At 40.4% G+C, this 143123-nt stretch overlaps 10 protein-coding genes across 13 annotated transcripts; 3 read left to right on the forward strand and 7 right to left on the reverse strand.

The window, feature by feature from the left end:
- The first annotated feature begins 2315 nt into the window (after positions 1-2315).
- On the forward strand, positions 2316-14148 carry araf (A-Raf proto-oncogene, serine/threonine kinase). Its single transcript, XM_027027161.2, has 16 exons — positions 2316-2347; positions 4113-4338; positions 4770-4873; positions 5154-5256; positions 5511-5665; positions 5919-6023; positions 6150-6294; positions 6834-6861; positions 7128-7255; positions 7336-7538; positions 7768-7944; positions 8215-8261; positions 8885-9003; positions 9356-9487; positions 9623-9757; positions 9982-14148. Exons 2-16 carry the CDS (start codon positions 4231-4233, stop codon positions 10120-10122), a joined length of 1830 nt encoding a protein of 609 aa, XP_026882962.2. The 5' UTR covers positions 2316-2347; positions 4113-4230; the 3' UTR covers positions 10123-14148.
- Positions 14149-15208: 1060 nt separating this feature from the next.
- Positions 15209-23480, reverse strand: zgc:64051 (leukocyte surface antigen CD53). 3 transcript variants are annotated; one of them, XM_027027186.2, is made up of 9 exons: positions 23436-23480; positions 20362-20528; positions 18629-18704; positions 18197-18385; positions 17913-17987; positions 17444-17536; positions 16799-16903; positions 16577-16660; positions 15209-16314 (listed from the first exon to the last, which is right to left on the reverse strand). In XM_027027186.2, the coding sequence occupies exons 3-9, from the start codon at positions 18683-18685 to the stop codon at positions 16246-16248; spliced, it is 672 nt and encodes a 223-aa protein (XP_026882987.1). In that variant the 5' UTR covers positions 18686-18704; positions 20362-20528; positions 23436-23480; the 3' UTR covers positions 15209-16245. The 3 variants fall into 3 exon arrangements, with proteins under 3 accessions (XP_026882987.1, XP_026882986.1, XP_026882983.1); XM_027027185.2 differs by lacking the exon at positions 23436-23480 and having other exon boundaries at positions 20362-20670; XM_027027182.2 differs by lacking the exons at positions 20362-20528; positions 23436-23480 and adding an exon at positions 19418-19552.
- Positions 23481-29251: 5771 nt separating this feature from the next.
- lman2lb (lectin, mannose-binding 2-like b) lies at positions 29252-32969 on the reverse strand. Its single transcript, XM_027027181.2, has 8 exons — positions 32758-32969; positions 32058-32176; positions 31609-31726; positions 31390-31472; positions 30721-30882; positions 30276-30390; positions 30023-30139; positions 29252-29468 (listed from the first exon to the last, which is right to left on the reverse strand). The coding sequence occupies exons 1-8, from the start codon at positions 32960-32962 to the stop codon at positions 29326-29328; spliced, it is 1062 nt and encodes a 353-aa protein (XP_026882982.2). The 5' UTR covers positions 32963-32969; the 3' UTR covers positions 29252-29325.
- Positions 32970-48981: 16012 nt separating this feature from the next.
- On the forward strand, positions 48982-53552 carry tbx3b (T-box transcription factor 3b). Its single transcript, XM_027027175.2, has 7 exons — positions 48982-49621; positions 49881-50148; positions 50573-50719; positions 51337-51413; positions 51531-51661; positions 51863-52419; positions 52611-53552. Exons 1-7 carry the CDS (start codon positions 49302-49304, stop codon positions 52884-52886), a joined length of 1776 nt encoding a protein of 591 aa, XP_026882976.2. The 5' UTR covers positions 48982-49301; the 3' UTR covers positions 52887-53552.
- Positions 53553-54289: 737 nt separating this feature from the next.
- Positions 54290-57829, forward strand: tm2d2 (TM2 domain containing 2). 2 transcript variants are annotated; one of them, XM_027027176.2, is made up of 5 exons: positions 54290-54941; positions 55059-55146; positions 55950-56071; positions 57043-57277; positions 57634-57829. In XM_027027176.2, the coding sequence occupies exons 1-4, from the start codon at positions 54628-54630 to the stop codon at positions 57254-57256; spliced, it is 738 nt and encodes a 245-aa protein (XP_026882977.2). In that variant the 5' UTR covers positions 54290-54627; the 3' UTR covers positions 57257-57277; positions 57634-57829. The 2 variants fall into 2 exon arrangements, with proteins under 2 accessions (XP_026882977.2, XP_035382229.1); XM_035526336.1 differs by having other exon boundaries at positions 54291-54941; positions 57043-57829.
- Positions 57830-57915: 86 nt separating this feature from the next.
- htra4 (HtrA serine peptidase 4) lies at positions 57916-65968 on the reverse strand. Its single transcript, XM_027027178.2, is given in 10 exon segments — positions 57916-58680; positions 59127-59222; positions 59732-59789; positions 59922-60036; positions 60786-60806; positions 60808-60819; positions 60958-61152; positions 63089-63293; positions 63662-63761; positions 65548-65968. Coding segments are annotated over 10 exon segments (1389 nt in total). The 3' UTR covers positions 57916-58514.
- Positions 65969-70518: 4550 nt separating this feature from the next.
- Positions 70519-76422, reverse strand: LOC118241298 (deoxynucleoside triphosphate triphosphohydrolase SAMHD1-like). The gene is made up of 12 exons (XM_035525946.1): positions 76247-76422; positions 76018-76145; positions 75638-75699; positions 75184-75321; positions 73361-73437; positions 73162-73273; positions 72991-73082; positions 72496-72581; positions 72242-72399; positions 71886-71966; positions 70950-71054; positions 70519-70656 (listed from the first exon to the last, which is right to left on the reverse strand). Exons 1-12 carry the CDS (start codon positions 76420-76422, stop codon positions 70519-70521), a joined length of 1353 nt encoding a protein of 450 aa, XP_035381839.1.
- A 10423-nt stretch (positions 76423-86845) lies between these two features.
- On the reverse strand, positions 86846-93992 carry LOC118241299 (deoxynucleoside triphosphate triphosphohydrolase SAMHD1-like). Its single transcript, XM_035525947.1, has 15 exons — positions 93960-93992; positions 93638-93807; positions 93402-93535; positions 93018-93079; positions 92573-92710; positions 91165-91281; positions 90854-90988; positions 90548-90624; positions 90335-90446; positions 90163-90254; positions 89672-89778; positions 89223-89383; positions 88871-88951; positions 87277-87381; positions 86846-86983 (listed from the first exon to the last, which is right to left on the reverse strand). Exons 1-15 carry the CDS (start codon positions 93990-93992, stop codon positions 86846-86848), a joined length of 1662 nt encoding a protein of 553 aa, XP_035381840.1.
- Positions 93993-96949: 2957 nt separating this feature from the next.
- LOC118241300 (deoxynucleoside triphosphate triphosphohydrolase SAMHD1-like) lies at positions 96950-115456 on the reverse strand. Its single transcript, XM_035525948.1, has 16 exons — positions 115424-115456; positions 115077-115255; positions 114842-114975; positions 114454-114515; positions 114008-114145; positions 112554-112670; positions 112243-112377; positions 111937-112013; positions 111724-111835; positions 111552-111643; positions 111063-111169; positions 110614-110774; positions 110258-110338; positions 108665-108769; positions 108238-108371; positions 96950-97193 (listed from the first exon to the last, which is right to left on the reverse strand). Exons 1-16 carry the CDS (start codon positions 115454-115456, stop codon positions 96950-96952), a joined length of 1911 nt encoding a protein of 636 aa, XP_035381841.1.
- Positions 115457-123561: 8105 nt separating this feature from the next.
- LOC118241301 (deoxynucleoside triphosphate triphosphohydrolase SAMHD1-like) lies at positions 123562-130534 on the reverse strand. The gene is made up of 14 exons (XM_035525949.1): positions 130359-130534; positions 130123-130256; positions 129739-129800; positions 129294-129431; positions 127885-128001; positions 127574-127708; positions 127268-127344; positions 127055-127166; positions 126882-126973; positions 126390-126496; positions 125939-126099; positions 125587-125667; positions 123993-124097; positions 123562-123699 (listed from the first exon to the last, which is right to left on the reverse strand). Exons 1-14 carry the CDS (start codon positions 130532-130534, stop codon positions 123562-123564), a joined length of 1635 nt encoding a protein of 544 aa, XP_035381842.1.
- Positions 130535-143123: the final 12589 nt, after the last annotated feature.

The following is a 143123-nucleotide window of genomic DNA, read 5'->3' on the forward strand; positions in this document are numbered from 1 at the left end:
CTGACACCACAGTAGGTCTTTCGGTTTTTAATGGCAGCAAAAAAATAAATAAATAAAAAGCAGTGATACCATTACTACAGCTAAGAAAGCTGTTGTGTTTGGGGGTGAGTACACCAGGAATCTGCATTCCGACTACAGTCAATCTAATATCTCTTTAAATAGGTCGCATTTTTATTCAAAGCCATTTTAGGCTATTTGTAGCCTTAATGTAAGATAGAAACAATGGTGTTACCAGATGCCGTTTGCAAAACGAATCCTGCGTTTTTTATCCTCGTGTTCATGTTTATCAACTGAGCCTGTGCTGCTCAGAGGAGGCGCCACACAGCATTGTACTGTTTCCATGGCGATATAGGTATGGAGTTGATTTTGTATAAAAAATATTAAGCAATCTTACAAGATCTGAAATCAAAATTTTAAATAGAACATAAAAAATATGTCACTGACACAATTACAAATCTAACGATATTGTGTTTGGGTGGGCGGGTGGGTGGGGGTCTAATTTTGTTGCATTGTGTCAATGTATCTTTTGGTTCTAAAATCCTCCCGTGTTTCTGAGTTTTGACGTCTTTTAACTTTAAGGTAGCATAATAATGAAAAGAAATACACAAATTTGCATATCACCACACTGGTTAAATGTTTACCTTTAATGAGCCCAACGGAGCCCAAGCCTAGTCTGTTATACATGTGAATGTTCTCTCTCTACATTTTGCTCTTTTTTAAAAGATCATGCGCATTTTTAAAAGGCTGAAATGTAGGAATATGTAGGTGTACCATGTTTGTACATTTGTAATTGTTTGGAGACCATTAGCAGGTGGTTGTAATTGATATATGCATTGAATGTGAACTGTAGTAAGAGATGTAGAGATTTTCAAATTGTTGTAAAGGACATAGAGTTTCTGGAGAAACAGAATGTTTCAGACAGAGGTCCTTCATCAACTTCAGAAGCACTTTTCTTACACCGCGAATATAGGATCTCTGTATGAAATGTTCTGGTTTTCTGTAAACTGTACTTTGCTACAATTTTTAATCTCTCTCTCTCTCTCTCTCTTTATGTATATGTAGAAAAATGTAAAATACCTGTTGCAGAATAATAAGTTTAATAAAGTGTGATAAATAAACACACATTTTAAAATTCTGGTTCAGAATCAGGCTTTATTGGCCAAGTGTGCTCATGCATACAAGGAATTCCTTATTGGTTACAGTAACTCGCTTCGCACAGTTGCTTGTACACAGTACAACAAGAGACATTTCTAACACACTCACAACACACGCATACAGTCACACACATTCACACACAGTCATAGTCATACTTGTGAACCTTACATGTGCATCAATTGTTAAGAGTGCTGAGTGGAGCAGTTGGGAGATGCCATTGTAGAATGATAAAGTAAAAATAAATAAAATAGATAAGTAGATTGGCAGGTCAAAGGTAAGGCAGAAAAGTACTACGACATGATTGAGATGTAATGTTTAGGTGCGCGATTGTGAGTGTTGTGGGGAGTTTATGTGCATTGAGGTATTCAGCTGTCCATGAGGAAAAAAGCTTCTCTATAACGGGTTGTCATGATCCACATTTGGCTAAAGCATCAGCCTGAGGGAAGACGCTGGATTGGGTGGTGACTGGGGTGAGATTGGTCTGCTGTGATTTCCTTCACCTGCCTCCTGATTCTGGACGTGAGCAGATCTAGCAGCGTAACACCAGTGGTCTTCTTAGTAGCCCTGATAAGGCGCTGCAGTCTGTGGATGTCACGCTTGGTGGCTGAGCTGCCCCACACTGGAACGGATGTGGTGATGACAGATTCTATGATGGCAAAGTAGAACTGGGCCATCAGCTCCTGGGGCAGGTTGAACTTCCTCAGATGATGCAGGAAGTGCATCCTCTGCTGGGTTCTCTTGCAGAGCTGATGCTACTATCTTGTGCTCTTGTGCTACCCAGGAACTTGAAGGACTCCATTGCTGACACAGTTCTGTCAAGGATTTTGTGTGTAGGCAGGGTGGGGGGACTCTTCTCCTGAAGTCTGCCGTCATCTCCACTGTTTTTGCTCTGTAAATGTAAGATAACTGTTCACTGTATTGAGTCCATGCTTATTTATATTGTATTATTTAAAGACATGATAAAAACGACGTATGTCGTTGAAATGAATAAGGGTGGCTTCTTTAATCCTTGAATAACAGTAGCGCACCCTTGAGTCACAAGTGCTTGTACCAATGTAATAACATTAGTAGCCAATCAGAGGAGAGCTTGGTGAAAATAAACCAATCAGAGCACGGATGTAGGTGTTCCGCTTTCCCTGAAATCTTTACTGATCAGACTTCAGATTGAGAGAATTCAAGATGGCTGCTTCAGGTGAGTATTTACTTCAGAAACAAAATAGCAAAGTACAACTTTCACTTTTATATTAATACAATTTGTAGACACGTTATTCATGAAAGAACGTTTCGGCTAGTAAAATTATCGAGGCTTCGTATGGATTGAGACGGATGCTTGTGCTTTTGTACAAGTAGACTGCATTGCTAACATGACCAATGCTACTGAGTTAGCCAAGCAATCTTACGCTAGGTTAACTAGCTAGCCAGTCGGCTAACCAGCTAGCTAACTCTAGCTAGCTCTCATCCCAGTTCCGCCTCAGGAAAATAATATTCTTCAAAAGTGAATAATCACCCGGCGGGTCCAAGTGGTCTGTGCGTTGCTATGTGTGCGGTACATTAAGACACTTCGTCATTTAAGAGGGAAGATGGGCCATGTTGCTGTTAGCGCAGCGTTAGTCGGCTACCTAACTGTTCAGTCACAACCACTTTAGCGGGCTTGCTAGCAGCATTTAGCTAGCTGGCCAACTTCATCGTGTTCAGGGGGAAATGTTGACTAAAGAAATGTTACAGCTGAAATCACGTCGAAGCCGTTTAAACTTGCAGAGGTGTACTGCGCGTCTCGCGTCCGCGTGTCTGTTGTGGTGCGCAAGCAGCTCGTGGGAAGGTGATCGCGGTTGCTGGAGTCACCTGCCTTTACCTGCAGCTGCGCGCTGAAGCTAGTCACACCGGCTTTTATCTGGCTGTTCGTGTATGGTTGTCGCGAGCAAGAAGCAATAAACCTGTGCTTGTGCACTTAAGTAACCTACTTGAATATGCCCGGCCAGTCTGGATCGATTGGTAAACTGGTGCTAGCGTTATTGGCATTGCTGTATTGCATATTGGCATAACGGATTTGGTGGTATAGCCGAAAGGAATCTTGCCACTTCTGCGGGAGAAAGTGTGTGTGTGTGTGTGTGTGTGTGTGTGTGTGCGCGTGCGTGCGCGCATGCACATGCACGCACGTCTTGTGCAGTTAGAGAATGCTGATTCATCATTTGCGTACCACTGGGAAAGACTGCATTAGCTTCGGTGTACTGTTTTATTTATATTGTGTGCGGTTGCCAAGAATGTCTTACTTCAGCAGAAGGCCATGCAATGTTCAACTTGAAATACTTGTTTCAAGTAGCACCAGCACAGGTAGCCCTAACAGGAGTGCTGACAGTGGAAATAGGCAGATGTTTTGGATGGTTTATGTAATACAAATCTTTTGTAGGGATGCTCCTTCTTTTCCCGTTGAGGGTGGAAATGCATCCGCTTCCCCATGTAGGTCTGGTGGTGTCCAGTGTCTGTGCTTGGATGAAGGATTCTTCTGTCTCCTGTGGCTTTGAAAAGTTCTTGCATGACTCACAGAATTTGAGATTGGCAACATTTGTGCAGTTTATTGTCAAAAGAGCAGCCTTCCTGGACTTAGTGTAGAAGCTGGCGACTGAGATGGGTAGACTGCTGTCTCCCTTGTTGCTTGTGTGGTCTATGAGATGGGGGGACTGCTGTTTCGCTTGTTGCTTGTCTGGTCTGTGAGTTGAGCAGAAAGCAGGGCTTCTGTGATGTGGTGGTTGATTCTAAGAGGGATGTGAGTTTAGGACTGATCATTGATTATTAGTACAACAGATTTGTGTGTGCACAGTTTACAACTCACTGGTACTTTAGCATGGCATGAGACGATTATATCCCGATACCTCTATGTCCAGTCTCATTTAAACAGGTTGTACAGAACTGTGCCTCTAGCCAGCGTCATCTGATCACACCGGTCACACTTTCCACAGGCTCCAGGTGAGGGTGCCACTTTGTCGCACCCAGGTTGATACGCTCTCTTGCGGCTGACTGACGTTTGGAGCTCTGACTCCCATTCCCCCCGACCTTCCCCGTTGCCGTGGAGACGCAATGTCGTCCACGTCCTCCTGCTCGTCGTCGGGGGAGAACAGCCCAGAGGATGTGCCCCGAGGTGGGGGCACCATCCGCGTCTACCTCCCTAACAAGCAGCGCACGGTGGTGAGTGGGTGCACATTTCGCCGGGTACCAATCGGGACGTGCTACGGCTGCGGTCACAGAGCACCACACGGGGTGGGGGTTTGTTAACATCAAGAATCAATGTATTTAGTCGGGGAGGGCACAGAAGCCAGTTGAAGGTGCTGCGGGTTGTACGTTAAGTTGGAAATGTTCAGAGAGGTCATAATCTGTTAGTACCGCTACATAGATGAGGCCTCTGACAGACCCCCTGCTATTTAAAACTAAGTAGGTTGTATCTTATAGCCGGTTCAGAAACAGGATATGCAAACAGATTGTGTTTGTATTAGCATTTGCGCTGCTGTGTTACTTCAGGAGGTTTACAGGTTTCTGGTCAGGTACGACTTGTGACCTTGAGTGACGGTGAAGGTTGTGTAAGCGGCGGTGTGTGCTTTGCTTTGTGTGCGTGCGTCCAGGTGAATGTACGGCCAGGGCAGACAGTCCACGACAGCCTGGACAAGGCTCTGAAGGTGCGCGGCCTGAGCCAGGAGTGCTGCGCAGTCTTCCGCCTGCTCGAAGGGTGAGTGCACCTCTCCGCACCACCAGCTGCCTCTGTCCCGCCAACCTTAATCAGCCTCCGATCGGAACGCCCTCTGTGCAGGCCTTTTGCTCACTGAGCTGTGATGACACGGCGTGGTGATGAACAATGACCCAACTACTAAAACTGTACAACAGGCACCTCTTGGTCTAAATAAACTCCACACTAGTTTTGAAACGGCAGTGGCACTAATCTTGATGTAACTAATGATGTGCTGGAATGGCTTTTTGGTTTAAAACGCATGTGGCCCTGTCCTCCTCAGCCGTAAGAGGCTAACGGAGTGGAACACTGACATCACGCCCCTCGTGGGGGAGGAGCTGCTGGTGGAGGTGTTGGATGACGTCCCTCTCACCATGCACAACTTCGTAAGTTACACTCACCTGTCGTTGCCTTGCTGCCTACACCCTGAAGCCCCAGGCCTTTAAGATTCCCACTTGGAATCTTGGAATGTTATTACATGTTATTACATTACATTTGCTGTAATTACACTGCACTTGCAACGAACCAGTGATATTGTGTCTTTTGAACTTGTTGTGGTGGCAGCGGTTCCACAGTGTAAACCAGTTAGAATTACAAAGCCGTTTTTGGCTTTCTCTCTGCTATTTTTAAATCCTTCTAGGTTCGTAAAACCTTCTTCAAGTTAGCGTACTGTGACTTCTGTCACAAATTCTTGTTCAACGGCTTCCGGTGTCAGACGTGTGGTTACAAATTCCACCAGCACTGCAGCAGCAAAGTGCCCACGGTGTGCGTGGACATGGACACCATGACCAAACGGTGCGTGGTCTGTCGCCTGGGCAACGACCTCGTCCGGTGTGAGAGGCGGGGCGTTGCCGACATGTTAATGGGCCTGAGTGGGTGTTTTAATGTGCCAGTTCGTATGTGAGGAACCCGGTGTTGGTAATAGAAGATGGTGCATTTCAAGCAAGTTTCTTTTTCCTTATTCAGAATTAACTCATTAATTGAAGTGTGTGTGCGCGTGTGCGTGTGTGTGCGCGCGTGTGTGTGTATGCGCGCATTTGTTTCTCAGGTGTGTTCCCACTACAGAAGACTACCCCCAAATACCCATTCTAATGATGCCTGACGCTAACTCCATATCACAGAGCGACATAGCCTTAACCCCTGAGCCTCCTGGGTACGCATGTGTGTTTAGATTAACTGTTTCAGCACCTCCCTAAACTTACAGAAGTTTAAGTCTCACAGTCTGCATCTGCAGCAACGTTCATTGTATGTAAATGCGCGCACGCGTGTGTGTGTCTAGGCCTGGGATGTTGTCCCCACCATCAGCGTTCCATTTCCCCATGCCGGGGGCGGATGGGCAGTCCCTGCAGAGACACCGATCCACTTCCACGCCCAACGTGCACATGATCAGCACGCTGGGGCCAGGCGCAGCTGGCGTCATCGAGGTCAGATGCTTAATGGACACGCAGCAGACACACGCACATACACGATACAGAACGTCAGACGTGTAGCAGCACGTAGCAGATGCACACACGTGATGCAGGACGTCAGACGTGTAGCAGCACTCAGCAGAAGCACACACCCGACACAGAACGTCAGACGTGTACCCGACACGTTGCAGAAGAACACATGAGATACGGAACAGCAGATGCGTACCAAACGCACACAAACAAACCAGAACCGCTGCAACCGTCCAAACTCATCTGGAGCTTAAAGCTACAATCTTCTGTCTTTGATGAGATGAAGCGATAGAGATTAGAATAGGTTGTAGAAGCAGAATATTCAGAATAGAATTGAATAGGTTTTATAAGGCAAATTTGCTGATGGTACCTTTTAAAATGATAGGGAACTGAGAGTAGCTTTGTGTCTCCAGAGGTTTCATGCCTGTCTGAGGGTTCGGACGGCTGAGCAACTGTACTAGAGTTTCTCCGTCTGCCACCTTTTTGGTTTTCTTTTTATTCATTGTTTCTTTTTTCTCATTTAGGAGGCATTAAAACTCAACAACACGATGGGTGAGTGCTTCATGTATTTTGGTCATGAAGGTGACCGTGGTCACATGACCAGTCATTACACCATGAGAGCATGCATTGGTTTTTGTGCGCACCACGATTCAAGTCACGTTTCTGTTCAAACATGCCAAATGAATGGTTCACCTTATGATTTTATGCAGATTCCTGAGCTGTTTTGGTCATAGTTAGAGTAGATATTACCCCCAACCCTTGTGCTGGCATATGAGAGAGCGCTAGCATCTTGTGATCAGCGGCCGTGTTTCCCCCAGGGCCAGAACCCTCCCCCAAGCCCTCGACCAGCCCTCCTCATCTGGGATCGCCGGGCCGAAAACCCCCCAAGTCGCCCTCGGACCATAAAGAGCGCAAGCCGTCCAGCTCCGATGACAAAAAGAGAGTGGTGGGTGGCTTGCTTTTCGTTTAGGTCCAAAGCGACACATCTTGCGTGCTCCTTTTCATATTTGCGCCGCCCCCTCCCAGCACCGCGTGGGTTACCGGGACTCCAGCTACTACTGGGAGGTGCACTCGCGCGAGGTCACCATGCAGAAGCGCATCGGCTCCGGCTCCTTCGGCACCGTCTACAAGGGCAAGTGGCACGGCGACGTGGCCATCAAGATCCTCAAGGTGACGGAGCCCACGCCCGAGCAGCTGCAGGCCTTCCGCAACGAGATGCAGGTGCTGCGGTGAGTGCGCCCCCTAGCGGCCGGGCCCGGGCGCGTAGAGTACGTTGTAGCAAGATGGCGAAAAGAAAAATCACCGATTTGGTCACTATCTGTTACTGTGTGTTTGTTTTTTGCTTATCTCTGTCCCCCCCCCCCCCCCCCCCCCCCCCTTCCTGTCTCGTCTGTTTCTTCCATGCTGTCCACATCATGCTTTCTATCTTTTTATCCCTCCCTCTCGTCTGCTGTGCAGGAAGACGCGTCACGTCAACATCCTGCTCTTCATGGGCTTCATGACGAAGCCGCACTTCGCCATCATCACGCAGTGGTGCGAGGGTAGCAGCCTGTACCGCCACCTGCATGTCACCGAGACCAAGTTCGACACCATGCGCCGCATCGACGTGGCCCGCCAGACTGCTCAGGGCATGGAGTACGCACCGTCCCACACCCACAACACTGCCCGATGCCACGCAACCCTGCGCGCACCCCCGACACCACGTCATTATTTGTTCACATGTATTCATTTCAAGCCAGTCTTGGCTTTGAAATGTTTTGTAGGCCTATTGATGCCAATGCCCACTTGCCTGTGACCCCACACAGCTCAGCACCACCCGTGCCCCCCAACACCACCTGCATCCCCCCAACATCAGTACAAGTTTAAGAATGTGTGTTTTTGTTTTTGTTTGTTTGATCTTGATAGCTACCTTCATGCCAAGAACATCATTCATCGGGACCTGAAGTCTAATAGTATCCTTACACTGCAGACCTCAAACTATAGCTGCACCATACGGACCAAAATACCAGATTTCAGTTACGTCACTGCAGATCGCAATTGGTAAATGGCCTGCAGTTCAAATGCAATGGTGAACTTTAAGTGTGATGGTTAAAGACAGGCATGCATTATTTTTGAATAGAATTCTTTACATTTGTTGAATGCTGCGATCCTTCAAAACGGCTCCAAAACACTCATCTGGAAAGGCTGTGATTGGCCAGCACACAGTTAAAAAGGCGGTGATGTTTTGGAAGGCCCATACTGTACATAATGAACATGTATACACAGTGCTGCTATTTGCAGGGTCAGTATTTCAAAGGCGACAAATTATTTACTATATTGTGCAGCCTTACCACCACCGAGTGAAGTAGCCAAAATATTTTGCAGAAAAAATATCCATGCATGTGGAATATGTGCCCTCCATGGGATATTTGTGTGCTGCAGTACTGGTTTCTCCACCTGAACAGCCTGCAAGTGAGTCTGAGTTTACATTAAGCCCCGCCCTTAGTATACCTTCTGATGCTCAGCCCAATCTGACTACCCCGCCCCTCTGGCCTGCCCTTCCGCCCATGCCGTAGCGTCCCTTAGCGCCGGTCAGACATCTTCCTGCACGAGGGCTGGACGGTGAAGATTGGCGACTTCGGCCTGGCCACGGTGAAGTCGCGCTGGAGTGGTTCGCAGCAGGTAGAGCAGCCTAGTGGCTCCATCCTGTGGATGGTGAGTGTGCTCGCGTGCACACACACACACACACCCTCTCCCTCCACCCAAAACACCCAGCACCAGGCTGGGCTGCCTCCTGCGCCTCTCTCAGCGGATCAAGTGCTCTTGTTGTCTCTGGGGGGCAATAGTGAGCCCGTGAGGTGGTCAGAGCTACTGACCAATAACTGTAGGGTTGCGGGATCAATTGCAGGATCCTGGGCTACGAGAATGCAGCCTTGAGCCCACTGCCGCCATGGCAACAAGCACCTTCTAGTGCGTTTATACTGAGAATGTAAATGAAAATTAGATCTCAGCATACTGTTCTGCTGTATGTTTTAAAAGCCTGTTCTCTTGCTGTCTGTGTGTGTAGGCGCCGGAGGTGATTCGCATGCAGGATGCCAACCCTTACACCTTCCAGTCTGACGTTTACGGCTACGGAGTTGTGCTTTTCGAGCTCATGTCTGGGACACTGCCTTACTCAAACATCAACAATCGTGACCAGGTCAGACATACACACACACCTGAAGTGTTACCAGTTGATCCTGATCCTGTCAAAGAGGTGTCAAGATGCTCTGTGATCTTCACCCTTTTCTGTTACTATAACTAACTGCATTCATTCATTCATATTAACCTTCAGATCATTTTTATGGTGGGCCGAGGCTACCTGTCTCCAGACCTCAGCAAACTGTACAGCAACTGCCCGAAGTCAATGAAGAGGCTGATCATCGACTGTCTGAAGTTCAAACGTGACGAGCGGCCCCTCTTCCCTCAGGTGAGCACGGTAACGCCCGCATCCTCGCAGAGCGTCGCAAACCTGCAGCTGTGGCTGGGAGCTCACTTGGACCAGCCGAGCTTCCGCGTCTCGTTCAAGCTCAGTGTCTGCGCACAGGCAGCAATACAGCCTTCAATTCCAAAAAAACACACTTTAGAAAGCACACATTTTTCAGCGTTTAATGTTTGTTTGTTTGTGTGTGTGTGTGTGTGTGTGTCCTCCAGATCCTTGTAGGCATTGAGCAGGTGCAGGACCTGCTCCCCAAGATCGAGCGGAGCGCTTCCGAGCCGTCCCTGCACCGTGCCGTCCACGCCGAGGACCTAAACCCTCTGCTCCTGCACACCACGCGCTTCCTACCCCTGTGATCCCTGGCCCGGCTACTGCCGTGTCCTAGGGGTTCCTGCGCACTTCCCCGTTCCTCCAGCACATTCCCGTCAGCCCGGAGACCTTAGCAGTCACTACACACACGCATCCATGCACATGTTTCTGTGATGCATTCTGTATCTCGATCGACACACCCGCATCTTCATGGACCTCACAGCCCCAGGATTCTCCAGACCTTCTCGGAGTAGGAATTGTAATCGCCCAAATGGAGCTCTTCTCAGTTCAGCACTTCCCTGCAAGAAACGAACTTTGTGTGTGATTTATCCACAGAATTCACAATATTTTTGCTAGCGTGCTCATAGATGCAGTTTGTGAAAAAAAAGTGATTGTAATCATGCCCCGATTTCATGTCGAATGCACAACTTAAAAGAACAACCCCAAAGCTCTGCACACCTCATCGGCTCACTTTTCTACATCACGAAGTCGATCACGTGTAGGCCGTACCCTCGTAGGACACGGACGACCGCGCAGAACTTTGAAGAGCACAGAAACTAGAGGAGCCCGCGAACACTACACGATTCCGGTCTCGTCTGCTGAATACCGGGATCAGGCGGACTACCGCCGCTGCTCTTTGCAGCATTGCATCTGAACGTTCTCTTCCAGCTGCCTGAATTTCCTGACAACAGATTCATCCCTTGAGTTTCCTTTTAACAAAAGTACCTGGAAATGTACAAAATATATTAATGGTGGTTCATTTCTTGAGTTCTCACAGCGTTGTGCTTGATTTGTTGCGCGTTCCTCTGGGCTTGGCAATCCTGTAGGTCAAACTGGGCATTTGTGTCACAGTCATCATCCTGTCAATACTGTAAGTCTCGTCAAAACTTGTCCAAGGTATGGACTCACTTAGTATTCCCTTAAAGTATCAAAGATTTCTTCGTATTCTGGGGTTGCCGTCTAGGGGTCTTTTTGTTGCCTTTTTTAGTGAGCCAGTCGGTTCTTCCGGCAAAGGATTCCCGCCCTCCACCCCATTGTCAGGACTGTTACCGGTTTCTGCCGCGCGTCCAGCCGTCTGGGCTGTCGAGTTATGTGGCGTGTCGACTCAGGAGCGCAGACGGTTGTGGCGATTGGTTACAGGCTACGTTTGCATTAGTACGTGTGTGTGTGGTCTACTGGGCTGTTGGTCGGCTGGGCCAGCTATGGATCTGTAAACATCTCATTGCGGAAGACTAGCACTGAGGTTTGTGATCTCTTAGATAAGGCGGGTGCGCGGCCGGATTGGCGCTGGTGGCGGCGTTTGCCTGCGAGGTGTGTGCTCGCTAGTGTTTTAGAAACCAAAGTTCCCAAATTGGGCCCACCGTGCCTGCTAGGGCTTGCCCTCCTAACGGGGAATGCTGAGAAAGTGTTTCTCGTGGTGGTGGGTCGACAGGAAACCGCATGGTGATTGGTCAGACGGCATGGTGATTGGTTAGACACAGGTCACGAGAGAGGAGCAGCCATTGGTCTGTAATAAGGTCCTTAGAACAGAGTTGGCAGCACTTTGAGCTGATTTTTTTGGAGCGGCAGATAATCAGGAAAAAAAGTAGTGTCAGCATCTTAACAGATTCCTTTTCAAGTTTCACATTTCTCTCGCTAACGTTCTGAACGTTTCCACGTTGGATACAGGTTGAAGGCTTGCGTTGCCCTCTGCTGTGCTTGGGAGTCTAAATGAATACTGTAGTACAACAGTAGAGCCCCTGTTGGGAGAGCCGTGCTCTCTTCAGACAGAAGCGGACACGTAGGTGTCTGTTAGAGCGCCACCTGCTGCCGGAGCCGTGTGAAGAACACGGCCACAGAGCGATCTGGAGCACAGTATGGAAGAGCGGCACAAGAATGTCAGTGCAACGGCACGGTTCAGGCTCCTGTGTGTGTGTGTGTGTGTGTGTGTGTGTGTGTGTGTGTGTTTCCTAAAGCAGTATCACTGACTGTCTTATGCATGATTTAATGGGGCCTTATGACCAACAGATTTGCTTTCTTTTAAATGGCTGTTTAGAGTACATGTATAATAAATAATTTAGCATAACTGACAGCTTTTCCGATATAAACTTTGCTAGTCGTTCAGTAGAGTCTTTGTATTTAAAAGGGGCTGGTTACCCTTTACTGTGTACTCTTTCCTAATTGGTTGTGATTCAAGAGGGTGGTGTATTCTTAGCCTCAGAGTAACACGTGTTTTAAATTTTAGTTTATTTTTCAATTTCCATAAAATACTTTTTAGCATCAGAAATACCTTTTTGCCAGAAGCAGTTTTGAAACTTGCTTATCTATTCATTGGCAGTTTTCTTTCATTCTGTAGTTATAAATGTGAATTATTGTTCGCGTTATAATTCAGTCTCCGCAAATGGCACGCGGCTATCCGTGATGGATTTGTGCTGGGTGTAGTGGCAGTGTTCTGACTTAATGGCACCCCCTAGTGAAAGACAGAGGTGTAATGAGAGTCTGCAGGGGGCTTACAGAACTGCAGTGGAGAGGTTTGGATGGGTGTGTCTTATTCCTTGACTATTTATTGTTTATACTATAGGTGATTATAATAGACTTGCGAATGAAAGGTGTGTGTTTTGTATGTGAGGTGGAACACATTTATCCTGTTGTTGCAGACAGGGCCTTAGGGTGTGTGTGTTTGTGCGCGTGTACAGGTCTCTGCTTTTTTTTTTTTTTTTTTTTTTTTTTTTTTTTTTTGCAGTTAGCAAGAAAATACTCGGTACTTCTGTTAGGCCCCACGCCAACAGGATTCTAACAAACGCTCATTATCTGATATCTACATGCTGCGGCTCGACCGTTGCGGGCACATTTCCATGGCGTGTACAGGGTGGATGCTGCTGTATCGATGGAGAGACTGCAGGGAGGATTGCACCAGTGTCAGCCTCAGTTCCTACAGGCTTGCACAAGTATACTCTAATACTTGCAGCATTTACATATTACCCACTGGGACAATACTGCAACTGGGTTGCGAGACGGGTTCATCTTTTTTGTTTTAAGGTGTGTTTCTGGTTTTTTTTATACTTTAGGTCCTTGTTAGAATTTGGCCTTTTAAAGCTTGGACAGGTGTCTCTCCAGTTCCTTATCTAAAAGATCACATCTCTCAGACAGCGTCCCAGGACTGAGAATTCCCCTGCCACTCGTTGTCGTTGGTGACGCCGGGACCTTGTGACTTGGCGATCCTTTCTGAACGTCGGCTGCGGAAGGTTTCCTCGGTAACACCACATTCCTGGTTCCGGGGTTTGGTAGACGCAAAACACAAGAAGCAAGTGAGCCCAAACGACAGCACTGACTCGCACAGTGAACATTTCACCCCTTTTATGACCACCGTTTGCATGGAAACAGTTTAATCTGGCCTTTCTTATGTTAAAGGCTCGATAAAGAGTTAATCAGAAGGGCATCGTTTCAGTTCTTGTCTGTTCAGCATGATGGAAATGAAGAGTCATGGTGTATCACGTTTATTTGTAGGCTTTTTAAAATCTATTTGAGGATTTAAAAAAATAAATTAAAATTAAATAGAAAATCAATCTTTTGAAATTGTCACATTGCACATTCGTGTGCTTGTCCTGAAACTCAGTAGAGGGGACATGAGCTCCTCCAGAACCTACATGACTATTACGGAAGGGGCAATAATAAAAGCTCCAGTTCAGTGCCCCTGGTGTTCCAGCTGAAGGCACCTGGGGCGGGGGAGGGGGGTGTAGGTCAAAATCAGTCCGCTTTCTTTTTACCGCTCAGAACACGACAAATGCTCACATTTGTTAAATTTTGCATATTTTAGGTGAATTGCAATAATTTGTGTGTATAGTTGAAGAGGTATGAGGGGCGTTTAAGTTTGCAATAAAGGGTGTATTCTGCTGTGTACAGTTACATTTTTTTATGATTTACTTTAAATTGTTCTTGTTTCTATTTTTGTGTGATTGCTTCAAAAAGAACAATTATTTTAAAAAAATGTAAAGGAAATCTTTAGTATTTTTTTAGGGTTATTATTTTTATTTGGTCTTAAAATATGGAGGAGACAGGACTTTTATTCTTAAAATAAAACTGTGGAATTATGATGAGTCTGTTTTTGTTTGTTTGTGTGTCAGACATAGTTGTAAACAGCAGGGGTTTGTCTTCCAGTATGGTAGGATAGCTGTGAAAGCACATGGTCCTTGGTCTGGCTTCTTAGATGAAAGGACCAAGCCTGCACAATAGTAGGTGCATATACTGTATTGCAATTAAATTGCTAAAGATTGTGATTGTGATCTGCCTTGCAATATATTAAAAAACCAATAGTGACACACTGATGTGATCTGAATAAACCATCGTTCTGTATTGTAACCATGTCTTTTCTCCCAGAGATCACCCAAGTACAGTGTCTTGAGACTGGTCTGGGCGCTTATAGTACACAAGAAGAAATGGGACGTGTTAAGAAAGCAGCCTTCTGCCATAACGATATTGCCGAGGCCAGTATCGCAACATCAGTAAACAAATGATGTATTGTGCAGCCCTAGTGAGGATGCTTGAAAGAAGCACCGCTGAAACAAGGTGGTGGATTAGCTATCTCTGCCTGTGAATTGGCTAATGGATGTGGCAGAAACAGGATAAATAGATACTATCATGAGGGCTATTTTTCAGATCAGAAGTCTCTTTTTTCACTGCACCGTCCTTGGTCAGGTCACAAAACAACAATTCCCTTGAGCTGCAAATCCCACGTTGGGTTACAGTGCCAAAGTCGTATCATTGACAGCCTATGGAGCCCGAGAAAGGGATAACCACCAAAGCTGTCTGTTAACGCTGTGCATGTCACATCATGACTATGGGGGAGTTATTTCTAACTTTTGAAATGTCAGTAGTCATCGAGTGTACATTTGCACTGTCACCTACTTACATCCACACACCCGCCACAACAAACCTCCAAACAGAAATGACATGGCCATTCTGGGTGTGGTAGAAATTTTGCTAGACGTTTTAGAACGAAGGGAAACCTTGCCTAGTTCTCTAAATTAAACAGTATAAGAAGTTAGTCAAGTATCCCCACTCTTTGAGGCTTGGGTACAGACCCGTGGTTAATCTTTAGATGTTTGGGATAATCATAATCACACACTGCCTGTGTTGGATGGACACTGGACAGAGTGAGCTTGTGTTTTGTTTATTTTTGGCAGAAACAAAACAGGTTTTTTATGTACAGCAGAGTACATGGATGTTTAAACATGGACACAAAAAATTAGCACAGTGTTAAACAGCATGATAATTAAATGTACATTAACTATGGAAATGAATATAATGTGAGAATATATGATATGAGCCAACTATAATAACCAGCCCTGCTGGTTTCTTCAACATTACATTATGAAATATGTTTTGGTCTGAATACAATAGCATTTAAAGATGAGGAATTTAACAAAATTATCATTACAGCACTTCAGAGAAATCGATGTAATAGTAGCATGATACAGCAAATGTGTTCTCAATTACATCTAAAATACACTTGAAGGTTCACTTAAATGTGAACCTGATATTCATAGATCCATTTCTAAAGCTTTATAGGTCACTGGAAGAAATACTGGTTGCTGCAGCTTTTAATGTGTGGTACAGTATACTGGTGTTATTGCACTGTGCCACAGTTCTATGGGCATGGGTCAGAGCTGCACTGACCTTACGACCCAGTGTCTTTATAGTCCATATAGTCACCACCTTGTCATACCCTGCATGTTTCCACAAGCACATTCAGGTTACAGGGCATGGAAAGCAGTTTTCACCTACCCATTGCCTACTCCATAAATGACAAGTTCACATGGAAATTATCATACAACAGAAAATGGTTAGGCGGGGTTTAGATAAACAAAATGGCCGCAACTGCGATGTGCATTTACCCTCATATGAGAATTAAGCTGTCGTATAAATACACTGAAGCTTTATATATACATGCCGCAGATCACTGTTGAACGTAACAGTCCAGTTACGGTGTTTATATATGCACAGACACCTAGTATTAATATATCTAATCTGTCTACTGTTACAAGCATATTGAGCAATAGTTAGCAAAAAAAGTTCTTGTTTCTTCTAAGGTGCCTTGAGCAGCATCATGCCGTGACGCTTAATGTTGCAAAATAGTTTCAATACAACATTATAAACGAAGAAGCGTTCTCTCGGCAGCTGCTTTAGTCTCGTCACTTGTACCCCAGTCCAGAATTTTTGATGTGACAGAAGAGGGTCAATGAAAAACACATGGCCAGCACCTAAACCAGGAAAGACAGCTGAGTGGATGAGGGCCAGAGTGCTGATCTGGGTTCAGTTTCCCAGGATCAAAGCTGTAAGACTATCCCCCCCTTATGATCCCGAATCAGTGAAATAAACTAACAGCTAAATAAGAGCAAATTTATCTTCATCAAATCAAAAGTCAGAATCTGTAGCTACAATAGTGCATCTCAATGCCTTTCATAATAGTGCCTAAAATACTGTCAGATATGATTTAATGTAAATGTTTCATTACTGACATACCTCAATGCTGCACACGCAGATGATACCAATCCCGATGTTTAGAAGATTATTTTCAATCAACTCCTTCAGCATGTCATAACAACCCTGCAAACACAGGTATGTTTAGGTGTGTTTACAATACTTCCATTCCATCACTGTTGGGGGTATTTGAAAACTGCTGGTGATATGGGCATTTTTAAAAACACATGCACATAGGACTGGGGAATATGAATATGGCTGTACCTTTTCCCAGTAAGTAGACTTCTCTTCTTTGCAGGGTTCTTTACAGCATGAGTCCGGTATGTTTTTGTTCCAGTTGGATGAGTTGCTTACCCCACAGCATTGCAACTGTAACGTTAGCCAATCATAGAAGAGCAGAATGCTCGTTAGCCAATCATAAAAGAAAAGAGTGGAACGCTTGTTAGACAATCATAAAGAAGAGTGGAGTGATCGTTAGCCAATCATAACAAAGAAGAGCGGAGTGATCGTTAGCCAGTCATAACGGAGAAGAGCGGAGTGATCGTTAGCCAATCATAACAAAGAAGCGCAGAGAGCTCATTAGCCAATCATAACAAAGAAGAGAGCAGTGCTCGTTAGCTAATCATAACAGAAAAGAGCAGAACACTTGTTAGCCAATCATAACAAAGAAGAGCGGAGTAATCCTTAGCCAGTCATAACAGATAAGAGCGGAGTGATCGTTAGCCAATCATAACAGAGAAGAGCGTAGCGATCATTAGCCAGTCATAACAGATAAGAGCGGAGTGATCGTTAGCCAATCATAACAGAGAAGAGCGGAGTGATCGTTAGCCAATCATAACAGAGAAGAGCGGAGTGATCGTTATCTTGGTGCTTGCCGTTATGTTCGGGCGGCATGATTAGCCTACTTACGGCTTTCTGAATGGTGTCCCAATCGTCCATGCCTGTATTGTTCTTTGCCTTTTCCAAACTCTTATTAAGTTCTTTCATAATGATCGTGTCCAACTGCAAGCATTGCAGATGACCATAAGTCTCATTGCTACATAACAATAATGGAAAAAGAACTGTGCCGCCACAGTTAGCATTGGAATTTTTGAAAGTTTTTTTTCATTTATAATTTTAAAATTTCAGAAAAATTAACTAAAATTCCAATTTTAAATTCTGGTGGCACAATTCTCATTCCACAGTTTGATTTCATATGTATCAAACAACCCTTTTACTATTTTAAGATATTTCACTTGACAATTGGTATTCAGTTTTCAGTGGTTGCCTATCACTTATGTATGTGCTACAAGAACTGAATTGCTGTTTATCAGAGTGGAAAATGCTTATTTCCAGCCTTTGGTTTTGCAAGGCTGTAGTGCCGTGGTCAGTCCCTTACCTCTTTCTCGTACATGAGCAGGAGGCAGGCCAAAATCAGCTTAATCAGCATCAACAGGAACAGCAGCGTGAAAAACTGAAACCGAACAAGGTCATTATCTCTTATTGCACTGACGTTTTCCAGATGTGTAGGTGAGAGTGTTTCGGTTAAGATGACGTAAGAGACCATGCTGGCCTCTCGTTCTTCAAACCATGTTTATGGTCTCGGAGGGGTTCTGTGGACCTCGTAGCGCAGGCCACTTTTTTTCAAAGTGCTTTATGGACCCAATGCAAAATAGGACTTACGGAAAGTAGGAGGCAGCGGTTCTCCTTGAGGGCCCCCAGGAAACCCAGGAAGGACAAGCAGGTGATGAAGATGCCGATGATGAAGAAGATGTTGGGGAAGCTCATGGCCGGGAGAGAGGGGAGAAGGGAGTTGTACTTGAACGTCGTGTTCAGGTAGATCCCGAACCCCAAGATGGTGATGCCACAGATCTAGAAAACCACTGAAGTCACTTAAATAACAACCGCCACAGGAGAAATTCCCTGTACTCCACCCTGAGGCAATACAGATTCCTGCTGGCTCATATCTTGAGCTGAAGGAGCACTGCATTTTTCGATTGACTTGTCAAATCATATAGGTTACAAAACCTTGAGCTGTAATGGATTGTTACAGTAATTTCATCATGCGTGTGTCTATGTGTGTGTGTGTGTGTGTGTGAAATGCCAGATACGCACAAAGAAGATGAAGTTCACCCCACACATGGTGTGTTTCAGGCACTTTAGGCAGGACATCCTTCCCTTGTCTTGGGTCCTGTAAAGTTATCATCCACATTATCACCAAACGCACCAGAGGTGGAAACGTCTACACGTTGACACTGGGCAGGCCTTTTAAAGCTCAGGCCGCCGCCGAAAAAACATGTAAGACGCAGACGCCCGACTTCCTCCCCTGCCGGGGGCAGTGTGGTCAGGGCACCTAGCATACCTTCGCCTGTCTCTGAAGTACCGCACAACCATGTGACACATTTCCTGTGTATATTCCGAGAAGCTAGCTTAGTGTGATGGAATGGAAGCTGCGATCATAGTATTGCAGTATTTAAATACAGTGAAATTAAGGCTCGGCAGAAGCCTTGAAATATCTCAGGTATTATTTTTAAATATCCATAAACCTGATGACATTTTTTCTTAGCAGCTTTTCAGCTGAAAGAGACATTTTTTACCACTGTCCGCAGTATCAACAGAAGCTAAATTGCTCTTTCACATTCACCGCAACTTTTCTGGGTTTTTCAAACCCACCCACTGTTTTTTAATGTTGTTTTTTAAACATTTGTTCTTTCTCTATCATCTAAGCCGTCGAGTTAGGATGGACTTACGCCGCCAGTTTTCATGTCCTAACATGTAGCCTCTCTGCCAGAGAGTAAAGTCCCTCCCAACACAAACATTTCAACTCCCAAAAGGTGACATTCGAAAGACCTTTATAGAAACAGCTTGATGTTTTATTCAGTTAGTCTTCAGGTATTCACTTACCTTATTAATTAGGACACTTCAGTAGCGACAAGTAACCCTTCTGACCCTGGATGTAACAGTGGACTGAATTAACACGCTCACTGTGCTTTGCGCAACTGTTTGAGGGAACTCATCACTTATGCTCTACTTCCTCCTTTTGAGGCCCTTTTTTGCACAGGTCTGTGATCAGGTCCCTGTTACCCAAAATTTGAATGCATCCTCGTGAGAGACACATAAAGCTGGTCTCATGTCAGTGACAGAGGAAAACTTCCACCACCTCCCCCAGCATATGACACATAATCTAAATGCAGTGACCCAGATGAGGAACTATGGAAGAGAGACAAAAAAAAAACCCCCAAACAAAACTGAATTTATGATGTGTTGTATCACCGTAAAAGCACGGGACTTTTGTACCAGAATAGGGCAAGTAAATCTAGACATCTCTCTAATAGAAGAAGTGGCAGAAATCGTGAAAATGTATGTATGATAGTATATCCAATGTAGCAAGGAAACCACAGGCGTGCGTGCATGCAGTTATTGCAATGATGCTGTGTGTGTGTGTGGTGGGGTGTTCAGTATTTTTTTGGAGTTTGCAGCTGGGCGTACACCCACTGTGGACTAAAATAAAGTGTGAAACAATGACATGCTCACATACATGATACCAAAAACAGAGTCTTAGTTGTGCTTAGTTAGTTTAAATAGTTAAATAAATCAATTAATCTGATTTATTATCATTAAGACAACAGACTTGAATGTAATGAATGAATTTTAAAGAGTACTGTCCACTTTAATGGAACTACAAATAAGATTACTGTCTGAGAAAACCTAAACTGTCACAGTACTGCACGGTTCAGGGGTTTTCTCTGCCACAATTGATTTGTTTGTATCAGCCAAGTCCCAATGAGGTGTTTTGGCGAACGCCTCGATCAAGAAATGAGAATATAGAACTGTTTTATTGGTCCAACCTGTGTGGATGAATTCCATGCGGGGGTTGGGGGTGATGGTAGCAGCAGTGTCAGCTGTTAGCATTAGGCCAGCCACAAAGGGTTGGTGCGTCGGCGGGGAGGGTCGTGAGCAGTCAGCCAGAGTTCCACACCCCAACACACTGTATTTTTCTTTCTCAATGAACTCCCTGAAATTCAGCAAGATAGCAACAGTCCATTTCTGTTTCTGGTGAGTCACGAGTGATCTCTGAGATAGATGGGCAAGGAGGCAGAGGAAGAGAGAGAGAGAGAGAAAGACAGACAGGGAGGTAGAGGAAGAGAGAGAGAGAGACAGAGAGAAAGACAGACAGGGAGGTAGAGGAAGAGAGAGAGAGAGAGAGTAAGAGAGAGAGAGAGAAAGACAGACAGGGAGGTAGAGGAAGAGAGAGAGAGGCAGGGCGAAACCCTAGAAAAGGCGAACTCAAAATATCCTGAGGTCAAAGAGAGCTGAACGACAGGAGGGTGAATGTAGCCTCTCCAGACGAAACACCAGGGCCGAATGATAACCCCGAGAACAGCAAAGACAGAGAGAAGCTATGTGTAATCCAAATGTAATCCAAAATCCATAATGCAGATCCCTGGAAATATAGGAAGCCTGTTCTAAGGATTTCATTGGTGGGGGACTGAAACCAGGCCCACCCACTGCTGATTGGGATTAAAACATATTTGATGTTAGACCTGAGGCAAGGCTGGCACTTGGCAGGGCCTAAGGAGCAGGTCCAATCAGAGGAGAGCAGATGCTTGAGAGAGGACTGTGTGAACTGAAAGTGCGAGGGGATCCTTTAAACCATTCAGACCACATGGGCAGCCCATAGGCAGGGCTTGCTGTGCTGTTCGGGAAAGTTTATAAGGGCAGCACCTGCTTCGCTAATTCATAACACATGAACCCGCACACACAGCATGGACAGCTCCAGCAGAATCAGAAATGTCATGATGGGAAACTCCAAAGTCCATGCAAGGGGCAGAACCGTGGATCTTGTGAGGGGCAGAACTGTGGACCTTGAAGAAGCGTCTTCTGTTTTGCTCAGCTTTCTTGCACAATAAGTTTGCTTCCACAAATCTAAAAGAGAAGACACTGCAGAGATACTCTTATCTGAAAATGCAAATTTACAAGATGTTCCCAATACCTGTTTCAAAAAGTGAACACATTGTAAATATATTTCCAGTTCAATTCATGTTTGTATGGTTTTGTCAGTTACACAAGGTTCACACACCAAGTTCAACTAATCTGCTACCAATCAAATGAAATCAGGTGTGTGTGACCAGGGAGTGCAGTGGCCCACACAGAACTGTGACCTTTCACTGATAGCTGGAGACCCCCCAAAAAACTCTTGGTGCTCAATTATAGGCACAACAAAACAGAAATTCTTTAACCTGGAGTTAAACATGGCTACATTTAAGGCACATCTAAGTTCTTCTGGAAGTATCCAGCTGTATGTTGCATGAAAGCTAAACATTGCTTGACCATTTTAGTCTGTATTCTGGGTTCTAATAGATGACCTGCATGTTATTAGTGCATAACAGGAACGTGTTCTTGGCCTGGTCTGTTCAGTAATATACAGACTACTACTAGCACTTAAAATTCTTGAATAAAGTGGATACCAGTGTACAAATTTGAGATCTGTAGTAATGTGCTCTGTTTTCTCTGTGCTGGCTGTTTGTTTGCTGAATGTTTTTTGGGGGAAGTCCAGGAAGAAGACCATTACAGTAGTCAGCTGGAGTTGGAGATAAAGCATGTACCGGTTTCTTATCTATAGAAGGAAGATTTGTGGCAACAAAATATAGATACATTCAGTGGTCTCTTTTTCAATAGTGGCTTAGTGGCAGCTGTTTAGTAATTCTGGAAAAGTCTGTTTTCGGAGGTTTGTTAGCTTGTTACCCATGATAAACCCAGCGTGGATATTGTCTTGGTGATCATTTCAGAGAGATGAGACAGTTCAGCCCTATTTAACTCACAGTTAAAAGTAGAAAGTCTTTGTTTATAGGTGTTGTCTTCTCGATTTAAACTTCTCCATTTATGCTGAGCTTTCTTGCACTTTCATTCTTTCTCTGTGGCGCTTCCTGTTTGGCCAAAGTCTTTGTAGTCTTTATAGCATCCACAACCTTCAAAATGTTACATTTTCCGAGTATTTTTGATGATGCTGGAGTACATCAACAGAGACTGCACTTGTATAGTCTTTATAAACTGATCATATGTACTGTACTTTATGTATCTTTAAAAACAAAAACAAAAAAAACCAGCTGGTTTGAGTAGCTGGAGAATTAAATATCTCAAAACAAAACAAATAGTAATTCAAAATCCATAGCAATAATGTTAACAGTTGAGATCCTTAGTAAGGACCAACTCCAGAGTGTGTGTAGGTAATCTAAGATGCTCCAAAACACCAAACGTATTAAATGAAGCAAAATATTCTTTACTGCCCTTGACATTATCCAGCTGAGAGTGGTCCAGTGATCAGTGGACATAGCTGAGAGTGGTCCAGTGATCAGTGGACATAGCTGAGAGTGGTCCAGTGATCAGTGGACATAGCTGAGAGAGGTCCAGTGATCAGTGGACATAGCTGAGAGAGGTCCAGTGATCAGTGGACATAGCTGAGAGAGGTCCAGTGATCAGTGGACATAGCTGAGAGAGGTCCAGTGATCAGTGGACATAGCTGAGAGAGGTCCAGTGATCAGTGGACATAGCTGACACTGGTCCAGTGATCAGTGGACATAGCTGAGAGTGGTTCAGTGAAATCCACAACAAACATTGGAATTAGAATTTTGCTTTGAATAAAGCTGCTACTACACCTCAGAGAAAGATAATATACACTAACAGTCAAAATGATTTATTGCTTGATTTGATTGATAGCTGTCAATCATCCCCCACCACCCACCGTACCTTTCCCAAACATATTTATTATAAATTTATATAAATATATATAATATATATATATATATATATATATATATATATATATATATATATGATATGACATAATATTATATGAAAATTATTGAGAAATAATTAAGTGATTAAAGTAAATAAAAGTTATGAGTCTTAAATGAATACATACCACCCAGTCTTTAATGTCCGCTCTGTTCCGCTGCCGGTCACGTACTGATACTCAAACATGCATATGGGTCTCAGTTGTGTCTCTCTCTCTCACTCCCCTCCCATTGGCTGATTCTCTAAGAGGTCACACCTCCTCCCAAGCCCTTCCCCCCATACCCATACAGGAATACGCCTTCTGACAAAAAAGGATATAAGGTGTCCACCCCCCAAAATCCAAACTCCTCCCAGGGTCAGAAATACACTCTGTCAGAAAGTTCAAATTTTACTCCATTTTTTTCTTTCTACCCAACCAACCAGACCTATGTGTAAGAGGTTTCTTTAAATGAGAAATATTAACGTGATTAAAGAAAATTAAAGTTTTCAGTCTCATACTACACCAGTCTTTCTCCACTTTTTCTGTGTGTTCGGTGTCCTCTCTGACACACACTCTGCAGTCAGAGGTTATTGACACTCACACTCTCTCTTTCTCTCTCTCCTCCTCATCTCTTATCTGCCATATGTACTCAAATAAGGCAATAAGCAAACTTTTCACAAAACATCACAAAGTTTCCATTTATTTTTTCTGTAATCTCTACCCTATACGTTTTATCACACAAGGTTCTTGTCCATTATCACACATATTTTGAGGATCCCTCATTGTGTTGTAATTGAATACTCTGGACAGTCTGAGACTGACATGTTACAGGTATCACACTAGTACAAGTATCACACTAGACTGTTACACTAGTACTGGTATCACACTAGACTAGAGCTCCTAGACAGCAGGAGCTGAAAATACCTTGTTCCTTGTATTATTGATCAGAATAGGAACAGGGTGAGTTATTACACATTAGCACCCTCTGTACTACAGCTGGGACCCCAGGCTAATCACTATATAAGTGTTTTGTCTGCTGCTGTTTGCAGTAGTGCTAACTGAACATACACTGGTCTGTGTCACACAGGGAGTTGAAGGACAAGGCTGCTACTGAAGTTGCTGGGAATGGCTGAGGAAACCTTCCAGTCTGAGGGGGCCTCTGTCCCCTGAAAAGTGATAAGGTAGAGAGGAGGATGTTTTGATAGATAGATAGATAGAGAGAGAGAGAGAGAGAGAGATATGGATGATTGGGGTGGTTTTGTGGTGGTTGCAGTGACCCTGGTGAAAAACACCAGCAATTGTGATTGTGCCCCTATCACACTGCCTACGAAGCCCTCCACCAAAAATAACTGATGTCAAAACCACAGCCAGGGTTCAGACCACACACCAGTGGTCGGGTGTGGAGTCAAGGACGACTTCCCAGTTTGGAGAAGTTCCCTGGTTGGTTGTGGGAAGGTGAAGGAGGTTAGAGCGAAGGAGGAGTACTGGGGATTCCAAGAACTCTAGAAGCCATACACCCCCCCCCCTCCCCCGCCCCCCAACACACACACACACACACACACACACACACACACACACACACACACACACACACACACACACACACACACACACACACAGACAAATGTTTTATATCAACTTCCATATTTGGACATATGAAGTAATAGTGAAGTAACCAGAAACTGTGATGATTAATACTGATAAATGTGGTGGCGATTGTGATCTAGTGAAGGAAATGAAGGAATGTGTGAAGCAGGACAAAGACCAGGGACTGAAAGGAAATGGAGAGAAGGTGGAGGGTAAATGCTGTGGTTGTCACCAGAGAAGCACTTGGGCTGTGATGCCTACGCTGCAGGAGTGGCTGCAACAGATCCCGGGAATAATTACACCAGTCTCCATCCAGAAGTACACTTAAAGGTTCACTTAAATGTGAACCTGATACTCATAAGTCCATTTATAAAGCTTTATAGGTCACTGGAAGAAATACTGGTTGCTGCAGTTTTTAATGTGTGGTACAGTATACTGGTGTTATTGCACTGTGCCACAGTTCTATGGGCATGGGTCAGAGCTGCATTGACCTTACGACCCAGTGTCTTTATAGTCCATATAGTCACCACCTTGTCATACCCTGCATGTTTCCACAAGCACATTCAGGTTACAAGGCATGGAAAGCAGTTTTCACCTACCCATTGCCTACTCCATAAATGACAAGTTCACATGGAAATTATCATACAACAGAAAATGGTTAGGCGGGGTTTAGATAAACAAAATGGCCGCAACTGCGATGTGTATTTACCCTCATATGAGAATTAAGCTGTCGTATATATACACTGAAGCTTTATATACACGTGCGACAGATCACTGTTGAATATAACAGTTCCGTTAGGGCGTTTATATATGCAGAGACACCAAATATTAATATATCTAATCTGTCCACTGTCACAGGCATATTGAGTAATATTTAGCAAAAAAAGTTCGTTTCTTCTAACGTGCCTTGAGCAGTGTCATGCCATGACGCTTAATGTTGGAAAATAGTTTCAGTATAACAGTATAAATGAAGAAGCGTTCTCTCGGCAGCTGCTTTAGTCTCCTGACTTCTACCCCAGGCCAGAATTTTTGATGTGACAGAAGAGGGTCAATGAGAAGCACATGGCCAGCACCTAAACCAGGAATGATGGCTGAATGGATGAGGGCCAGAGTGCTGATCTGGGTTGTTTCCCAGGATCAAGGCTGTAAGACTATTCCCCCCCATATGATCCCAAATCAGTGAAATAAACTAACAGCTAAATAAGAGCAAATTTATCTTCATCAAATCAAAAGTCAGAATCTGTAGCTCCAATTGTGCAGCTCAATGCCTTTCATAATAATGTCTAAAATACTGTCAGATATTTAATTTTAGTGTAAATTTTCATTACCGACATACCTCAACGCTGCACATGCAGATGACGCCAATCCCGATGATTAGGTTATTTTCAAACCACTCCTTGAGCATATCATAAGAACCCTGCAAACACATACATGTTTAGGTGTGTTTACAATACTTTCATACCATCACCGTCAGAGTATTTAAAAACTGCTGGTGATACAGGCATTTAAAAACACATGCACATAGGACCTGGGAATATGAATATGGCTGTACCTTTTCCCAGTAAGTAGACTTCTCTTCTACAGCACGAGTGCGGTATTCCTCCTCCTCCTCCCCCCCCCCTTACTGGCACAGCTGTAATCAGTTGTAGGGTCATCCATCACCTATTGATCAGTGTGGCTTTTGTTTCCACTTACTGATTAAAGTAACCTGCTGAAATAACCTGCTTTGGAGCACTATTATTTCACTTATTTTTTTTACAGATCTCACTATATTGTTCTCGTCATACCAGTGAAATCACAGGGGTGTCATGTTTTTAATAAAACACATTTTAGTTCATTTAATAAAATTATTTTATTCATATGGTTGATGTTTTAAAAGAGCCTTCCATTTTCTTATTTTGATCCAATGGCTTCCAAAAGCAATGATTTGATAACAGCAACTTCATAAAATCTATTCTTGTATTTACAAGATATTTAAAATAAACAGAATACAATTGACAGAAACATTCTAGACTTGGGATTGAGACTCAATCAGGTGTAAACACTACCTGTAGTGATTTAAGGCCTGTTTATATTTCCAAGATCTGAAACGAATGCTACCTAGAACTACACATCTGCCTCAGTATTTGGTTAAACAGCAATCTAGATTAAATTGGTGTGGCATTTTGTAGAAACTAAGGAATCCAGCTCTCAGCAACTACCAAAATGGCTTCCAAATCTTCAAAAGAAAGACTCAGACTTCAGAGCAGACTCTTGACGGTGCAGCAGCTGAGGCGTTCATTTGCTCCTTGAGAAATTAAACCTATGGCCACGTGTTCAGGTAATCCCTAATCCCAAAATCTTGATCTTGGCTCTGTAAAGTGCCCAGAGCAGCTGCCAGATGCATGTTTCACAAAGCAGGATCTCAGAACTACAAAACCAAAGACAAAAGCCAATCCTGTCCAATCCTGTTGTAGAAAACGCAGCAAATACAGATCAATCCAAGAGCCAAATACCCCATCTGCATTACTACAGTGCCTCTTTTAAAAGAAAGAAACAAAAATAGAAAAACAAAGGTTTGATTTTGTGTGACTTGTGCAGGCAGAGCATCGTAATAAGGCCATGAAGGTAAACGTTGTTTGTGTAATAATGCTGATGAGCTTGTTCGCTTGTTTAACGGTGGGTATGTGAGATATGGATCTCAGTAAAGTGCTGTTGACTCCAGTGACGTCCATGACCTTCTCCACACTCACAGCACCAGTATCACTCCCCGATCAGTGTGAGCTGCACTACAACAGGAGACTGCTGCCATACGTTTTGAAAATGTTAAGCAAAAAAATCTAGCAGAAATCAGTGTTTAGCTTTTCTATTAGTCAGTTTTAAGCATTTAATCATGTGGCGGGAAAAAAACAAACAAAAAAAGATCTCCAAATTCTAACATTGTATTTAGTCTTTTTGGATGGCACTGCACACCACTTAAACAGGCTGTCAAATTCCTTACGTTTTTAATCTCTCCTTCTGCAGCTCACTATGGTACCATGCATGAGTTTGCAGTTGAGAGATTTCTGCATCTCTCCTGCTGGATTTAAGATAGGTGGGACTATGGCAGAAGAAGTCTCTTGTCATCCATCCATTTGCCACAATCCTCCCATACTCAAAAACCAAAACTTCTTTAGATAACCCTGAATAGCTACTGCTGAGCAAGCTAGCTAGCTAACAGCTGGCTTTCCATTTGACCGAATTATCCCATTTCTTTCTTTTTAACTTGGCAGTGACATCTCTCCTTTGGATGTATAGCTAACACTAAAAGTTTCATTTCTACTTTTGTTCCATCCTATAACTGATCACTGTTTTAGGGTTTTTTAGTGAGCCATGATGGAACCGTTCAGAAGAAAAGCTGGACCACCCACATCATGCATCGCCATGGCACTGCCAATCACTGCACATTGCCAGGGCTACGCTCCCGCCAATCACTGCACGGTGGGACACGCCCACACCATGCTGATAAGGAAGTGCAGTTGAGCTTTTCAATCTTGAGGTTATATTTGTCCTCGAACCTGACACTTGTTAACGTTAATCCAGTCGTATAGCTTTAACATCACGGTGACATTTTTAATATTTGTAATTTAAAAGGTAAGAAAATGTTTAGTGAATAGTATCACAACATGTATTCCAATTACAGAAGAAATGAAGATGCCAGCAGTGATGAGCAAACAGGATTGTTCCTGTAACACTGCCGAGTCCTTTAAATCTGTTCCTTCCATCCAGCAAATGGAACTCAAGTTTCAACAGGGCCACTCACATTTTGGCCGAGAGCAGCACTTTGTGCGAAAGCACATGGCAACAACACAAAGATGGTGATATGAGGACAGCATGTGAGGACAGGGCCATCACCCACTCCACCTCACAGAGCTCACTAGCTGTGCTATCTTGCTACACACACACACACGGTTCTGGGTAAACTGAGAGAGAATGGCATGTGCAAATCTCCTGCAAATACAGAACCAGCAGAAATACAGATCTCTCACCAACATACATGCACGTTCTCTACCTAGTCCTGTCTAAACACACCACACACACACACACACACACACACACACACACACACTCACTCACTCTTGTAGTCCAGTACATTCTTACACACACATGCACTTTCTCTTTTCTATACACAGGATCCTATGAACACCACATAAACTAGGGCACGAGAGTGATGTCAGAGAGCCACAGCTGACACCAGCCTAGTCTGGACTTCAGAGGAAACTCCAGTCAGCCACAGCAGTGAGGACATCAGAGTGGACGCAGCCTCCTAACCACTGCAAACATCATTCACTCCCTCACACCACACCCCACCCCACACACACCCTCCCTCTCCCTCACACACACCCTCCCTCTGCCTCACACACACACACAGACACCCTCCGTCTCCCTCACACACACACACACACGCATGCACACACAGTCTCCCACTCTCTCAGTAGAAGCGCTTTCGGCTGCGCTCCTTCCACCGCTGGTAGATGATGAGCACGGCCATGATGAAGATGACGAGGCCAGCCACCGAGAACAGGAAAAGGAAGAGGAGGGTAAGTATACTCCTGCCCTCGTCTGTCACTTCCACTAGAACAGAGAGAGAGAGAGAGAGAGAGAGAGAGAGAGAGAAATATGAGCCCACCTTTTTGATGGGCTCAACTCTGCTGCACATCTCAATGGTGGCGGTGGACGTATGAAAACATCTCGAGTTGACTGCACCAGCTACTCAAACATGGACCCACAACCCCTAATACTCAACTAAACCCCGCAATGCCCAACGAAACCCCGCCCCAATTGCTGAACTAAACTCATGACAAAAAGGGTCCTCATGTGACATTTATTTTTGAACATTTCTTGTTTTTTTGAGTTGTGATGAACCACTGTACAAGTGCCTACAATTACCGAGTACCAGGAAGCTGGAGCTCAGCATAACTATGGACCGGCTGGGGGTCATAAAGCTGCGTCCTCAGGGAGCCATAGACGCTGCTCATTTTTTGCTCCATCTGAGCGGCCAACACGCTTGAACCAAACAGTCATGAACACTGAGAACCTGGTAAAGGGGTGGAGCCAAAATGCAGACCACGCCTGGTCTCTGAGGGCTGGGCTGGCGCAAGGAGCTTAATGAGGCATGGCACATTTACCAGGGACCTCGCGGTAGTCCACGCTGGGTATCGTGACCTCTTGCTCATTCTCCATCTCCTCAGGACTGCGCTCCACAGTCAGCTCGAACAGCTTTAGGGAGATCAGGTCATGGTTGTCTGCAGCACATGGAAATACACACAAAAACCACACAAAATCAGCTGACTTGCAGTTGACGAGGGGCTGCGTCGTCGCGGAGCAAACGCGAGAGAAACTCAATTGGAAAAAAAAAGGTCAGTTTTGCAGGGTCCCAACCTGACAGGTCCCCAGTGATGGACGAGACTCCGAAGTAGTAGCCCTGGGGCAGGTGCACCCCAGGGACCTCCAGGCACTCCTTCCATTCCTGCTTCCCCTCGATGTCTGTCATGATCTGGGGGAGGAGGTGCAAACACGGAGGCTCAGTGCGGGCCCTTTTACACTGATCCAGGACCAGGTTTAATTTAGACTCTCACTAAACATAAGCAGAAACTGAGCTCAGTATAACTGATCCCAGAACAGAGCCCAAGAGCAGCCTACAATGACGCTGGGGTTTAGCTGTGAGGACTGGTGTATGAAGGACAACTTCTACAGATGCTGTGGGTGCCAATGGCTTTCTGCCCCTGGGGTCATTAAATCAGATTTGATTTCACATCTGTGAAGGTTTAGGGTCAGGGATGGGGAGGGTTTGGGTAAGTCCGATCCCGTGTTCTCGTCTGATTACCGTCAGCATGTTCCTCATGTAGCGGACCAGGACGAACGTGTCGTACTCGATGTTACGCACGGACACTGCACACCCACCCAAGTCTGCGTTCCTTCCGTCCTGGTCGTGATCGTAAACAACAGAGCCATTCCCCACCATTGCTGAGATGTAGGGAAACACCCTCTACACACACGCACAAACGCAGAGAGAAAATATAGGATGAATTCACAACATAAGATTTTGGATTCATTTACATTCTATATATGTTTACAGCATTAACAGATGTTCTTATATATAATTTATCAAACAAAACAGGTAATTAAATCTAGATCTCAAGTCAAATTTCCAATCCTGATCACTGGTATTTAAATATCAGCTAATTACACATTAATTACACATTACACCTTAGGAAGAGTGGGGGGGGGGGGGAACCCTTTAAAATCTGGACCTTGAAGATACTTTTCATGACATTATCTACCAGTTTCATTATTCATTATTTCATGACATTATCTACCAGTAATTTCAAACCAAACCAAACTTTGGAATCAGAGTCAAGTACAAGTATGTCAGGCCACTAGAGGGCAGCATCTTGGCTGCAGAGAGGCTTGAGTATGTCCAGATTCTATGCACATTAATGGAACCCAGTGTTCTGTGGACTAAAGTTCAGGACAGAGGTGTAGTGTGAGATACCTCATTTTGTTTGTCTTCATTGGGATACGTGTCTATAAATATGCCCAGACCAGTGAAAAGATTCATGTTCCCAAACACTGGGCCTAAAACAAACAAACATCAAGGAAATCAAAAGCAGCCTTGCTAAGAACTATTTCAATCTCATTTCATCTTTGGTCTTAGTTTGGTGAGGTAAAAGACTTTCTGGACCTCTGGGGAGGAGAGTGAATGCTTGAGTACCTGTTTGCATGCGCTCTCTGGTGAGCCAGACAGCCACCCCATCTCCGTTTAGATTCTTCTTACCCTGCCCGTGGATATTCAACTGCACTCGGAGCTCCCAGTCCCTGATGTAACAAGGCTGCATGCACACACAAGCACCCACCCAAGCAAGCATACACAAAACACCCAATACAAGCATGCAAGCCCAGCCACCCACCCAAACACCAACATACGCATACATGTACACGTATACACACACACACACACACACACACACACACACACACACACACACACACACACACACACAGCAAAAACATAAACCAGAAGTATTGTGCTGTACAAACAATTCGGGACACTACAACTGTGTAAAAGGTTAAGTGCAATCTTTGTCTTGGCGAATTTAGGGCATCCCTATTTTATATTCTATAAAAATTTAAAAATAATCTAAAGAAGAAAGTAAGACCCACTATGCGACTCCACACAGCGCCGAGTCGGCTCTGCAGGTCCGGGGTCAAGCGCACGTACTCCGGTGTGATCACCGCAGTGCCCAGTAGATCCCAGTGGTAGGAGCTAGAAGATCCTAGACCTGGACGTGCACGCCAATAGTTAAAATAATGCTGCAAATAATGTTGCAAATAATGTTGCAAATAATTAAAAAGAGCTTTGCAATATGCATTCTGGAGAAGTATCTTTATGTGAGCGTGATGCAAATTACAGTACACATGTTAACCACGTTTACTGTAAGGCTCATAATAAATCAGACGATACCTGTTAACAAATCAGTTATGAGTGCAAACGAAACGCTTAGCTACCAGAGTCAAAACATAATAAGCAGTAGGGCCAGCTAGTATATTGACCCTTTTCGTCACTTTTAAAACGTTTAATAACTACGGAAGAGAACAAAAGCGTGTCTGGGATCTTGAGCATAAACGAAACAAATCAAAAGTTCTCGCCTTAATACTACTGACGCAAGCTCTCTGGCTTCTTTGACTAGCCAACCGGTGTATTCCTACTCAGCAGTTGCGAAACACCGCACACACCCTCAGACCTCGACAACGTTAGACATATCCAACCAAAACTTTCACTTCAAACCCCGAGTGTCAAAGCTGTTACACCGTAACCTATCGACGGAGTGGCTGTAGCCATAAAGCGTCGCAGTCCCCCCACCTTGGTAAGGCTTGCTCAGCGAATATTCCCTCTTCAGAAATTCATCCTTGTGATAGTCATCATCCCCACCACTGCGGCCGGCCAGCGTAAGAAGCAGTGCTAGCAGAAAATGGGATCTGGCGTTCTTTCCAAAATGACGTGAGGAACTCTTCATAAGTAGAAAAATGACGTTATGTTTGTTAAACTTGTTCATAGTAGCCGCCATGTTTCTCCTCCTGCTTCTGTGCAGATCCTCCCATATTTCTCATTGGAGCGTTTCCGTTCAAGGATTTTAATCATTGGTCGCCGTTACCGCCAATCATATTTCCAGCCAATTACTGTTGTCCACCAGTAGCTGGGCTGGGTCTTAGATCAATATGGTCTTTCAAAAACTACGATCATTAAAAGGGCACCTTGTCCGATTCTAAATAAATAGCATTTTTTTTTTTTGTTCTGACTTCCCGAGTAATTTAAAAGCTAGTAAAATAAGGCGAACCAGTCAAAAAACTTGAAACAATAATTTTCAAACTTAGTCTTAACTGTTACATCTGGGCGGATACAAGCAGTTTGCCTACTGTCCTGAAGAAACCAGTTATTCAACATATAGGTCTTTTAGATTTAGTTAAATCTTATAATAGATCCGCTAAATAAAGTATTTTTACTGGTTGATGGTGCCATTGCAACTCCATGCCTAGCAACCTTCTCAGAGTTACAGAGGGACAGTGTAAGAACTCCAGGTCTATAGGTCAGTACTATAGGACAAACATTAAACGGCACAAAGTTTAGCCATGGGATTTCACAGTATATTTATGAAAGTGTGTGCTTGTATCTGTGAATGCATATGTATAACAGCTCGTATTTTGCGCTGTTTTCAGCATTGCCAATGTAACACTCAGCGAGAGTTCACATCCGCTATCCTCACCTATACTGGTACACTAATTCATTATTCAATTCTATATACAATTCTACACAAAACTATAATCTATGTAATCCACGTCTCCATGGCAATAAGCCTTTATCATGATCTCCAGCCCTGTTTCAGACGGTTCGTCTGCAAGCTCCGATGTGCTGATCTTTAGAGCAGATATTAGATGACCTCGTAGCCTTTGTAACTGTATATAGTGCCAGGCCATTCCTCCGTGACATACTGCTTTCCTATGGATTCAGAGATCTGGGTTGCTCCATTACAGAAGGTGTACTGAGCCAGAATGAAATGTTACCTTTTTGAAACCATTTAAATACAGAGGTGTGGGCAGTGAAGAGCTGTTCCGAGCCTTTGTAAGCCTTTAAAGACGTTTAATTTCCTGTTAGGGAAAAATCTGACTTTATTGTAGCCTCACTCACTCTGTAATACCCAGAATACGCATTGTAGACTCTAGAGGGCGCTGCTGCATTGTGAGCGATTCTTCACTACTTATGTCTTCTACTGTTTCTGTCTGACCTGCCCGTCAATGAACAGACGATAAATTATTACCATAGACTCTGAGTCATACAACTTTCATGTAGTTACAGAGTGATAATTGTGGGATCCTTTGTAATTATATCTTAATGATTATGTACAGAGAATAGAACATACTGCAAATCAACACTTCCACTTGCTTTGTGTGTGTGTGTATGTGTGTGTGTGTGTGTGTGTGTGTGTGTGTGTGTGTGTGTGTGTGTGTGTGTGTGTGTGCATTATAACTAACTTACTTTGTACCAGTTTCTGGCTTTGAGAGCAGACTCCATAACCACTATAGTGGTTAGGGAGTGTTTGCCATCTTCAAATTCCAGGCTTGAGTTCCCTATTAAAATGGACATAACTCCTTACTCTCTCTTTCTCTCACCCCCCCCCATCACATACACACACACACACACACACACACACACACACACACACACACATCTCTCTTTTGCATAGTTGAAGTTTACTTTATTTATTTATTTATTTATTTATTTTTTTTTTGGGGGGGGGGGGGGGGGGGGGGGTAATTCTTCCTGCTCATAGTACTCATATAATGTGTTAGGTTGAGTGGTGTGAGAGATGTCCCATCATGCTACTCATATAATGTGTTAGGTTGAGTGGTGTGAGAGATGTCCCCTCATGCTACTCATATAATGTGTTAGGTTGAGTGGTGTGAGAGATGTCCCCTCATGCTACTCATATAATGTGTTAGGTTGAGTGGTGTGAGAGATGTCCCCTCATGCTACTCATATAATGTGTTAGGTTGAGTGGTGTGAGAGATGTCCCCTCATGCTACTCATATAATGTGTTAGGTTGGGAGGTGTGAGAGATGTCCCCTCATGCTACTCATATAATGTGTTAGGTTGAGTGGTGTGAGAGATGTCCCCTCATGCTACTCATATAATGTGTTAGGTTGGGAGGTGTGAGAGATGTCCCCTCATGCTACTCATATAATGTGGTAGGTTGGGAGGTGTGAGCAGTGTCCCCTCATGCTACTCATATAATGTGGTAGGTTGGGAGGTGTGAGCAGTGTCCCCTCCAAAGTTGAAATGAAAACTACGACACTGCTCTCTCACTCAATCTCTCTTCCTCTTCCTCTCTCTCTGTGTGACTTGTTATGGTAGTTTCATATGTTTTAAATAAATATGTGCTTCCTGTCAGATTGAGTTTTCCTGCTCAAAGAAAGATACTATATGAAAATTTTGTTTAGCTATTGTCTTTAGTTTATTACCATATGGAATTTGTCTAATATTCTGATCAATCTGATATTTTCCAGCCTTTTTTTCCTTAATCCATCCAATCAAATTATTAATTATTAATATGAATCACAGGTGTTCAGGGACAACAGATAAGGTAAACCCTGAATATTATCTGTTTTGGAGCACGGGAATGTCCTTATAGTATAATCAATAGGTCTGGCGTTCCACAGATGCTCCTGGGGAAGTTAGGGTTGATGAACTTGGTTTCCGGACATTCAGTGAGCAGCTGTGACAAGCGGTTACTGCCTGCTTTGTTTGCACCAGACTTGATGAAGTCTGTACAAGGCAAAATTGTTTTTATCTTATGATATATAATTGTATAATCCTTAAAGATTGTAGGTATAGTCTGGCAAAAGTTGCAAATTAGGAAAAAAAAGCACTCCAAAAACTGGGAATATACTGAATCATGATGAAATTGAAGTCAATAAACAGATCTGGAAAAGTTATCAGCAGGCCTAGAATTTCAAGGTAATCTGAAACTGGAATGTTCTGTTTGGAAAGTAATTAATACCTAATATCCTAAATAAGATGGACGGATTTTAGAAAGTGTCCATAAACCTTTAGAGTTAGGCCTGGTTTAGATTTAAGTTTGACATTTATCAACATTTACTCCATAAAACCACAGGACATCTAGAGCATTGCGCGCAGCTGCTTTGTTAGGCTGGCTGTGTGTAATCTATATTTGTGAAGTTTGCTCATCACCTTCTGCAATAACCCCCAAAGGTATCACCCTCTCTCCACACCGATCCTTTTACGCCAGCCTACATCTATCCGTTTACTTTTGCTTTTCGTGAGGGAAAATATTTCAGCAATAATCTGAATTAAAGCGAACTTTGTTCTGCTGGCGCATAGCGCTGTCCTAACAGATTATTATTATTATTATTATTATTATTATTATTATTATTATTATTATTATTATTATTATTATTATTATTTTAATGGTAAAGATAAACAATATTATTATTTTAAAAGCTTACATTAGCCGACATTTCAATAAAGTAGCCACGAGAATCAGTTTTCCGGTGGAGGGTAAAATCTGCTCACTAGACTATCCATCACTCGTCCACCTGTAAGTAATTTGATAATGAAGAGACGTTAATGCTTTTCTTGGCGGGTCAAGACGTCCATAATCAACAGGATCTTACGGTGGCAATAAACTCCCCGTATCTCAGCGCAGACGGCGGACATTAAGAACACCTTCGGACATAAATACGGGGATCAAGAGCCGAGGAGGATAAATGACCTTAGTTTTCCTTTTCTTCCGCCGCTGAGTTTGCGCTGACAGAACGGAAAGAGAGAAAAAAAATGAGCGTTTCTACTTAATTGAAAAGCGAATCTCTTGGCCCGAGCTCCTCTGAGATTCTCTTCTTTAAGCCTCGTAAATCAATCATGCAAACCAGTGGTGAACCCTTAAGTGTAATAATAATTAACTGTGGAGGATATTGAACGTTTTGCATTCAGCTGATGTACTTAATTATCGTGACTTTTTGCATCTGCCAACCCCGCGATGAATACAACTTTTAATCATTACTGGTCATATTTTTGGAATTTCTTTGGAAAACATACATTATTCAAAATAAAACTTTTATTTAATTAGAATCTTTTTTAAAGATCCTATTAATACTGCTACTACTGTTGTTGTTGTTGTTGTTGTTGATAACTAAGCATAACATCTTAAGTCTTGTCTGAGCTCCTTGTCCCGTGCAGTATGCTATCTATGAGAAAGGATGCGGAGGTGCAGCACTCTGTGGGGGAGAGACCCCCTCTGGCCTCCGGCCGAGCTCCGATTTATCCACCCAGCCTGGAGCCTCCGGCCGTCGTCGTCTGCTCTTCCGTTTCCCCCGCAGCATCTGATCAATAGGCCTCGTTAACATTACAGCTGATTTGTTTATTCTGCCCAGGCTGCGGGCGCCGTGCCGAGCGCAGTGCGGCTAATTGCTGGCGGCTTCTGGAGTCCGGAGTCCTGTGAATAAGAGATCCAGTATTGATTTTCATACTGTAACCAGTGGGGCTGAGTGAAAAGGTGGCGATCTGATTGTAGAAAGAATGCCTGCCAGCCTCCCACCTGCAATGATGTTTAATCGTACTGTTGAAGTATATCATAAGTTCAGGATCAGGAACCATCATGGCTTAGGTACTCAGAGTGAAGCGCACTAAAGTTTTACCTTCTTTCCATCTCACCTTGTTCCTGTCTTAGTTTGTCTTTGTAGAAAATAGAGATGATCTCTCACACTAAGTGGGAATTAATATGTTAAAAGAATTTCCATTTTTGTGTCTCTTGACTGACGAACCTTTCAGATTTGTGTATGATGTTAACTGGGTGAGAGTTGAGAGGGGTGAGCTTGTAGTTTGGGAAAGTCACAGTGAACCTAAACTAGACCCAGGGGACAGAATACATTTCTCACACATCTAATCCCGTGAGCTCCCAGCGCCGAAAAAGAGGCTATTGATGTTTCAGTGCAGTGAAAACCTACTCTGGTAGATTAGCAAATGTCTGCCAGACTCAGTAAAGCTGTGATTAAAAGCTGCACCAGTTTTCCTTAGCGTATTTAACGTGAATCTAGGTAATGAGTACATGTGTACACACACACAGGGGTAAGTAAAAGAGGCTTTTCTTTAAATGAGAGAGGTCTTTAGTTATTCTGTGGTCTTACGTAAGTGGCATTTGATTTGACATCAAATCAGATTAGCATCATTGTCAGATATTTCACATTCCAAATAGAATTTCTATTTTGTGGGAAAAAAATGTATAGTAAACATAAACAAAGGATGATGTAATCAGTTATTAAACAGACATCCTCACTATGCTGATATTACAAGTTTAACTATTAATTCATTGGTCAGTATATCCTTGTTTACAATATATCCACTCAAAAATAACAAAAGACTTGTTAATGTACATCTGTCCAATGGGAATTGGGTCTCTGAGATTAATGCTGTCAAATGCTCTATAGTACACCAGTTTGCTAATTTGCTAAACCTTTTACTTAAGACAAGCAAATCAGTGTTATGTGTTTCGAGATCGGTTGTGATACATTTAGCCTAAAGTGATTGTTCTCTCCTTCCTTAATCCTTCTGTTACATTTGCAGCTTTCACACTTCAGATATGTATGAATTGTAAGGCATATTTGAAAAAGAAAATGTATTTGTTTTATAGCCTTTTGTTGGTTTGTAGTATATTTTATTAAGTTTATATTGACATCAGTTACTCTTACGACATACTTTCCTTGTAATCATTTAATTGGTCAGTAGATTACATTAAAAAAGTGTTTTTTTTTTGTGTGTGTATGTGTGTGTGTGTGTGTGTGTGTGTGTGTGTGTGTGTGTGTGTGTGTGTGTGTACACCCACTGGGGTGCGGGTCACCCAGAAGTCATGCTACACCCTACCACCGTGTTTAGTTTTGTTTAGTTATGTAACAGGCTTATGTTTGTGCAACCTTTCAGTGTCTCCATCCTCTCATGACAAAACACTCATTCTATCCCTTAAAGTACTTCATTAAGTTTAAATGTTTCATAGAAGTGTACACTTTGCTTAGAGACTTCCCCTCATTAACATGACATTTATAACTGGTCTGGGCCTATTATAGAATTCATCAAAACATGTCACTGAGAAATAAACCACAGGTTCAGTACATTTTATCAGCATTAGAACTGAATGTGGGCCTGAGGACTATTTTCAGCCAGCACACTAGCCTTCATATACAACAATCCATGAGACTGTGAGACTTCAGAGGTTGTTAAAGACTAGCATGCTTGGATCCATGGGAGTGACACTTTTTCCTTTCCCCCACTAAGATGCAGCTTCACAGAGCCTCAAGGTTCAATATGTCACCCTCCTCTCAATAACCTAATAGTTCTAATGTGTGAAAATTGATTTCCAGGGACCGTGTGTCTCTCTCCCCCCCCCTCCTTCCCTTCCCATCTCTCTTTGCCATTTTTTTCTATTTGTGTCCTCCTTCCTCGAGTGATTTACACCCTTGTTATTGATAAGCCTCCATTGATTTCTCAGTGCAATAAAACCGTCGCTTTGTGGGGCTGCTGATGTGTCTCGCTAACTAGCCTTGCAAGAAGAGTTCATTTCAGCCAGATTCAGTCTAAAGGATCACGGTAGCTGTGTGTGTATATATGTACATACTTTTTTGTTTCTTTGTGAAAAATGGATTTTTGATTATGAAAATCACACCGCTGTCATGACAGTGGCACAATCGTGAGGCTTTTTTTTTTTTTTTTTCCTTTTTTCTTTCTCTTTACTTATTGTATTTCATTGCTTTGTGGGTTTAGAATGACATCATCATTTCCCAGGCTGTAAACGGACAGTTCAATAAATCAATCAGGTCACCTAAATAATCAATAAATGAAGTGTAAAATTGTAAATCTAAGATCAAGAGGGCATTTGCCAGTATATTTGCTGTTTTAGTGTACAGCGTACTGAAGCAGCCCGAGTTTGTCAAGTATCTCTAACACAAACTATTGGCGCTCTGTGTGTGTTTAGAACTTCCTTGTAAATTTTGCTTGGCTGTGTGCATTCTTTAGCACAGAAACTGTTAAAGCTACACTTTGATGATATTTGTCATTACTGACCGCTCTGTGACTACTGCTGCACAATGTTATCGACAATGACATTGCTCTCTGTGTCTTTAATAAATGAAGTAAATTTTGCAGTGTAACTTCATTGGTTTATAAGTAGATTGGCTGTAAAACCAGCCAATCATATTTGCTGTGTTCTCTGCAGTCAGTGCTCTGTGTTTAGCTGTGGGTGGAAGTAATTTATCTGATGTAAAGGTTTACACTGGTGTTACATCTAACTTAACATGGTTTAAATATATAGCATTTAATATCATAATTATAGCAAAGTGTGTCTGACATTATCATTTCGGCATTAATTGTAATCTTCACTCGTGATCATATGACACTTTTGTGTACTCATTTGTGTGCATCCCTGCCTCTGTGTTATTCATACTGAGGAGATGCTCCGCTGAAGGTACTCTGGTCTTGTTCAACCTTTAAAAGGAGGCATCTAAGAGCTTGAGAAACCATCTGGAATTTCTCATGTCTTTGTGTGAATCTCTCATCCAACCTCCAATTGCTTCCCAGCACCTCATCCGTTCTGGCCTTGGTCCCTGTTTGAGCCCAGGTCATGTCCCACTGTCCGATCCCAGGTCGTGTCCCACTGACCCCTGAGGAGCCTTTATTCCCCAGCAGAATACACACAGACTGTGCTGCATGAATAGATAATCCTATGAGAACAGCTGTCTGTGTGTCCTCTATACCTGAATCAAAGGGGCCACAAGACACTTTATGCTCATGGCTTGTTGCTTATTATCGTCTTGTCACAAACAGAGGAGACCTGACAATCGCTGCCACCTAGAGGTGGAACTGACACAACCAAAACACCTCAGATGCATATGCACACATCAGTCCTTGCTGACCATTGTGCGGGTTGATGATAATTTGATAAATGTATAAGGAATGGATTTAACGTGGTTTATTTAAATATAACAATGTGTTAATTTGCATTTCTGCTTGTTCTCACAGTGGATCCATCCATCCATCATTTAATTTCAGCAAGAGTGTAAATGAATGCCATCTTCCCCTTCAGTGTTAAAATTGTTGTTCTACCCCACACCTTGAGCCATCAGGTTATCTCTTTAAACGACTGAATGTTCTAAAGGGAAAATAATCAGTTCTGAGTCTCTATCCAATTCATTATGGTTGCAGGGGAGTGGCTTTCCCCTACTTAGTTCTCTCCTACCAGCCCCATGTTGTAGCACCTGGATGGAGCTGTGGCTGCAATGTTCTCTGAAGGACAACAGCTTCAGACCAGCCTGTGTCTCTGAAAAGTGCAATTTTAGTGTCACGAAGTGTTTGGCTCCCAGGGGGAAAAAGGAGCTATAGACTTCAGTGATCCTTGAGGTGCAGCGGCCCCAGACATTTCCCAGAATTACTTTAAGGGCTGAAGTTGAACAATGGAAAATGTTCTCATTGTCATGGGAGGCCAGTCTGCCAGCAGGAGGGAAACGTCCACTCGTGATACAGATCACTCCATTTCCCAACCTCGTTCCCAATCCCCAGAGTATTGATTGTGCACACCTGTCCTCGCTAATTGTGTGTCTATTTAAACCCACAGGTACACAAAGACAGTGCTGCACATTAGCTGACTATCCCTCAGCATCGCTGGTGAACCTCGCTGTGCTGCCTTCAACCCAAGGATTACCTTGTGTGTTTTGTTTATTTAGGTCCTCAATTCTTTATTATCTATGGATAATAAAATGCCCTTCCCCACCTCTCGCTTTCTCTGAGCTGCCTGTGTCACACTCATGTGTGAAGCAAGCTACAAAAACAGCCATACTAGAAATCAGTAATTCTCTTCCCTTTAGCCAAAAAAAGCTAAGTTGTTTTTTCAGTGCCCACCTGAATGTGCCAATAATTTGTACACTGCCTGGCTTTACAGAAACATTCAGTTTGGTTCATCATGAAAGTTGACAGTGCTATGGTATCCTTCTGTAAAGAGAGGTTTTGTCTTTATTGTCGTTTGTAGAAATGATTTTCGCCTTGGAGCTTTCATAAAAATCAATTAATACTTGATGAACATGGGAAGCTTTTCTGTCACCAGGAATTAATGTGACAATAACACTATTATTAGCCTATACAATCTCTCTCTCTCACACGCACGCACGCACGCACACACATATGCGTGCGTACACACACATATAGAGTATAGATGGACATAACATTCAGCTGTTTGAAATGATTGGACCTTGCTCTTGCTCAGAAAATGTAATAGTGGTCCTTATTTGCTGCTTTTCTCGCAGGCGAAGTGTTAAGATTGCGTGTCTCATTTTCCACAAGCTTCTTGTTTGGATGGTGTATTGCTTTGCATGAGCCACAGTGTTGTAACACCTCAGTGTTAGCAACATACGGTTTCAGGTACATGGCTAGTGATTTGAACGTGACCCATGGCCTCAGTGGATCAGTGGAACGCTCACTGTTCTCGCTTACTGGTCCCAGTGATTGGATCTCTCACTATTCTCTCTTTGTGGTCCCAGTGATTTGAAAGTCATGCCCCATACATACTGCTTCAACATCCATATTACCAGTGACATCTCTGCAGGTGTGGGCACAACACACAACCTGCCTGCTGTCTTTACAACACATCTAAAGCTTGAAAAACTGAGAATCGATCTGTATCCTAAAAAGTCCTAAAGATTATGTTACGATGAAAAGATAAGAGTAAGCCAGTTTTTGGCAAAGAATTTCCAAAAAGATAAAGAAATAAAGAACAGTGATGATACAAGAACGTTCATATAAAAACTTATCAACCCCCCCCCCCTCTCTCTCCATCTGAGGTCTGCTGTTTAACTGAATTCTTCTCACCTCCTCAGTCCAAACAGGCCGACTCGCACAACCCTGTGAGCGGCTGACTATTCATCACAGTCCCTCTAAATACACACTGGAGGTGTCTGAGAGAATGCAAGACTAAAGGCTTATGCTCCGTGGAGCTCTTCTAGAGCTGGCCTCTCAGTACAGTATTACCTAAGGATTAACGTCTTATTTCCAGTGCAGTATTTCCATTGCAGTCTGATCTTGAGACTACTGATTTATTCTCAGTGCAGGATTTATGATACAGTCTGATCTATTCTTACCTAGAAATGTAAGTCTTTTTGTAATGCTGTCATCTGATCCGGAGACATAACCCTTCTTGTAATGCTGTTATCTGAATGCAGTCTGATGTAGAGATTAAAAGTTGCTGTAACAGACTTTTAAAAATTACCCTCTGACAATTTCCTACATCCTGATATCAAGAAAATAGGTCCTCTCAGTAACCAACAAAATACGCCTGGGCTCTGTAATAAGCAACAAAAATTTAAACACAGTCCAGCTGTCATGGTTGGCCAGTCTCCCAGCAGGAGGGACACGCCCACTCTGGTTCGGATTCATAACGATCACCTGCCTTGCTCCAAATCTCCCATGTACTGATTATACTCACCTTTTCCTTGTGTGTTTCCCACTATTTCAACCTACAGATCCCTGCAGACAGTGATGCACATTAGTGGACTAAACCCGGACGTATCGATATGGAATTCCACGCTACATCCTACTAGCTTTGTTGTTTTCATTTTGTCATTGTACTGCTTCTGTTTACCATGGAGAATAAAGATCTCTATTCTTCAGCCAAGCCGCTTGGTCCCTCTGTGTCGCCAGCATCACAGAATGCGCAGCCTCCAGGGAGCTTCGAAGGCAGACCTGTCTGGGCACACCTGCTCACTGCTCAGATGGCAGCACTTGAGCAGCAGAGGCAAGGAATTGAGGGAGATTCCTTCTATGGTGCAGAGCCTCGGGCAGTGTGTCACTGAGATCACATCGAGTCCTGATAACAGAGCGACTTCACCCAGAACTCCATCAGTCCCTGAGGGGTTATGAGGTCTGATCACCACCCCTGAGGTTTTTGATAGAGACACCGAGAACTGCGAAGGGTTCGTGGTTCAAGCGAGCTGTATTTCGGTTAGCAGCTCCATCTGCCAGACCATGCCAAAGTGGCATTTATGATCTACAGGCTCACAGGGAGAGCCCGTACCTGGGGAGCCGCTCTAGTGGTTAACCCCTCCCTGCTTTGAAATTATTACACAAGGATTCTACAGGAACTCAAGGCAATGTTTCACCACCCCCATCAGGGGAAGATCTGTGGAAGGGCTCTACTGTGGCTAAGGCAGGAATTGCTTACGGTTGCGGACTACACGATGGAGTTCAGGACACTGGCTGCGGGTTCCCACTGGAACGAAGCTGCACTGATTGATGTGTTCCTGAATGAACTGAGGGGAGAATTACAGGCAGAATTGGCCTGCAAACAGGAGGTGTCGACATTGAATGAGGCAGTTCATTATGTGGTATCGTGTTCAGCCTGCGCTCGCAGCAAAACTCCACGCACCTCTCCTGCAGGTAAGCTGTTTCCTCTGCCTACTCCCCAAATACCGTGTTCACATATTTCTATAGATTTTATTACACTTACCCATGTCTGAGGGGAACACTGCTATTATGATGATAATAGACGGCTTTTCCAAGATGGTTAAGTTTATCTCATTAAAAGGACTACCTACAGACTGGGAGACGGCGGACCTGCTATTCCGTCATGTATTCCAGCAGTTTGGGTTATCTGAGTATGTTGTTTCAGACAGGATGGGCTCAATTCACGTCACGAGTATGGAGGGAGTTGCTTGGGAAGTTGAACATCACCATTAGCCTGAGGTCAGGCTACCACCCCCAGGCAAACAGTCAAGTGGAGCGGGTAAATCAGGAGCTGGGCAAATTTCTATGCCTTTATTATCAACAGCATCCTGAGATATGGAGTGCCGACCTCACATGGGCAGACTATACACAGAATTCCCTGTGTCATGCTGGGATGAAACTAACCACCTTCGAATGTGTGCTAGGTTACCAAACTCCGCTCTATCCCTGGAACTCCCCCACATCGGACCAACTGGCAGTTGAGGAATGGTGTAGGGGCAGAGCGCGAGTCTGGGAGGAGACTCATAGGTGGCTGTGTTCGGCCATAGCGGCTTACAAAAGAAAGGCAGACAGGAGACGTGGGCCCTCCAGAGTTTGACACTGGACAGAAGGTTTGGGTAGCCACTAAGCACAGCCAGGCGGGCCCTCCCAGTAAGCTGAGAGCCAGATATGAGGGTCCGTACACCATTAAGGGTTGTGTGAATGAGGTGTCATACCAGATAGGTTTACCGGGGTCGAGTCGTATGTCAAGGAGTCTTCCACCTCTCCACCCTGAAGCCGGTGGTGGAGGGTCCCCTGTTGGATGGCTCTGTTTATAGGGTTCGTGCGTTACTTGATTCCTGGAGGAGGGGCTCGGGGTTGCAATACATTGGGGACTGGGAGGGGTACAGCCCTGAGGAGCGGAGCTGGTTACTGGGCTCCCAGATACTGCACCCCGACCTAATCGCCTCCTTCAACAGGATGCACCTGACGAAGCCTAGTCATCGTTGGCCAGGCCGGCACTCCAGAAAGCTGGAAGAGTCTTTGGGGCGGGGGGTGGGGGTGGGGGGGGGGGGGGTTCTGTCACGGTTGGCTGGTCTTCCAGTAGGAGGAATATGCCCACTCTGGTTCATAACAAACACCTGCCTTGCTCCAAATCACCAACGTTCTGATTATACTCACCTGTTTCCCCCCAATTTCAACCCACAGATCCTTGCAGACAGTGCTGTGCATTAGCGGATAAAACCCGGATGTATCGATATGGAATACCATGCTATGTCCTACTATCTTTGTTGTTTTCATTGTGTTATTGTACTGCTTCTGTTTACTATTGAGAATAAAGATCTATATTATATGCTGCTGATCCATGCTGCTTGCTCCCTCTGTGTCGCCAGCATCACACCAGCTTTATTAACCAATTAGTGAACCTTCTTGGGGGGGCAGGGGTCTTCTTCGCTGTCAGTCATTTTCATGTTCATGCAGTGCATAGAAATGTAGGATAAGTGTATCTTTAGAAGAAGGACTTTGGAGAAAAATATGGATAGAAGTTGTGGGATTGACAGGAGGGACTAGACTCTTTCTACGGGCTGTGGTGGAAATGTATTGTTTTAAAGGTTTGACGATTACTTTTAAGTCTTTTTTGTAACACTGTGTGGAGAGAGTATCATGGACTGTCACCTCATTCAATTATTAAGACTTGATTTGCTTGATGTAAATGGAAAGAATGTACAAATGAGTGAGATTGGAGGTGCATAAAGAACATGTTCTGTATAGCCTGTAAATTCTTTAGGCTTGAAGTGCTCTCAGCATGTGTTATCCCATGGCAGGTTTTCTGCAGTGCTTTCAGCAGTGGGCACACTGAATATACTTTATTGCAAACAGCTGTGACTTACAGAGCATGGATTAAGGATGTCATTCTCTGCATCGCACTGATAGCTGCACACTAGGATCTGCGGTACATCGAGGTCTCTCAGGGTGTCTGGATCAGGCTAATGGATCAGTCTCAGACTATTGACATGTAGTATTTGGAATTCATTCTTCGCAACGTCCAAAAGGAAGATGCACAAGTTCACAGGAATGTTAGGACTGGGTGGCATCACCACTGAATTCACTGCTGGCATTTCATAGTCTGTGATGACGGTGCTGAGTGTCAGCTGTGTTCTCTTACACCTTGCTTTCAGGTTACCCAGCTCTCAACTCAACTCCAGTCCACCGGGTTTGGTTTTGGTTTGGTTTTTGTTTGGTGGGTAGCCTGGACTCTCCCTCACCTGTTCATCTGAAGGAGACTACTCCTTACAAGGTGATATAGCATGGCTGTGGCACTGATCTCTCTCTGCGTGTGTGTGTCAGAGCTGAGGACCCAAGGCTGGGTGTAACGTGACTGAAATTCTGGAGATGTGGAAAGATGGAGCTGTACCTGCATGTCAGGAGAACATCAGGAATATCACATGGTCTCATCCATGCTGGGCAGCTTTGCCTTTGGGACGAGCTGTAAATTATTCACTTCTCCAGAGATTTGCGATCAAAAGATGCAAGAAATAGTGCAGAAATGTGGTTTCTCACAAAACTTGTAGAGGGTATGACTGACTCATCAACTCAGGGATGAGCTTCCTAAAAGAACTCTTAATTATAAGACTAAGCATTAACTCTTTTTACTGTTTAAAGCTATAAATGGGAAACTCTTAGACTTTGGCTGGTCAGTAGTCAGGCCCCTCCCCCACAACGCTCCAATGGGAGTTTGATCTTGTGTACAGTGGTCCCATACAATGGAATGTTTAGCTGAAGAAGTGGAGCTGGCATAAGTGTAAATCTCTCATCAAGGAAGAGATGCAAGTTTATACAACAAGCGCTGGCAAACAGCTCAGAGCTGACCTGAGCAGAGGGCACTCTGGCACCCAAGGTGGCACTTTGTGGGCCATGTCGGGTAACCAAACACTCCTTCTACTGCTGCAGCTCTGGTATAATGGTGTGATCAGCTGCCAGGCATTTCACAGTAAATACAATACACACACTCACTCACACACACACACGCACACAAACACACAAATAAGCAATAGCAAAACAGTGACGCCAACCCTCTGGTCTTGCAAAAGAGTCTGCACTGAAACTCTGTGGTGTGGAGAAGGAGTTAAAGAGGTGACAGATCCCAAGCGAAGAGACTCGAGAGGTGTCTGTTTTAGGATTCCCCACACTCCCATAACTACACAGGCCCTGCCAATTGCCGTCAAAGCAAAAGATCAAAGGTTGACATGCCGCGTTCTCTGCCAACAGTTAACATGGTGTTTGGCCAGGTCTCAGTCTGGAGAGGGAGGAGACAGAGTGGGGGGGGGGGGGACGGAGCAAGGCGACGGGTGGGGGAGCAGGGCCGGATCTCCGGGGCAAGCTGGGGGATTTGTGCCCTGAACCTGCTGTCCTCCGTCAGGGAGCAGCTCCAACACGACGGCCCCCTGTCCTCCGCCACCACTGCCAAGCTCTGGGGCAGTAAATCACCGCAGCCCGACATGGCGGTTAATCCCAGCATGGGCACTTGTGGGCATAGCTCAGCCCGTTCCTCCACCCGCCCGTCACGGCGTAGTCCCACCACACCCCAGCTGATCTCACGCCAGTTGTTACAGTTTTCAGCCTCAATTTCATAAGTAAGAAACTGGTCCAAAGTCAGCTCAGAGGACTGGAGAATGTTGTGGCGTCACACAAAAGTTCCTCGGCGGGCAACGTTTCTGGGTGCGTAGAGTGATCAGCCTCTACTGTGTTCTCTGTCCGCTTGAAGTTAAAAAGCTGATCTCAGATCAGGTGTTCTGATCCGCATGCAGGTTCCCAACACTTTAGAGATCCTGACCACTAAAGCCCTGATTGTGGAAAGCTAGGTGTAGAGGAGGGAGTGGTGCAATGCTCTCTGGCTGCTGGTGTTTATGGCATAAGGGGGTTATGTTCATGTTCCTGGTATCCAGTAGTTAAATGCCTAGGCAGTGATTGATTGGGGGTGGTCTCGGGGGAGGGCAGTAGGAGGAGCAACTAGATGTTATTTCCCTAAATAGTGCATCAGTCTGAACTGCATTGTTTTATGAAGTGTATGTGTGTCAGTCACGCTTGACACTGGAACTCGTTGAGTTAAAAGCATTTATTCTTTAGAAAATATTTAATTTTTTAAATGTTTATTGCTTGTTTTTTTGTTTTTTTTTATAAATGTGTGCAAAACTGTAATTTCTCTATCACTTTAGACAAACAAATTTACTAAGAAAGAAAATATAAATGCCGCTTACCTTGCTTTTAAAAGAGAGAAAGGGTTTTTAATACAAACGTTTGTTTCCTTTTCTTGCGCTACTCCGATGCTGCGTTCTTAAAGTTCCTGGCGTCACGGCTCGAGCCCTTAGTCATTCAAGTCAGTTCCCTATACATGCTAATATTTTCTAACCACGCCCTGATGAAATACAATTGGTTTGAAGATGCCCCCACGCCAATCGGAAAGTCTTGTCCTGGCACAGTTTAAAGTCGTGTTGGACGCGAACCACGATAATGTCCGGAGAGGCGCAGGTGACAGTTCGAAGGCTGCGGCGCCCAGGACACATCGTAACGTGGCGCCTCTGTTTGGTCGTGTTGTGCTTAAACTTTTACAGCTCAGAGGACAGAGGTCTACAGGCGTGCACTTCACTCGCATGCCATGCGAATAGGTGGTAATTCATCGCTCTCCTTGGCTCTTAATTTCTAGAAGCTGCAATCATGATGAAAGGGGTTAAGCGTGCGTGAAGCGGCCAAACAACACCAAACACTCATAGACGAAAGATCAGAACTTAAGAATGGATTAGGTGTCAGATCAACCATCGAAACAAATAATTTGGTTGCTGGATTATTCGATTCGGGACCTGGCTGTGCCAAAGGTAGATATGTCTTATCACCCGTTTTTACCGCCCCAACCCTCGGACTTCGCTATCGGTGCAATGCTGGGACGCCGCCCACCGTTTTTATCGGCTGTAGGGTGCGGGAAGCCCATTCTGGAGCAGCTAGTTGGCGCCGGCGAGAGCAACATTGAGCTGCCCTCGAGGGGACTGGACGTTCCGGCACCGTCTTCTCATCCCCAGCCCAGGGGGACAGCGGAGCATGAGGTGGAGTTTGAGGACGACCCTGTGGTTCACTTGGAAAGCACGGAGCTGTGGGGACAGTTCCACAAAATAGGCACTGAAATGGTGATCACCAAGTCAGGGAGGTAACTTCAGATTTCAGATTTCTTCACTGGCATGTTTTTAAAGTTGGTAGTGAAACTTTTCCAGAAAGTGTTTGCTTGGGGAAAATGGTGGTTTTATAATAGGGTGCGTTTATCCTATCCAGTGTGCGTCTTGGAGCACAAACGTATCAGTTCGCCATCTGCCATGTTTGACAGTTAGTGCGTGCGTTTTAAAGTGACAGATACTTCCAGCTTAGGCCCAATGCATGTCTAATAAAAACGTGTTTACTGGTTCTTCGAGGCGAATGTTTCCACCCTTCAAAGTGCGTTGCACCGGCTTTGATAAGAAGGCGAGGTACATTCTCTTGATGGACATCGTGGCGGCCGACAACTGCAGATACAAGTTTCACAACTCGCGCTGGATGGTGGCAGGAAAATCAGATCCCGAGATGCCAAAACGAATGTATATCCATCCTGACAGCCCAGCAACCGGGGAACAGTGGATGTCCAAAATTGTCAACTTTCATAAGCTGAAACTGACAAACAACATTTCTGACAAACATGGATTTGTGAGTAGCCTAATTGGCCGATGGCCGTATTGCGACCGTCAAATTGCTCTAGAACTGTTACTGTAGGTTCTGTAGGTACCTATGTAGGTCTAATGTTAATAATCTTTCACTGAAGTGGTAAATGCCTTTATTTGGCTGTCTAGCAAATATCTATTGTTGTGCTCAATTCAGATTAGTTCATGATGTTGTAAATTGGTAAATATTATTATTATTATTATTAAAATGTCCAATTTCTGTATAACATAGCATACAATGATAACCGCCACTCTCTCAATATAGCGACAGCCTTATCGTGTTTGTAACCATACATAACGTATAGAATACTTACTAGAATACTCATAGTTTTGAGGTGGCAGGAAAATGAAACCTATAATGTTTAGATTTAAAAGAAATAACAAGCTGATATTTTTTCATGTTCTTCTAGACAATTTTGAACTCTATGCATAAATATCAACCGAGGTTCCACATCGTTCGAGCCAACGACATCCTCAAACTTCCCTACAGTACTTTCAAGACCTACGTGTTTCCTGAGACCGAGTTCATCGCAGTGACAGCTTACCAGAACGATAAGGTTCCTAATTTTGTTTCATATACATCAGTAAGATAATGGTAATGATGTATTTTTCTCCGTTTACACACACATACACACACACACACACACACACACACACACACACACACACACACAAACACACACACACACACACACACACACACACACACACACACACACACACACACACACGCACACGCACACACAGGCACGCACGCACGCACGCACACACACAGAGTTTATAAATTGAAATGCGTTCACCATAATTTTGCTTGCTTCTCATTTCTGTAAGTGCGATCTTTGTGCTACACTAGGCTGGTGTAACCTAGCTATTGTTTACATTGGCCTTTAAACAATCTCTATGCACTATTTGTAGGTCTACCTTACCATATTTTTACTCACCCCCTCCAAGTTAATTTGTTTGAACAGAAAATAATTTGATCTTTGTAAGTACCACGATCAAGAAAATAAGATTACAATTGTAGTCGATTCACTTCTTTAGTTTAATGTAGTCTATATAGGCATATTATATGCTGTTTAGGATTGACTGAATGAAATGAAACATTTGAGCTTTAATAAACTGATTAATTCTGTGCATTATATTTATCTCAATACACAATTCCTTACATTTACAGATCACGCAACTAAAAATAGATAATAATCCGTTCGCAAAAGGATTCCGTGACACGGGAAACGGAAGGAGAGAAAAGAGGTCAGAAATCGAACATTTGTGGCATTTTTGATGTAGGCTCAAATTTGTTAAACATGATTAAATAAATACCTTCTAAACAACCAACTTCTGATGTGAAAGCCACTTTCTGTTTATTAGGAAGCCAGTGTTACAACTCAAGGTTAAAGACGTGGAGCAGAAAAAAGACAGCGGATCCTCTGACGACTCGTCATGCGACCCTGCAAATTACTTTCTTCAAGTGCCCACTGTAGCAACATCAACATCAAAAGGTTACGTTTTGTTTGGGATGGATTTTCCGAAAGCGAAATGTAATAGGCCTAAATAAAATATTAGGCGATTACCCCTTATTATTAGTAGTAGTCGATTAAATAATTATTATAATATTAACGATATGTCATTAATATGTTATAATATGTTATTTATAAACAAACAAACAAAAATAAATACACTGACACGTATCATTCTCATAGATCCTTGCGAGAGTGACACTGACAGCGATGGTGAAGCCAAGAGGTTAACCCATCCGTCGGAAGTGAAGTCCAGAGAAATGTCCACCACTAGCCGGCAGCCGAAGGAACAACCCGACGAGACACTGCAGAGGGAGGCCACTAACGGCACCGAAAGGCAAACGCGAGCAAAGGCCTGGGGCGTTCAGAAAAGTCTCCTAAATGTACATAACAGCGTCCTGTGTCCGGAACATTTCAAAACAACTTTGGATGACGGCGGCGATCGCCCACTGACCAACACGCACGCACACCCATACTGCTTACCCACGTCCACCTTTGTAGGACAACAGATCATGAGTAACATAAGAGGATCGACACGTTTTATGCCAAGCCAAAGCCACTTTAACTTTATCGGAAGTGTACCATTCATGGCCGCTGGAGTACTCAGCCCCTGGTCGACAAACCTGCCAGCAGACAGAGAACGTTGCAGTGACTCCGGTGCCATCGCGGCTTCAAACCAAGAATTCATGGGACAGTTAGAGTTTCCACTGCGCTTTCAACAACACGGGCCGATCTCTCAGGCATGTTCACTCGAACCTTCCTCAGTTGTACTTTCTTATTAAACTCTGAAGTTCAGGTCTATTGTATTTACGTTAAAACGAGTGTTCCAAAAGATTATAGACCAGAATTGTGTTAACTCTTCAAATGCACCCTTGGTTTTTAATGTTATATTGTATTTTAATTTTAAAACGAAACTATATGCTTTTCACAGGGTTTAATCATCTCGCAGTTCTTTCCGTACAACTACATGATAGCGCCGACCCACGGACCGCACATCCCCGCTGCGAGCTATCGACCCCGCTGCAGACCTTACACGGTTCCAGTCGGTCTTCTTGACAGAGGCACTGCACGGACAGACGCGTATCATTCTAAATTCGGGGTGGATGTGAAAGGTAGCAGTGTTGTGACCGTCCCCGTGTCGGTCGTCGTTGACTCTAAACTTGAGATCGGAGGGGGGCCGGCATCTCCTACGTCACGCCCGACCTAACTTTCCACCTGCAGCGAATCCACGTAGGCACTGCAACCACGCATGGTATAAAATGATAATAAAAAATTGTTCGCTTGCAGCAATAGACTTATATTACATCCGTATTACCTCTAATAACGAAAAAACAGAAAATGAGTGTTTTGATGATCGAAAGTTCAGCAGTCTCTTATATATTAGGAATGAATTAGGATGCGCAATGACACATCAGTTCAAGTTTATGTTAAGCTATATGTTAAGCTATTTTTAAAGCTTTTTCCCTATTGAACATCGTATGTACTGTATACTGTTGTGCATGTTGAACAATTATTGCCAAATAAAACTTATTGCTTTGCATGCTGAAAAGTATGTGCGCACGATCAAATTATAGACTCCGAAAACAATTATCACAATATGAAATGATGATTTCTGTTAGTTTTATATGTCACAATATATTTAGTGGGCCTAAGACAATATCCCCAGGTTTTGTCAGTAGTAAATTTTATATGATACATGTTGTTCAATTAACTTTCGTTTCAAAGCTTATTTTGAATTTGTGCCATAATATTTTATTTTTATTTAATCTGATTAAAATGTTTAATAACAGCAGTCGGCTGCCGACGGGACGTCATAGAAAAAATAATTTTAGAGAAAAATAACGACGTGCTTCTTTTACAATCACAGATGATGATGGTGATGATGATGCTTACTATTAATAATAATAATAATAATAATAATAATAATAATAATAATAATAATAATAATATTGTTGTTGCTGTTACTATTGTGCTATTTAATAATTTATAATACAGAAAGAAACAAACGTGAACATTTTAAAGGAACTTATTGGTCTTTTCATTTTTATCTTGTTTTGATAGCCTAATTCATTTTTAATGTCACTGTCATACATAATTTTGATCAGCTCTAATTAAGTTCTAAATTAAATTTAACTCATACTGTGAAGTGTTTGATATGAGGTCTAAGAACTCTTACTAGAGCTATCTTTCTTTGTCAGAAGAGGTCACTCTTTTGCTAAAGTCAGTTATTGTGTCTAACGCAGTTCGAGCTATACGGAAGATTAACTCACAGTCCTAGTATTCTCAGCGATACTTGCGAAATTTGTTTGTTTCATTGAACGTCGTGTAGCTACGGGTTTCTCTAGGCTGGAATAACTGGAGTAACGTTTAGCAGTGCGGTCTATTACTGGACAGATCAGCGAGATGGGCTCTGGGGGTATGCTTTAAAAACAATAAACAAACAAATTAATAAAAACAAAAATTCTAATGGGTGACAATGACTTTTGGGGGGAGGTATGCATTTAATTGCTAAGTGACCGCGAAGATCACACAACGTGTAGGGCGTGTACAGGTATGCAGTACAGATTAGGCGATGTGCGCGGTAAAATCGGCCGTGTGTCTTCTGCAAACCGCGCCTCTAAAATGCGTCTTCTGCATGTCGTCATTACTCTGCGCCGCACTGAAAAAGCACCGTCTTAAAAAAAAAACTAACGTCAGTTTAGCTGTCAAAAGTGTGTTTGTTTCGGACAGAATGCGAGTCGAGCATCTTAATTATATTGTGATAAACTACCAGCACTAGGAATCTGTCGACAACAGGGCAAGTTGACCGTTTTTAGCTTCGAGAAGCTGGGTGGAGCAGCGGAGAGTTGCCTCAGCTGGCGTTAGCATAGCTAGGATAGTGATCTGTAGCCAGTGTGTATGCAGGCAACATTTGTGCAGACATTTGCCTCTACCGAGTGGATATCACAATGCCGCACATTTCTGTGAGCTACATTTTGTTGTGTGGACAGTTCCTGTTGCTTGTTACGATGTTGCTTTTGCAATGCCTGGACGGGATCCACTCCCAAAACTCAACCGAGACACCCGGAAACACAGTAACGACCGCAACAACAACAACAACAACAACGACGATCGCCACCAGCGCCGTCACTTCCACAGCAGCCGGTCACCCCGGACAACCTGAAGGAAACGCCACGGATAGTTTCATAGCCTCTGATCAGTCAAATCACACGGAGCAGTACGAGTACAACCCTCCGTCTCCAGTCGTCCTCTGCCGCTACCTGTACGTAGCTGGCCAGGTAGCCAGCAGCTGGCATATGGAGCTTATATCCTGGTCCTGATATCCAAATGGGTGTTTGTAGTGTCTTGTAATGCCGTTTAATGTACACTTTTTATTTAGGCCCGAGGAGTTTATATACTGTCACGACCCCGTCGACCATGACGGAAATGTGACGGCCTTTATTGAGATGGGACATGGGTGTGTAAAGGCGAGTATTAAGTTGTGTATGTGCTAAAGATCTGTGAGCAAGGTGACAGTAATACTCGGTTTTAAGAGCGTATTCATGTTTTCTTGGACTAACGACATGCTTTGATCACTTTTTAACGGAGAGTTTACAGTAGCCAGGCAAACCTCTAAGACAGGCATTTGTGCTGCTAAGGAACATTTATAAAATTAGCTTGAGGATTAATGTAATGTTTGCTGTCTGAGTGTACACATCATCTACAAGGAACACATTAATACCTCCTACAAGTTGAGGCTCTTTGGGATATTAGTGGTTGAAGAATAATAGTATTAACACTCAGAATGGAGAAGGTGCCAAAAATAGTTGTTGCCAATGTAATGCAATCACCAGCGTTTGGAGATATCGACCGGTTGCCCCATAGAATGGCTATTTTAGTCCTAACCACAGTGGAGATTCTAGAGTCTGTTGGGGTCTTAGGCGTATATTCACAGGAGTCCTTCTATCCAGCATTCATCACCATTATGTTATAAATTGTTTAATAATGACAACATAATCACGCAAGCTACTTGCAATGGGAATGAGTGGACGGGGCCCCTTTAGGGTAGTCAGGTCTCATAATGTCATTGCAAACTTTGCACATTGCCACTGCACACGTATAGAGTATGTCAGCCCCCGGGGGCCCCTCCATTGGCTTGATGCCCCAAGCAGCTCCCTGCTTTACCTGGTGGCAAGCAGTGCCTGTCTAATCACCAGAGGTTTTCATTGAAAATTAAACCAGCACCTTTTTGTTTTTCTTTCCTTTTCATTGATTTTTGAATATTAACCAGATTGGAAATCAGGGTCAGGTGTACAAAGACGTAAACCACACTCAAGTGTTGTGCTCAGCCTTGGATGGTATCGAATGTGCAGGGCCTCGAGAATTCCTCAGGGGGAACGAGCCCTGCATTAAGTAAGTAGATCACCTTCATGTCTTGTCCGTTTATACATTACGTAAGTAGATCACCTTCATGTCTAGTCCGTTTGTACGTTAAGTAAGTAGATCACCTTCATGTCTAGTCCGTTTGTACATTAAGTAAGTAGATCACCTTCATGTCTTGTCCGTTTGTACATTAAGTAAGTAGATCACCTTCATGTCTTGTCCGTTTGTACATTAAGTAAGTAGATCACCTTCATGTCTTGTCCGTTTGTACATTAAGTAAGTAGATCACCTTCATGTCTTGTCCGTTTGTACATTAAGTAAGATCACCTTCATGTCTTGTCCGTTTGTACATTAAGTAAGATCACCTTCATGTCTTGTCCGTTTGTACATTAAGTAAGTAGATCACCTTCATGTCTTGTCCGTTTGTACATTAAGTAAGTAGATCACCTTCATGTCTAGTCCGTTTGTACATTAAGTAAGTAGATCACCTTCATGTCTAGTCCGTTTGTACATTAAGTAAGTAGATCACCTTCATGTCTAGTCCTTTTGTGAATAAATTTTAAATTTGCATTGCAATGCTTTTTATGAAGGTTTTTAAAAATTCTACAATTCAGGTGCACTTAAGGTACTTTCAAAAATGCTTATTGCGCTTTTTTTTTTTTTGCTGTACATGTATAGTATCCACAAGAGGGTGGACTTGTACTACATTCATAAGCACTATGACTTTGTAAAAGCACTGAATCCCAAATTGAACTACTTAAGTCTTCGTATCATGCCTTAGAATCAGAATGTTTATTCACCAAGATCCAGAGAAATTTCTCTTGGTGCTGGTTACATAAAATAATTACATGATTACATTAAATAATTAAATGATTACATCGCACCACTGTTTACCACTGAGTAAGAGAAATACTAGGTTATATCTTAATGTATAACACAAAATTATACATTTAAATGCATAAATCTGAGGTCGCATAACTTGCCTTTTGACGTGGTGGCAGGTACACGGGCCACTACTTCATAACCACACTGCTGTACTCCTTCTTCCTGGGCTGTTTCGGAGTGGACCGCTTCTGCCTGGGTCACACGGGCACGGCCGTCGGCAAGCTCCTCACGCTGGGCGGACTGGGAATCTGGTGGTTCGTGGACCTGATCCTGCTCATTACTGGCGGCCTGGCGCCTAGCGACGGGAGCAACTGGTGCACCGTGTACTGAGCGGCAGACAGCAGAACGCAGGTGCCCCCCCCGCTGGCCGCCAGCCACCCTCGCTGGCATTCTCCAACAAACACGTGCTGCTGGCACTAGAGCATTTTAGAACGTTAGAAACGGAATCCACAAGCCAAATGAAGCGGCGTGAAAGGGGGACGAAATTCTGGTGCCGTAAACAGCTGTGAAACACATGTTGTTGGTGTTGGTTGGAGAATGTTGTTTTGGTATGTCCTGGGCTTTACTGTGACTGCCCTAGTAGTAGTAGTAGTAGTAGTAGTGTGTTGACAAATTTTGTTGCCTAAGAACCTCCTGTATGTCCCAAATCTGTTACTTTTATTGTCTAAGTTATTGTTGTGTTTTTTTTGTTTTTTTGTTTTGTACAGTGTAAAGAGGATATTCCCGTTGTAAATAAATGGTACCATTCAGGTAATTGCACAAAAAAATAAGTCACTAAGGTGTCTGTGAGCAGAAATGAACCAACTTCATACACTTCACTATGTATGTAGAAATTCTCATATTCCTTCTTATTTGCAAGATGTTATGATCCAGACAACACAGAATAAATACAAAACAACATCATAATTCTATTCTTGTATATATTCTTATACTATGCATGTATTATTATCAAAAATGTTAGAAGTTCTTATGAACTTAAGAATTATATACACCTTTGTGAAAGAAAATCAGTCACCCCAAGAACTCCCGAAAGCAAAACTGGTAGATACTTTATAATATACACACACACACATAGAAACATTTATTGATTATGAACACCTTCTGTTCAGGTGTACAGTCTAGAGACTATGGCCTATCTGTTTCTAAGCATAACGTATTAATCATGAGCAGTTTCTGTTGGACTGCTCTTGGCTGGATATTTTTTGACATACTGATACACACACACACATATATACATATACATACATACATACATATAAATATATAAAAGACAGGCAGAGGTTACTTGCAATTATTAATGTGAAATGGGAACTGAATAATGTGGCCTGCAATGTGAATGTAAATTCGGATTCACTACCAGGTGTCTGCTGGTATGTGTGACATTTCATAGTCTGTAGTCATAAACTGTAGGGATGAGTGGGGCAGAAGGTAGCTGACAACTGTAGCAACAGATGCCATATCGTTGTCAACTGTGCCAATATAAAACGCACCCATAGCTTTTGTATCCAAGTGGCTCGTGTGTGTAGGTGCTTGGTAACTGCTACTAATAAAGAAGGTAGGAGAAGCACGAGAAGCACAGGTGCATCCATCACTCCAGTTCGCTGGGGATGACGGTCAGCGTCACGTCCATATCGGCGCGCCGCACAGTCACCGAGAGCGTTTTGGAGGACTGCACGGCATGACTAATGTCGTCGGCACTCCGGACGGGCTGCCCGTCAATGCTGACGATCACGTCGTTAGCCCTCAGGCCGGCACTGTGGAAGACAAACGGCGATGGCGCTCGGACCACTGCGGGACACGTGTCCTACAATGGCACTCGGACCATTTCTGTGTGTGTGTGTGTGTGTGTGTGTGTGTGTGTGTGTGAGATAACTCATGAAATATGGGAAGTAAAATTGAAAAAAACTAACACTAGATTATGACTCTTGTACTTTTCTGGGAAAAGCCTGCTATATGCGTGAGACATGCGTGACATACACGTGTGTGCGCAGCGTTCGGTTCAGCCAACTCTAATCTCTCCAATGGGAGGTGAGAGATGCCCTTTGTAATTATTTCCTCTAGCAACCTGCCATGAGTTCCAACGGTGGGGGCGCCCATGGAAGAATATTTTTGAGCGGAGGCACGACGGGAGCCTAGGGGTACACGGCAGGCCGTAAATCGCCAAATCGGGTTTAAGCCCGGCCTCAGTCTGCCTTCCTACCTGGAAGCTGCGGTTCCAGGTATCACCTCGTACACATACACGCCCGCGCTCAATTTGGGAAAATCGCTCTCCCTCTCCTTCAGGTCCATGATCAAGCTGGGGGAGCAGTGAGGAAAACACGGTGTCACGAGTGAAGGTCAGCACAACAGACATAATTTGTTCACTCTGGTTGTATATTATAGGACATGAGGCATTTCATTGACACTGGCGTATACTACATTATACTACAGGGGGCTGCTATTCTTATTATTCTCAGCTGTGTAGTTCAGTAGAAAACTAAAGAGACCAAGTTAATTTAGTGTGCAGTGTACAGAAATGTTATAATGAAATATAAGTACACACCGCTATTTAAAATTATACAATATAATTTACAGCATTTTTATCCAAAGTGACTCACAATTATGTTGTGTCTGAATACAACTTAAGCAGTTGTGGGTTAACAGTGGCAACTTGGTAGTGGTGGGGCATGAACTGGCAACCTTCTGATAACAAATCAAGTACCTTAACCACTATCACAAATGCAACCAGTTTGTTCATGTTTTAAAATGTCTTACACAATACCAAATAAATAAAAACCCACCCAAAAACAAACATGGTAAACTTACGATGGCGTCAGCTGAAGCATCCTTATTCCTATATATTTTTTTTTGGGTTGCATTCTCCCTGCCGGCAAATCACAAGAAAACAGTGAAATAGAGTATTCAGGGTTTGCACATTTACATATAACATTTTGGGTATTCATACAGTGAGGGAAAGTGCAGCCTATGAATAATGCAATCGAAAGGCTGGACATACCTTTTCTTTGCCTCTCGTAGGAGTCGGCCAGGAATTGCCGTATCCGGTCTGAGGGAATTGCAAATGATATTCCCGCTGTAACCTTCAAGGTATTTATGCCAATGACGTCTCCATCCTTGAGACACAAAACAGTGCGTGTAATAGTCAAATGTAAATATTTTAATTATAATATATTAAATATAGCCATTTTAATATATAAAAAGTTCTGTCCACTTTATGTCACCAGTGCAGTCAGTGAAGTGTAAGGGCATGTGTTTTGGGACGTAGACCAACTATAGACATGTCCACCTAATAAGAGATAGTTGATTAAGCATTAGCATAGCTGATTAAGCATTAGCATAGCTGATTAAGCATTAGTGCTTCTGAATTATCCAACAGTAGCGAGTCTTTTGCCACTTCAGTGTGAATTACATCAGTCACAAGCCAAAACTGGCAGAAGGACATGATGTCACATTTTGCTGCCATTAGGAGCTTACTGCAGCCAATCAGATTCTGGTCTATTCTGTTTGAAGGAGAGAGTGTGTTGGATTTAAGACTTTAAACTGCTACACTAAAACTGCTGCTTTTGGCCGTGGTGTTTCATTCAGTACTCTTTTTCATGGTCAGGATTGAAAGTTTAATATAAATCACTTCCCCAGTTAGTGTTGTGTCTCACTCATGAGAGTAGTTTTTTATTGTGCAGTTCAGGGGGAAGCTGGATTCGGGGGCTAGAGAGTGACAGAACGCAAGTGAGAGGATTGACAAACCACTGTGCTTGTGCCCGAGATATGAACTTGCTGCCGACTGACCCCTGGAGCGCACAGAGTGGGTGGGGAGCAGGAAAGGACGAGTGGAAATGAAAGGAGGTTGCAAGGAGGATCGTACCAAGTTAACAAGTGGGCCCCCCCGAGTTGCCGTACTGCAAGAAAGACATTGACATCGAATTAATGGTGATAGCGATATTGGGTATTCTATTTGTCGGTCAGTAGTAATGCCTTGTGACTGGCCTGTTCAAAGCCAATCAGAACCAATCAGGGGAGGGGTGTTGTGCGCTCACGTTGATGATGGCGTCCGTCTGGATGTACTCCACGTCAGAGTTGTGCAGTCCTAGCTGCCGGCTGCCACGCTGCGTCGTGCTGACGATGCCTGTAGTGACGGTGTTCTGCAGAGAGAATGGGCTGCCCACGGCAACCACAAACTCACCCGTGCGGAGGTCAGAGGAGCGGCCCAGCAACAGCACAGGCAGACGGTCCTGCCGCCAGAGAGAGAACGAGAGAGAGAGGGATAGAGGGAGCGAGGGAGGGAGGGAGGAGGGGAATGGGGGATGTTGGGGGTGGGGATGCGCAAAATCAGGAACAGAATCAGTTAACAGTTTTATTTGCCAGGTATGCTACACATACCAGGAATTTGTCTTGGTGAGTGTACATGTCACATACCAAACAGACTGACACTTTGTACTATTTGAAGTAGAGAGAGAAGGAAAGTTAGTAGACAGAATGAAAGCATAACAGAAAGAATCACAGACATTTGATTTTCAACAGCAGCACAATAATCATTTTATAGGGATACAAAGCAAGTAACTATTACCCTCTCAAAACAGAAGCCGTCTGTAGTTGTTCAGCGTAGCCTGCTAAGCATCCGGCTGAGAAGTGGAGAGTTAAGACTGCACCAAGCCTGGATGGGAACCTGCCCGTGCTTGTCCGTGCCTCATGGGTAGAATGCCAGTCTCTTTAATACTTTCTGTCTCTGGGACATGACGCCTTGCTCTATGCCTGCCTTTCCCTGCTGGGGGGGGGGGGGGGGGGGGTGATTTACTCGCTCTGCCCGTCACCCCTGCCTCTATGCACTGGTTCGTCCAGGGGAGGAGTCAGAGAAACTGGCAGCCAATGGTGTGTGCTGCTGCCATACTCTTTTGCTGCTAGGAGGAGGAGCTGTGTGTGACTGATCCCAGATCAGTTCTCTGTTTTTCCTTTTAACACAAGAGGCTGAGATTTGGAGAGAAGAGGTTCGTGCCCTCATGGACGTGTTTCTGAAACATCTGTGTGGACAGCCTTGGGATCAGTTTGTTTTCAGACACTGTTCCTAGTGAGGCAGTGGATCATACTAACAAACCAATGCACAGTGGTGAAAATCATGCAACTCTCAACATTTACATTTACATTTTACATTAACAGCATTTAGCAGATCCTCTTATCCAGAGTGATTTACAAAAGTGTTTTGTCATTTACTCATGGAAAACATCCTAGTACAGTTAGGTTAGAGTCCAAGATAACACTGAACTAGAATACTGTTGAAATATAAGGATCAGTGTTGATGCCCAGGAGTGCAAAATACATATTAGCTCTATCTTAGACAATGAGTGCAATAAACGAGTACTAGAGTTTGTTAGTCAACAAAGGAGCAGTCAACATCAGTGTAATAAAAAATACCCTACAATAAGCACTAGTTTCAATTTGTCAACGTAGGGTTAGTGGTCATTTAAATATTCTACAAATAGATCCAGTCTTCAGTCTGTGTTTGAAGGGTGCAAGGGACTCTGCTGTCTGGACAGCAAGCGGAAGTTCGTTCCACCATCTAGGAGCCAGGACAGAGAATGGTCTCAATGCTTGTCTTCCATGAGACTTGAAGCATTGTCTTCCATGAGATTTGAAGACATGGCATCATGTATGGAGGAGCTGGTCCATTTTTGGTTTTGTAGGCAAGCTTCAAGGTTTTAAATCTGATGCGTGCAGCTACAGGAAGCCAATGAAGGGAGCGCAGCAGTGGAGTGACATGTGAACTTCAGAAGATTGAAGACCAGTCGTGCTGCTGCATTCTGGACAAGTTGTAGAGATTTGATGGCTCTTAGGGGAAGACCAGCAAGTAGTGAGTTGCAATAGTTTACCTTTGAGATCACAAGAGACTGCACAAGCACCTGGGTAGCTTCCTGTGAGAGAAAGGGCCAAATCCTTCGTATGTTACAAAGGAGAATTCTGCAAGACTGGGTCAGATTTGAAACATGAGTTGAGAACAACAACTGGTTGTCCAAAGTTATGCCCAGGCTACGAGCAGTCAATGCTCAAATACGCGGCTCAGATCAGACTCCTTGCAAGCATTACTATTCCTGACTACAGTGTGCAGACAGCTAAGAAAGAGCTGTAAGCCACCAGCCGAAGCACTCTTCGTTCTGGTGCGGCGGGCCATCTCACCTCTGAGTCGATCTTAATTAGAGCGATATCCAGCTTCTGGTCCACATCTCGGATGGTGGCGTCATAGTGGGCCCCGTCCTTGAGCTCTACCTTTATGCGCTGTTTGTTGGACAGCACGTGGGCGTTGGTGACTATCCAGCCATCCTCGGACACGATGAACCCAGAGCCACTGGACACTGGCACTTCCTGGCCGCTGTACGGAAGCCTCTGAAAATGCATTCACCGAACCCTGTTCAACACCCAGCACATTTGCATCACCCCCAGCCACTTTAAATTATGAACTGAATTATTTTACACCGATAAACTAACAATCCAGTGTAATTATTTGCTCTGAAAATGTGTTTAAATATTAACTGTCTTCTGATTTGGTTCCTAAAAACATCTTAAGAGTTCATCATAGAGTTAACAAAGCTCTTCACTGGGATTTAACTGGGACTGGGAGCCAGCATTGGAGAGAGTGTTCAAAATGAATCACTGCTGCGATGGTTTTGGGAAATCTCACCCATCATGTTGGATATGCTTGTCTTCCTCCACTGAGTCTGGGCCTGATAAACCACTGCAATTGGTCCTCACCTTTTAAACAGTTCCAGGTGCACGACTGCCGGGGTGATCTTTTCCACCACATCTGCAATAAAGTTGAATTTGTAGCGCATGCTGCTGGGGTTCCGGGAACCTGTTGCAGATCGACACGGCGTGTCAGATGGAAGTGTTTCAATGACGCAATTAAATTAATTTGCAAAGAAACACTAGAGAAAACAGACAAAGTATCAGAAACATGCGAAGAATTCACACAGGTAGCCAAGCCAGGAATTAAACCCACGTCACCATGACTGTGAGGCAGAAGTGATAACGTCGATGCCAACATTAATCTCAAATCCACCATAGTTCTGAACTGCTATATGCTTTCCTGCCTTACAGAGAAGACTTATTCTACACTGACCACACAGTGGCCAATCGGGGTCTTTCTACGTAAAGACTTGCAGCTGACAATACAATCAAAATCCTAAGTATTTAGGCGCACCAATAAAAGATTATAGATGATCTCACCCATTGCAAGATTACTTTGAGTTTAAAGTAGAGGGCACATTGTTCAAGTAGGGACACTGGAAACTTCAATAAAACTGTCCTGCAGGCTGTTCTGGTTCTTACCAGAGACTTTCACTGAAACACCTTTTTTCAAGGTCAATAAATTCCAAGGGTTTTGTCTACAAAACTGTGTGGAAATCAGCTGCTGTCTGTATAATATCATAATCCCAAGGAGCAAACAAGCTTCACTGTGTTGCCAAGGGCCATCTTTGAGAGTTGGCCTCGCTCAGTACCCTGCTGTCTTATTTCACCATATTGGAAGATTTTACAACTATATATACAACTTTTGAAAGTGTGACTTTCATACTGTTTGTCTAAATTGCACCCAAAATCCAAAGTCTGTTGCAAATTTGAGGCAAAAATTAACATTGATACTACAATAAACAGGTGGTGGATGGAAGGATGCCATTTAAATTGTAAGTAAACCATGATGGTAGGTGGCTGGTGCATGACTGGGGTACTATATTGTTTGAGAGCAAACAGCAACATGTGCTTACACACCATCCGCCAGGACTTAAAGGCCCTGATGTGCTTGGGCCCCTGCCCTCTCCACTGGTGAGGAACACCTGACCCACCCCCCCTCAGCTCCACTGGTGTGAGATTGCTGCACTTGATGCAGCTGATGATGGCACCATCCTTTTGAGTGTTGATTAATGGCAGTTACACAGAGGTGTTTGATGGATGAGCATAAAAATGGTAGAAATGAGATATTAGCGCACATGCAGGGCCTCTACAAGAGCAGATGAATGGGATGAGAGTTACATTTTTTTCTTAGAAGAATGCATCATGCCATAACTCATGTCAGTGAATTCTTCAGTGATGTGAAGAGAAAAATGGGGGTGCGTGCATGACTGGAGTGCATGTTTTCCACTTATGTGAAGCCTATTGTTCTAGCACACATTAAAAAAACAGGCAAGTTAGCCGGAGCCTTATGAGGGCAGGTAATAGCCATCCTTATATCTCAGAACATGAATCAGAATGAATTCCATTGAAACGATCCGGTCTGACGGTTCATAACTGCTGCGCATAGTTTGTATGGATTACTGTCAGAAAAAGCGAACATTCCTCCAACATTATGGAAGAGTTATTAACAATTTTACAGGGTTATATCTTCAGGCAGTGTGCGTCAACAAAACTCCACCAAAGTTGCATTATTCTTATTTATATAAAAGTGTCTTGCTACATCTTATGATGCTACGCAATAAGGCAAAACAAAAAAACCTGCCGTAATCTTTGTGAAACATTTTATGGGGTATTTAGCAGTCAAGCTGTGAAGTTATTTGAGCTATTTTCACTTTACTTACCTTAAACGCTGTCAACCGGGAAAGTTCATTTTGAGCTTGGCAAAGGGTTCTGCGCGCGCACACGCTTACCAGAGTTGCACGGGCCCTTCTGGATCAGGATGACTACGGGAGTGTCGCTTAGTTCGGCCCTCTTGTTCTCCGCCTTCAGACGGCAGATGCTGGGATAGGTTCTTCCGTCGCTGCCGCACACCTCCTCCGCCAAGGTGCACACGCAGGTCCCGCGCGCGTTGGCACGCTCTCCCGCCCCATACGTGCATGCCGTGCCCTCGCCGCACACCCCGTACCCAGACGCTCCGCAAAAGTCTCCCTCGCCGGCCGCGCACACGGCGCAGCAGTTACATCCGTCCCTGACGACACCGAAATAACAAGATTCCAAGGAGGACAGACAGCGGGACACATCGCACACGTCGGGGCACAAAGTTTGTCTCTTTCGAAGATGACGTGCCCGAACCAGCAAGGTCACGAGCAAGTAAATAACTAATTTCCACATAATCCACAGATTTAACAAAGCAGGCTAAATCAAATTAACCACGTAACCAGATCTAACACATTGAAACTTCGCATTGTAGCCAAAGGAAGCACATGCAGCTTTTTCCCGCTCCCGCTGAACTGAAGCGAACGTATTCATCGGGGTTAAAGGTTCTTGCAGCGCAGCTCCCTGTAACGTGCACATATAGAGTAGGCACGGGTCCTACAAGGAGGAGCTCAGCACGTACCCCCTTACGTACACCGCTAAACACTAACACCAAGAAGGTCAGTGTAAACTACATTAGCAGAGAGCTCGCACTTCACCATCCCTCGTAATATTGTTCACTATTTGATCACTATTACTACAGGTCACAGACCGCATGTTGTCCCGTAGCCCAGTAGGTTCAGGAATAAGAGTTTTTTATTTTTTTTAATGCAAACAAACAAAAATATATAACATTGACAAAATAATCGATAGTAGCATTCTTGTATTTGCCATTCCGCCATTCTCAGATTTTACTTATAAATATGAAAGTATGTATATGTGAAATTACAAGTAACAGCCTGAAAAGAACAGAGACCTGACTGGAGACATCGAGTGGTCATCTTCACGAGCCAGTTTGATTAGTAAGAAACATTTTAGCAAAAAGACCTTGTTTCCGTGTGTGATATATTGTAGGTCATAGTAATCAGAGCTACTTGGTTGTACTCGGTTCAGTCCAAGCATCAGCCTATTATGTTTGCAGAAGTATGGTTGGAATCAGCCAGTCAACGAAACATGAATTATCCCTACAGAGCAATTCCAAATTGATCAAGAAAATACCCACATACAAATAAAATCCCATAAAGACAGTATATAGTAGTTCCACATCTCCCTAGCTCCATCTCCTCCACATGGTCCAAAGTGTAGAGTTTAAACACCCATTATTCTAGTTAAATGTATTCTACAGTTACGTTTAAGCACCCGTTATTTTACAGTTAAGTCTGAACACAAATTATTTTACGCAGTTAAGTTTAAACACCCGAGATTGTATGTAGATATTAAGGTTTGAACAGAGATGGGCACAAATACCTCAAAAAGTATCTTTTTACAAAATACCTGCTAATCAAATGTATAAAAAAAAAAAGACGGTTGGTCCGTCTTTGATGGTTTCCCTGTCGTGTGTTAATTTCTTTACAGTCCTTACTTTCGTTTTCTCCACCCCTCGTTTGGTTTTCCACGCCCATCATTACTTTCACCTGTTCCTCGTTTCTAGGCTTGTTAAGTTCATGTATTTAAACCCTGTCTTGTTCCCTTTGTCTTGGCTGTTTATTGTTTGAATGGCTGAAAGCACATATCTTTAAGTTTGTATTTCATGTATCCTAGTCTGACTGTTTTTCATAGCCTCCATTATAGCCTTCTTCCCCTGTTTTGCCTTCGTGTGTTTTTGTTTGCTTATTTATCATGTATCCAAGGACTCTCCGTGTTGGCTCTATGACCCTGGACTACTCCAATTACTAGGACTCTGGATGTGCCCCTATTAAATATTGCTCTTCTCCGCACATGCGTCCACCTCCTTACCGCTCAAAGTTACAAAAAAAAAAAGCAAAATACCGGTATGAGAAAATGTATTATAATTAAAATGAGTCATTTGTAATTTGAAAATACAAAAATAAGATTTATACAAACTGATATTTTATCCATTTAGTAACCTCATTATTGGACTGACCTTAAACATATATTGAAAAGATTTGAAGTGGTTCAAATGGTCAAAATATCTCGGAGGTGGGAGGTTGTGAAATCAGGGGTGCATGTGGGGTGGTTTCTGTCAGTCAAAGTGACCACTGGCTGAACAGCCATTTGGTATGCAAGTTGGGGAATCTTCAATTTTACAAGCAAGCAATTAGAGTGGAAAATACACCAAACAGTACCATTAAAGCAGATTATGAGATGAGTGGATATGAGTCTAGTGAGGAAAGGGTCTCCCTGGGGTCCTTCAGAGAGTAAAGGATCTCCAGCTTTGCTTCACCATGGCTGGGCAGCATCTTTCTGTCCAACTGATGCTCCAGCTCCTGTTGTTGGAATTGGAGACAGTACAGGCAAACAGGGAAATGTTTTTTATCTTCATTGGAAATTTGTACACAACAACAAGCCAGCTTCTTTCCTGTCAAGCTACTGGTCACAAGGAACACAACTGAAATACAGTAGTTCACAATGAACACGTTGCTGGCTAATTTTCCCCCCTCTGCATCTTGTGAAGACCCACCCTAACTCTTCCTCTGATTGGCTAGTACTCGTTGCCTTCGTTGTTTAGGTTGGATAGGTTTAGGCATGAGAGGAGTGAGGTGGTGGGTAACTGTCAGGGTCAGAGCCAATCAGAGTAGGGGCGGGTCTTTGTGCAATACAGTGGATGCAGGTGGAGGGGGGTAAGATTTGCTGAACCCGACAAGACATGTCATGTGATTCACTTGCATTTAGATAAAGACTGTGATTAGGCTAATTGTAGGAATTTTTTTCTACGCTTTTAACCTAGGGATAAAAATGTGTCTTATTTGAAAATATAATGACAATAAAATGTGAAAACAATATAATAAATTTTTAAATATTTCAAATGCACAAACTGTCCATCAAAAAATTGCAGCATACTTAAAAGTAATTAAGCATATATTTAAAATACATTTAATTGAAATAATGCCCATCTATGGATTTGAAAGAACTGTTTAAGAGGTAAGAGGTAAAGCATTGAAGCTTTCTCTCAACTATCTTGGCCCTCCTCTGTTTGCAGCTTTCAGTCATAGATAGCAGGGAAACTTGGCCATGAACATCATAAGGGGTCTGTGGGAGACTGCTGTGTGTGGTGGTAGTAGATACACTATACAGATCACACAAACTCATGGAACACCCACCTGGAGTCCTTAATGATGTGATCTGTTGTTAGCTGTCAGATGAATGCAATGATCTCTCGCATCCCTTTTTTTTCTCTCACAATCTGAATATTTCTTTTTTTCTGTCCTCTTTTCTGTCCTGAATATTTATCTTTTCTGTCCTGAAAATTTCTCTTTTCTGTCTTCTTTTCTGTCCACATGTGAAGAAAGTCTTGTACAAAAACACTCCCCCTAGTGGTTTCACTGATGAACTGCTCTTTCTCTATGTAGACCCTCTATGGTTAGTTCATAGAACATCACTTACCTCAATCACCCCATTCTCCCTCTTAATGATGGGATTTGTCTGTCAAAGGCATTCATTTTCATTCAGCCATACAGCTGATCATAATTTAGCCATTTATCAATGCTGTTCAGATGGCTGAGCTTCACATGGATTTAAGGCAATAGGGATGAGATTCATATAGCAGTGCGTATGTTCATAACAGGAGGTTTATAGCAGTTATAAAAAAAGGGGAGAGTATTGTAATTATTTATTCTTATAATCATACAGACATTTTATTATATTCATATGACTGTGCAAACCCATCAGTCCCATTAATAAACATTTTTTCAATTGATAATTCATCCCATAATTTTTAAAGAAGTCATACAAAACATTCATTATATATATAAAGAAGATCCCAGGAATAACTGCAGTGTAGTGTACTGATGAAGGGGTAATAACTACAGTGCAATACACAAGGTCTCTGGAGAAACAGGATGTTTCAATCCAGTCAGCTGTGAATACCCAAGTCCTTTAAAGTTCTAGTGATGAAATATACATGACAAAGATATGTTAGCTACTTCAGATATACACATGCAAGATTAAAACATATTTACTTGTACATGTAGAAGACATATTAGCTGTTTCAGAAATGCCCATGTAAGAGTAAAATATATTTGAATGTATATAAACATATATATTAGCTGTTTCAGAAATCCTCATGTAAGATTAAAATAACCAACACCTCATATGGACTCAGTTAGTGTGGTCCTCTATGTATCACCATTACTACTTTAACTTGTAAAAAAGTTAAAGTAGTGCTTTAACTTTCTAAAATTACTACTGTTGAAAAAAAATGCCATAGCTGTTTCTAACAATGTTAAAGGTGTCACGATCAGTCCCTCCCAGCTTCTGTGTTCCATGTTTTCCCTGTCTTGTGTTTTTTAGTTCCGTTCCATAGTTTAGTTTTCTCTGCCCCTTGATATTCAACACCTGTCCCTCGTTTAGTTGATGTATTTAAACCCTGCCTTGTGGCCTTGGTTTTTGCTGTTCATTGTGTTTGCTTCTAGGTTCTTTGATTGTGTTTGATGCGTTGTTTATTTGTATGAATGCATGCATGCATGTAAGTTTGGACTCTGTGCCTTGGTATTTTTCCTAGCCTTTGTGTTTCTTAACCTCTGAGTATTTCTTAGCCTTAGTTATAGCTTCCCCTGTTTGCATTTGTGTGTGTTTGTTTGTAATGTATCCCCGTACAGTCCATGTTGGCTCTGTGACCCTGGACTACCCTAATGACTCTGATTTTGGATTTGCCCATAATAAATCTCGCTCTTCTCCGCATATGCGTCCGCCTCCTCACCGCTCACTGTTACAAGAGGAGCTTAGGAAAGCAATTTGAAGTTTAGTGCTTTAAAATGTGCTTGTGTTTCACACTAACCATCTAACTCTTACTGATCTGTTTTTTTCACTTCTTCCCAAAATGCTTCGATATTCTGTTTGGCCAATTTTTCAACATCTTTATTTTCTCCCCTGTAGAAAAGCAAGACCTTGGTTTCAGAAAATTTCTCATGCAGGAGGTATGAGACCTGTAAAAACATGAAACAATTCACACATCACTCAGTTAAATTAAAAAGTTGAAACAATTCACAAGTCACTGTTAAAAAGCAAAGTTGTATTTAAATCAGTCAGAAATGTCCTGCAGTGCTGCTATTGTCCATATAAGTAAACTCCAGCACATGCACATACATGTAGACCTGCTTGTATAGACTTTAGTATGTGCAGTTTTTTAGATGTCAACTACCTCTAATATTACAAAATTGGTATCACACAAGTGGAATAACAGATAACTATCAAATAAAACAGCTTCTGAATCTAGTACCTCATCTTTGGACAGTGTGATTGGTTTGTGTGGATCATCTTTGGTGTAGAATCGCAGAGAATCAACTGGGTTCTTGTCTTTCATCCCATAATTGAATTTTGCAAGCTGTAATGATGGAGACACTTATTTCAGTAAAAATTAGAGATATTAAAAGTGTACAAGTGCATGTATGACTAAGTGATAGTCTGGTCTAGACAAATTCTTTGGTTTCATATATATATTTCAAATGCACATTTTTTTCTTAAGCAAAGATTATAAAGGTAGTAGTTACTGTTAATAACTGATTATCTGTTAAACCTCATAGCCACAAGCTAAGGACACTGGACCTTTCAAGTTTGGAAACTGCAGATTACAAATCAATGATATTTCAGTAGTTACAAGAATATAAGAAGCTTTGGTATTTTAATAGTTAATATTTCTTTCTGTGCTGCACAGCCAAACTGAAGCCCCACCTATGACAAATCAGGTCTGCTGCATTGCAATTGTTTACAGTATTTTCCTCTTTCCACTGGTCACGTGGTTTGGCCCAACATGTGCAGTGGGAAGTAAATGTAATTATTTTTATTTGTAGCCATGCCTCTGTTGTCTGCACACACCTGCACATGGTTCAGTGTATATTGTCTGTGTGTATTTAAACCAACGTTTGTGTACGCTGTGTTGTCAGCCGTTGGATGTGTAAACCTGAACATGTGTGCGTACGTTTGTCATTACTCGTTAATATTTTCATGATGTTTCATGTGCTTAGTTTACACCGTTTATGTGAGTGCCCTTGTCTTCCGTGTGTCTCAATAAATGTCTGTCACCACCGATGGAGTCTGAACGTCCTGCTCCTTGCCCTGCGGCACTTGGGCCGTTACACCTGTACTGCACTTTAGGTGTTTATAGTATTTTCCTGTACTGCACTGTAGGTGTTTATAGTATTTTCCCTGTACTTACCTTGACTGTAAAGTCATCTGCAGAGAGCTGCAAGCTACTAGGTTGTCCATTGATTTTGTTCCACCAGGTTGACACCTTGTTCTGTTGGTGAGGAGTTAAAATGTACTGAGAACTGCATGAAGTACACAAATAACCCAGAGCATAGAACTTTGGTTTAAAAACCCGGATGCACTTGATTACAATTTTTTTACCACTTGCAGATCAACTTTTGTCTTCCCATTGGCTGTTTGAACTCACCAATAATAAGAAGAAAGTTTGGCATTGTTCAGTTTTGTGCTTCTTCAAAAGTTATAAATTTTTCACTTCTATACTTTCATTACTTTACCACTCCTATAGGCAAGAAAAGCTTTACAAACCTGTTGCTGTTCAACCATGTCCAAGTGCCTCACTTCCTGAGTCTGGAAGGTTTTCCCTCTAATGAACCTGTACAATTTGCGCTCAAAAATTCTCTTTATAATGTTCTGTGCTTGTACGATGCCTGAGTCTTTGTTTGTTGAGTTTAGGATTTCCTTAAGAACATAACATAAGAAGGAACAACAATAAATGCAAAACAAGATAGTACAACGAAATCAAACAACCAAACAGACATTTGCTAAAATAAGTGGACAACCTGTGAGATTCAGGTATGCTTTGGGGTCCTTTACTTTATCAGAAAACTTAAAGGTCTTATCAGCTGCTGTGAGTGCATCTAAAATCCTGGAAACATCAATGAAAGTTTATCATTAAAACCAGTTTCCTGAATGGTTAATACAATCAGACTGTGTTGAAGTTTGTAGACATTAATTACAAGGCTCAGGACAGTGAAATAAATAATTTTATCTTTCTCAGATTATCTCTATTAATGACAGCTATCAGGTTCTAAAGCCAGTTTAGGCTAAATGTTGTTAAATAAACACATCAACTTTAATTATCCAACTTCAACTGTATGTATTAGGATTAGTCATGGGAGATAGAGACAGTGAGAAAGAGTGAAAGAAAGATGCAAAAACGAAACAAGGCAGACACATTATACCTTGGCTACACAAGATGAACTCATTATGTCACAGGATGTAACAGTCCCACATGGAAGGTGTGTTATGGTTTAATAGAATCAGAGTGAACTTACATGAGTTCAACTGCCTTTACAACCCTGTGCTGGTAGGCAGTGTGGTGAAGGAGGTTCCGAACATGAAAGAGCTCGTACATGTTTAATGCTTCCTGATGGAGACAGAAGAAAAACTCAGAATGGTGATTGGAAGTCGTTCTAAAACAAACACTTCCCTGTTTATGCGATCACCTTGTCTCTCATGCAGATGTGCTCAGCTCCATCATCATTAGTGCAAACTCGTGCAAACACCATGTAACGTTCGTGGGAGAAGTTGGATGTCATACCCAGATGGTGGCAGTCTCTGGATAAAGGATAAATGTAGTATGTGTCATAGTCTTCAACTGAATCTTGGAGAGATTAAAGACATTTGCAGTTCATAAAAACTCACCGACTGAAATAATCCATTTTATCCACATCAATGCCAGTTTTGGCATTGTTTACTATCTCATACAGGAAGGACTGGTGCTGTGGTATTCAAAACAATGACATTAGTACCATTACCAGGCAACTGATGGGACTGCTCTCCTCTCACTGGACTGGACCATTGTTCACTATAACATCATACACATGCTTACACACATATATTTTGCTATTTGCACTGTGCCATATGGCACATCTTCACCCTGAGCTGGATACTTGTATACTTGTATATAATCATACTCATGTTTATTCATTCCATTTATATTCATTTATTTATCTGGACATATTTATTCATCCACATTCAGATTTATTTATTTATCCCCCCCCCCCCGACAAATTCTATTTTATATCATAGACTTTATTTTTTTTCCTTTACAAATACATTTCAGGATCTGTTTCAGTTTAACCTTATATTTCCCTTATCTATATATTTTTCTGTATCTCTCAGTTTACGGGCAGAGTAGTCATCAAAGGCATTTCACTGCCAGTTATACTGTGTATGACTATGTATGTGACAAATAAACTTTGATTTGATTTGATTTGATTTTTTATCCTCATGACATACCAACATGGTATTAATGCTCCGAAGTGTTGATCTATGGTCAATAGGAAATAATCTTCTAGGACAGTGTATCACCTTTTCTGATTGAATTTACACCATTTTGTGTGATCAAATGCAGCTGTCTTAAACGCACCTAATTTTTTTTCCTATAATTTTTCCTATAATCTGTCTTGCCACGGATCAGCTTCTTGATAATTTCAATGTGATGAGATTCAATTTTATATTCTGTTATTGCTTCCTTGTATATCAGTTCTTCAAACACTTTGATCTTTTCCTTTTCATGATATCTCAAAGGGAATACAAAGGTTTGGAGATGAAATTCAAATAAAGGTATTATTTTTTTATAATTTTTGTTATTGTTCACCATCTCATACATGAAGAAATTTGGCTGTGTAATTCAAAACAATGACATTACTCTCATTATCCCTGTGCCATATCGACATGTTCTAATGCTGTGAAATGTTGAACTATGGTTAATAGCAGCTGAAGACTAAGAATGATCTGAACCCCATTATAACATCAAATACAGAGAATAGGTCCTTCAGACCAGAGTTTCTGTAACTAAACACTGATAAATGGCCAAGATCCCTTGGAAAACAGCAGCATTTTTTATTTTTTATTTTTTATTTTTTTGCACAAGAATACCTGTCCATCAGTTATAACAGTAATTACTGCCTGATTATATGAGATATACATAAGCAAACACAAAGGAAAATAACCAGAACCGGATTTAATGCAGTTGAATTATTTTTCTATAAGGCTCTACATGGCCTGGTATACAGCAGAGTTTAATATGACTGCATACCTCACAATCTATCTCATCACAGATCAGCTTTTTGATGAATTCGGTGTGATGGGATTTAATTTTAAATTCTATTGTTCTCTCCTTGCTTAAAAGTTCTTCAACCTCTTTGATCCTTTTCTTTTCATGATATAACATTTATTTTCCTATAATCATCTACATTGTCTGGTATAAAATAATGTCATGAGTACATCCCCCAGGATCTGTCTTGCCACAGATCAGCTTCTTGATGATTTCAAATTGATGATATTTAATTAACAAAGGTTTGGGAATTAAATTTACAATGAAAGTTATTATTTATTATCATTTTTGTTATTGTTCACAATCTCATTCATGAAGGAATTGGACTTGTCTTAAATGCACCTAATTTATTTTCCTATTATGTTCTATGTTGTCTGGTATAAAGTAGTGTCATGTGAGTCCATACCTCAGAAGCTGTCATGCCACAGATCAGGTCCTGGATGAATTTGATATCCTGTTGTTCAATTTTATATTCTTTCATTTCCTTAGCAACTTCTCTGTCTTTTATCAGGTCTTCAAACATTGTGATTCCTTGCTCTTCATGCTATCCGAATGGGAAAACGAAAGTTTGAAAGTGAAAATGTCCAATATTGTTATGACTATCTTTTAGTTGTTTTTAGCTGAATTATTTTTAGCTGAAAACAGGATTATACATAAATAGTGTTCATACAAAAAGTTTAGAAAAAGCAGATATTTAAGAATAAACAACAATAATAAACAACAATGGAATAATTTTGAGATGCACTGAGATGTATTTTTTCCAAATAAACAAATAAAAAGATAAGTTGAATACTAAAATACTAAACACTTATTTAGGTTTATGAGACAGTTAACATTAAATACAAGTGGTAATGCTGTACCTTCCAGTTTGGATCCTTTTTCTTCATAAATTCCTCAAATAAATGAGAGAATGGACCATGGCCTTAAATCAGAAATGCATGATCAGTCTGGATTAAATGTAATAAATTTTGAAATAATCACAATTTGCTTCAAACATCAAACAATATCCACACATATAGACTTAACTCCCCACCTACTTTATTCTATGTATTCTGTATTATGTTTGTACAATACGCCAGTACCGTTACCAGTACCAGTTGGACTCTGCTTGACATATATGCACTCACAGTATAATTATAGATATACATATATATTTATTATTTCTATACATGTGCATAATGTAAGCAGAGTCTCACTGGTACTGGTAATGGTCAAACACTAATAGTCAATAATATCTTACCCAGGTCATGACACAATCCTGCAATCTGCACACAGAGTTCCTCTTTCTCCTTTTTCTCTTCATTTGTTTTTTTGATCTTTTGGGAACCATGCAGACATTTTACAAGCTTCCCTGCTAAATGTGCCACACTGATAATAAAAATTAGATTAATTATCATTGTTATCATACTGTTATTTGTAGCTAATGTCATAATTCTCAATAAAGTATTTCAAGTATAAAGTAATTGTACCCAATGGAGTGTTCAAAGCGGTTGTGGGAAGCCCCTGGAAAGACATAATAACCTCCTCCAAGTTGTTTGATGTTTCTTAAGCGCTGAAAGTGTGGAGTATCGATGATCTTCACCAGCAGAGGGTGCAACTGAATGTGGCCATGGATGGGGTCATTGAAGACCTTAAAGATCTGCATGACACACACAAACACACAACACACACACACACACACACACACACACACACACACACACACACACACACACACACACACACACACACATTGCTTAAGAAACTGCAAATGACATATCAAGACAATAAACTGCAAATGACATATCTCCTTTTTAGTTAATATAGTGTGGTCCACATTATCTTACCTTTGTGCTGTCTTTCTTATTCTGTTCTGCCATTTTTAATCAGCTGCTTTCAAAGATCAGACCTCACTCTACAGAACTAAAGTATTGTGTGATAGTGACTGAACGTTCAGAGGATTACAGTGTTTGTGTAATTACATTGATCATGTATTTATAGTGCTCCTCACCTGTGGGCTGGACTGTAGCCTTGTCAGCTGAGAAGCTTTATGACGTCCTACCAGTTTGAATCAACAAGTTAATATAATGAGTGAATAATAATGATCATCATGTTAATTCATTTTCAATCATCCTTTATTTGATATGGAATGGTTTGTGGAGACCATTTCATAAATCTACATAGTAAACTTTGTATATAAGTGAGAGTTATACAAGGTCTCATGGCTTTGTTTTGCACCTTTCTCTATTTTGAACAATCCCCATTTAGACTCTCACATCTATGGTCCCCATCACTGGTACTGGGTTTACTGGAGAAGCAACTAAATATAAGCTTAAATTACACACCAATTATATTCCTCTATCTTTGTGAGCAGGTACAATGTATTTTGCTTTGTGTGCATTATAATTTAGCTGCTTCACATAGATATTAATAATAACTAACTAGTTTTCTGTAGGTACCTTAGATATTTGCACACTGCTGTATATGTGACAGCATGAGATCATGATGCTCCACCTCTCTCACTCAAGAGAGCTACAGAGCACAGACAGCACTGACACGACTCCTCACAGGTTGGACTGAGTTAAAATAGGTTTTATCCAACTAAAAATAAATAAAATTACTATTTGGATCTCAAAAGACAAAGCTAAATAAAGTTTGTACAGGGGCTCTGTTTAAACTCCTTTCCCTGACACTTCTTGTTCCTTTAGCCAGTAGCACCAGCTCTGCCAACCATTTGTGCTTATCCACATGCCTCACAACGCACTCTGCACACTTAAATCAAAGCTCAAAAAGAGACTGCTTGAGACATAGATGATGAAAGCAAAGACATCTCTGTAAATGCGGTTGGCAGCAGAGTGAGAAAGGTCAGCTGTAGCAGAAATCCACAGGGTGGCAAAGAAATAACCAGCCAGGACATGTTGAGTTGGCAATAAAAGGTGCAACCCTTTGGCAAGACTGGTTCAGTATATCCCATTAAGGCATGTACTTAAAATTCTGCAGTATAACTGGCTGTAGACTCATTATACGTTTTAACTTGGATTTCTTTATGGAGCTTTTAAGAATTATAAAGGAAACAGTCCCTAACCCATGTGAATAAAATAACCTGGGTTACAGTCCCAATATTGTATAAGCACATGCAAGATACTTGGGGTTGGTGCCTGACTACAAATCCACTATTTCCTGTCTCTGTTGGCCTAATATGTGCTTAGTATCCATGATCCCTTACTGCAGCTCTACATATTCATGCTTCTTCCTTTCCTCAGTTATGCATTTGTAAATAACCAATGCACATCAACTCCAGCACATATAAATACATCTGAAAATATAACACATTTTTTCTCTTTTTTTCACAGATCACATTAACAGTCATGAATAAAGTTACACAGCAGTGATAACAACTTTAATATTTTAAATATTTTAAATCTAGTACCCCATTGTTGGGCAGTGCTATTGATTGTTTTGGTCCAGCTTTCTTGTAGTGAACTAGTCCAGCTTACATTGTGATCAACATTCATTTCCTTTTTCTCACAGAATTTCTATGGGGAACAATATTTTTTCCTCATGTTTTTCAGAGAATACAGCTGCTGGAGCAATTAGAATTAGAGCAATTGCTAGGAGCAAATGAATGAAACATCTCAAAATATTTTGGGGTCAATGGATATGTCTAATATGCTCAAGTACTGATCTTTCACAGTTTCACTGCTGAACTGCTAGTTCTACAGGATAACTTCTCCTGTAAGTTCATAGAATCTCAGTACCTCAATGAATGTAGAAATTCCTGTGTCAGATGTTGGATGTTGCAGGCAGCATAATGTTAACCACGGGGTCTCCAGACTCTTCCACGTCTGTCACACGTGCTCATTGTGAACCTGCGGAGAAGAGAAGAGAACCGGGTACAAATATCAGATCTCTGGCAAGTCAGTGAATAATAATGATCTTCACATGCCAGTTCATTTTCAAACATTCTTTATTTGATATAAAATGATAATTGGAGACCATTACAGTTTCTTACATTTGCATAGTAACCTACTCTGGAGTTACACAAGATCTCTTGGCTTTGATATGCATCTCTCTCCACCTTGAACAATCACAATTTAGACTGTTTGTAATGCTTTGTATGCATTAAAATGTTACTGCTTCACATGGATACTAGTAATGATGATGAATATAATTATTAAACCATCCAAGAAGTGCTTGTCAGGAGGAAATAAATGAACAGTTTTCTTTAGGTGCCCAAGATTTCTGCACACTATTGTATATTGAATACCAGGAAGGCGGTGCGACCAGATGGTATCTGCGGGAGGGTCCTCAAAGCCTGTGCAGATCAGCTAGCCCCGGTATTCGCCGACATCTTCAATCTCTCCTCTCGGTATCGTCCCATCCAGCTTCAAGCGATCCACCATCATCCCGGTCCCGAAGAAACCTCGACCCTCCGGCCTCAATGACTATGGCCCTGTTGCCCTCACATCAGTCGTGATGAAGTGCTTTGAAAAGCTAGTCAGAGACTTCATCACATCTTCACTGCCAGCCTCCATGGACCCACTGCAGTTTGCATACCGCCACAACCGCTCCACTGATGATGCAATTGCACATCTGCTCCACACCACACTGACCCACCTGGACAAAGGGAGGGGAAATTATGTTAAAATGCTGTTTGTCGACTCCAGTTCACCTGAGTGACTGGATCTCCAACTTCCTAACAGACAGACCACAATCAGTACGGGTGGGCAACTGTGCCTCATCCACCCTCACTCTCAGCACTGGAGCTCCTCAGGGTTGTGTCCTAAGCCCCCTGCTCTACTCACTGTACACCTACGACTGCCCAGCCACTTCTAGCTCCACCATCATTGTCAAGTTTGCTGACGACACTGTTGTCATGGGCCTGATCTCGGACAACGATGAGAGGGCCTACCTGGAGGAGATTAAACACCTGGAAAACTGGTGCCAGTTAAATAATTTCTTCCTAAACGTCAGTAAGACAAAGGAGCTGATTGTGGATTGCAGCAAGAAGCAGGAGTGGCACTACCAACCTGTGAGGATCAGTGGAACCACGGTGGAGAGAGTAGATAGTTTCAGGTACCTTGGTGTTCACATCTCGCAGGACCTGTCCTGGTCCCGCCATACCAACTTCCTGGCAAAGAATGCTCGTCAGCATCTTTACCACCTCAGACGCCTAAGAGACTTCAGACTGCCCTCCAAGGTACTGCGGAACTTCTACACCTGCACTATCGAGAGTATCCTTACGGGGAACATCACAGTCTGGTTTGGGAATAGCACCAAGCAGGACAGACAAGCACTCAAATGGGTAGTACGTTCAGCAGAGCGCATTACTCACACGGAACTTCCTGACCTGCAGACCATCTACTACAAGCGGTGCCAGACCAAGGCCAGGAGGATTGTGAAGGACCCCACCCATCCCAACAATAGACTCTTTTCTCTGTTGAGGTCAGGGAGGCGCGTTCGCTCCCTGAAGACCAAGACAGAGAGGCTGAAGAGGAGCTTCTTCCCACAGGCCATTCGGGAAACTTATAAACTGTGGGGACCACCACCACCATGTAACATAACTGTATATATATTCAATCCCCACCATGTAACATAAAAACTGTAAATATGTAATTTTACAAAATGGATCTGTACATTCTGTACATTGTGTATATACATATATACACAACCATATACATTGTACATTGTGTATATAAACATAATATACTTATATTGTACATACATTGCTAATATATTTTTGTACATATATAGAATATATATTTCTCTATGCACCCCTGTTTTCTTTTTTGAAACTTGATATTTGACATGACCGCCTGATGCTCTGCCTCTCTCATTTCTGTGAGATACAGACTAAAGTCAGCACTGACACTACTCCTGACACTGTGTACTGTATGGCTGACATGGGACAGTGAGTCCAGCTGTGACGTCAGAGGCTAGGCAAGACGCAGGAACGAGCCGAGTGTGACAAAGTGACGTTTATTAATACCAAACAACAGACAATGTAGCACACAGGCTAACGGAATGTTAAACACAGACAACATCCACTACTAAACAAGAGACTTATATACACTCTCGATAAAGACACAAAACGAGGAGCAAGGGTGATACGAACGAACACACACACACACACACACACACGGAGACGTCTGGCAGAAGGGGCCGCGCGCCAGCCGTAGACAGAATACTTTCGGCTGACGGGGGACAGTGAGTCCAGTGAATTATGAATGTTGCGCATATTCTGCCCAGAGTAAAAAACTCAGCTCCAGTCATGTTGAGAATTACTGCAGTAAGAATTCGGGTCAAGTCCTGGTTTAGGCCTGACAATTGGATTTGGGGTGATAACCTGAAGTCAGACTGACAGAAATATTTATCATGGTACAGAAGGAGTTCCAGACTCTCGAGATGAACTGAATAACCCCGATCAGACACATTGTCCTGTCCTATGTCAAAAAAGTGAAACTAATTGTGGAAAAGAGCTTCAGCTCTCTCCATAGCCTTGTGAAATGCATAGATGTGTTACAAAATCCATAGCTGGGGTGCTTGGGAATCAGGAGTGGTTCCAACAATCCAACCGGTAGCTGGCGAGGGGTTTTGCTCTGAGCACAATCATCATACTGATTAACAAAGTTTAAAACATCTTGGGATATGCTAGGCCACCAGTACTTGTTCCTTACTATTGCTAGTGTACAGTGAACACCAGCATTCCTGAACTGCACAAGGTTTGTGTCCACTGGAGAAGGGGAGGGCAGTGCCTTGTAAAGCTTACCCTGAGGGCAGTCATTGGAGGTGGATCAGAAGTTGAAACGAATAAAATACAGAGTGCATCTAGCTTGACTAGAGTTCAATCATTTCACTGCCTTAATGCATTCCAAATTCTTATGGCCAGTAGGAATCTGGAGTGAGTGAAGAGTATCTTTCCTCCAGCCAGTGCATCCACTCTTCTAACGCAGACTTTATGACCTGTAATACTCTGTTCCCTATACTGTAATTTATCTCTGCAGGCAAAGTTTGTGGGAAAAGAAAGTGCAGGGATATAACTTGGCAGGTGTACCATGGTGCTGTGCCTGTTTTGGATGCCTCGACTTCCACTACAAAAGGTAAGGAGGGATTGGGATGTGTCAGAACGGGTGCTGTAGTGAACCTTCTGTTTAATTCCATAAAAGCATCCTGTGCCTCTTTGGTCCAAATAAGGGCTCTGCAGTTCCTTTACAGAACAAGAACGAGGCCAGTCAGTTACTGCTGACACTTTAGAGGTATCCATGGTGACCACCCCCCCCCCCCCCCCAAGAGCCTATGACGTAGCTTAACAAGTGTATTTCTTTTGGAAATCACATTTGTCCAATTTCACATACAGCTTATGTTCATGAAACCCGAGCAAAACTGCTCTGACGTGCCCCTCTATTTTGTGTGAATAGTATAAAATTGTAACATGGGGCAGTTAGGAGGTGGATGCATGTGCAGAGAAGAGTGGGATTTATGAGGGGCAAATCCAGACTCACAGTCATTGTAACTGTGCAGGGACCGTGAGCCGGGAATACACGATTAGCAAACAAACAAAAGCACACGATGGCAAACAAGGGATGCAAGCCATAGCAAAGAGTCTAGGAATCACATAGAGGTTAGATGTTACGCATGGTCACCCTCCTGGCATCCCTGTTTCCATGGTTTTCCTGTCATGTTGCTGTTTTCCTTTACATCCTTGTATTTCCATTTCTTGGTTTCATCTTCTCCACCCCAGCCCCCTTGTCTGTATTTCCACGCCTGTTATTACTTTCACATGTGTCTGGTTTAGAGTTAATTAGTTCATATATTTAAACCTTGTCTGGTTCCCTGTGTCTCGGCTGTTCATTGTATGCAAGTAGGTTCATCGTTTACCCAAGTCTAACCGCTGTATGTATTCCGTGTATGTAATGTCATGTTTATTTATTCTAGCCTTTGTTTATTCAAGCCCCCGTGTGTTTCGTTTTATACGCTGTTTGTGTTTATTAGTTGTTTGTGTATCCTAGCCTTGTTCTTGTCATGAATCCTCTTACTCTCCGCATCACTATACTGACCCTGCACTACCCTAATGGCCATTACTCTGGATTTACTCCTAATAAAGCTCGTTCTTCTCCGCACTTGCGTTAGCCTCCTTACCGCTCTACGTTACAGAATGAAAAACCGAGACACAGAGATCCAGACGGGGTTTAAATATATTAACTAATTAAACCAGACACAGGTGAACGTAATAACAGGTGTGGAAAACCAGACGAGGAGAAAACGAAACTAAGGAACGGACCTACCAGGAAGTAAAGGAAAACAGACATGACATGGAAACCATGGACATGACATGGAAACAGGGATGCCAGGAGGGTGGCCATCCATGACACTAGGATAAACAAAGGTTAGAATAAAAACAAGGCTAGGAAACATGAAAGCATGGATTAACACACAGAGGCTTTGATTTACATTCAGTATATACAGTATATCACATACAGGCTAGGAATTACAATAACCAGACAGAAACACAGGGAACAAGACAATGTTTACATACATGAACTAATAAGAGTTAAACAAGACACAGGTGCAAATAATAAGAGGTGAAGAAACTAAGGAACGGAACCACAATAAGGAAGTAAAGCAAACAATAACACAAGACAGGGAAACCATGACAATAATGACACTATAAGGGGCCAACCGTGACAAAAATACCAATGTTGACCACTACCCATTTATTTAACATCTCTGAAGACTTCACTGACAAAGGACTGGAAAACTGAAGCAGTATTTACCAAGCTGTAAGACATAACCAAGAGTTCATAGTGGTCCCTCACAGTAATAAAAACGGTCTTCCACTCATCACCCTCTCTGATACATATCAGGTTATAACCATAATTTAGTAAATGCTGTTGGCTGGTGAAGCTGTTCCAGAACTGAGGGGACTAGTAGAAGCGTGTAGTGATTATTCAGTATAATAACATTTAATCCACAATAATCTATACACTGCGTTAACCCCTGTCATTTTTCTTCTTCACAAAAAACAAACAAACAAACAAACAAAAAAATACAAATGTTGAGGGCTGTTTGTAGCTGAGCTTTAGTGATTCTGTGATGTATTCCTCCATGTCAGCTGATTCAGGGAAAAAAAATAAATGACTCTTGAGGGGTGTGGTGTCTGGCAGGTTGGTAAGGTGGTAACTGAGCTGTTTAGGATTTACTAAAAACATTGGTAAATCAGTGTGTTCACCAGCAACAGTAAAAATAGAGGGTGTGTCGCGACTCTTGGTCTTTGTGGTGAGACAGGTTGTTGCCAAACAATGACAGCAACAGGTTGTAAAATCCCACTAGGTCAACAGTTTCTGAAATACTCTGACCAGCCCATGTAGCACCAACTATCATGCCATGTTCAGAGTCACTTAAATCAGCTTTGTTCCCCATTCTGATGCTCAATTTAAAGTTCAGCAGGTTGTCTTGATGCCTAGATGCACTGGGTTGCTGCCATGTGACTGGATGATTAGATGATTAGATATTTGCATTTTTGAGCAGTTAATGTGCCTGTTATGGCCCTATTACCTACCCCTCTCATGAGCATATATATATAAAACTGTATCAACTTGAACCTCCTAATGGAGAAGCTTTACATGTCCGCTGTCTTAAAAACTCAAACCTCATATTTAAGAAGCATTACAACTAACCACTCGAAGGCCCTGTGCATAAAGTTCACGTATACTTATAAGGCTCTATCTAAGAACCTAGCCAGACAGCAAAGTCCTAACTCATAAGGCCCTATTCAAACTCAACACCCTATATCAAAGAGAGCCTAAAACTGACAGTGATTGGACAAACTCAGAGCTGTGTCTACCGTGGCACGCATGGTGACTACTGACTAAGACACTACGGGGCACCAACACATAAGTGACAAAGGTTTCCCATTGTTCAATCAGCGCGTCTATGAGTTATCTGTGCGGCTCACTGGTTTCCTTATAGTACATCCTCGATAACCTGTAAAACAAATCTTAAATCACCACAGCATGAAGAACAAACTTGTAATGTCACAAGGGCGTAACAGTATGAAAACTGATTTGTCCCAGCATGGGTGCCGCTTGTATTAAATATTCAAAAGCACAAGGATGTCTGATTTTTAAAGGTTGTTAAATCCCCCCCCACCCACCCACACACAAAATCCCATATAGTAGTCCCATATCTACTCAGTACAGTACAGGCAAACAGGGAAATGTCTTTATCTTCAAGGAAATTTGCACCAAACACTAAACCAGCCTCTTTCTTGTCAAGCTACAGGTCACAAGGAACACAAGTGAAATATGGTAGTTCACACTGAACACATTGCTGACTGCAACTCTTCCTCTGATTGGCTAGTACTCATTGCCTTCATTGTTTAGGTTGGATAGATTTAGACATGAAGGGGTGAGGTGGTGTGTAACTGTCAGAGTCAGAGCCAATCAGAGTAGGGGCGGGTCTTTGTGCAATACAGTGGGTGCAGGTGGAGGGAGTGAGAGTTGCTGGACCCGACAGGACATGTCATGTGATTCACTTGAATTTAGATAAAGACTGTGATTGTATTAATCATAGTCATTTTTTCAACACTTTTAACCTAGGGATAAAAATGTGTCTTATTTGTCAATAAAATGTGAAAACAATAAAATAATAAAAAAAATACATTTCAAATACACAAACTGTCCATCAAAATACAAATTTCAGCATGATCAAAAATAATTAAGTACATATTTTAAAAACATTTAATTGAAATAATGCCCATCTATGGGATTGAAAGAACTTTTTAAGAGTTAAGATGTAAATCACTGAAGCTTTCTCTCGACTATCTTGGCCCTACTCTCTTTGCAGCTTCCCACCGTAGATAGCAGGGAAACTTGGCCATGAACATCATAAGGGGTCTATGGGAGACTGCTGTGTGTGGTGGTAGTAGATACACTACACAGATCACACAAACTCATGGAACACCCACCTGGTGTCCTTAATGATGGGATCTGTTGTTAGCTGTCAGATGAATGCAATGATCTCTCGCATCCCTTTTTTTCGCATAAACTGAATATTTCTCTTTCCTGTCCACATGTGAGTGAAGAAAGTCTTGTACAAAAACACTCCCCCTAGTGGTTTCACTGATGAACTGCTCTTTCTCCTGTAGACCCTCTATGGTTAGTTCATAGAACATCACTTACCTCAATCACCCCATTCTCCCTCTTAATGATGGGATTTGTCTGTCAAAGGCATTAATTTTCATTCAGCCATACAGCTGATCATAATTAAGCCATTTATCAATGCTGTTCAGATGACAGCTTCACATGCATTTAAGGCAATACGGACGAGTTTCATATAGTACTCTGTATGTTCATAGCACAAGGTTTATAGCAGTGTATATCTTCAGAGCAGGAGGTTCATAGCAGTGCGTATGTTCAGAGCAGTGTGTATATTCAGAACAGTTATAAAAAGATGGGAGGGTAATGCAATTATTTATTCTTGTAAGCATTTTGTTACATTCATATAATTAAATAATAATATTGATCCCAATAAAAACATTTTTCAAGTGATAATTTAACCCATAATCTTTCAAGAAGTAATACAAAACATTCATTATATTTATAAAGAAGATCCCAGGAATAATCACAGTGTTATTGTACTCATTAAGGGCTAATAACTGTAATGAACTGTACTGATGAAGGGGTAATAACTACAGTGCAGTCTACATGTCAAAGATATGTTAGCTACTTCAGATTTCCACATGTAAGATTAAAACATATTGGTATGCATATATAGAAGATATAATAGCTGTTTCAGAAATGCCCATGTAAGAGTAAAATATATTTGAATGTATATGAACCAGATATATATTAGCTGTTTCAGAAATCCCCATGTAAGATTAAACTAACTAAAACTTCATATGGACTCAGTTATTGTGGTCCTCTATGTGCCACCATTACTACTTTTAGTGTTTTAACTTTCTAAAATCACTACTGTTGAAAAAATATCCTAACTGTTTCTATCAGTGTTAAAGGAGTTTAGTCATTTGAAAGCAATTTGAAGTTTAGTGCTTTAAAATGTGTTTGTGTTTCACACTAACCATCTAATTCTTACTGATCTGTTTTTTTCACTTCTTCCCAAAATGCTTCGATATTCTGTTTGGCCAGTTTTTCAACATCTTTATTTTCTCCCCTGTAGAAAAGCATGACCTTGGTTTCAGAAAATTTCTCAGGCAGGAGGTATGAGACCTGTAAAAACATGAAACAATTCACACATCACACAGTTAAATTAAAAAGTTGAAACAATTCACAAGTCCCTGTTAAAAAACAAAGTTGTATTTAAATCAGTCAGAAATGTCCTGCAGTGCTGCTATTGTCCATGTAAGTAAACTCCAGGACATGCACATACATGTAGACCTGCTTGTATACACTTTAGTATGTGCAGTTTTTTGGATGTCAGCTACCTCTAATATTACAAAATTTGTATCACACAAGTGGAATAACAGATAACTATCAAATAAAACAGCTTCTGAATCTAGTACCTCATCTTTGGACAGTGTGATTGGTTTGTGTGGATCATCTTTGGTGTAGAATCGCAGAGAATCAACTGGGTTCTTGTCTTTCATCCCATAATTGAATTTTGCAAGCTGTAATGATGGAGACAATTATTTCAGTAACAATTATAGATTAAAAGTGTACAAGTACATGTATGACTAAGTGAACTGCTCTAGACAAATACTAGACAAATATTTTGTTTTAATTTTTTCTTTTTTCAAATGCACATTTTCTCTTTACATTTACAGCATATAGCTGTCATTTATGCAAAGCAACTTACAATTATGACTGAACACAACTTGAGCAATTGAGGGTTAAGGGCCTTTGTCTCAGCTGGTCCCTCCTAGCTTCCATGTTCCAAGGTTTCCCTGTCATATGTATTATTTTGGTTCCATTCCGTAGCTTTGTATTCTCCACCACTCATTTGGTTTTCCACACCTTTTCCTTGTTTCTAGTCTTATGTTCATGTATTTAAACCCTGTCTTATTCCCTGTGTCTTTGCTGTTCACTGGTTGTATGGATGGATGTTTGAATGACCTTTATTTATGTATTTGAAAGCCCATATCCATAAGTTTGCATTCCATACCTTTTGTGTTTATCCTAGCCTCTATTATAGCCTGCTTCACTTGTTTGGCCTCGTGTGGTGTTTTTTTTTTTTTTTTTTTTTTTTATCATGTATCCTCGTACTCTTAGTATTGGCTCAATGACCCTGGACTACTCTGACGAATCTGAATTTGGATTTGCCTCTAATAAATCTTGCTCTTCTCCGCACTTGCATTCGCCTCCTTACCGCTCACCGTTACAGCCTTGATCAGGTACCCAACAGTGGCAACCTGGTGCTGATCAGTCTTGACCTGATTACTAGTCACGTACCTCTGAGCTTGATTATCTGATTATCTTTTGAATTGAATATTTGTTAAGATAAAGACAATGCAGATTACAAGCCAAGTGTATTTCAGGAGTTAGAAGACTATAAGAAGCTTTAGTATTTTAATAGTTAAAATTTGGTTCTGTGCTGCACAGCCAAACTGAAGCTCCACCAATGAAAAATCATGTCTGCTACACTGCAAATGTATATTTCACGGACTGCTCCTCCCCTCATAAGTCACATGGTACAGCCCGCCGCGTGCAGGCAGATTCACAAATGTAGTGTGTCTCTGTTTTTGTAACCACACGATTGCACGATTGCACACACGAGTATAGGGTTAAATGTTAAAGTCTTGTGTGTCTATTTAAACTCCTGTCTGTGTGTGCTCCCTTTGTTGGTCATTGTCACTAGCTATGTGTCTTTGTGAGTCATTAATGTAAACAGTAGCTGTAGCACGTAACGTCTGTGTTTGTTTCTACCTTTCGTATTTAAGTGTATATCGTTAGTGTTAAATGTTTAATAATGTTCACCTGTGTAGTTGTATGTCAGTGTCTCTTGTGTTGTCCATGTTTAATGCTAATAAATGTCTTGCACGAACGAGGAATTCTGCGCGCCTTGCCCCGCACCCTGCGGCACTCGAGCCAGCAGCGTTACAGTATACAATATTTCCCTGTACTGCACTGTTGGTGTTTATAGTATTTTTCTGTACTTACCTTGACTATAAAGTCTTCTGCAGAGAGCTGATGGTCACTAGGTTGTCTCTTGATTGTGTCCACCCAGGTTTTCAGCTTTTTCTGTTGGTGGGGAGTTATAATGTACTGAAGTACAGTATGAAGTACAGATTTTGAAACCAAAGCTCTAGACTCTGGGTTATCTGTGTAAGTACTTGTCTACTATTTTATTACAACTTGCAGATCACCTTCTTCTCATCAGTTGCTTGAACTTGCATGTTTGGTGGTAAAATAAGTAATACATTTTTTTCCCACTTCTGTGCTCTCATTAACATGCCATTCCTATAAGCATAAAGAACATAATCCCTATCTAGTAAAAAGGTGCATGACTAACCTCCAACTTTTTATTATCATTCAGGGGTTTCACTTTGTCAGGCTCAAATGTTCTCCCATCAATGTACCTGTACAATCTGCGCATTTCAATTCTCTCAATTATTTCCTGTGCTGTTTTCAGCTTGTCGTCTGAACTCCATCGGATCTGATGAAGAATGTCATCTGTAGATCATAAGGGAGGAAAAAAACTAAATAAAAGTTTCCACTAAAACCACTGTTTCTTGAGTTTATTTTCTTGAGTGATATATGAATATCTTCATATCAGAGCTTTAGAAAATCAATCATGATTCCTTGGATATATGCATTGATAGCTGAAGTTTATTCATCAGCCATTACTTAATATATCTCACTTCAAGTTGTGATTATTGTGACTGCTATTTATGTAATATGCATTATTTTATGTATGCCTGCTAAAGCACAGTCTATTTTTTACAGAGACAGAGGGAAAACCTGTGAGTTGCAGGTAGGTTTTGGGATCTCCTGCTGCTTCAGAAATGGCGAGGTTTTTTCCCCCCAGTTTAATGTGTTTATTAGCCTCTTTGAGTGCATCAAATATCCTGAGAATAACAACAACAACAAAGATCACAGTAAAAAGAGACTAAAAAAAAGAGAGAAATCACAAAAAAACTTGCCTCTCTCTCTAACATAATCAAAGTTCAAAAATACTGAAAAGGAAATGAAAACCTACTCTTCTGGTTTAGAACTTTCCAAACATACAAATATACAGCACATTGTTTAGTTGCACAGAAGCTCTGATTTTAGGACAGAAATCAATCTGTGATCTGAGAACGATGAGAGCAGGAGGCAGAGTCTTGATTCCCATGCAAACCAAGGCAGACCCATTATGCCTAGGATACACACACTAAATAGTGCATGTCACAGGATGTAACAACCCCACATGGAAAGTATGATATGGTTTTATAGAATCAGGATTAATTTACATGATTTCAACTGCCCATTTAACCTTGTGCTGGTAGGCAGTGTGGTGAAGCAGGTTCCGAACATGAAAGAGCTCGTACATGTTTAATGCTTCCTGATGGAGAGAAAAAAAAAAACTCAGAATGGTGATTGGACGTCGTTCTAAAACAAACACTTCCCTGTTTATGCGATCACCTTGTCTCTCATGCAGATGTGCTCGGCTCCATCATCATTAGTGCAAACCCGTGCAAACACCATGTAACGTTCGTGGGAGAAGTTGGATGTCATACCCAGATGGTGACAGTCTCTGGATAAAGGATAAATGTAGTATGTGTCATAAAATAGAATTCAGTCTTCAACTGAATCTTGGAGAGATTAAAGACAAGTTTACAGTTCATAAAAACTCACCGACTGAAATAATCCATTTTGTCCACATCAATGCCAGTTTTGGCATTGTTCACAATCTCGTACAGGAAAGACTTGTGCTGTGAACAATTACATTAGTACCATTATTCCCATGCCACATCAACACGGTATTAATGCTCTGAAGTGTTGGTCTATGGTCACTAGGACAGTGAAGCACCTTTTCTGGCTTACATTAAGAAAGAGTTTACACCATTTTGTGCATTCAAATCCAGCTGTCTTAAATGCACTTCATTTATATTCCTACAAGGCTCTACATGGTCTAAAGCAGAGTGTTATTTGAGTCCATACCTCAGAGTCTGTCTTGTCATGGAGCAGCTCCTTAATGGTTTTAATATGCTCAGATTTCAATTCATAATTTCCTGCTGCCTTAGTGCATTTGTCTTTTAACAGGTCATCAAGCTGTTTGATTTCTTCATTTACATTCTGTCCCAATTAAAAAGGTTTGGAGGTGAAATTTCCAATAAAAGGTATAATTTATTATCTTTTTTGTTATTGTTTACAATCTCACTCATGAAGGAATTGCTCATAAATGCACCTCATTTCTTTTCCTATAATGTTCTAGGTCGACTGTTCCAAAGCAGAGTGTCATGAATACATACCTCAGGATCTTTCTTGCCACGGATCAGCTTCTTGATGATTTCAATGTGACGAGATTCAATTTTATATTCTGTCATTGCTTCCCTGTATATCAGTTCTTCAAACACTTTGATGTTTTCCTTTTCATGATATCCCAAAGGGAATACAACGTTTTGGAGATGAAATTAAAATAAAAGGTATTATTTATTATCATTTTTGTTATTGTTGGAGAAATTTGGCTGTGTACTTCAAAACAATGACATTACTCTCATTATCCACATGCTATACCAACATATTTTAATGTATGAAGTGTTGAACTATGGTTAATAGCTGCTGAAGACTGAAGAGGAACTGTACCCCATTATTATGTCATTGGAAAATACAGAGAATAGGTCCTTCAGACTGGCTATTTGCTTAGCAAGGAGTGATCAAATTATAAAGTACATCCCTTTGAACCTTGAGTTTCTCTAACTAAACAATGATGAATGACTTTAAGATCCCTTGGAAAACAATAGCATTTGTTTTTTTGTTTTTTGTTTTTGTAAGAATACCCATCCATCAGCTATAACTGCCTGATTATATGAGATATACATAAGCAAACACAAAGGAAACTGTATTTTTGTGCACTGCATTAGCCAACCAAACTGTCCAATCACCAGCACAACAGGTAAACATTATGCCTTTTAACATTTTGGAATGTATTAAAACAGAAAGACATGATCTTCTAGGACAGTATATCACCTTTTCTGACTAAGAAAAAGTTTGTCATCTTATGCATTCAAATTCTGTTTGTCTTAAATACAATTTTCCTATAAGGTTCTACATGTTCTGGTATACAGCAGAGTTTAATACGAGTGCATACCTCACAATCTATCTCATCACAGATCAGCTTCTTGATGAATTCGATGTGATGGGATTTAATTTTATATTCCATTGTTCTCTCCTTGCTTATCAGTTCTTCAAACTCTTTGATCCTTTTCTTTTCATGATATTCCAAAGAGAAAACAAAGGTTTGGAGGTGAAATTTCCAATAAGCAGTATTATTAATTATCTTGTTTGTTATTGTTCAAAACTCATACATGAAGAAATTGGACGCGTCTTAAATGTACCTCATTTATTTTCCTATAATGATCTATGTTGTATGGTATAAATCAGAGTGTCATATGAATACATACTTCAGGATCTGTCTTGCCACGGATGAGCTTCTTGATGTTTTCAAATTGTTGGGATGTAATTTTGTATTCTTTATTTATCAGTTCTTCAAACGTTTTGACCCTTTGCTTTTCATGATATTCCAAAGGGAAAGAAAAGGTTTGGGAATGAAATTTCCAGTAAAAACTATTAATTCTTATCATTTTTGTTATTGTTCACAATCTCTCTAAAATGTTCTACGTGGTCTAGTATAAAGCAGAGTGTCATGTGAGTCCATACCTCAGAAGCTGTTAAGCCACGGATCAGGTCCTTGATGAATTTTATATCCTGGGGTTTAATTTTGTATTCTTCCATTTCCTTATCAACTTCTTCGTCTTTCATCAGGTCTTCAAACATTGTGATTCCTTGCTCTTCATGCTGTCTCAATGGAAAACAAAGGTTTGAAAGTGAAAATGTCCAATATTATGACTATTTTTATATTTTTATAGTTTGTTTTAGTTGAAAACAGGATTATACATAAATAATGTTGAGAAAAAAGTTCAGAAAAGCAGATAATAAGAATAAACAACAACAAAAAACAACAATGGAATAATTTTGAGATGTAGTGAGATGTATTTTTTTTCCAAATAAACAAATAAAAAAATACATTGAATACTAAAATACTAATAACACTTATTTAGGTTTATGAGAAAGTTAACATTAAATACAAGTGGTAATGTTGTACCTTCCAGTTTGGATCCTTTTTCTTCATAAATTCCTCAAATAAATGAGAGAATGGCCCATGGCCTTAAATCAGAAATACACTATCAGTCTGGATTAAGTGTAATAAATGTTAATTGAACTAATCACAATTTGCTTCAAACATCAAACAATATCCACACATATAAACTTAACTCCCCACCTACTTTATTCTATGTATTCTATATTATGTTTGTACAATACACCAGTACCGTTACCAGTACCAGTGAGACTCTGCTTGACATATATGCACTCACAGTTTAATTACACATACACATATATATTTATTATTTCTGTACATATACATAATGTAAGCAGAGTCTCACTAGTACTGGTAATGGTCAAACACTAATAGTCAATAATATTTTACCCAGGTCATGACACAATCCTGCAATCTGCACACAGAGTTCCTCTTTCTCCTCTTTCTCTTTCTCTTCATTTGTTCTTTCTTTCTTTTGGGAATCATGCAGATTTTTTACAAGCTTCCCTGCTAAATGTGCCACACTGATAATAAGAATTAGATTAATTATCATTGTTATCATACTGTTATTGGTAGCTAATGTCATAATTCCCAATAAAGTGTTTCAAAGTATAAAGTAATTGTACCCAATGGAGTGTTCAAAGCGATTGTGGGAAGCCCCTGGAAAGACATAATAACCTCCTCCAAGTTGTTTGATGTTTCTTAAGCGCTGAAAGTGTGGAGTATCGATAATCTTCACCAGCAGAGGATGCAATTGAATGTTGCCATGGATAGGGTCATTGAAGACCTTGAAGATCTGCATGACACACACAAACACACAACACACACACACACACACACACACACGCACACACACAAACACACATGCACATTGCTTAAAAATAATTAGCTAACTGCAAATGACAGATCTCCCTTTTAGTTAATATAGTGTGGTCCACATTATCTTACCTTAGTGCTGTCTTTCTTGTTCTGTTCTGCCATTTTTAATCAGCTGCTTTCAAAGATCAGACCTCACTCTACAGAACTAAAGTATTGTGTGATAGTGACTGAATGTTGTGAAGGATTACAATGTTTGTGTAATTACATTGATCATGTATTTATAGTGCCCCTCACCTGTAGGCTGGACTGTAGCCTTGTCAGCTGAGAAGCATTATGACTGGTCCTACCAGTTTGAATCAACAAGTTAATATAATGGGTGAATAATAATGATCATCATGTTAGTTCATTTTCAAACTTCCTTTATTTGATATGAAATGGTATTTAGATACCATTTCACTGATAAAGTCAGTGATGTTCCATGCTTGCTTTTATTCCTTGAAATGTTTTGGAGGCAGCTGATGTTTACTCATGTAGCTGAAGTCCATGTTGGCATTATATAAATGTTATGCTTCTTTGGTTATGTTGTTTGGTAGCTTGCAGGATGGATCACATGCATAAGACACCTGTAGTGTGGAAAAAATACAAATCAGACAGGTTGTAAAATGTAGGGCCATGTAGAGACCTTGACAGGGGTCTCAAGTTAAAAAGGAAAATGTTTCTTCAACACACACACTTATAGGTAATATTGAATAACAAGGAACGACATACAAGTGCAATAGACCATCTTTATTACAGATCACAGATCAAACAAAAGAAATAAAATAGCAAAAACTGAGAGAAAAGCAGTCTCTCGAGGCTTTGAAGAGAATAGAACAGTTCAGTGCAAAGCACTGGAGAGGTTTACCTGCAGGCTTGAAATAGGGACGCCAATAAACAAAACAAACAAGGAACAGATGACAGTGATGATGACTAATAGGCAGGTGACTGTGAGCAGGAGAGGATGAGAATGTGTGTGTGTGTGTGTGTGTGTGTGTGTGTGTGTGTGTGTGTATGTGTGTGTGTATGCATCCACTGTCTATTTAAATAAACCTAGACAACTCTTTCTGTGGTGGTGACCACACAGCCCATCCAAGGGTAAGCTGACACAGAGTCCCTGAGGCACGGGGTCACGTGCCATTCTTGTTGCAGCCTCTACACAGCTGAAAGTCAGTTCACTCAGTGCCCAGTCTAGCCAAAGTTTCTTAAATTTAATACTCCTGTTTTTTGAAAAAAAAAAAAAAAAAAAAAAGATGTGTACTTAAAACTGATCTATCAAACTGATGTGTACTTAAAACGGAGCTATCAGAATCTATCAAATCCTGTTTTCTTCTGTTCTAGGGTTAGGGTTGGGTTTAAAGATTTAAAAAAAATAATGTGGTTAAGGTGCTTGACTTGCGTCCCTGAGCAAGGCATTTAATTGCTCAAGTCATGTTCAGATGTAATTGAAAGTACCTTTGGTTAAAAATTTAAGATAAATGTAATATATTGCAATAGTTCAAGTTCAAATGACATCTTGGCTTGGTTTTATGCTGTTTATGTGCATTAAGCATTAATCGATTGAAATAACACAGTACATATTTACAATACAGAAATGCTTTTTGTAGATGTTGACCCTCTGGGGTCAGTCATGTCGTCCCTGACGAATTATGTGTATACTCTTATATTTTATATAAATATTGTGTTCTATGATCTTATGTTCATCTAAAAAGTTACATTTTGTGGGTAAATATCTGAAATCGTGGCTGAAATGCAGTGATGGGTTCATGCAACAGTGTAATTATTCATTTTAATAATTAATTGTTCTCCATTTTTGCAAGCTGTATTTTTGCATGCTTTTTCAAGGTAATAAATTGGGAGGGTGAAGGTAAGAGCTATTGTGACAAAGGAAGAGAGAGGCCAGAGGTCAGTGCAAAAACACAACCCAAGGAGACCAAATAAACATGACAAGGCATCCTCAGCTGGCTGATTAGATTGTAGGCACCTAAATACATTTTGGTTTTAGGTTTTAGGGACTTGATAACTATCCATCTGTCTTTTCTGTTGTAAAGCAACTGCAAATTATTACAAATGTATTTATTTCAATTCGGGGACCTATGAGTTAATGATGTTACAATACAAGACATTTTTTACTTGCTAAGATATTTGGGTTGATTTTTTAAATTATTAAGGGCAAATCCAAGTTCGTGGTCATTGGAGTAGTCCAGGGTAATAGAGCCTATACGGAGATTTTGGGGATCCGTGATAAATAAACCAAAGGCTAGGATAAACAAAGGCTAGTAATGACAAACCAAAAACACATGAATGAAAGGGGAAGCAGTCTATAACAAAGATGCTAGGAAGAATGAAGGCTAGGATAACAAATCAGGCTAACATAAACACAGGCTTTGAAACACAGATGGGCTTTTATACAAATCTAAACATTCAAACATTCAAACACATAAGCACAACCATTCAAATAATGAACAGCAAAACTCCAAGGGAACCAGACAGGGTTTAAATACTTGAACTAATGAACACTAAACAAAGCACAGATGCAAATCACGAACAGTGAAAACCAAAACAAGGACTGGAACAGGACTGGAAAAGTGAAACACCAACTGTGACACATATAACATGTCTATTATCATTTAATGCTTCCTAGTGGATCCACGTGAATGAAAGATTCTAGTTGAAATCACAGGCTGACACAATCTGTGTGTATTTCATCACAGCAACTCGCATGTATAGCCCCCATGGGCTAGTATGCACTCTTGTAGGTACCAGTAGTGACAGGGACACTACAAAAACACAAAGCTACAGTACTATAGAGAAGAATCAGTCAGAAGGATAAGAAGAGAGTCACTGTTTGTGGCGACCACCCTCAATACCATTCCCTTTTGGGGGTTGTATAGCTGTTTCTCCTGTTGTCCCTTTCATTTACACCAAAGCAGGTGAAACTGATTCACAACTGCTTATGCTTTCTAACTGGACAGATTGATATGCCAGAAGTTTAATTGACTTGGTGTTATATTGTGATGATTAAGTGTTCTTTTATTATTTTTAACAGTGCAATTAGATAACTGCAATCACAGATCACCTTTTTAGTCAATATTGAACAGTCTACTGTAACGATAGTCAAGACTCAGATAACAGAGGATCAAACTGTGAGGGGGTTTGTTAACAACACAGAGCCGGCTACTCAGGCTCTGAGCATTAATCACCAAGCCAGCACTCCTCAGTCCAGGGACTGGGAGAACATTATCCAGCTTGCCATTGGTCCAGTCCAGGTTCAACACGTCTAGGCAGAGTCCATAAAGTACAGAAGGGTCAGGAGGCAGGCGCAGTCTAGAAGCGGAGCAGAGATAGAATTTCAAATATAATTTAAACACGCTCATCACAAGAATGGCAATACTTTACATTGAGGCAAAGGGACAGAGCAGTATAAGAAGGTACGGGGAGGATAAAGATCAGGTGTGAGTAATTAGAACTCAGGTGAGATGGATGTGTTTTGGCCACTGATCTAAAGGGATGGGGCTGATTTGGGTGTGGCAACTCAACTGGGGCTAGTCGTATTTGTGACATCCACATTATCTTACCTTTGTGCTATCTTTGTTATTCTGTTCTGCCATTTTCAATCAGCATCTTTCAACGATATGACTGCACTCTAAAGAAATAATGTTTGATAGTGAGAAATGTGATGGAAAATATTATTTGATCATGTATTATCATGTGATTCATATGTGATGATTCATATATAATCATGTTAATCCATTCCATCATATAATCCTATATGAATGGTTTAGTCTGAATACTCTGTCTCTGTATATTGTATGAACAAATGACTGTGGGAATGTCGCTTTATGACCTGCATGTGTTGTGACCTGCAGGGGTCATAAAGAGGGATTAGGCTTTTGTTTTCTTGCAAATGGTGTCTGTCCTTTGAAGCGTCTTGGCATATGCAGGAATGTTCATCACCAAATGGAGCAGGGAGTGCGTAAACAAGATCACAGAGCAGAAGTTTAGATATAAGAAGTAGAGTCAGTCTACCCCTTTAGAGCTTTCGAGCATTACCTCTTACACAGCTGTGGTTGGTGTGTTCTATTTTCTTTATTAAATTACTCTTTTAATCACGTCTGACTTGCTGTTTGTTCAAAATTCCACCACACAATAAAGTGTGATAGTGTATTTACAGTGTTCCTCAGCTGTGGACTGGGCTGTAGGCTTGGCTGATGCACTAAGACTGGTCCTACCTGTTCATCAAAAGCGTGAATAATAATGATCATATGCCAGTTCATTTCCAAACATCCTTTATTTGATATGAAATGTATTTGGAGACTGTATCATACATTTGCATTGTAAACGGCTCTGGAGTTAAACAAGGTCTCTTGGCTTCATTATGAAGCTCTCCACCTTCAACAATCTCCATTTAGACTCTCACAAACTCTATCTTAGGGAGCAGTTACAAGGTATTTTGTATGTATTACAATTTTGCTGCTTCACATGAATACTAGTAATAATGTTTGATCAAAAAAACATTATTAAACCATCAAAGTAAAATTTGGCAGGAGTAAAATAAATGAACTGTTTTATATCTGAGAGCATACTATCAGATATTCTGCCTAACTCATTCAAGAGAGCTACAGACTATAGACAATACCAACAATGTCCCGCATGCTGTGAGCAAAAGGCAGACCAGTGGAATATGATTGGACAGTTGGACAGTGAGTCCAACTGTAGTCAGCATAGTATGACTGACGGTGGACAGAGAGTGCAGCTGTAGCCAGAGAAGCTTCATCAGTCACTGACTGCCATGAATGAAACTGTGGTCCGTGAGGTTTTAAGACCACACACATGCCAAAACCATTGTTCTGTCTTCCAAGACTTTTTCTCCATTTCTTTCCACACTGGAACAGACTCCCTTGAGTCTGTCCCTGAACAAAAACTAGTCAGCACCCACAGCATGAAGCCCCACTTGTGACCTTAAGCCATGTTACTATTTCTCTCCCTCTCTTAAGCGGTACATAAAGCTCCGTTTGTACCGCTTGTCTTTCTTGGTCTTTTCATGCCACACAGTTGGTTTCATTGCATCATAATACATTTGTATATTTTCACCAAATAACTATCGCAGTTCAAGTTGAAAATTATTATTTAATTTTTATGAATTAAATTACAGTAGCTTGACTTTACATAACAACGTTGAAATGAGACAGTGTTCACCAAACATGAGTATTAAATATGTGTCAATACTTGTATTGGTTCTTCTATTAGGATGTGTTTGATAATAAGGCTCCTCCTGTTTGTCTTTGTTACAGTAAAAGTATATTTGAACTGAGCTACACAATGCCCAGTATTTGTTAGTGGTGTATTAAAAGTAGAAAATATTTATAAAATAAATGCAGTCCTATTTGATTGAGATATGGTGACTGTGGAGGCCGTTTGAGTACAGTCAACTCATTGTCCTGTTCAATTAAGCAACTTGTCATGATTTGTGACATGGCCCATTATCCTGCTGGAAGTAGCCGTCAGGAGATGGATACACTGTGGACATAAAGAGACGGACATAGTCAGCAACAATACTCAGGTAGACTGTGGCATTTAACAACGCTCAACTGGTATTAAGGGGCCCAAAGTGTGCCAAGAAATTGTCCCCCACACCATTACACCACCACCAGCAGCCTGAACCTGCAAGGCAGAATGGATTCATGCTTTCAAAGTCAAATTTATTTAAATGGTACTTTTTACAACACAATGCAGCTTTGCACATGTCCGACTCCAAGCACCCAGTGAGCAAGCCAAGGGCGACAGTGGCAAGCAAAAGCTCCCTAGAGCACGAGGAAGAAACCTTGAGAGGAACCAAGACTCAAAGGGGGGAGGGGACCATCCTCCTCTGGCCAACAACGGACACTACAGTTGTAACAATTTCATGCTGTTTATGCCAAATTCTGACCCCAATGTGCAAATGTCACAGCAGAAATGTATACTTATCAGACTAGGCCAACAATTTGAAACGTGAAGCAGATGGTCTACAGTAGCAGAAGGCCATAGTGGGTCACAAGAAAATTTTATTCTAGAGAACTGATGCTTGCTAGATATTTTTATTTTTTTTTCATACTACTCTCTGTAAACCCTAGAGATAGTTGTGAAAATGCGAGTAGACCGGCAGTTTATGAAAACTCAGAATAGCCTATCCAGCACCAATAACCATGCCACATTCAAAGTAATTTAAATCATCTTTCTTCCCCATTTTGATGATTGGTTTGAATTTCAGCAGGTTGTCTTGATCTTGTCTACATGCCTAAATGTTGCTGCTATATGATTGTCTGATTAGATATTTGCTTTCATAAACAGTTGAATAGGTGTACAGCATTTGGCCTGCGACTGTGTACATATGTGTCTGTCAGTACATCAGTGCTTTCAATAAAACATTTGTATGCTTAATTTCAGTAAAGAACTGTCACTCCAAATAAACAATGTTAACATTTTATTCACCTTCAACAAATACATTTTATATCTTCTTCCTGTTGCTATAAAAAGCCATATATGTAATTTAATGACCTTAATGCTTAATAGATGGTTTAAGGTGTTTGTGGTGTTATGTTGTGCTTTGTTTTCAGCATGCTGTTGTGTATTATGAACATCTCCACTTTGGTCTCATGTCCTGTGTAAAGAACATTTCAGACCTAAGTCATGTTGCCATGTTTGTTTTAAGAAGAACGGGCTTTCTCTTCCAGTAAAGACATCATTTTTTGGTGGTTAATCCAGTATGTGGTCAAACAACTAACATAACAGTGCAACAATATGACCATGTAGCAGCAGCCAAAGAGGGGCACAGGAATAGAGGTGTTTAAATACACAGATTAATGAACGCTAACAAGATACAGGAGGAAACACTAACAAAGCAAAGTGGAGAGTTGTGTCAACTGGTGTAGTCATTATTAAAGGTCACCATACTGAGGTTGTTTCCTCTTACACCTTTGGGACGTGGATGTGTATGAGCTTGAACTAGAGGGAGAAAACAAATTTGGAGAAATACATTTGTAAAATGAAATTAATGTACTCCATACATGTTTTAATTTGGTCAGTCATAAGACATGCTGTGAATGTGCCCAGATCCTCTGGCTGCAAAAATTCACCTTTCCATCTTGATGCTTGACAGATGGATTAAGATCTTTGTGGTGTTGTGTGGTGCTTGGTATTCAGCATGCTGTTGTGTAATTATGAACATTTCCATGTGGGTCACATGTCCTGTGTAAGGAACATTTCAAACCCAAACCTATAAGGCACAGAGCTGGTTGGAAGCAGCTGGAGATTATCAAACTGCTACCAGTGGCCATAAATTCTACTGATACAAGAGTAATCTTTTATGACAAAGCACGCCACCTGCTGGTTTTACAGTGGACCTGCTCTTTCGCTTGTATAACATCTCTTATAAGTCTGCTTCTGAATATTTGACAACATTTTTATGTACAGTCATGCTATTATAATTTAATTCATAAAAAAATGTAATAAAAATACATTTCCACTTGAAATGCAATAGAAAATATACAAATGAGTGCCCTTGTTTTAGTGGCTCTTACAGTGCTTTATTCACTAGAGAGAACATTCTAGAAAATTCATCCCGCTCCAGATCCTCCTCTTTTACATCAGTTCTCTCTCTCTCTCTCTCTCTCTCTCTCTCTCTCTCTCTCTCTCTCTCTCTCTCTCTCTCTGCCAGAGGTAATTATTAGGTAGACCATATCTATATGATTCCGGTACTTTTTCTTGTCAACTGTTGCAGCTGTTGACAACCTGTTTAAATATAGTTATGAGTATGTGCATCAGTTAAAGTGATCATTTAGTGTTAGCAGCAGTGGATATGTAGATGTGGGAGAGTGATTAAAGATGTGGGTTATTATTGGCTTTATTTTGGCACCAAAATATTTTAACTAGTTTGTCACTGATAGATACTTCCACCCTTTTTTCAAAAATGCCAGTAACTCAGATACCACAGATGCAAACTAAAATTAACTTCTTTACTCACGTCTTTAGTGGAAAGACAGTGGAAGGAAACGCTCACTACTCCTCTTCCCCACACTTTAAATGACAGTTCACTTTAACTGTAACTAAAATTCTTCATGTGTAAATATTTTTCAATAGCTACTATCCTTACATATAACCAGAATGGGAAAAGGTAAACATTATTATTAAAGATGAAAGATTCAATACAAAGGTATCACTGACAGCAGAACAGAATTACATTGTCATCAATGAACTCATTTTTTAAATTCTTGTCTCCCTGTATTTTATCTCCACCTTTGGTTCACATAGAGCTGTAGAGCTGCTCTTATTGCTTATAAGTGCCTTGTTACTGCTGTGGAGCTGCTGTGGAGCTGTGATGCTACTGCTGTTGTGGCCAGATATCTTGAAGTTTATTTTTGGCTGCATCTGTTTTTTTTTTTGTCATTTTTCTTGCAGAAGACCATGATTTTAATCTCAGAAAATCTGTTTGGCAAGAGGTATGAGGTATAGGGATGTAAAACAAATTCAGATTTAATTCATACACTTATGAAGGAGGATTACATAGCTACTTTCCAGTCACTGGATGAACTTTCATTTTGAGTCTCTATCTGCACTTCACTGGCCAAATTTCCCAGCATCATCTGCAGTGAAAAACATACATGTAATACAACATGAAAATATTATATAATACATAAGCTAAATACATGTAGACATATGTGTGACATGAATACCAGTACCCAAAGGCTTATGTTTGTGAATTTTCATGGGAAAAAACTGTACATAACATACAAGTTGTTTGGAGGTGGGGGTCAGGGTTGGTGGTGGGGGGTATTTGGGAGTTAGAAGGATTTTAAGTGTCTGTGACTGACAGGGTCCCTAAAGAATGATTAGAACATTATTTGAAGCCAGTTGCATCCACATTTTTGAGTTTATGAATTACAGATATTTCACCAAGCACCACCAGCAGTTGATTGCTGATTGATTGCTGTGTGCCAGCGAGTGGCAGTTCTGGGGGCGAGGGGGGGGAGCGCATTTGTAATTTGACCCTGGACTATGACTATGACTCTGATTTTGGGTTTGTCCCTAATAAATCTCGCTCTTCTCCGTACATGCGTCCGCCTCCTTACCGCTCACCGTTACATTGGCAAACAGAAAACAATAGCAACATGTAACAGAAGGATGTTCCCAGTGAACCAGCAACATGTATTGAACATATAGACAATGTAGTCAATAACTGATGATGTATGAGTAATAGGCATTATTTATATACATTATTAGACACAGGCGGAACTGATAAGGAGAGTAGAGGAACAGCAAGGGGGCATGGCAACATGAGGGAGATGAAGTATAAACACACAGCACATGGTGACACACTAACAGAAGGACAAAGAAAAACAAAACCAGGGGACCATGGAACTCCACCACGTGGATGAGTTGCCTGTTCATTGCCCAGCCAACAACTCAGCCAATCAGAGACATTCATTCAGATCATCTTCACCAGAATATTGAACTCACCTGTGTGTTCAGAGAGTTTAAGTATATAAGACTAACACACAATCACTGTGAAGTATTGCCTCTAGGATTTCCCAAGCATACCGAGTGTTTCTTTGATTGATTTCCTGTGTACCATACCCCTGCTTTGTCTTTATTGTTTCTGATTTTGCCTGACCCCTTTTTGAATATATCTTCTGGTTGTTTGGGCTACTCCTCTGGCTTTTGACATGGACCCGGACCTCTCTAGGATTTGGATGACCCCTTTTGTTACTCTATTATTACTCTGAGTTTACTTTTGACCATCAAGTGGAACCTTAATAAAGTTCCTCTTCACAATACGCAAGCGTCTGATTCTACCTGGCTCGGTACAGGAAAAAGTAAAGAAATGTATTTATTGAATGTGAATAAAATACAGAGATGCTAGACTGATTATTCTTTATTCAAATTAAGCATATACATATTGACAGATAGTATATCTGAAGAAGGTCCCAAGGAGTAAGTGCAATGGATAAAATATGCAGAGAAAGATAAAATTGAAGTACTGTAATGTTAGAGCAGGGACGAGGCAAACTATGAAAACAGGGACGTCAAGACGGTGGCAAATCGTTACAAGTACACAGAGAAACAGAACACAAAACAATCTGCAACCTTCTCTTGGCTTCTCAAATGTAAAGCTGATTACATCTCCTGCAAGAAATGCAATGGATGACTCCTGCAGTAATACCTGAAGAGGATTGGGTGATATAAAAATGTATCCTTTTGCTTGCTATTTTAGTGGCTGTGTTAATAAATTGACATGTAGTACATCTATGGTGGTTGCAGTCTACAGTACCACAGCTATTATCTAAAGAATGATTTATCTTACTCTTTGTGATGGTGGTGGCACAGAGGGAGTGAGAAGCGAGGCTGAAATAAAGTTCTCTTTATTATCCATTTAAGAAAGCAGCAAAGCAGCAACAAAAGAAAAACAAAACAGGTGTTAGGTTTGTATTAGCGTAGAGCGCAGGCGAAGTGCGTAGTTCCAAGGTCAGTCAATGTGTAGCACTGACGTCAGTGACCTGTGGGCTTAAATAGTGAAAGACAAAAATAAGGAACAGGTGATTCAGGTTAATATATGGATGATTGGGACCGTGGCAGGTAAGTGATGTGGTTCTGAGCAGGAGTGGGCATGTCCCTCCTGCTGGCCTATCATGACACTCTTGACAAGCATATCTTTTATGCGCCATACATATATTTTGGAGGACTTTGAAGGACCTCTGTCTGAAACATCCTGTTTCTCTGGAAAATCTATCTATCTATCTATCTATCTATCTATCTATCTATCTATCTATATATATATATATATATATATATATATATATACACATACCAACACTCACACTGAGTGGCCATGTTAACACCTTTGGCCTTCAGATCTGCAGCCATTTGTTATGGCATAGTTTCCACTATGTGTTGAAATTGTTCTGCAGCAATCTTGGCCCATTCAAACAGAGTTGTTTCTCACAGCTGTATGTGACCCAGAACATCTGATGTGTAGCCCAAGATAGGTTTATAATGTCTGACAGCAAACCACCATTAGGACCTTGCTGTTTATCAGAGATGTAATCTTTATCCAAAGAAGATTCCAGGTGAGTAAGTGCAGTGTACTGTAGTAAGGGATGCAGAGATTCAAAATTTGTAGTAAAGTACACAGAGTAGAGAAACAGGATATTTTAGTCAGAGGTTCTTCTTTAGCTGTCCAAGAAAAGTAAAGTACTTTTAAAGAGCTCTTGTTTCTCAGGAAACTGTGTGTACTTCACTATTTTGAAAAACTATCTTCTTATATCTGTCTACCTATATATATAATCTGAAGGAGTATTTTTTAAAAAGTAGTTTAAAGTAGTTTTCAGTGCAGAATGTTTTGGTCCTTCATCAAACGCACAAGCAAAGTGCTTCTCTTTGCTTCTCTTGCTTCTTTTCTCTTTCTCTTTGCACTTTGCACTCTCTCTCTCCACTAGGTGGTGAAATTGTTCTGCAGGAATCTTGGCCCAAAACATCTTATGCTTAGTCTTATGTCTAATGTTTATATTTTCTCATTTATGCTAGATTTAAGAAAGCTCTGGATGGATTAACAGCTAACTGAGAATTATGAAATTTCTCATTAGTGATTATTCAGTTACAAGGCCTCTTCCATCAGTAATATTGCAAGCTAATGGTGGCTAGGTTCAGAGTACTGTGCATATAGAGCAGACTACAATTAGCAGTGTCCTACATCTACTAACATAATCATAATAATAATAATAATAATAATAATAATAATAATAATAATGTATGATTAATTAGCTTTAGATTATACAATGCTGATAAGATGGCTAAGTTGTACAAGGCAACACAGATGCATTGCATAGCAGCCATTATAGAGATACAGGAGAGTATTTATTTAGAATATTTATTCTTATAGTCATTTTACACTATTATTAAAACTCATCACACCATTTTACAGACAAACCAATTATACAAACACTGATGGAGACTGAATAAGACTAGCTGCTATTCTCAGCAATTGCTCTGTTTTAAAATTATGATGAAGGAACTTTTAAAGTTAACTCACCTAAAGTCACAAAGGTAGTTCAACCCTATATGCTAATTAAAGTAATTTCTCTGCATTTTTCTATAGCTACAGTGAATGTATAACTTGTTCATGCAAAGCCACCATCTAATAAATAAAAACTATTTCCCCAAAACTAAATATATTTGTTTAAATGTTATCTTCACATAAACAGGTTATTCATTTTGGGCACAGAAGTAAATAAATACATTAGGGTCCAGAAACGAAATTGACATCAACTGTTATTTCAGCATTAATTTAAAACTACTACAAAACTGAGCTCATCTGATAGTAATTATTTTAGAATGCATTCACTTTCATTTATGAAATCTTATAATATTGACATATATCTGAATATCCAATATTTTCATTGTTTTTAAAAAAACATATGTAGCCTTCCTAGCATTTATTGCTAATGGTGATTTCTTAAAGGGCATGATATTGTCTTAATTAGAATGGTTCCCTGTGCTCTGATGTTGTAACTTATATTGCTTTAACTTTAGTAGTTTAATTCTGAGAGTATACTCAAACTTTTGGACCTTATTGTAGAGTTTAAGCATTCTGTATCTGAAATTGCAGTGTTATAAATTCAAATGTACATAGTTCTGTACTTCTAATGAGTCTCTTTCTTTTTCACAGCATTCAGCTTGTTGAAACCTTTTGCTGATCAGCTTGACCTGCAAAGAAGTTTTCAATGGCTTTATGGCTGATTGTTCTTTACTTTCATTCATTTCTTTGCTGCAGAAAACCATGACCTTGATTTCCTAAAATTTCTCAGGCAGGAGTTTTGGGACCTATAAAAACACTACAATTCATTCATTGTGTGGTCAAAGAAAAAAATATTGTGGTCACAATCAAAATCTAATGCTTGAGTAAAACAATGTTTGCTCTCCCCATGAAAAATGAATCTCCTAGCCAAATATTTCCATAACAATCCTGTGATTCATTGATGCTTCCTGCTTCACAATCCCTGACACCATTAAAAGCGCAATATATGCTGAGATAGAAAAGTGAAAGAAAAAGCAGCTATACTGAAAACCACTGAGACACGTGTGGTTCCTAATAAGAAGCTTTAAGTATTTGGAACTGCCAAACAGCCTCCAAATTTTGGTTGTTTGGGTAGGTATTATTTAGTATTTAGTTATTATTTAGTAAGACGTTCACTTGAATGTAGCTGCAAATAATGCTGTGTCACGCCCGCAGGCTGGAGCGTCCCCCGTTTCCCTGGCAATCTAACCACTTCCTTGTTTTCCCACTATCGGCCATTTCTATGGTTTCCCGTCTCTGCTCCTTTAGCTCCAGCTGCTCCTGGTTTATCCTTCATTAGTGTGTCTATTTAAACCCTGTCTCTTCGTCTCCTGGTTGTTGGTCATTGTTTCGGTATATTCATAGAACATCACTTACCTCAATCACCCCATTCTCCCTCTTAATGATGGGATTTGTCTGTCAAAGGCATTAATTTTCATTCAGCCATACAGCTGATCATAATTAAGCCATTTATCAATGCTGTTCAGATGACTGAGCTTCACATGCGTTTAAGGAAATACGGACGAGTTTCATATGGCACTATGTATGTTCATAGCATGAGGTTTATAGCAGTGTATATCTTCAGAGCAGGAGGTTCATAGCAGTGTGTATGTTCAGAGCAGTGTGTATATTTAGAACAGTTATAAAAAGATGGGAGAGTAATGGAATTATTTATTCTTGAATTTTGTTACATTCATATAACTAAATAATAATATTGATCCCAATAAAAACATTTTTCAAGTGATAATTTAACCCATAATCTTTCAGGAAGTACAAAACATTCATTATATATATAAAGAAGATCCCAGGAATAATCACAGTGTTATTGTACTCATTAAGGGCTAATAACTGTAATGAACTGTACTGATGAAGGGGTAATAACTACAGTGCAGTCTACATGTCAAAGATATGTTAGCTACTTCAGATTTCCACATGTAAGATTAAAACATATTGGAATGCATATGTAGAAGATATATTAGCTGTTTTAGAAATGCCCATGTAAGAGTAAAATATATTTGAATGTATATGAACAAGATATATATTAGCTGTTTCAGAAATCCCCATGTAATTAAACTAACTAAAACTTCATATGGACTCAGTTATTGTGGTCCTCTATGTATCACCATTACTACTTGTAGTGTTTTAACTTTCTAAAATCACTACTGTTGAAAAAATATCCTAACTGTTTCTATCAGTGTTAAAGGAGTTTAGTCATTTGAAAGCAATTTGAAGTTTAGTGCTTTAAAATGTGTTTGTGTTTCACACTAACCATCTAACTCTTACTGATCTGTTTTTTTCACTTCTTCCCAAAATGCTTCAATTTTCTCTTTGGCCAATTTTTCAACATCTTTTTTTTCTCCCTTGTAGAAAAGCATGACTTTGGTTTCGGAAAATCTCTTAGGCAGGAAGTATGAGACCTGTAAAAACATGAAACAATTCACACATCACACAGTGAAATTAAAAAGTTGAAACAATTCACAAGTCACTGTTAAAAAACAAAGTTGTATTTAAATCAGTCAGAAATGTCCTGCAGTGCTGCTATTGTCCATGTAAGTAAACTCCAGCACATGCACATACATGTAGACCTGCTTGTATAGACTTTAGTATGTGCAGTTTTTTGGATGTCAGCTACCTCTAATATTACAAAATTTGTATCACACAAGTGGAATAACAGATAACTATCAAATAAAACAGCTTCTGAATCTAGTACCTCATCTTTGGACAGTGTGATTGGTTTGTGTGGATCATCTTTGGTGTAGAATCGCAGAGAATCAACTGGGTTCTTGTCTTTCATCCCATAATTGAATTTTGCAAGCTGTAATGATGGAGACAATTATTTCAGTAACAATTATAGATTAAAAGTGTACAAGTACATGTATGACTAAGTGAACTGCTCTAGACAAATACTAGACAAATATTTTGTTTTAATTTTTTCTTTTTTCAAATGCACATTTTCTCTTTACATTTACAGCATATAGCTGTCATTTATGCAAAGCAACTTACAATTATGACTGAACACAACTTGAGCAATTGAGGGTTAAGGGCCTTTGTCTCAGCTGGTCCCTCCTAGCTTCCATGTTCCAAGGTTTCCCTGTCATATGTATTATTTTGGTTCCATTCCGTAGCTTTGTATTCTCCACCACTCATTTGGTTTTCCACACCTTTTCCTTGTTTCTAGTCTTATGTTCATGTATTTAAACCCTGTCTTATTCCCTGTGTCTTTGCTGTTCACTGGTTGTATGGATGGATGTTTGAATGACCTTTATTTATGTATTTGAAAGCCCATATCCATAAGTTTGCATTCCATACCTTTTGTGTTTATCCTAGCCTCTATTATAGCCTGCTTCACTTGTTTGGCCTCGTGTGGTGTGTTTTTTTTATTTTTTTTATTTATCATGTATCCTCGTACTCTTAGTATTGGCTCAATGACCCTGGACTACTCTGACGAATCTGAATTTGGATTTGCCTCTAATAAATCTTGCTCTTCTCCGCACTTGCATTCGCCTCCTTACCGCTCATCGTTACAGCCTTGATCAGGTACCCAACAGTGGCAACCTGGTGCTGATCAGTCTTGACCTGATTACTAGTCACGTACCTCTGAGCTTGATTATCTGATTATCTTTTGAATTGAATATTTGTTAAGATAAAGACAATGCAGATTACAAGCCAAGTGTATTTCAGGAGTTAGAAGACTATAAGAAGCTTTAGTATTTTAATAGTTAAAATTTGGTTCTGTGCTGCACAGCCAAACTGAAGCTCCACCAATGAAAAATCATGTCTGCTACACTGCAAATGTATATTTCACGGACTGCTCCTCCCCTCATAAGTCACATGGTACAGCCCACCGCGTGCAGGCAGATTCACAAATGTACTGTGCCTCTGTTTTTGTAACCACACGATTGCACGATTGCACACACGAGTATAGGGTTAAATGTTAAAGTCTTGTGTGTCTATTTAAACTCCTGTCTGTGTGTGCTCCCTTTGTTGGTCATTGTCACTAGCTATGTGTCTTTGTGAGTCATTAATGTAAACAGTAGCTGTAGCACGTAACGTCTGTGTTTGTTTCTACCTTTCGTATTTAAGTGTATATCGTTAGTGTTAAATGTTTAATAATGTTCACCTGTGTAGTTGTATGTCAGTGTCTCTTGTGTTGTCCATGTTTAATGCTAATAAATGTCTTGCACGAACGAGGAATTCTGCGCGCCTTGCCCCGCACCCTGCGGCACTCGAGCCAGCAGCGTTACAGTATACAATATTTCCCTGTACTGCACTGTTGGTGTTTATAGTATTTTTCTGTACTTACCTTGACTATAAAGTCTTCTGCAGAGAGCTGATGGTCACTAGGTTGTCTCTTGATTGTGTCCACCCAGGTTTTCAGCTTTTTCTGTTGGTGGGGAGGTATAATGTACTGAAGTACAGTATGAAGTACAGATTTTGAAACCAAAGCTCTAGACTCTGGGTTATCTGTGTAAGTACTTGTCTACTATTTTATTACAACTTGCAGATCACCTTCTTTCTTCTCATCAGTTGCTTGAACTTGCATGTTTGGTGGTAAAATAAGTAATACATTTTTGTCCCACTTCTGTGCTCTCATTAACATGCCATTCCTATAGGCATAAAGAACATAATCCCTATCTAGTAAAAAGGTGCATGACTAACCTCCAACTTTTTATTATCATTCAGGGGTTTCACTTTGTCAGGCTCAAATGTTCTCCCATCAATGTACCTGTACAATCTGCGCATTTCAATTCTCTCAATTATTTCCTGTGCTGTTTTGAGCTTGTCGTCTGAACTCCATCGGATCTGATGAAGAATGTCATCTGTAGATCATAAGGGAGGAAAAAAACTAAATAAAAGTTTCTACTAAAACCACTGTTTCTTGAGTTTATTTTCTTGAGTGATATATGAATATCTTCATATCAGAGCTTTAGAAAATCAATCATGATTCCTTGGATTTTTGCATTGATAGCTGAAGTTTATTCATTAGCCATTACTTAATATATCTCACTTCAAGTTGTGATTATTGTGACTGCTATTTATGTAATATGCATTATTTTATGTATGCCTGCTAAAGCACAGTCTATTTTTTACAGAGACAGAGGGAAAACCTGTGAGTTGCAGGTAGGTTTTGGGATCTCCTGCTGCTTCAGAAATGGCGAGGTTTTTCCCCCCCAGTTTAATGTGTTTATTAGCCTCTTTGAGTGCATCAAATATCCTGAGAATAACAACAACAACAAAGATCACAGTAAAAAGAGACTAAAAAAAAGAGAGAAATCACAAAAAAACTTGCCTCTCTCTCTAACATAATCAAAGTTCAAAAATACTGAAAAGGAAATGAAAACCTACTCTTCTGGTTTAGAACTTTCCAAACACAAATATACAGCACATTGTTTAGTTGCACAGAAGCTCTGATTTTAGGACAGAAATCAATCTGTGATCTGAGAACGATGAGAGCAGGAGGCAGAGTCTTGATTCCCATGCAAACCAAGGCAGACCCATTATGCCTAGGATACACACACTAAATAGTGCATGTCACAGGATGTAACAACCCCACATGGAAAGTATGATATGGTTTTATAGAATCAGGATTAATTTACATGATTTCAACTGCCCATTTAACCTTGTGCTGGTAGGCAGTGTGGTGAAGCAGGTTCCGAACATGAAAGAGCTCGTACATGTTTAATGCTTCCTGATGGAGAGAAAAAAAAAAACTCAGAATGGTGATTGGACGTCGTTCTAAAACAAACACTTCCCTGTTTATGCGATCACCTTGTCTCTCATGCAGATGTGCTCGGCTCCATCATCATTAGTGCAAACCCGTGCAAACACCATGTAACGTTCGTGGGAGAAGTTGGATGTCATACCCAGATGGTGACAGTCTCTGGATAAAGGATAAATGTAGTATGTGTCATAAAATAGAATTCAGTCTTCAACTGAATCTTGGAGAGATTAAAGACAAGTTTACAGTTCATAAAAACTCACCGACTGAAATAATCCATTTTGTCCACATCAATGCCAGTTTTGGCATTGTTCACAATCTCGTACAGGAAAGACTTGTGCTGTGAACAATTACATTAGTACCATTATTCCCATGCCACATCAACACGGTATTAATGCTCTGAAGTGTTGGTCTATGGTCACTAGGACAGTGAAGCACCTTTTCTGGCTTACATTAAGAAAGAGTTTACACCATTTTGTGCATTCAAATCCAGCTGTCTTAAATGCACTTCATTTATATTCCTACAAGGCTCTACATGGTCTAAAGCAGAGTGTTATTTGAGTCCATACCTCAGAGTCTGTCTTGTCATGGAACAGCTCCTTAATGGTTTTAATATGCTCAGATTTCAATTCATAATTTCCTGCTGCCTTAGTGCATTTGTCTTTTAACAGGTCATCAAGCTGTTTGATTTCTTCATTTACATTCTGTCCCAATTAAAAAGGTTTGGAGGTGAAATTTCCAATAAAAGGTATAATTTATTATCTTTTTTGTTATTGTTTACAATCTCACTCATGAAGGAATTGCTCATAAATGCACCTCATTTCTTTTCCTATAATGTTCTAGGTCGACTGTTCCAAAGCAGAGTGTCATGAATACATACCTCAGGATCTTTCTTGCCACGGATCAGCTTCTTGATGATTTCAATGTGACGAGATTCAATTTTATATTCTGTCATTGCTTCCCTGTATATCAGTTCTTCAAACACTTTGATGTTTTCCTTTTCATGATATCCCAAAGGAAATACAACATTTTGGAGATGAAATTAAAATAAAAGGTATTATTTATTATCATTTTTGTTATTGTTGGAGAAATTTGGCTGTGTACTTCAAAACAATGACATTACTCTCATTATCCACATGCTATACCAACATATTTTAATGTATGACGTGTTGAACTATGGTTAATAGCTGCTGAAGACTGAAGAGGAACTGTACCCCATTATTATGTCAATGGAAAATACAGAGAATAGGTCCTTCAGACTGGCTATTTGCTTAGCAAGGAGTGATCAAATTATAAAGTACATCCCTTTGAACCTTGAGTTTCTCTAACTAAACAATGAAGAATGACTTTAAGATCCCTTGGAAAACAATAGCATTTGTTTTTTTGTTTTTTGTTTTTGTAAGAATACCCATCCATCAGCTATAACTGCCTGATTATATGAGATATACATAAGCAAACACAAAGGAAACTGTATTTTTGTGCACTGCATTAGCCAACCAAACTGTCCAATCACCAGCACAACAGGTAAACATTATGCCTTTTAACATTTTGGAATGTATTAAAACAGAAAGACATGATCTTCTAGGACAGTATATCACCTTTTCTGACTAAGAAAAAGTTTGTCATCTTATGCATTCAAATTCTGTTTGTCTTAAATACAATTTTCCTATAAGGTTCTACATGTTCTGGTATACAGCAGAGTTTAATACGAGTGCATACCTCACAATCTATCTCATCACAGATCAGCTTCTTGATGAATTCGATGTGATGGGATTTAATTTTATATTCCATTGTTCTCTCCTTGCTTATCAGTTCTTCAAACTCTTTGATCCTTTTCTTTTCATGATATTCCAAAGAGAAAACAAAGGTTTGGAGGTGAAATTTCCAATAAGAGGTATTATTAATTATCTTGTTTGTTATTGTTCAAAACTCATACATGAAGAAATTGGACACGTCTTAAATGTACCTCATTTATTTTCCTATAATGATCTATGTTGTATGGTATAAATCAGAGTGTCATATGAATACATACTTCAGGATCTGTCTTGCCACGGATGAGCTTCTTGATGTTTTCAAATTGTTGGGATGTAATTTTGTATTCTTTATTTATCAGTTCTTCAAACGTTTTGACCCTTTGCTTTTCATGATATTCCAAAGGGAAAGAAAAGGTTTGGGAATGAAATTTCCAGTAAAAACTATTAATTCTTATCATTTTTGTTATTGTTCACAATCTCATACATGAAGGAATTACATTTGTCTTAAATGCATCTCATTTATATTACTATAATGTTCTACGTGGTCTAGTATAAAGCAGAGTGTCATGTGAGTCCATACCTCAGAAGCTGTTATGCCACGGATCAGGTCCTTGATGAATTTTATATCCTGGGGTTCAATTTTGCATTCTTCCATTTCCTTATCAACTTCTTCGTCTTTTATCAGGTCTTCAAACATTGTGATTCCTTGCTCTTCATGCTGTCTCAATGGAAAACAAAGGTTTGAAGGTGAAAATGTCCAATATTATGACTATTTTTATATTTTTATAGTTTGTTTTAGTTGAAAACATGATTATACATAAATAATGTCGAGAAAAAAGTTCAGAAAAGCAGATATTTAAGAATAAACAACAACAAAAAACAATAATGAAATAATTTTGAGATGTAGTGAGATGTATTTTTTTTTCAAATAAACAAATAAAAAAATACATTCAATACTAAAATACTAATAACACTTATTTAGGTTTATGAGAAAGTTAACATTAATTACAAGTGGTAATGCTGTACCTTCCAGTTTGGATCCTTTTTCTTCATAAATTCCTCAAATAAATGAGAGAATGGCCCATGGCCTTAAATCAGAAATACACTATCAGTCTGGATTAAGTGTAATAAATGTTAATTGAACTAATCACAATTTGCTTCAAACATCAAACAATATCCACACATATAGACTTAACTCCCCACCTACTTTATTCTATGTATTCTGTATTATGTTTGTACAATACACCAGTACCGTTACCAGTACCAGTGAGACTCTGCTTGACATATATGCACTCACAGTATAATTACACATACACATATATATATATTTATTATTTCTGTACATGTACATAATGTAAGCAGAGTCTCACTAGTACTGGTAATGGTCAAACACTAATAGTCAATAATATTTTACCCAGGTCATGACACAATCCTGCAATCTGCACACAGAGTTCCTCTTTCTCCTCTTTCTCTTTCTCTTCATTTGTTCTTTCTTTCTTTTGGGAATCATGCAGATTTTTTACAAGCTTCCCTGCTAAATGTGCCACACTGATAATAAAAATGAGATTAATTATCATTGTCACCATACTGTTATTTGTAGCTAATGTCATAATTCCCAATAAAGTATTTCAAGTATAAAGTAATTGTACCCAATGGAGTGTTCAAAGCGGTTGTGGGAAGCCCCTGGAAAGACATAATAACCTCCTCCAAGTTGTTTGATGTTTCTTAAGCGCTGAAAGTGTGGAGTATCGATGATCTTCACCAGCAGAGGATGCAACTGAATGTGACCATGGATGGGGTCATTGAAGACCTTGAAGATCTTCACGAAAACACACACACACAAACACACACACACACACACACACACACACACACACACACACACACACACACACACACACACACACACACACACACACACACTGCTTAAGAAATAATTAACTGCAAATGACAGATCTCCTTTTTAGTTAATATAGTGTTGTCCACATTATCTTACCTTCCTGCTGTCTTTCTTATTCTGTTCTGCCATTTTTAATCAGCTGCTTTCAAAGATCAGACCTCACTCTACAGAACTAAAGTATTGTGTGATAGTGAATGAATGTTGAGAGGACTACGGTGTTTGTGTAATTACAGTGATCATGTATTTATAGTGCTCCTCACCTGTGGGCTGGACTGTAGCCTTGTCAGCTGAGAAGCTTTATGACTGGTCCTACCAGTTTGAATCAACAAGTTAATATAATGAGTGAATAATAATGATCATCATGTTAATTCATTTTCAATCATCCTTTATTTGATATGAAATGGTTTGTGGAGACCATTTCATAAATCTACATAGTAAACTTATATACATGGTAAGAGTTATACAAGGTCTCATGGCTTTGTTTTGCACCTCTCTCTAACTTGAACAATCCCCATTTAGAATATCACAAATCCCCCCCCCCCCCATCCACTTGTACTGGGTTTACTGGAGCAACTAAATTTAAGCTTAAATTACACACCAATTATATTCCTCTATCTATGTGAACAGGCACAATGTATTTTGCTTTGTGTGCATTATAATTTAGCTGCTTCACATAGATATTAATAATAACTAACTAGTTTTCTGTAGGTGCCTTAGATTTTTGTGCATTGCTGTATATGTGACAGCATGAGATCATGATGCTCCACCTCTCTCACTCATGAGAGCTACAGACCACAGACGGCACTGACACGACTCCTCACAGGTTAGGTTGGACTGAGTTAAAATAGGTTTTATCCAACTAAAAAGAAATAAAATGACTATTGAGATCTCAAAAGACAAAACTAAATAAAGTCTGTCCCGCACTGTGTTTAAACTCCTTTCCCTGACACTTCTTGTTCCTTTAGCCAGTAGCACCAGCTCTGCCAACCATTTGTGCTTATCCACATGCCTCACAACGCACTCTGCAAACTTAAATCAAAGCTCAAGAAGAGACTCTTTGAGACATAGATGATGAAAGCAAAGACATCTCTGTAAATGCGGTTGGCAGCAGAGTGAGAAAGCTCAGCTGTAGCAGTAATCCACAGGGTGGCAAAGAAATAACCAGCCAGGACATGTTGAGTTGGCAACAAAAGGTGCAACCCTTTGGCAAGACTGGTTCAGTATATCCCATTAAGGCATGTACTTAAAATTCTGCAGTATAACTGGCTGTACACTCATTATACGTTTTAACTTGGATTTCTTTATGGAGCTTTTAAGAATTATAAAGGAAACAGTCCCTAACCCATGTGAGTAACATAACCTGGGTTACAGTCTCAATATTGTATAAGCACATGCAAGATACTTGGGGTCGGTATCTGACTACAAGACCATGATTGGCTGGACATTTTTGCATGGTAGGCAATTTTCAACTATAGAACTGACCAATAACCATTAAAATATAATTCATATAATAAAATTTAAAAGATATGCAAATAATTATAGAAAACTGCTTCTGCTGTTCACAGTTCTGCCCTCACACCGTGATGTAAATCAGAGCAGGTACTTGTTCTTCCAACAGCACTATTCTGATTTTAATTCTCCCAGATTCTCTCTCAGCCCCATTAAAACACAGTCTTGGACACAATGTCCCATAACCTTTTAATTAAACAACCTTGGCTGGATGTGAGCCTGCTAGATGCTACTTAAATCACCTGATAGCAACATGACCATTATGACCAACAAGCCATGTTCTGGTCTGTGTGACTGCCGCTGTTAGCTTCCCTTATACAGCAGTGGCATTGCAGTGGTGTGTATCTCTTATATTATTATGTTGTGTTCTTTATAAGCCTGTTGTGTTTGTCCCTCATATATAGATTGAATATATATATTAGCTGTTTCAGAAATTCCTGTGTCAGATGTTGGATGGTGCTACAGGCAGCATAATGTTCAGCACAGCCTCTGCAGACTCTTCCACGTCTGTCACACATGATCATTGTGAAAATGAACTTTGTATGCATTACAATTTTACTGCTTCACATTGATACTAGTAATAACCTTTGATCAATGTAATTATTAAACTATCAAACAAAAGCTTGTCAGGAGGAAATAAATGAACAGTGTTCTTTAGGTGCCTAAGATTTTTGCACACTACAGTATATGTAACCTGGCCACATGATGCTCTCCTCTCTCATTCCTGTGAGATGCAGACCAAAGTCAGCACCAGCAGTACTCCTCACACTGTGTACTGTATGGCTGACATGGGACAGTGAGTCCAGCTGTAGGCAGAATACGTTCAGCTGACGGGGGACAGTGAATCCAGCAAATTATGAATGTTGCGCATATTCTGCCCAGAGTAAAAAAACTCCGCTCCAGTTATGTTGAGAATTACTGCAGTAAAAAATCGGGTCAAGTCCTGGTTTAGGCCTGACAGTTGGATTTGGGGTGATAACCTGAAGTCAGACTGACAGAAATATTTATCATGGTACAGAAGGAGTTCCAGACTCTCGAGATGAACTGAGTAACCCCGATCAGACATATTGTCCTCTCCTATGTCAAAAAAGTGAAACTAATTGTGGAAAAGAGCTTCAGCTCTCTCCATAGCCTTGTGAAATGCATAGATGTGTTACAAAATCCATGGCTGGGGTGATTGGGAATCAGGAGCGGTTCCAACAATCCAACCGGTAGCTGGCGAGGGGTTTTGCTCTGAGCACAATCATCATACTGATTAACAATATTTAAAACATCTTGGGATATGCTAGGCCACCAGTACTTGTTCCTTACTATTGCTAGTGTACAGTGAACACCAGCATTCCTGAACTGCACAAGGTTTGTGTCCACTGGAGAAGGGGAGGGCAGTGCCTTGTAAAGCTTACCCTGAGGGCAGTCATTGGAGGTGGATCAGAAGTTGAAACGAATAAAATACAGAGTGCATCTAGCTTGACTAGAGTTCAATCATTTCACTGCCTTAATGCATTCCAAATTCTTATGGCCAGTAGGAATCTGGAGTGAGTGAAGAGTATCTTTCCTCCAGCCAGTGCATCCACTCTTCTAACGCAGACTTTATGACCTGTAATACTCTGTTCCCTATACTGTAATTTATCTCTGCAGGCAAAGTTTGTGGGAAAAGAAAGTGCAGGGATATAACTTGGCAGGTGTACCATGGTGCTGTGCCTGTTTTGGATGCCTCGACTTCCACTACAAAAGGTAAGGAGGGATTGGGATGTGTCAGAACGGGTGCTGTAGTGAACCTTCTGTTTAATTCCATAAAAGCATCCTGTGCCTCTTTGGTCCAAATAAGGGCTCTGCAGTTCCTTTACAGAACAAGAACGAGGCCAGTCAGTTACTGCTGACACTTTAGAGGTATCCATGGTGACCACCCCCCCCCCCCCCCCCCCAAGAGCCTATGACGTAGCTTAACAAGTGTATTTCTTTTGGAAATCACATTTGTCCAATTTCACATACAGCTTATGTTCATGAAACCCGAGCAAAACTGCTCTGACGTGCCCCTCTATTTTGTGTGAATAGTATAAAATTGTAACATGGGGCAGTTAGGAGGTGGATGCATGTGCAGAGAAGAGTGGGATTTATGAGGGGCAAATCCAGACTCACAGTCATTGTAACTGTGCAGGGACCGTGAGCCGGGAATACACGATTAGCAAACAAACAAAAGCACACGATGGCAAACAAGAGATGCAAGCCATAGCAAAGAGTCTAGGAATCACATAGAGGTTAGATGTTACGCATGGTCACCCTCCTGGCATCCCTGTTTCCATGGTTTTCCTGTCATGTTGCTGTTTTCCTTTACATCCTTGTATTTCCATTTCTTGGTTTCATCTTCTCCACCCCAGCCCCCTTGTCTGTATTTCCACGCCTGTTATTACTTTCACATGTGTCTGGTTTAGAGTTAATTAGTTCATATATTTAAACCTTGTCTGGTTCCCTGTGTCTCGGCTGTTCATTGTATGCAAGTAGGTTCATCGTTTACCCAAGTCTAACCGCTGTATGTATTCCGTGTATGTAATGTCATGTTTATTTATTCTAGCCTTTGTTTATTCAAGCCCCCGTGTGTTTCGTTTTATACGCTGTTTGTGTTTATTAGTTGTTTGTGTATCCTAGCCTTGTTCTTGTCATGAATCCTCTTACTCTCCGCATCACTATACTGACCCTGCACTACCCTAATGGCCATTACTCTGGATTTACTCCTAATAAAGCTCGTTCTTCTCCGCACTTGCGTTAGCCTCCTTACCGCTCTACGTTACAGAATGAAAAACCGAGACACAGAGATCCAGACGGGGTTTAAATATATTAACTAATTAAACCAGACACAGGTGAACGTAATAACAGGTGTGGAAAACCAGACGAGGAGAAAACGAAACTAAGGAACGGACCTACCAGGAAGTAAAGGAAAACAGACATGACATGGAAACCATGGACATGACATGGAAACAGGGACGCCAGGAGGGTGGCCATCCATGACACTAGGATAAACAAAGGTTAGAATAAAAACAAGGCTAGGAAACATGAAAGCATGGATTAACACACAGAGGCTTTGATTTACATTCAGTATATACAGTATATCACATACAGGCTAGGAATTACAATAACCAGACAGAAACACAGGGAACAAGACAATGTTTACATACATGAACTAATAAGAGTTAAACAAGACACAGGTGCAAATAATAAGAGGTGAAGAAACTAAGGAACGGAACCACAATAAGGAAGTAAAGCAAACAATAACACAAGACAGGGAAACCATGACAATAATGACACTATAAGGGGCCAACCGTGACAAAAATACCAATGTTGACCACTACCCATTTATTTAACATCTCTGAAGACTTCACTGACAAAGGACTGGAAAACTGAAGCAGTATTTACCAAGCTGTAAGACATAACCAAGAGTTCATAGTGGTCCCTCACAGTAATAAAAACGGTCTTCCACTCATCACCCTCTCTGATACATATCAGGTTATAACCATAATTTAGTAAATGCTGTTGGCTGGTGAAGCTGTTCCAGAACTGAGGGGACTAGTAGAAGCGTGTAGTGATTATTCAGTATAATAACATTTAATCCACAATAATCTATACACTGCGTTAACCCCTGTCATTTTTCTTCTTCACAAAAAACAAACAAACAAACAAACAAAAAAATACAAATGTTGAGGGCTGTTTGTAGCTGAGCTTTAGTGATTCTGTGATGTATTCCTCCATGTCAGCTGATTCAGGGAAAAAAAATAAATGACTCTTGAGGGGTGTGGTGTCTGGCAGGTTGGTAAGGTGGTAACTGAGCTGTTTAGGATTTACTAAAAACATTGGTAAATCAGTGTGTTCACCAGCAACAGTAAAAATAGAGGGTGTGTCGCGACTCTTGGTCTTTGTGGTGAGACAGGTTGTTGCCAAACAATGACAGCAACAGGTTGTAAAATCCCACTAGGTCAACAGTTTCTGAAATACTCTGACCAGCCCATGTAGCACCAACTATCATGCCATGTTCAGAGTCACTTAAATCAGCTTTGTTCCCCATTCTGATGCTCAATTTAAAGTTCAGCAGGTTGTCTTGATGCCTAGATGCACTGGGTTGCTGCCATGTGACTGGATGATTAGATGATTAGATATTTGCATTTTTGAGCAGTTAATGTGCCTGTTATGGCCCTATTACCTACCCCTCTCATGAGCATATATATATAAAACTGTATCAACTTGAACCTCCTAATGGAGAAGCTTTACATGTCCGCTGTCTTAAAAACTCAAACCTCATATTTAAGAAGCATTACAACTAACCACTCGAAGGCCCTGTGCATAAAGTTCACGTATACTTATAAGGCTCTATCTAAGAACCTAGCCAGACAGCAAAGTCCTAACTCATAAGGCCCTATTCAAACTCAACACCCTATATCAAAGAGAGCCTAAAACTGACAGTGATTGGACAAACTCAGAGCTGTGTCTACCGTGGCACGCATGGTGACTACTGACTAAGACACTACGGGGCACCAACACATAAGTGACAAAGGTTTCCCATTGTTCAATCAGCGCGTCTATGAGTTATCTGTGCGGCTCACTGGTTTCCTTATAGTACATCCTCGATAACCTGTAAAACAAATCTTAAATCACCACAGCATGAAGAACAAACTTGTAATGTCACAAGGGCGTAACAGTATGAAAACTGATTTGTCCCAGCATGGGTGCCGCTTGTATTAAATATTCAAAAGCACAAGGATGTCTGATTTTTAAAGGTTGTTAAATCCCCCCCCACCCACCCACACACAAAATCCCATATAGTAGTCCCATATCTACTCAGTACAGTACAGGCAAACAGGGAAATGTCTTTATCTTCAAGGAAATTTGCACCAAACACTAAACCAGCCTCTTTCTTGTCAAGCTACAGGTCACAAGGAACACAAGTGAAATATGGTAGTTCACACTGAACACATTGCTGACTGCAACTCTTCCTCTGATTGGCTAGTACTCATTGCCTTCATTGTTTAGGTTGGATAGATTTAGACATGAAGGGGTGAGGTGGTGTGTAACTGTCAGAGTCAGAGCCAATCAGAGTAGGGGCGGGTCTTTGTGCAATACAGTGGGTGCAGGTGGAGGGAGTGAGAGTTGCTGGACCCGACAGGACATGTCATGTGATTCACTTGAATTTAGATAAAGACTGTGATTGTATTAATCATAGTCATTTTTCAACACTTTTAACCTAGGGATAAAAATGTGTCTTATTTGTCAATAAAATGTGAAAACAATAAAATAATAAAAAAAATACATTTCAAATACACAAACTGTCCATCAAAATACAAATTTCAGCATGATCAAAAATAATTAAGTACATATTTTAAAAACATTTAATTGAAATAATGCCCATCTATGGGATTGAAAGAACTTTTTAAGAGTTAAGATGTAAATCACTGAAGCTTTCTCTCGACTATCTTGGCCCTACTCTCTTTGCAGCTTCCCACCGTAGATAGCAGGGAAACTTGGCCATGAACATCATAAGGGGTCTATGGGAGACTGCTGTGTGTGGTGGTAGTAGATACACTACACAGATCACACAAACTCATGGAACACCCACCTGGTGTCCTTAATGATGGGATCTGTTGTTAGCTGTCAGATGAATGCAATGATCTCTCGCATCCCTTTTTTTCGCATAAACTGAATATTTCTCTTTCCTGTCCACATGTGAGTGAAGAAAGTCTTGTACAAAAACACTCCCCCTAGTGGTTTCACTGATGAACTGCTCTTTCTCCTGTAGACCCTCTATGGTTAGTTCATAGAACATCACTTACCTCAATCACCCCATTCTCCCTCTTAATGATGGGATTTGTCTGTCAAAGGCATTAATTTTCATTCAGCCATACAGCTGATCATAATTAAGCCATTTATCAATGCTGTTCAGATGACAGCTTCACATGCATTTAAGGCAATACGGACGAGTTTCATATAGTACTCTGTATGTTCATAGCACAAGGTTTATAGCAGTGTATATCTTCAGAGCAGGAGGTTCATAGCAGTGCGTATGTTCAGAGCAGTGTGTATATTCAGAACAGTTATAAAAAGATGGGAGGGTAATGCAATTATTTATTCTTGTAAGCATTTTGTTACATTCATATAATTAAATAATAATATTGATCCCAATAAAAACATTTTTCAAGTGATAATTTAACCCATAATCTTTCAAGAAGTAATACAAAACATTCATTATATTTATAAAGAAGATCCCAGGAATAATCACAGTGTTATTGTACTCATTAAGGGCTAATAACTGTAATGAACTGTACTGATGAAGGGGTAATAACTACAGTGCAGTCTACATGTCAAAGATATGTTAGCTACTTCAGATTTCCACATGTAAGATTAAAACATATTGGTATGCATATATAGAAGATATATTAGCTGTTTCAGAAATGCCCATGTAAGAGTAAAATATATTTGAATGTATATGAACCAGATATATATTAGCTGTTTCAGAAATCCCCATGTAAGATTAAACTAACTAAAACTTCATATGGACTCAGTTATTGTGGTCCTCTATGTGCCACCATTACTACTTTTAGTGTTTTAACTTTCTAAAATCACTACTGTTGAAAAAATATCCTAACTGTTTCTATCAGTGTTAAAGGAGTTTAGTCATTTGAAAGCAATTTGAAGTTTAGTGCTTTAAAATGTGTTTGTGTTTCACACTAACCATCTAATTCTTACTGATCTGTTTTTTTCACTTCTTCCCAAAATGCTTCGATATTCTGTTTGGCCAGTTTTTCAACATCTTTATTTTCTCCCCTGTAGAAAAGCATGACCTTGGTTTCAGAAAATTTCTCAGGCAGGAGGTATGAGACCTGTAAAAACATGAAACAATTCACACATCACACAGTTAAATTAAAAAGTTGAAACAATTCACAAGTCCCTGTTAAAAAACAAAGTTGTATTTAAATCAGTCAGAAATGTCCTGCAGTGCTGCTATTGTCCATGTAAGTAAACTCCAGGACATGCACATACATGTAGACCTGCTTGTATACACTTTAGTATGTGCAGTTTTTTGGATGTCAGCTACCTCTAATATTACAAAATTTGTATCACACAAGTGGAATAACAGATAACTATCAAATAAAACAGCTTCTGAATCTAGTACCTCATCTTTGGACAGTGTGATTGGTTTGTGTGGATCATCTTTGGTGTAGAATCGCAGAGAATCAACTGGGTTCTTGTCTTTCATCCCATAATTGAATTTTGCAAGCTGTAATGATGGAGACAATTATTTCAGTAACAATTATAGATTAAAAGTGTACAAGTACATGTATGACTAAGTGAACTGCTCTAGACAAATACTAGACAAATATTTTGTTTTAATTTTTTCTTTTTTCAAATGCACATTTTCTCTTTACATTTACAGCATATAGCTGTCATTTATGCAAAGCAACTTACAATTATGACTGAACACAACTTGAGCAATTGAGGGTTAAGGGCCTTTGTCTCAGCTGGTCCCTCCTAGCTTCCATGTTCCAAGGTTTCCCTGTCATATGTATTATTTTGGTTCCATTCCGTAGCTTTGTATTCTCCACCACTCATTTGGTTTTCCACACCTTTTCCTTGTTTCTAGTCTTATGTTCATGTATTTAAACCCTGTCTTATTCCCTGTGTCTTTGCTGTTCACTGGTTGTATGGATGGATGTTTGAATGACCTTTATTTATGTATTTGAAAGCCCATATCCATAAGTTTGCATTCCATACCTTTTGTGTTTATCCTAGCCTCTATTATAGCCTGCTTCACTTGTTTGGCCTCGTGTGGTGTGTGTTTTTTTTTTTTTTTTTTTTATCATGTATCCTCGTACTCTTAGTATTGGCTCAATGACCCTGGACTACTCTGACGAATCTGAATTTGGATTTGCCTCTAATAAATCTTGCTCTTCTCCGCACTTGTATTCGCCTCCTTACCGCTCACCGTTACAGCCTTGATCAGGTACCCAACAGTGGCAACCTGGTGCTGATCAGTCTTGACCTGATTACTAGTCACGTACCTCTGAGCTTGATTATCTGATTATCTTTTGAATTGAATATTTGTTAAGATAAAGACAATGCAGATTACAAGCCAAGTGTATTTCAGGAGTTAGAAGACTATAAGAAGCTTTAGTATTTTAATAGTTAAAATTTGGTTCTGTGCTGCACAGCCAAACTGAAGCTCCACCAATGAAAAATCATGTCTGCTACACTGCAAATGTATATTTCACGGACTGCTCCTCCCCTCATAAGTTACATGGTACAGCCCGCCGCGTGCAGGCAGATTCACAAATGTACTGTGTCTCTGTTTTTGTAACCACACGATTGCACGATTGCACACACGAGTATAGGGTTAAATGTTAAAGTCTTGTGTGTCTATTTAAACTCCTGTCTGTGTGTGCTCCCTTTGTTGGTCATTGTCACTAGCTATGTGTCTTTGTGAGTCATTAATGTAAACAGTAGCTGTAGCACGTAACGTCTGTGTTTGTTTCTACCTTTCGTATTTAAGTGTATATCGTTAGTGTTAAATGTTTAATAATGTTCACCTGTGTAGTTGTATGTCAGTGTCTCTTGTGTTGTCCATGTTTAATGCTAATAAATGTCTTGCACGAACGAGGAATTCTGCGCGCCTTGCCCCGCACCCTGCGGCACTCGAGCCAGCAGCGTTACAGTATACAATATTTCCCTGTACTGCACTGTTGGTGTTTATAGTATTTTTCTGTACTTACCTTGACTATAAAGTCTTCTGCAGAGAGCTGATGGTCACTAGGTTGTCTCTTGATTGTGTCCACCCAGGTTTTCAGCTTTTTCTGTTGGTGGGGAGTTATAATGTACTGAAGTACAGTATGAAGTACAGATTTTGAAACCAAAGCTCTAGACTCTGGGTTATCTGTGTAAGTACTTGTCTACTATTTTATTACAACTTGCAGATCACCTTCTTCTCATCAGTTGCTTGAACTTGCATGTTTGGTGGTAAAATAAGTAATACATTTTTTTCCCACTTCTGTGCTCTCATTAACATGCCATTCCTATAAGCATAAAGAACATAATCCCTATCTAGTAAAAAGGTGCATGACTAACCTCCAACTTTTTATTATCATTCAGTGGTTTCACTTTGTCAGGCTCAAATGTTCTCCCATCAATGTACCTGTACAATCTGCGCATTTCAATTCTCTCAATTATTTCCTGTGCTGTTTTCAGCTTGTCGTCTGAACTCCATCGGATCTGATGAAGAATGTCATCTGTAGATCATAAGGGAGGAAAAAAAACTAAATAAAAGTTTTCTACTAAAACCACTGTTTCTTGAGTTTATTTTCTTGAGTGATATATGAATATCTTCATATCAGAGCTTTAGAAAATCAATCATGATTCCTTGGATATATGCATTGATAGCTGAAGTTTATTCATCAGCCATTACTTAATATATCTCACTTCAAGTTGTGATTATTGTGACTGCTATTTATGTAATATGCATTATTTTATGTATGCCTGCTAAAGCACAGTCTATTTTTTACAGAGACAGAGGGAAAACCTGTGAGTTGCAGGTAGGTTTTGGGATCTCCTGCTGCTTCAGAAATGGCGAGGTTTTTTCCCCCCAGTTTAATGTGTTTATTAGCCTCTTTGAGTGCATCAAATATCCTGAGAATAACAACAACAACAAAGATCACAGTAAAAAGAGACTAAAAAAAAGAGAGAAATCACAAAAAAAACTTGCCTCTCTCTCTAACATAATCAAAGTTCAAAAATACTGAAAAGGAAATGAAAACCTACTCTTCTGGTTTAGAACTTTCCAAACATACAAATATACAGCACATTGTTTAGTTGCACAGAAGCTCTGATTTTAGGACAGAAATCAATCTGTGATCTGAGAACGATGAGAGCAGGAGGCAGAGTCTTGATTCCCATGCAAACCAAGGCAGACCCATTATGCCTAGGATACACACACTAAATAGTGCATGTCACAGGATGTAACAACCCCACATGGAAAGTATGATATGGTTTTATAGAATCAGGATTAATTTACATGATTTCAACTGCCCATTTAACCTTGTGCTGGTAGGCAGTGTGGTGAAGCAGGTTCCGAACATGAAAGAGCTCGTACATGTTTAATGCTTCCTGATGGAGAGAAAAAAAAAAAACTCAGAATGGTGATTGGACGTCGTTCTAAAACAAACACTTCCCTGTTTATGCGATCACCTTGTCTCTCATGCAGATGTGCTCGGCTCCATCATCATTAGTGCAAACCCGTGCAAACACCATGTAACGTTCGTGGGAGAAGTTGGATGTCATACCCAGATGGTGACAGTCTCTGGATAAAGGATAAATGTAGTATGTGTCATAAAATAGAATTCAGTCTTCAACTGAATCTTGGAGAGATTAAAGACAAGTTTACAGTTCATAAAAACTCACCGACTGAAATAATCCATTTTGTCCACATCAATGCCAGTTTTGGCATTGTTCACAATCTCATACAGGAAAGACTTGTGCTGTGAACAATTACATTAGTACCATTATTCCCATGCCACATCAACACGGTATTAATGCTCTGAAGTGTTGGTCTATGGTCACTAGGACAGTGAAGCACCTTTTCTGGCTTACATTAAGAAAGAGTTTACACCATTTTGTGCATTCAAATCCAGCTGTCTTAAATGCACTTCATTTATATTCCTACAAGGCTCTACATGGTCTAAAGCAGAGTGTTATTTGAGTCCATACCTCAGAGTCTGTCTTGTCATGGAGCAGCTCCTTAATGGTTTTAATATGCTCAGATTTCAATTCATAATTTCCTGCTGCCTTAGTGCATTTGTCTTTTAACAGGTCATCAAGCTGTTTGATTTCTTCATTTACATTCTGTCCCAATTAAAAAGGTTTGGAGGTGAAATTTCCAATAAAAGGTATAATTTATTATCTTTTTTGTTATTGTTTACAATCTCACTCATGAAGGAATTGCTCATAAATGCACCTCATTTCTTTTCCTATAATGTTCTAGGTCGACTGTTCCAAAGCAGAGTGTCATGAATACATACCTCAGGATCTTTCTTGCCACGGATCAGCTTCTTGATGATTTCAATGTGACGAGATTCAATTTTATATTCTGTCATTGCTTCCCTGTATATCAGTTCTTCAAACACTTTGATGTTTTCCTTTTCATGATATCCCAAAGGGAATACAACGTTTTGGAGATGAAATTAAAATAAAAGGTATTATTTATTATCATTTTTGTTATTGTTGGAGAAATTTGGCTGTGTACTTCAAAACAATGACATTACTCTCATTATCCACATGCTATACCAACATATTTTAATGTATGAAGTGTTGAACTATGGTTAATAGCTGCTGAAGACTGAAGAGGAACTGTACCCCATTATTATGTCATTGGAAAATACAGAGAATAGGTCCTTCAGACTGGCTATTTGCTTAGCAAGGAGTGATCAAATTATAAAGTACATCCCTTTGAACCTTGAGTTTCTCTAACTAAACAATGATGAATGACTTTAAGATCCCTTGGAAAACAATAGCATTTGTTTTTTTGTTTTTTGTTTTTGTAAGAATACCCATCCATCAGCTATAACTGCCTGATTATATGAGATATACATAAGCAAACACAAAGGAAACTGTATTTTTGTGCACTGCATTAGCCAACCAAACTGTCCAATCACCAGCACAACAGGTAAACATTATGCCTTTTAACATTTTGGAATGTATTAAAACAGAAAGACATGATCTTCTAGGACAGTATATCACCTTTTCTGACTAAGAAAAAGTTTGTCATCTTATGCATTCAAATTCTGTTTGTCTTAAATACAATTTTCCTATAAGGTTCTACATGTTCTGGTATACAGCAGAGTTTAATACGAGTGCATACCTCACAATCTATCTCATCACAGATCAGCTTCTTGATGAATTCGATGTGATGGGATTTAATTTTATATTCCATTGTTCTCTCCTTGCTTATCAGTTCTTCAAACTCTTTGATCCTTTTCTTTTCATGATATTCCAAAGAGAAAACAAAGGTTTGGAGGTGAAATTTCCAATAAGCAGTATTATTAATTATCTTGTTTGTTATTGTTCAAAACTCATACATGAAGAAATTGGACGCGTCTTAAATGTACCTCATTTATTTTCCTATAATGATCTATGTTGTATGGTATAAATCAGAGTGTCATATGAATACATACTTCAGGATCTGTCTTGCCACGGATGAGCTTCTTGATGTTTTCAAATTGTTGGGATGTAATTTTGTATTCTTTATTTATCAGTTCTTCAAACGTTTTGACCCTTTGCTTTTCATGATATTCCAAAGGGAAAGAAAAGGTTTGGGAATGAAATTTCCAGTAAAAACTATTAATTCTTATCATTTTTGTTATTGTTCACAATCTCTCTAAAAAAGTTCTACGTGGTCTAGTATAAAGCAGAGTGTCATGTGAGTCCATACCTCAGAAGCTGTTAAGCCACGGATCAGGTCCTTGATGAATTTTATATCCTGGGGTTTAATTTTGTATTCTTCCATTTCCTTATCAACTTCTTCGTCTTTCATCAGGTCTTCAAACATTGTGATTCCTTGCTCTTCATGCTGTCTCAATGGAAAACAAAGGTTTGAAGGTGAAAATGTCCAATATTATGACTATTTTTATATTTTTATAGTTTGTTTTAGTTGAAAACAGGATTATACATAAATAATGTTGAGAAAAAAGTTCAGAAAAGCAGATAATAAGAATAAACAACAACAAAAAACAACAATGGAATAATTTTGAGATGTAGTGAGATGTATTTTTTTTCCAAATAAACAAATAAAAAAATACATTGAATACTAAAATACTAATAACACTTATTTAGGTTTATGAGAAAGTTAACATTAAATACAAGTGGTAATGTTGTACCTTCCAGTTTGGATCCTTTTTCTTCATAAATTCCTCAAATAAATGAGAGAATGGCCCATGGCCTTAAATCAGAAATACACTATCAGTCTGGATTAAGTGTAATAAATGTTAATTGAACTAATCACAATTTGCTTCAAACATCAAACAATATCCACACATATAAACTTAACTCCCCACCTACTTTATTCTATGTATTCTATATTATGTTTGTACAATACACCAGTACCGTTACCAGTACCAGTGAGACTCTGCTTGACATATATGCACTCACAGTTTAATTACACATACACATATATATTTATTATTTCTGTACATATACATAATGTAAGCAGAGTCTCACTAGTACTGGTAATGGTCAAACACTAATAGTCAATAATATTTTACCCAGGTCATGACACAATCCTGCAATCTGCACACAGAGTTCCTCTTTCTCCTCTTTCTCTTTCTCTTCATTTGTTCTTTCTTTCTTTTGGGAATCATGCAGATTTTTTACAAGCTTCCCTGCTAAATGTGCCACACTGATAATAAGAATTAGATTAATTATCATTGTTATCATACTGTTATTGGTAGCTAATGTCATAATTCCCAATAAAGTGTTTCAAAGTATAAAGTAATTGTACCCAATGGAGTGTTCAAAGCGATTGTGGGAAGCCCCTGGAAAGACATAATAACCTCCTCCAAGTTGTTTGATGTTTCTTAAGCGCTGAAAGTGTGGAGTATCGATAATCTTCACCAGCAGAGGATGCAATTGAATGTTGCCATGGATAGGGTCATTGAAGACCTTGAAGATCTGCATGACACACACAAACACACAACACACACACACACACACACACACGCACACACACAAACACACATGCACATTGCTTAAAAATAATTAGCTAACTGCAAATGACAGATCTCCCTTTTAGTTAATATAGTGTGGTCCACATTATCTTACCTTAGTGCTGTCTTTCTTGTTCTGTTCTGCCATTTTTAATCAGCTGCTTTCAAAGATCAGACCTCACTCTACAGAACTAAAGTATTGTGTGATAGTGACTGAATGTTGTGAAGGATTACAATGTTTGTGTAATTACATTGATCATGTATTTATAGTGCCCCTCACCTGTAGGCTGGACTGTAGCCTTGTCAGCTGAGAAGCATTATGACTGGTCCTACCAGTTTGAATCAACAAGTTAATATAATGGGTGAATAATAATGATCATCACGTTAGTTCATTTTCAAACTTCCTTTATTTGATATGAAATGGTATTTAGATACCATTTCACTGATAAAGTCAGTGATGTTCCATGCTTGCTTTTATTCCTTGAAATGTTTTGGAGGCAGCTGATGTTTACTCATGTAGCTGAAGTCCATGTTGACATTATATAAATGTTATGCTTCTTTGGTTATGTTGTTTGGTAGCTTGCAGGATGGATCACATGCATAAGACACCTGTAGTGTGGAAAAAATACAAATCAGACAGGTTGTAAAATGTAGGGCCATGTAGAGACCTTGACAGGGGTCTCAAGTTAAAAAGGAAAATGTTTCTTCAACACACACACTTATAGGTAATATTGAATAACAAGGAACGACATACAAGTGCAATAGACCATCTTTATTACAGATCACAGATCAAACAAAAGAAATAAAATAGCAAAAACTGAGAGAAAAGCAGTCTCTCGAGGCTTTGAAGAGAATAGAACAGTTCAGTGCAAAGCACTGGAGAGGTTTACCTGCAGGCTTGAAATAGGGACGCCAATAAACAAAACAAACAAGGAACAGATGACAGTGATGATGACTAATAGGCAGGTGACTGTGAGCAGGAGAGGATGAGAATGTGTGTGTGTGTGTGTGTGTGTGTGTGTGTGTGTGTGTGTGTGTGTGTGTGTGTATGTGTGTGTGTATGCATCCACTGTCTATTTAAATAAACCTAGACAACTCTTTCTGTGGTGGTGACCACACAGCCCATCCAAGGGTAAGCTGACACAGAGTCCCTGAGGCACGGGGTCACGTGCCATTCTTGTTGCAGCCTCTACACAGCTGAAAGTCAGTTCACTCAGTGCCCAGTCTAGCCAAAGTTTCTTAAATTTAATACTCCTGTTTTTGGAAAAAAAAAAAAAAAAAAAAAAAGATGTGTACTTAAAACTGATCTATCAAACTGATGTGTACTTAAAACGGAGCTATCAGAATCTATCAAATCCTGTTTTCTTCTGTTCTAGGGTTAGGGTTGGGTTTAAAGATTTAAAAAAAATAATGTGGTTAAGGTGCTTGACTTGCGTCCCTGAGCAAGGCATTTAATTGCTCAAGTCATGTTCAGATGTAATTGAAAGTACCTTTGGTTAAAAATTTAAGATAAATGTAATATATTGCAATAGTTCAAGTTCAAATGACATCTTGGCTTGGTTTTATGCTGTTTATGTGCATTAAGCATTAATCGATTGAAATAACACAGTACATATTTACAATACAGAAATGCTTTTTGTAGATGTTGACCCTCTGGGGTCAGTCATGTCGTCCCTGACGAATTATGTGTATACTCTTATATTTTATATAAATATTGTGTTCTATGATCTTATGTTCATCTAAAAAGTTACATTTTGTGGGTAAATATCTGAAATCGTGGCTGAAATGCAGTGATGGGTTCATGCAACAGTGTAATTATTCATTTTAATAATTAATTGTTCTCCATTTTTGCAAGCTGTATTTTTGCATGCTTTTTCAAGGTAATAAATTGGGAGGGTGAAGGTAAGAGCTATTGTGACAAAGGAAGAGAGAGGCCAGAGGTCAGTGCAAAAACACAACCCAAGGAGACCAAATAAACATGACAAGGCATCCTCAGCTGGCTGATTAGATTGTAGGCACCTAAATACATTTTGGTTTTAGGTTTTAGGGACTTGATAACTATCCATCTGTCTTTTCTGTTGTAAAGCAACTGCAAATTATTACAAATGTATTTATTTCAATTCGGGGACCTATGAGTTAATGATGTTACAATACAAGACATTTTTTACTTGCTAAGATATTTGGGTTGATTTTTTAAATTATTAAGGGCAAATCCAAGTTCGTGGTCATTGGAGTAGTCCAGGGTAATAGAGCCTATACGGAGATTTTGGGGATCCGTGATAAATAAACCAAAGGCTAGGATAAACAAAGGCTAGTAATGACAAACCAAAAACACATGAATGAAAGGGGAAGCAGTCTATAACAAAGATGCTAGGAAGAATGAAGGCTAGGATAACAAATCAGGCTAACATAAACACAGGCTTTGAAACACAGATGGGCTTTTATACAAATCTAAACATTCAAACATTCAAACACATAAGCACAACCATTCAAATAATGAACAGCAAAACTCCAAGGGAACCAGACAGGGTTTAAATACTTGAACTAATGAACACTAAACAAAGCACAGATGCAAATCACGAACAGTGAAAACCAAAACAAGGACTGGAACAGGACTGGAAAAGTGAAACACCAACTGTGACACATATAACATGTCTATTATCATTTAATGCTTCCTAGTGGATCCACGTGAATGAAAGATTCTAGTTGAAATCACAGGCTGACACAATCTGTGTGTATTTCATCACAGCAACTCGCATGTATAGCCCCCATGGGCTAGTATGCACTCTTGTAGGTACCAGTAGTGACAGGGACACTACAAAAACACAAAGCTACAGTACTATAGAGAAGAATCAGTCAGAAGGATAAGAAGAGAGTCACTGTTTGTGGCGACCACCCTCAATACCATTCCCTTTTGGGGGTTGTATAGCTGTTTCTCCTGTTGTCCCTTTCATTTACACCAAAGCAGGTGAAACTGATTCACAACTGCTTATGCTTTCTAACTGGACAGATTGATATGCCAGAAGTTTAATTGACTTGGTGTTATATTGTGATGATTAAGTGTTCTTTTATTATTTTTAACAGTGCAATTAGATAACTGCAATCACAGATCACCTTTTTAGTCAATATTGAACAGTCTACTGTAACGATAGTCAAGACTCAGATAACAGAGGATCAAACTGTGAGGGGGTTTGTTAACAACACAGAGCCGGCTACTCAGGCTCTGAGCATTAATCACCAAGCCAGCACTCCTCAGTCCAGGGACTGGGAGAACATTATCCAGCTTGCCATTGGTCCAGTCCAGGTTCAACACGTCTAGGCAGAGTCCATAAAGTACAGAAGGGTCAGGAGGCAGGCGCAGTCTAGAAGCGGAGCAGAGATAGAATTTCAAATATAATTTAAACACGCTCATCACAAGAATGGCAATACTTTACATTGAGGCAAAGGGACAGAGCAGTATAAGAAGGTACGGGGAGGATAAAGATCAGGTGTGAGTAATTAGAACTCAGGTGAGATGGATGTGTTTTGGCCACTGATCTAAAGGGATGGGGCTGATTTGGGTGTGGCAACTCAACTGGGGCTAGTCGTATTTGTGACATCCACATTATCTTACCTTTGTGCTATCTTTGTTATTCTGTTCTGCCATTTTCAATCAGCATCTTTCAACGATATGACTGCACTCTAAAGAAATAATGTTTGATAGTGAGAAATGTGATGGAAAATATTATTTGATCATGTATTATCATGTGATTCATATGTGATGATTCATATATAATCATGTTAATCCATTCCATCATATAATCCTATATGAATGGTTTAGTCTGAATACTCTGTCTCTGTATATTGTATGAACAAATGACTGTGGGAATGTCGCTTTATGACCTGCATGTGTTGTGACCTGCAGGGGTCATAAAGAGGGATTAGGCTTTTGTTTTCTTGCAAATGGTGTCTGTCCTTTGAAGCGTCTTGGCATATGCAGGAATGTTCATCACCAAATGGAGCAGGGAGTGCGTAAACAAGATCACAGAGCAGAAGTTTAGATATAAGAAGTAGAGTCAGTCTACCCCTTTAGAGCTTTCGAGCATTACCTCTTACACAGCTGTGGTTGGTGTGTTCTATTTTCTTTATTAAATTACTCTTTTAATCACGTCTGACTTGCTGTTTGTTCAAAATTCCACCACACAATAAAGTGTGATAGTGTATTTACAGTGTTCCTCAGCTGTGGACTGGGCTGTAGGCTTGGCTGATGCACTAAGACTGGTCCTACCTGTTCATCAAAAGCGTGAATAATAATGATCATATGCCAGTTCATTTCCAAACATCCTTTATTTGATATGAAATGTATTTGGAGACTGTTTCATACATTTGCATTGTAAACGGCTCTGGAGTTAAACAAGGTCTCTTGGCTTCATTATGAAGCTCTCCACCTTCAACAATCTCCATTTAGACTCTCACAAACTCTATCTTAGGGAGCAGTTACAAGGTATTTTGTATGTATTACAATTTTGCTGCTTCACATGAATACTAGTAATAATGTTTGATCAAAAAAACATTATTAAACCATCAAAGTAAAATTTGGCAGGAGTAAAATAAATGAACTGTTTTATATCTGAGAGCATACTATCAGATATTCTGCCTAACTCATTCAAGAGAGCTACAGACTATAGACAATACCAACAATGTCCCGCATGCTGTGAGCAAAAGGCAGACCAGTGGAATATGATTGGACAGTTGGACAGTGAGTCCAACTGTAGTCAGCATAGTATGACTGACGGTGGACAGAGAGTGCAGCTGTAGCCAGAGAAGCTTCATCAGTCACTGACTGCCATGAATGAAACTGTGGTCCGTGAGGTTTTAAGACCACACACATGCCAAAACCATTGTTCTGTCTTCCAAGACTTTTTCTCCATTTCTTTCCACACTGGAACAGACTCCCTTGAGTCTGTCCCTGAACAAAAACTAGTCAGCACCCACAGCATGAAGCCCCACTTGTGACCTTAAGCCATGTTACTATTTCTCTCCCTCTCTTAAGCGGTACATAAAGCTCCGTTTGTACCGCTTGTCTTTCTTGGTCTTTTCATGCCACACAGTTGGTTTCATTGCATCATAATACATTTGTATATTTTCACCAAATAACTATCGCAGTTCAAGTTGAAAATTATTATTTAATTTTTATGAATTAAATTACAGTAGCTTGACTTTACATAACAACGTTGAAATGAGACAGTGTTCACCAAACATGAGTATTAAATATGTGTCAATACTTGTATTGGTTCTTCTATTAGGATGTGTTTGATAATAAGGCTCCTCCTGTTTGTCTTTGTTACAGTAAAAGTATATTTGAACTGAGCTACACAATGCCCAGTATTTGTTAGTGGTGTATTAAAAGTAGAAAATATTTATAAAATAAATGCAGTCCTATTTGATTGAGATATGGTGACTGTGGAGGCCGTTTGAGTACAGTCAACTCATTGTCCTGTTCAATTAAGCAACTTGTCATGATTTGTGACATGGCCCATTATCCTGCTGGAAGTAGCCGTCAGGAGATGGATACACTGTGGACATAAAGAGACGGACATAGTCAGCAACAATACTCAGGTAGACTGTGGCATTTAACAACGCTCAACTGGTATTAAGGGGCCCAAAGTGTGCCAAGAAATTGTCCCCCACACCATTACACCACCACCAGCAGCCTGAACCTGCAAGGCAGAATGGATTCATGCTTTCAAAGTCAAATCTATTTAAATGGTACTTTTTACAACACAATGCAGCTTTGCACATGTCCGACTCCAAGCACCCAGTGAGCAAGCCAAGGGCGACAGTGGCAAGCAAAAGCTCCCTAGAGCACGAGGAAGAAACCTTGAGAGGAACCAAGACTCAAAGGGGGGAGGGGACCATCCTCCTCTGGCCAACAACGGACACTACAGTTGTAACAATTTCATGCTGTTTATGCCAAATTCTGACCCCAATGTGCAAATGTCACAGCAGAAATGTATACTTATCAGACTAGGCCAACAATTTGAAACGTGAAGCAGATGGTCTACAGTAGCAGAAGGCCATAGTGGGTCACAAGAAAATTTTATTCTAGAGAACTGATGCTTGCTAGATATTTTTATTTTTTTTTCATACTACTCTCTGTAAACCCTAGAGATAGTTGTGAAAATGCGAGTAGACCGGCAGTTTATGAAAACTCAGAATAGCCTATCCAGCACCAATAACCATGCCACATTCAAAGTAATTTAAATCATCTTTCTTCCCCATTTTGATGATTGGTTTGAATTTCAGCAGGTTGTCTTGATCTTGTCTACATGCCTAAATGTTGCTGCTATATGATTGTCTGATTAGATATTTGCTTTCATAAACAGTTGAATAGGTGTACAGCATTTGGCCTGCGACTGTGTACATATGTGTCTGTCAGTACATCAGTGCTTTCAATAAAACATTTGTATGCTTAATTTCAGTAAAGAACTGTCACTCCAAATAAACAATGTTAACATTTTATTCACCTTCAACAAATACATTTTATATCTTCTTCCTGTTGCTATAAAAAGCCATATATGTAATTTAATGACCTTAATGCTTAATAGATGGTTTAAGGTGTTTGTGGTGTTATGTTGTGCTTTGTTTTCAGCATGCTGTTGTGTATTATGAACATCTCCACTTTGGTCTCATGTCCTGTGTAAAGAACATTTCAGACCTAAGTCATGTTGCCATGTTTGTTTTAAGAAGAACGGGCTTTCTCTTCCAGTAAAGACATCATTTTTTGGTGGTTAATCCAGTATGTGGTCAAACAACTAACATAACAGTGCAACAATATGACCATGTAGCAGCAGCCAAAGAGGGGCACAGGAATAGAGGTGTTTAAATACACAGATTAATGAACGCTAACAAGATACAGGAGGAAACACTAACAAAGCAAAGTGGAGAGTTGTGTCAACTGGTGTAGTCATTATTAAAGGTCACCATACTGAGGTTGTTTCCTCTTACACCTTTGGGACGTGGATGTGTATGAGCTTGAACTAGAGGGAGAAAACAAATTTGGAGAAATACATTTGTAAAATGAAATTAATGTACTCCATACATGTTTTAATTTGGTCAGTCATAAGACATGCTGTGAATGTGCCCAGATCCTCTGGCTGCAAAAATTCACCTTTCCATCTTGATGCTTGACAGATGGATTAAGATCATTGTGGTGTTGTGTGGTGCTTGGTATTCAGCATGCTGTTGTGTAATTATGAACATTTCCATGTGGGTCACATGTCCTGTGTAAGGAACATTTCAAACCCAAACCTATAAGGCACAGAGCTGGTTGGAAGCAGCTGGAGATTATCAAACTGCTACCAGTGGCCATAAATTCTACTGATACAAGAGTAATCTTTTATGACAAAGCACGCCACCTGCTGGTTTTACAGTGGACCTGCTCTTTCGCTTGTATAACATCTCTTATAAGTCTGCTTCTGAATATTTGACAACATTTTTATGTACAGTCATGCTATTATAATTTAATTCATAAAAAAAATGTAATAAAAATACATTTCCACTTGAAATGCAATAGAAAATATACAAATGAGTGCCCTTGTTTTAGTGGCTCTTACAGTGCTTTATTCACTAGAGAGAACATTCTAGAAAATTCATCCCGCTCCAGATCCTCCTCTTTTACATCAGTTCTCTCTCTCTCTCTCTCTCTCTCTCTCTCTCTCTCTCTCTCTCTCTCTGCCAGAGGTAATTATTAGGTAGACCATATCTATATGATTCCGGTACTTTTTCTTGTCAACTGTTGCAGCTGTTGACAACCTGTTTAAATATAGTTATGAGTATGTGCATCAGTTAAAGTGATCATTTAGTGTTAGCAGCAGTGGATATGTAGATGTGGGAGAGTGATTAAAGATGTGGGTTATTATTGGCTTTATTTTGGCACCAAAATATTTTAACTAGTTTGTCACTGATAGATACTTCCACCCTTTTTTCAAAAATGCCAGTAACTCAGATACCACAGATGCAAACTAAAATTAACTTCTTTACTCACGTCTTTAGTGGAAAGACAGTGGAAGGAAACGCTCACTACTCCTCTTCCCCACACTTTAAATGACAGTTCACTTTAACTGTAACTAAAATTCTTCATGTGTAAATATTTTTCAATAGCTACTATCCTTACATATAACCAGAATGGGAAAAGGTAAACATTATTATTAAAGATGAAAGATTCGATACAAAGGTATCACTGACAGCAGAACAGAATTACATTGTCATCAATGAACTCATTTTTTAAATTCTTGTCTCCCTGTATTTTATCTCCACCTTTGGTTCACATAGAGCTGTAGAGCTGCTCTTATTGCTTATAAGTGCCTTGTTACTGCTGTGGAGCTGCTGTGGAGCTGTGATGCTACTGCTGTTGTGGCCAGATATCTTGAAGTTTATTTTTGGCTGCATCTGTTTTTTTTTTTGTCATTTTTCTTGCAGAAGACCATGATTTTAATCTCAGAAAATCTGTTTGGCAAGAGGTATGAGGTATAGGGATGTAAAACAAATTCAGATTTAATTCATACACTTATGAAGGAGGATTACATAGCTACTTTCCAGTCACTGGATGAACTTTCATTTTGAGTCTCTATCTGCACTTCACTGGCCAAATTTCCCAGCATCATCTGCAGTGAAAAACATACATGTAATACAACATGAAAATATTATATAATACATAAGCTAAATACATGTAGACATATGTGTGACATGAATACCAGTACCCAAAGGCTTATGTTTGTGAATTTTCATGGGAAAAAAACTGTACATAACATACAAGTTGTTTGGAGGTGGGGGTCAGGGTTGGTGGTGGGGGGTATTTGGGAGTTAGAAGGATTTTAAGTGTCTGTGACTGACAGGGTCCCTAAAGAATGATTAGAACATTATTTGAAGCCAGTTGCATCCACATTTTTGAGTTTATGAATTACAGATATTTCACCAAGCACCACCAGCAGTTGATTGCTGATTGATTGCTGTGTGCCAGCGAGTGGCAGTTCTGGGGGCGAGGGGGGGGAGCGCATTCGTAATTTGACCCTGGACTATGACTATGACTCTGATTTTGGGTTTGTCCCTAATAAATCTCGCTCTTCTCCGTACATGCGTCCGCCTCCTTACCGCTCACCGTTACATTGGCAAACAGAAAACAATAGCAACATGTAACAGAAGGATGTTCCCAGTGAACCAGCAACATGTATTGAACATATAGACAATGTAGTCAATAACTGATGATGTATGAGTAATAGGCATTATTTATATGCATTATTAGACACAGGCGGAACTGATAAGGAGAGTAGAGGAACAGCAAGGGGGCATGGCAACATGAGGGAGATGAAGTATAAACACACAGCACATGGTGACACACTAACAGAAGGACAAAGAAAAACAAAACCAGGGGACCATGGAACTCCACCACGTGGATGAGTTGCCTGTTCATTGCCCAGCCAACAACTCAGCCAATCAGAGACATTCATTCAGATCATCTTCACCGGAATATTGAACTCACCTGTGTGTTCAGAGAGTTTAAGTATATAAGACTAACACACAATCACTGTGAAGTATTGCCTCTAGGATTTCCCAAGCATACCGAGTGTTTCTTTGATTGATTTCCTGTGTACCATACCCCTGCTTTGTCTTTATTGTTTCTGATTTTGCCTGACCCCTTTTTGAATATATCTTCTGGTTGTTTGGGCTACTCCTCTGGCTTTTGACATGGACCCGGACCTCTCTAGGATTTGGATGACCCCTTTTGTTACTCTATTATTACTCTGAGTTTACTTTTGACCATCAAGTGGAACCTTAATAAAGTTCCTCTTCACAATACGCAAGCGTCTGATTCTACCTGGCTCGGTACAGGAAAAAGTAAAGAAATGTATTTATTGAATGTGAATAAAATACAGAGATGCTAGACTGATTATTCTTTATTCAAATTAAGCATATACATATTGACAGATAGTATATCTGAAGAAGGTCCCAAGGAGTAAGTGCAATGGATAAAATATGCAGAGAAAGATAAAATTGAAGTACTGTAATGTTAGAGCAGGGACGAGGCAAACTATGAAAACAGGGACGTCAAGACGGTGGCAAATCGTTACAAGTACACAGAGAAACAGAACACAAAACAATCTGCAACCTTCTCTTGGCTTCTCAAATGTAAAGCTGATTACATCTCCTGCAAGAAATGCAATGGATGACTCCTGCAGTAATACCTGAAGAGGATTGGGTGATATAAAAATGTATCCTTTTGCTTGCTATTTTAGTGGCTGTGTTAATAAATTGACATGTAGTACATCTATGGTGGTTGCAGTCTACAGTACCACAGCTATTATCTAAAGAATGATTTATCTTACTCTTTGTGATGGTGGTGGCACAGAGGGAGTGAGAAGCGAGGCTGAAATAAAGTTCTCTTTATTATCCATTTAAGAAAGCAGCAAAGCAGCAACAAAAGAAAAACAAAACAGGTGTTAGGTTTGTATTAGCGTAGAGCGCAGGCGAAGTGCGTAGTTCCAAGGTCAGTCAATGTGTAGCACTGACGTCAGTGACCTGTGGGCTTAAATAGTGAAAGACAAAAATAAGGAACAGGTGATTCAGGTTAATATATGGATGATTGGGACCGTGGCAGGTAAGTGATGTGGTTCTGAGCAGGAGTGGGCATGTCCCTCCTGCTGGCCTATCATGACACTCTTGACAAGCATATCTTTTATGCGCCATACATATATTTTGGAGGACTTTGAAGGACCTCTGTCTGAAACATCCTGTTTCTCTGGAAAATCTATCTATCTATCTATCTATCTATCTATCTATCTATCTATCTATCTATCTATCTATCTATATATATATATATATATATATATATATATATACACATACCAACACTCACACTGAGTGGCCATGTTAACACCTTTGGCCTTCAGATCTGCAGCCATTTGTTATGGCATAGTTTCCACTATGTGTTGAAATTGTTCTGCAGCAATCTTGGCCCATTCAAACAGAGTTGTTTCTCACAGCTGTATGTGACCCAGAACATCTGATGTGTAGCCCAAGATAGGTTTATAATGTCTGACAGCAAACCACCATTAGGACCTTGCTGTTTATCAGAGATGTAATCTTTATCCAAAGAAGATTCCAGGTGAGTAAGTGCAGTGTACTGTAGTAAGGGATGCAGAGATTCAAAATTTGTAGTAAAGTACACAGAGTAGAGAAACAGGATATTTTAGTCAGAGGTTCTTCTTTAGCTGTCCAAGAAAAGTAAAGTACTTTTAAAGAGCTCTTGTTTCTCAGGAAACTGTGTGTACTTCACTATTTTGAAAAACTATCTTCTTATATCTGTCTACCTATATATATAATCTGAAGGAGTATTTTTTAAAAAGTAGTTTAAAGTAGTTTTCAGTGCAGAATGTTTTGGTCCTTCATCAAACGCACAAGCAAAGTGCTTCTCTTTGCTTCTCTTGCTTCTTTTCTCTTTCTCTTTGCACTTTGCACTCTCTCTCTCCACTAGGTGGTGAAATTGTTCTGCAGGAATCTTGGCCCAAAACATCTTATGCTTAGTCTTATGTCTAATGTTTATATTTTCTCATTTATGCTAGATTTAAGAAAGCTCTGGATGGATTAACAGCTAACTGAGAATTATGAAATTTCTCATTAGTGATTATTCAGTTACAAGGCCTCTTCCATCAGTAATATTGCAAGCTAATGGTGGCTAGGTTCAGAGTACTGTGCATATAGAGCAGACTACAATTAGCAGTGTCCTACATCTACTAACATAATCATAATAATAATAATAATAATAATAATAATAATAATAATAATGTATGATTAATTAGCTTTAGATTATACAATGCTGATAAGATGGCTAAGTTGTACAAGGCAACACAGATGCATTGCATAGCAGCCATTATAGAGATACAGGAGAGTATTTATTTAGAATATTTATTCTTATAGTCATTTTACACTATTATTAAAACTCATCACACCATTTTACAGACAAACCAATTATACAAACACTGATGGAGACTGAATAAGACTAGCTGCTATTCTCAGCAATTGCTCTGTTTTAAAATTATGATGAAGGAACTTTTAAAGTTAACTCACCTAAAGTCACAAAGGTAGTTCAACCCTATATGCTAATTAAAGTAATTTCTCTGCATTTTTCTATAGCTACAGTGAATGTATAACTTGTTCATGCAAAGCCACCATCTAATAAATAAAAACTATTTCCCCAAAACTAAATATATTTGTTTAAATGTTATCTTCACATAAACAGGTTATTCATTTTGGGCACAGAAGTAAATAAATACATTAGGGTCCAGAAACGAAATTGACATCAACTGTTATTTCAGCATTAATTTAAAACTACTACAAAACTGAGCTCATCTGATAGTAATTATTTTAGAATGCATTCACTTTCATTTATGAAATCTTATAATATTGACATATATCTGAATATCCAATATTTTCATTGTTTTTAAAAAAACATATGTAGCCTTCCTAGCATTTATTGCTAATGGTGATTTCTTAAAGGGCATGATATTGTCTTAATTAGAATG

The sequence above is a fragment of the Electrophorus electricus genome, chromosome 5, assembly GCF_013358815.1.
Source record: "Electrophorus electricus isolate fEleEle1 chromosome 5, fEleEle1.pri, whole genome shotgun sequence".
Taxonomy (NCBI): domain Eukaryota; kingdom Metazoa; phylum Chordata; class Actinopteri; order Gymnotiformes; family Gymnotidae; genus Electrophorus; species Electrophorus electricus.

Excerpts from the sequence above, each read along its gene's own strand:
- araf (XM_027027161.2), top strand. The coding sequence starts at position 4,231 with ATGTCGTCCACGTCCTCCTGCTCGTCGTCGGGGGAGAACAGCCCAGAG. Across the intron at positions 5,257-5,510 it reads CTCTCACCATGCACAACTTC|GTTCGTAAAACCTTCTTCAA; the intron begins GTAAGTTACACT and ends AAATCCTTCTAG. Across the intron at positions 6,862-7,127 it reads AAAACTCAACAACACGATGG|GGCCAGAACCCTCCCCCAAG; the intron begins GTGAGTGCTTCA and ends TGTTTCCCCCAG.
- zgc:64051 (XM_027027186.2), bottom strand. The coding sequence starts at position 18,685 with ATGTCCTGCCTAAAGTGCCTGAAACACACCATGTGTGGGGTGAACTTC. Across the intron at positions 18,386-18,628 it reads GGGTGAACTTCATCTTCTTT|ATCTGTGGCATCACCATCTT; the intron begins GTGCGTATCTGG and ends GTGGTTTTCTAG. Across the intron at positions 16,315-16,576 it reads TCTGCGTGTGCAGCATTGAG|GTGCTGGCCATGTGTTTTTC; the intron begins GTATGTCAGTAA and ends TTCCTGGTTTAG.
- lman2lb (XM_027027181.2), bottom strand. The coding sequence starts at position 32,962 with ATGGCGGCTACTATGAACAAGTTTAACAAACATAACGTCATTTTTCTA. Across the intron at positions 32,177-32,757 it reads GCTGAGCAAGCCTTACCAAG|GTCTAGGATCTTCTAGCTCC; the intron begins GTGGGGGGACTG and ends GTGCACGTCCAG. Across the intron at positions 30,140-30,275 it reads CATCACTGGGGACCTGTCAG|ACAACCATGACCTGATCTCC; the intron begins GTTGGGACCCTG and ends CATGTGCTGCAG.
- tbx3b (XM_027027175.2), top strand. The coding sequence starts at position 49,302 with ATGTCTTATCACCCGTTTTTACCGCCCCAACCCTCGGACTTCGCTATC. Across the intron at positions 49,622-49,880 it reads GTGATCACCAAGTCAGGGAG|GCGAATGTTTCCACCCTTCA; the intron begins GTAACTTCAGAT and ends TGGTTCTTCGAG. Across the intron at positions 51,414-51,530 it reads AACGGAAGGAGAGAAAAGAG|GAAGCCAGTGTTACAACTCA; the intron begins GTCAGAAATCGA and ends TCTGTTTATTAG.
- tm2d2 (XM_027027176.2), top strand. The coding sequence starts at position 54,628 with ATGCCGCACATTTCTGTGAGCTACATTTTGTTGTGTGGACAGTTCCTG. Across the intron at positions 54,942-55,058 it reads GTCGTCCTCTGCCGCTACCT|GCCCGAGGAGTTTATATACT; the intron begins GTACGTAGCTGG and ends CTTTTTATTTAG. Across the intron at positions 56,072-57,042 it reads GGGAACGAGCCCTGCATTAA|GTACACGGGCCACTACTTCA; the intron begins GTAAGTAGATCA and ends ACGTGGTGGCAG.
- LOC118241298 (XM_035525946.1), bottom strand. The coding sequence starts at position 76,422 with ATGCAGATCTTTAAGGTCTTCAATGACCCCATCCATGGCCACATTCAG. Across the intron at positions 76,146-76,246 it reads CGCTTTGAACACTCCATTGG|TGTGGCACATTTAGCAGGGA; the intron begins GTACAATTACTT and ends TTTTATTATCAG. Across the intron at positions 72,400-72,495 it reads AGCATACCTGAATCTCACAG|TTAAGGAAATCCTAAACTCA; the intron begins GTTGTCCACTTA and ends TATGTTATGTTC.
- LOC118241299 (XM_035525947.1), bottom strand. The coding sequence starts at position 93,992 with ATGGCAGAACAGAACAAGAAAGACAGCACTAAG. Across the intron at positions 93,080-93,401 it reads AGGATTGTGTCATGACCTGG|GCCATGGGCCATTCTCTCAT; the intron begins GTAAAATATTAT and ends TTCTGATTTAAG. Across the intron at positions 89,384-89,671 it reads AACCTACCTGCAACTCACAG|ATGACATTCTTCATCAGATC; the intron begins GTTTTCCCTCTG and ends TATGATCTACAG.
- LOC118241300 (XM_035525948.1), bottom strand. The coding sequence starts at position 115,456 with ATGGCAGAACAGAATAAGAAAGACAGCAGGAAG. Across the intron at positions 112,671-114,007 it reads GTGGCATAACAGCTTCTGAG|GAAAACATCAAAGTGTTTGA; the intron begins GTATGGACTCAC and ends TATCATGAAAAG. Across the intron at positions 108,770-110,257 it reads CAGAAGACTTTATAGTCAAG|CTTGCAAAATTCAATTATGG; the intron begins GTAAGTACAGAA and ends CCATCATTACAG.
- LOC118241301 (XM_035525949.1), bottom strand. The coding sequence starts at position 130,534 with ATGCAGATCTTCAAGGTCTTCAATGACCCTATCCATGGCAACATTCAA. Across the intron at positions 130,257-130,358 it reads CGCTTTGAACACTCCATTGG|TGTGGCACATTTAGCAGGGA; the intron begins GTACAATTACTT and ends TCTTATTATCAG. Across the intron at positions 126,497-126,881 it reads AAATGGGCAGTTGAAATCAT|GATATTTGATGCACTCAAAG; the intron begins GTAAATTAATCC and ends TGTTATTCTCAG.